General features: G+C 38.7%; 1 protein-coding gene across 1 annotated transcript; it reads right to left on the minus strand.

The window, feature by feature from the left end:
• Positions 1–10,693: 10,693 nt before the first annotated feature.
• LOC139722915 (extracellular calcium-sensing receptor-like) lies at positions 10,694–118,371 on the minus strand. Its single transcript, XM_071634196.1, has 5 exons — positions 117,463–118,371; positions 114,474–114,596; positions 32,899–33,638; positions 23,915–24,038; positions 10,694–11,694 (listed from the first exon to the last, which is right to left on the minus strand). Exons 1-5 carry the CDS (start codon positions 118,217–118,219, stop codon positions 10,694–10,696), a joined length of 2,745 nt encoding a protein of 914 aa, XP_071490297.1. The 5' UTR covers positions 118,220–118,371.
• Positions 118,372–124,143: the final 5,772 nt, after the last annotated feature.

Consider the following 124,143-nt stretch of genomic DNA (forward strand, 5'->3'; position numbering starts at 1 on the left):
GGATAGTACAGTATCGGTGGAGATGAGAATTGGGCTTTTAACTTTTGCGAGATACCAAGAAAGCACTTATGAAATAGTACCGTGCATACCATTTTAAGAGGAAGTCAAAGTTTATTTGATGAAAATCGGGTTTTTAATGACTGAAAACATCCAAAAACAAAGTAGAATAAAGCGATCGTAATAAAAGGTGGGTCCCACACTAAGTTTGATTAGAATCGCTCTGTTTTGGATATCTCAGCCATTTCAAATCCAATTTCATCGAATAAACGTTAAATTCCTCATTTAATTACATGCACTTTCATATTTCATAAGAGGTTTCTCATTATCTCACCAAAAAAATGTTGGAAACCTGAAATTAGGTCTCAACCAAAACTATACCATTCCTTAAAATCAATTCTACTTTACAAAGGATTTCATGGTTCGCGAAATTGTAATTTACCAATGTTCCGAGTATTGAAATCAAACGTTTTATCACCAGAGTCCTGACCTTCCTCAGGGCTGATTTGTGGGAGATGTTTTAGTTTGTGAAATTTATAGAATAACTATTACGATACTGATGAAATATGTTAGCTTTGCTGGTTATTATACTAAGTTATAAAAGGCACGGATAGAAATTATGTGGTAAAAATGTTGGAGTATGTCATTTTAATTTCCTCTACTTCGTACCATTGTTGACGTATAAACATGCAGATTCAATTTCCAAAAACACCTCACAACTGAATTCCACAAGTTGTACCACACTAATCTTGCATTGTTTTTTTTTTCAGCAGTAATTTTACCTCTTGGACGGTAAGTAGTGCACTAAAAATATAACAAAATTACCCATCATGCTCAATTAGCAGACTGATTTAGAAGGAACAGTTATCTACATTAGATTCGTGCTCATTGTTTAACACTTGTGAAGTGGCTCTGTGAATCTCTCCTTATGATGTTCAGTCATTTCCGCGCCCTTTCTTTGTCAATGCGCTACACGACTGATATAATTTTGTATTCCTATCAGTGTGACCTCTGGCAATGTGTTCCTCATCTTGCCAAACCCGCCCTCTCTCCCTCTCCCTCTCCCTCTCCCCCCCCCCCCCCCCCCTCTCTCTCTCTCTCTCTCTCTCTCCCCCTCTCTCGCTATCTATCCCCCCCTCCTCTCTCTCTATTTATCTATATCTATCTGTACCCAATGTGCATGGACTCCTATAGATGCATTCTGTTTTTCGTCCGTATTGAAGTATCAGGTGCCAATATTTCTGCTTCTCTTTTGCAAACAAACATTCTTATGCACAATGTACGCAAACCTATTGCGAAATATATAGTTTAGCCATTTTCTGAGACGTTTCAAACACCTGCCGGAATTTATCAGTCTTCACATTCTGAGGTGAATTTGTGAAATGTAATTATCCAAATTGTCCAATGTCGCCTGTCCTTTTGTGGAGAGACAGACACCTCATGAACTGTTTGTCGACTAAAGTAACTGCAATTTGACAACCGAACTAGACTGCATGGCAATTATTCTCAGGCACAAGTGTGTCTGTAGAATTAGTTAAAGTGAAAACATAGTTCTGGTAAGGGTTTGAGAACCCGTCTTGCACCATTTCATATTTGCTTACAATATATCGAGAAAAAAATCTACCAAGAAACTTACCTGGCTGACGCAATTTGCAGGGATGATGAGTTGTTTCGGAGTATTTTGAGATAAAAAAATGAAAGACGGTATACCGACTTCTCAGGGACAACTCGGCCCTATTTCAGACAATTTATACGCAGTTCGTGATCGCCATATTCTATACATATGCGCACGTTCATTTTGTAGGCACCAAAGAGGTGCTTTGATGCGCGCGTTGTATCATCTCGGCCCGTAACTGCGACCAGCCAGAACGCGAAGCGCTCCCATAAACACTGTACAATTCAGAGGGACAACTCGGCCCCGCCATCAAAGTCAGGCCGGGTTGTCCCCGAGTCCGAGTTAGCCTGTTCCCGATCGGGTGAGTTCTGAGATGCGAACATTTTGTTTTTGTTAATATATGTTTTTGGACAGGTGTTCAATAAACACATGTCCAGGTTAAAATCATATTCTACTATGCATATATATATGAATATATTTATACAAATATATGTATACAAACGGACAGTATGTGCGTATCTTAAAGGCAAACATATAGTTCTGGTACGTACGCCTGCAAAATTGTCAAATTTTGCTCCATAATGTACACGTATGCCTATAAGAAATGTGTGGAATAACGCTGTAATAACAATATATTCGTTGGGTAACGACAAAAATGCGAAATAGTAACCAAAAAAAAAAAAAAAAAAAGGTCGCATGTGTACAACTTCTCAAGTAGGGGAACAGTATACTTTGAGGACATGGAGAGTGAATTATACTATAGGATAGGCCTACTCTTTTGGCCGGTTACAGTTGGTCTACTCTGCAGATTCGCTAACACCGCTTTGAAAGTAAGGTTTGTAATTCAGAAGGTTCGTTAGGCCTAGTACGCACCGTCTTTTCATTTTCGGATTACAGCGAACTTTCGAAATAACGAACCTGACCCTTATAGAACAGACATAGGTTCACACACTTACTTCATTTTCAGATTAAAGAACGTTCAGAGCAAAAACGAAAACCAACAACAACAAACTTCGAAATAATGTCACAAATGTTCCGGTCAAACGAACCCTATTACATTGTCGGTTTAACGCACGTCTAGGCACTGAAATTTGTGTGTTTCAGAATAACGAACCTTCGGAATAACGAACCTAATCTTATTTTCGGATAAGCGAACCTCCGAAATAATGAACATCACCAATAATAGACCAGCAGACTCTTTTTCCCCATTATATGTAGGCCTACTACCATATTCCTCTCGGATGACGCTATACCTCTGTGTTCATTTTCGACGAAATTAACTATCAAAACTAATGATATTTGTACTGTTTAAGTTTGGAAGGCTTCAGACAGCTTCCCGTTGCAGAGCTTTGAAACGCTGGCGTATACGTAAACAATTATAAAATGAAATCAGTCTACATGCTTTCAAAGAGAGAGAAATAAAACAGTTGTATTCCAGTAATTATCATTTGCCAGCAGATCTCGACAAATTGTATGTTTTCAAGACAAAAAGAGATCTTCAAAATTACTCCAACAAGCACTTGACATAGCAAGCTTATGGTTTTGACGGTATGCTTAAAGAATCTGGTATGCAGCCTTCAAATGAAACAGATATTACTTTCTATGCCCTTGATCCTTCCAAGCAAAAGATGCCGCCGAAGTGCGGGTGATTTTTCCCTCTTAACATGGAGAGAAGAAGAGAGGGATACGGGGGATGGGGAGGGGCAGAGAGAGAGAGAGAGAGAGAGAGAGAGAGAAGGGGGAAAGAAAGCACAATATGTATATGAAAAAATATATGAAAATCCTTCTACAAGATGTCCATTTACTCCAATCAAATCGACACATGCGGACTTCTTCTGCATCTGTACTTCATTTTATCATCTACTGTATACCGTCTGCTCATTGCTGCTATGGTTACCAAAGTTGGAGAAGAGTGCATATCCCTTGCGGCAGGAAATACAGAATGCGGAAATGGACATAGAATCACATGAGGTTTGGAAACGTGATATTGATTTTTATGAATAAATGGTAAATTTCCCCCCTCCATCTCCAGCGTGTGGCCTCGGCATTCTACAAAACTCGGTTAGTGTTGTTGTTCTTGTTGTCGCACTTTTGGCATCTTTGTTTGTGTGTTTTCAAGGAAATGGTGATTGGCTCTATTGATATACGTCAAGCTTTTTCTTTCCAAATACAGAAATTCGAGAGGTCCATTAGTCATGGAGAGAAATAGATTTAAAGAGCAGGAACATAGAATTATAGAAAGCTAATACCGACTCCAGCAAAGCTGTGAGTTACAACTGTAGGGGGGGGGGGGGGGGGGAGATCGAGAGAGAATTTGTGTGTGTGGGCGCGCGCGCGCGCGCGCGCGTGTGTGTGTGTGTGTGTGTGTGTGTGTGGTTGCAGATTGTTGTTTTTGAATTTCGTTTAGAATACAGTGATTTTTTTTCTATCCTAGTCACTATATTGAGTGGAATTTATGAATTTTTGTCCATGCGAGATGTGCATGGCGGTGGGAAGTGAATACAATGAATTCAGTCAACCCTAAGAAATACTTTATTTCATTCTGTATACTGTGTGTAACGTGCAATGTCTTACAATAATTGTTATGTAATGCTTGTGAAATGTAATGCACTTTTGTTCTTATTATTGTTATTTTTTGTTCTATCATTCCTGTGTTCATGCACGTTTCCTTATTAGGGAATTGTTAGATAGAATCAATGAAAAGTCCTTTTTTTTTGCGGTTGGCCTTTCCGCGAATGGTGGACTTTGTTTGCTGACATGACTTTGCGTTCAGTGATATATCGCTTTCCTTACCACCGTAAATGTAGGCCTACACATTCCGGTCCCCGTGATCATTTCTTTTTTTAATCTAACTTCCTTAATCTATGTCACTTAAAAATCCGTAAAGACTTTCTCAAAGAGAATGTCATGCATAATTGAACGAATTATGCAGCTTTACGAACTGATTAATCCATTTCATGTTCATTGTGTGTGTGTGTGTGTGTGTGTGTGTGTGTGTGTTCATTCATATCATTTGTGCGTTTGTTTACATTATTAATGTTTTGTAAAATCATCATTGGAATAAGGCCTACTGGACATGTAAGACTCTTCATGCAGCCCCTTTATAATAATTTGGATCCAGGCCAAATTCAAAATGATATCTGCAATGCAATGCAACTCATCGTCAGAGAGGGGAGGTGTTAAGTAGTCCTATAGGTCAATTCCCTGCGACCTTTCATCTGTATCAACGCTGTATCTAATATAACAGTTTTTTGTTATATCAAAAACACCCCCCGTTGATACAGATATTCAACACACAGGCATATACACACACATACATTAAAAACACACACACACACACACACACACACGCACACACACTCAGACACACATGGCAATTATTGTACCTCATTATACCTTAGCACTGAAATCTTTCTCACTGAATACAGACACACAAAATACGCGGCGAGACTGCTGCATAGGTCAGATAATCTTGTAAATATTTTTGACATTTTATGAAATGTCATTGATCTACCTTCTATCCCATTCCATTTATTTATAGATATGTGATCATGATATTGATATCAATTATTAGGGGAGGGGAATTTTCGGTTGCCATGAAAACGAGACACGATAGCTCGCACTGTTCGAAACCCTGGCAAGTCTGGCTTCCGTTCTGAAATCACCGGTTGATAGATGCCCTGTGACGTCACGCGAATACGTTTTTCTTTCCTAGTCTGCGTTGTTGCAATATCGTAGTCTTGGCCACGAAAACACTTTTGCCGGATGGTTCTACATTTTGCTCCATATTCGCGATGCATGTTTGGGTAGAATGTAGAGCTCCTCTCTTTCTTTCTCTTCACTAATTATCACTATGTTTACATGTCCCCCCCCCCCCCCCAACATGACGAATGAACAGAAATGTGTAATTCATTTTTCATACCATTCCACATATAAAACAAATACTGTTTATGCATGTACCCACAAAAAGCCTTCATAGTACATTGTATGTGCATCTGATATCACAAGTCAAGGCAACAGCATATTATATCTCTTTTCACAAATTCTCACTCCTTAAAAAAAAAAAAAAACTCTCACTAACTTTGTTGATTTGGAGCATCGTCTACACAAAACTCCATCTCACTTTCGATAAGTGCTTGATTTCGCACCACACTGACATCAGATTATGAATGATTACACTCTCGAATGCTGCAGAAAGATACGGGGCAATTTTTCTTTTTTCGTAACAAATTAACCTTTTTAATGTTTCTTGCTCAGCAGGTTTATAAAAACGATCGATATACCTCATACAAAATGTAATGCATTACTAAACAATAAATAATACGTTTGAACACAGGATATTCTAAACGAGGCTTTTTCTTTCTTCTTTTTAACATCACATCAGCCAGTGCCCAAATGAGATAAGCATTATGTTTTCGAACTTTGTACTTGGGTCATTTATTTCCGTACAGAACAAGTGAATTTGATTTGATACCGTGGTTGTGAATATCTACGCATAGAACAAATAATGTCAAATTATATTGGCTTGTATTTTTCTGTTTATATTCAATAAAAACGCTTGTATTTTTTTTTGTACCTACACCATTGCTTGCAAAAAAAAGAGAGAAAAAACTTCACCTTTATTTTGTTAATGAAAATGTTTTTCTAACCAGGTTACATTGCAAATATTCTGTCACAACGTCGACGTATGTGTCATTGAAAGAACGACCGAACAGACATCTTGAAACACCTAAACCTTGCATTTGTTTTGCTTTGTATTTGATGAGTGTGTGCGTGTGCGTGTGCCTGTGCGTGTGCGTGTGCGTGTGTGAGTGTATGTGTATGCAGCGCATTCTGTTTGAAATAGAATGCAAAACGGAAAAATAGATATTTAGAAAACACGAGTTTTGGCTGGGCGAAAAACTTTGCCAATCGACATGATCTGAATTCGACTATCAGCATCGTAAAAATTTGATGGGTTTTGCTGATTTTCGTATCGCTCAAAAACAAAACAGTTGTAAATAAAAACTATAGCAATGCAGATATCGCCTTTTGAAAGTTAGTTTTTCGATTAATGACTATAAACTATTATGACTACTAGATTTTTACGATAAATCTGTAAAAGAATGGGGCACGTTTAATTTAGCCATTACATGTTGTACCATCACATAGGCCTGTAGATTTTTTGACTAGCACTAATGCGATGGAGATATGTAATGTTTTTTCTTTCATTCTTTCTTTTTTATCATTAGATATTGTTTATCATTAATACCTGCTGTCGATAGTGAAAGTACATAGTGATAGGCATTTCCGGCCATTTTTATCTTATCTAAACTCATAGGTTTTTATCGAATTCTTTATCAGATACAAGCATATTCTGAAACTATGTCATTTTGTTTTGCTAAGTTGACTTCATTGTTTTGAATACATTATACACGTACATGTATATTAATACACCTTTCGGGAAAAATATTTGAGCAGACCTTTAAGTGCAAAGGTTAAAGCGAACAGCTACAAAAATCCCGACCCAGATTTGTACATATTGGATCAATGTCAACAGAGTTCATCAGCTTATTTTTTTTTCTAATTTTCTTGATCATTTTGACCTGTACTTATACTATTTGCCTATGAGATATAAATTTTTTCATTGAATAACACTGTGAGGAATTATAATGTGTTTGCTGTAACGGCTTATAGTTATCTATATATTCGGTCCCGGTGGTCATTATGTCTAAAATATTGGACATCCCATTACGTCAACGGGACACCGGGTGTCACGTGATCATTGTGAAAGAAGATTAAAACTCTTGCAACCCTGTTAGCTTTTAAGCGTGAAATCAAAAGCAAAAACAACAACAACTACGACGACGACGACGACAACAACAACAATAAACTGTGCATAGAACGAAAGTTTTGATACAGTTTGGCTTGTTTTGGCAAAGTATGTGGGGAAAAGGACGTCTTGCCTCACCAGCACTAGAGCCAAAAACTTGAGCCCCCATAGACGCATGCCAAAACAGCTGGAGGAAATTACACGTCGACAGTGTAGTGAGCCCCCAAAAAGATTAAAAAAAAACAACAACAACATTTTTCCTCCTTCCCTTGATAATAAGAGATATCATGAAAAGAACTCACTGATGGGTCCCACCAAGTATTCCCATAATCGATTAAGTTGTTATTCAAGGTTACACCTGCGTCTTCTTTTTTTTTCCTACCTACAACCAAAATTCGCTTCGCACAAAAACAATATGGTATTGTTGATGCTGTTGGGGTAAAATGTGGGTTTTTATTTTGCGAATGAAAGTGTATATGCATGGTTATCGTTTTCCGTCAGTATGAATTCAGTTTTTGAGTAAGTTTTACTGTATTTCATTTTTGATGTGTATAATTCTAAAGTTTGTCACTCCATATTTGCCATGGTTTGCATCAATCATTAAATTGTATTTGCTAAAAATGTGCCGTGAAACTAAAACTAATCATCTAGTTTTGACAAATAGCATCAGTTAATCAGATTTGATTAAAAAATCAATCAATTAAAGTGGAACCGAAAAGAAATCGACAAAAATATGTCAATCTTTCGTATCGGGGAGGGTTTTACGCCGGTATGAGCCTCAATCTGTACTTCAAAGAATTCAATCATCCTCTGATAGCGTTTTTTTTTTTATATATCCCACATTGATGGCCCTACTCCGAAATACTCGATACGATAGGTCAACAACACTCGAATACACCTTTAGAAGTAATTCTTGCCCGACCCAAGCGAGGGAAGTTTAGGTGCAGTTACATTCTGATTTTCAGGCCATAAAAATATTTGGAATGGTGAGTTCATTATTACGGTTGTGGTCATGGCGGTGAAATAAACACTATACGGATTATAAACGATTGCAGTCGTTTCGGTCGCCATTACGAAAAAAAAAAACACACGATCTTTTATTCTACTTTATATAGTAAACTAGATCAAAAGGCACTGTATGTCCAATTCAAAATTATAACTTTTTAGATATACATCTATATATAGACATATAGATCTATACATATATTTGTGTTGATTTACTGACGAGAGCACAAAAAAATAACGTTTGTCATGATAATGAATACTAGTCACTGAGAATATAGTCCGTGGTGCTGAAATAAGTGAAAGTAAAAGAGCCAATAAATCCAGAAATCTCGCAGTCGAGAAATTACCTAGACGTAGTGTGTTCAGCATCAAAACTGCATTTAGGTCTAATCTTTCATGATACATTGACGAACGTGGTTTGCAAATACACTGTACTGATGTTACCTATTTAGTCATGCTGTTAGGTGTGCAGATTGTTGCAACTATCCAACTGTATAATTAAGATTTTTTGATGAACGGATATTAATAACATTCACTGTTTTTCAGTGTTCGTCATTATTGTCGAGGACACACGGAAAAAAAAATATGTGCATATAGCAGTTTAAGGGGACTGTACAGTAGTGGTTGAGGTGGGGATTCATGTTTTGAACATTCCTAAATGAGATAATGAGAAACCTCTTAATTGTGAAATATGAAAGAGTATGTGATTTTAAGAAGGATTCAACGTTTATTTGACGAAAATTGGTTTTCAAATAGGCTGAGATATCCCCAAAAGTGATAATGATAAAAGGCGACAGACATGTCCCACCTTTATTAGGATCTCTTTTTTTTTCACCTTGTTTTTGGACATCTCAGACATTTCAAAACCGATTTTCATCAAATAAACTTTTGATACCCCTTAGAATTGCATGCTCTTTGACATCTCATAGAGTGGTTTCTGAATATCTCGCGAGACGTTAAAAGCTAAATCCTCACCCCGACCAGAACTGTACACACCCTTTGAGATTTTCGCTAAACGTATCAGTCTAGATGTCTCGCTTTGTTTTCCCTAGTCAGTCCCGTTGCCTATTTTCATCCTCAAAGTCCAATATGGGTGTGGTCTATATATGATCGTTATTTTCATCCTCCGCTTGACAGTCAATTCTCACTCTTCTGTAGTGGGTCTGTCAAAGAACAGTCCGAGTTGTGAATGAACTGCATGCAGTCGAGGCGTGAAAGCACCTGGAATTTTCTCATCTCATTAAGTAGCTTGGCGCAATGCCGGCAATTCGATTCGTCAATGTGCCTCCATCAGTCAGATTATGGGACATTGTCTCTAAACATACGAAATTGTGGATATTTTTTGTACTCTTTCTTTTGTTGTTGTTGTTACTGTTGATGATGATGATGTCCTTGTTAGTGTATGCGTCGTTCTCAGTCAATGTCGTCGTCACCGATGTTGTCGTAGTGCATAGTACAGTCGTCATCATAATGATCATCATCCGTCAAGGAATAGATCGACTGATTTCATGAGAGATTTGATGGCAATCGTGTCTCAAGCTCGTGTGTCGGATGAGAAAGATGAAAGTTTGTTTGATCGCTGAAATCGATGTCCTGAAAGTGCTAAAAATGTCCTTGATTGCTCAAAAAAAAAATCGAAACATCATCAAGCATGAGCGATTGTTGTGGCTACCAAAATAGCAATAACCTTGGAGAAAAGAAACCAACAACAACAGCTCACTTAATACGTTTGGAGTGCGTAGTATCTCATACTTGATATCACAACGGTGCTTATGTGGGTGGTGGCTGGCACAAATCTATAGAGTTGCGGTTTATTTCAAGAGTCAGGTGAAATTGTCCTGTAAGAACAGTTCCCTACCGTCATACCTAAATATTAATTATTTCCTGTCAATATCATATCGTTCATTCGGCATCAATTTGTCAAGAGGGCAAAGAAATTAAACCGGTCCATTTCTTTATTTTTTCAAACCCTCGAATACGTAGCATTCATCTTGACATTCTGAGATAAAGAGAAAAGAAATCACACTACAAACTCTTCGCCTTAACATCAAATAATTATGCATTATGCAGTGTTGGAATGCTGAAACATTGAAGCGCAGTTAAATGGTGCACACGAAGCTTTAGTGAATACGTTATAATCGCTAGCACACCATTGGCTTAACATCTTTAGAGTAAGTGCACACAGTTTATTAGAGATGAAAACGGTAAGACATCGTCATGATTGCTACTAGAGTGTGATGATAACTTTGATGTCCAGGCTTCGACTAATGTGCTGTTGTAACCGTCCTCGAACGAGTCTTGTAGTGAGTGACGTCATTATTTGAGGCCAGGGTGCTCTGGAACTCTCCCACGGGAAACTGCGAAGCTTTTCTCCGCACGGCCGAGGCCGTGTTATCCTCGGGCTTCTGCAATATGATGTAGCACTTTGGAACGAACATGAACCCCAGTATCATGGCGTTCGATAACCACGTGGTGATCATTTGAAGCAACGACTGAAGGCTCCCGTTCACGGAGAAGTACAGGGGCAGGGATACGATCCAAATGACAATGTAAAAGAGCATTGTGACAGTGATGTAGCGAGTCTCGTGGAAATTTTCTGGGATTTTCCTGGCCCTGAATGACAGTACAAAGCAGACAATCGCTATAAGTGCGATGTAGCTGTACATCACGATAAAGCAGTACAGATTACTCTCACAGACGATGTAGATCTTGGTGGTTGATAGATTGTACTCGAAGCGCACTTCAGAGGGCGCCAACGAAAGATAGGCTGTCACCATGGCACCCTGGATGATCCAGAGAAAGATGAAGAATACGACCTGCGCGGACGTGTTGCGCAGTACGCGTTTGATGATGGAGGCGTTCCGCCATGACGAGGTGTCGAAGACAGCCAGGATCCGCCTCGTCTTGACGAGAAACAGCGCGAGAATGGCCGCGTTCAGGACGCTGTGGAGAGCGATCCTGAAGTTGCACGACCAGTTGGTCGGCATGCCAACGTAGAGGACGGGCTCGACGAAGCCAAGCATGAGCAGGCAGAGGAGGCAGTAGCTGAGCGGTCGATTGGAGGCGCGAACCACCGCGGTGTCATGGTGATGAATGAACACTCCCAGGGATACCAGCGTGCAGACGACACCGATACCGCACAGCACGAGACAGACGATTGCCACGGGGTTGTGCCACACTAGGACGTCCGTCATCTTCGGGATGCATTCAGTCCTGTTCTCGTTGGACCACGTGCCCTCCGGGCACTGGTTACACAGCGTTCGGCCTGTTGAAAAAAAAAATACAGAATCGATGGAATGATTATTATAATCAACTGCCTCTTCAGTTTCCCCCAAATTAGACATGACAGCACAAGAAACACAGATGCAATATAGACATAGAAATAGGTCAGAATCACGATAAGCCCAAACCAGTATTGTGTAATAGAAAGATGAGTAGACGGACAGGCAGAAAGATAGAGATAGATAAACAGATAGATTGGTATATGAAGATAGATAAAATTATAGTCTGATAGTCTGATAATGATGGATGAGATAGACAGATCGAGATTAAACTTAAAAGATAGAGAGAGAAATAATTCAGACAGAATGATGAAGACAGTGGGTTTCTTGGTCTATTTTTTCCTACTCATTGTTAATTGAGTTAGATACGAACAAATCCCCAGATGGGCCTGTTGTTGTCTGACGACATTGTGTTCTGCAGCCATACACCGATTGCTTGAACGTGTGATTATAGCTTGATTGATGATAGGGCCTGCAGAGGATGGGCAGACCTGCAGGGGCATCCCAGCTTTTCACTTTCGTTATCACTTTTTTCCCTTAAATTTCTATTCTTATTTTTTAAATCTATGATTGACAATAGCACCAGAGGACATTCGATGATGAGGCGTAGAGAAAATAAAGACAATACCCAAGAAGTTAATAGACAGGATCTTATAAGGACCACCCTGTCTCCCCCTCCCCCGTAATCATTTTTTCTCCCTCTCCTTGTCTCCCCTCCAACCTCCCAATCTATCCCTCTTGCTCTTTTTTTTCTCTCTCTCTTTTGGCAGCATCATGCAAGTTGAATTTATTCAACCCAATAACCCACATCAGTCACAATTTATCATAGAATGATGTTCTCAAAACAACCATGCAGCACGATATTTAGGAAATATTGGCACAGAAGTCAATCATGCCTTTATTTTTTGCCATCTCGCCTTTGGTATCGTTTTGACAATTGACGTTTTCCATTCGACGGGATTAATTCAAGTAGTGAATAATTTCAGAGGCGAGGATAACGTCATTTTTTTTTCCCAAATCGATAAGGTTACGCCGCCCAAGGCCATTTGCTGTATGTTAACACAACGTCTGCCTGAATGTTATGGATGTGTGGAACCTAATCCACGCAATCACTCTTTTTTCCTTCTTTCTTTTTTTTTTAGCACAACGTATGGCTTACTGCATTTGATCTCAGTATTTGCCTTCACCATTGGCAAGAAACTTTCTTCTCCCGCTATTGGAGATATTGGATTATACCTACGGGCTGATGGACGTGATTAGTAGAGAGTGTAAGGCAAATAAATGAATAAATAAATAAAAATTGTATTGAGTCGATATTGCATCGCTTGTGTCAGCTGTTGTTGTATGTATAGGATGTGTGTCGTCAACGTATGGAGGGGTTTTCTTTCCTTAATGCACTTTACACATAGTCAGGTGGAATATTACATCGCACACAAGCTTAAGCGTCTTGTTTAGCATGTCCATACATAAGTTATTTTGCGACCTATAAACCATTTCCCCATAGGGAACTTGAACAACATTGATATGATTGTATTTGTATTGGCCAGATCAAAAGATGCATACCAATATTAACGCGCTTGCAAATAAGGTGAGATCCTACTGCGTATTGCAGTTAGCTTTGACTAATGAAATATACAAGCAAATAATATCAAAATCGAAATAACAAAAAGAAACAATTATTTTGGTCTCTACTACCATTGACTACTTATACATATGATTTGACGGGATGATGTCACCATCCAATAACTCATCCATTACCTTGTGTATAAAATATGACACAGTACACTCGAGTTATAATGTCCACGCATTTATAACAAAATTCCCGTTACAACGATGAATAGAAATTCAGGTCGCAAGATTACCATCTATACACACTGAGAAAAAAAGGTTCAATAAGGGAGCTAGAAGGGTTCGAAGTCGCGAAAATGGGTGCAAACTACACGATTTGAGAAAATGGTGGAACTTTGCTTCTTATATGGTTCATTTTGGGTTCGATCTTGCCACGGTCATTGACGGTGCAATATTACGCCCCAAACTAGTCTCAAAACAAAGGCCATCCTATGGTGTTGCTCGGCACTAAAATGCAATATTATATATCCTTGTGCTGATATTATGAACATATATTTTTTGATATCAGGAAACTTAAATTTCTTTCATATTCTATAATCATTCATCGAGAGTATATTTTCAAATTAAGTTGAGTCCATGATGAAAGGGGTCTACTAACAAAACAAAAGTAGAATACCTGATTGCTTGTCTGGTATTGACCAATCACATTGTACACATAACCTAGGAGGTTTAACAGATGAAGTTCCAACTGGATGTAATTATTCAAATAGTCGTCAGATTTCCATTGCTGTACAAAACAATTCCACAGGTGCATTTGTGCCTTCGCTGATCGGGATTCGATGCCGCCGTCTCACTGAGCAATCTGAAGATTCATTGTAGACGTTTACGTAATTTTGGCTATATTTTGCTTCAAATGAAATCCTATACTTTAAGATAAAAACATATAAAACAAATGTCAATGCTGAACAGAAATATTATTGGGCATAAGTGTTAATCAGAGCTGTTTCATGTGAAAGTGTTTAAACTGTACCCTGGATAGCCGGTTTATTTTATCACTTTTCCTCATGATTCTGACAAAGCAAACTGATATGAATATTCAAATAGAATTCTCTATCAATAGAAACATCAGATTACTGCCCAGGCATGCCTATTAGAATAATGTTCGTTTTATTTCATTTTTTTTTTTGAGCAATTTCTATTCGTGTATCCCCGTGTCTTTAACATTCACCTAACCTATCTCTTATTGGTTGGGATGTCGAAACGTAATTACCATTACAAAGACATATCTTCCTGTTTGTGGTTCATTCTTGCTAAGGTGCAATATTGAGCCCATAACAAGTCTCAAAGAAAGACCCATATGGTGTTGATCGACGCTTGAATACAATATTGCATACCGTCGTGGTGCTACTATGTACATGTTTTTTTTTAAGACATCATAAAACTTGATGTTCTCCCATAATTTCATAATCATTCATCGGAGCATTTTTAAATGAAGTTGAGTCTTTGATGAAAGGGTTTGCGAACAAGCTAACGAAGAATACTTGACTGCTCGTCTGGTATTGACCAATCGAAATGGAATATGTCACAGCATTCCCTGCATGCTTACTGTGCGATGATGGAATCAAACCCTACTACACGCTAAAGATTTTCGTTGCGACTCGATCTCGGGACAGAAAAAAAAGTCAATACTTTTTCAAGGCCCTCAAATCTGGAATTCCATCCACTCTGATGTGAAATGTAAGAAAACGGTACAAAGTTTTAAGGAAGCTTTAAAACGTATTTTACTTGAAAGGTTTTCTGGAAGTTACCAATATCATTTTACGAATTTATAAGAGACTAGCAAGATAGGGCGTAAATATTCATAAATGAATGATACACGCCAAAAAATCAAAATAACAACAACAACAACGTTTGTGAAAATGACATCTTGTGTATTGCCAATATGCGCTGGTCCATGTTTTTGTCTGTGTATGCATGTGTGTGTATGTGTGAGTGTGTGTGTGTGTTTGTGTGTGTGTGTTTGCCAATGTTTTTCTCTGTATATACAATGTATTTACTTTTTCCGGGATTAGTTTTAAATAAGGCCAATTGCCTTCTCACTCACCCCTTCACTTGATATCTTTTGCTGTTTGTTTGCTTTGTTTGTTTGTTTGTTTGTCACATTGTCATTTTATTCATACCATTGTCACATTTTATGTATGCATATTTTATTAAGTGAACCTAAAGGAAATGATAAACTAAAATCATTTAGAGAGCAAACTCGCGGATATATAAGGGTGCAAACTACACGATTTATTTGTAAGGGTTGATTTTTTCCCCCTTTTTTTTCATGGATTCATGCACGGTAAAGCCTAAGGGTAAAATGCATGCACATGAAAAATGCAAGCACATGTTTCCGTGTGCTTGCAAACACCACATTTTAGAATGAATAAAGACTAGCTGTGATAGTGGAATTTCTCATGAATAAATAATAAAGCATTAAAACCCTGGCTATTGTTCAACACCATTGTCAGGGTGTTAACCACATACTCCCATACACACCCATTGACCCCTGTGCAAAGTGAAAATTTTGTACAGAGGGTTGGAAATAGAGCAAAATCTGTAACCTAACTGTGAAATTGAACATGGATTTCATGAAACTGATTTGTGTTTTAAACCACCTCCAACGAAATGGTACACTATACAACTATCTCCCATATCAATGATAGTGTTATCTGATACATAGTTACTGAATTATTAAGAATCAAAAGTGGAATTTTTTTTTAAACGCCTATTAATCCATAGAATACATTCGATGCAAAATAATGACATGGATGTTTCCTAGAGTGTCAATTCACGGACCCAGTAGTTTGGTCACCTGGTGTGGGCATGTTCATTCTTTTCTTGAACATGATTTATGAATTCAATGAATTGTTGAGTCGTGCAAACTTGTGTGCACATAAGTTGACTCCCAGATGGCTCATTGCACAGCTCGTTCATGCGTGTTTGAGCTGAGCATCTAGCGCAAATTCCATTTCCATAGCAGATGAGCTCTTCTGAGGCTTTTCGTAGCGGCTTACTGCAACTCTGACTTCAAATTATTTTGTCCACTTCATAATATCAAGACCCCGCAGATTCCTACCACGTGGAAAATGGTGAGTTAAAACATCATCGTAAAGCATGGTTTGAAATATCCACAATGTTCTCGACCAAGGCCTTACTCTCGATATTACCCTTCATTAAATTTCTTGTATCTGTTATGTTTTTGGTTGTATAGCCATGTCTTATAATGTAGGCTTGCAGGCAGTAATATTAAAATGTTCATTTTAGAGTTCTGTTAAAACTGGCTAGTTTTATGCGTGCTGTTTTCTGTTCTATTTTGTTTTGTTTCGTAACCATTCTGTGGAATTAGAACAGCTTTAGCGATAAAATGTCTTGCTAAAGACGTCATGGCATTCCGATTTCAGATTTCAGATTCATTTATTGTTCATTTAGGAAATTCTTTTTGTTGGTACATGCTCGTGCACATAGGAATATCTACATACATGCATAAACTCACATATATTCATGTACATGTACACATTATAAATGATACAATTTTCACTACATACACAATTATACAAGCATAATTTATACTCACAATACAGTGAACACATACATAATCACAAATTTCAAGTAATTCTTTGTATTTACCGATCAACAACAAAACAAAATAGTTAAGAAAACGTGGAATCGGATATTCCTATAGGAAGTGTATCCTTAACATAACCTTTACGCCACCTCCCCCCCCCCCCCACACACACACAAACACACATCCCCAAGGATAATACATCGCGTCGTGCCATACCACATTTGATTGATAACGAATAAAAGGAACGGAACTGAAGTTGATGAATAATTGTTGATAAACTTATGGATAAATAGACTAGTGTACTAACTAAACTTATAATGGCAACATTGCACGCTTATCTTTATGCTGGGATAATTCTCTGTAGTCAGGTATAGTGTTAGTGGTAGACTTAAGTTCACCCTGTATGCAGCAAGGCAGTGCATAAAAATTGAACTATACATTAAGCTGCCATGGAGAGAGTTATGTAGTCACATTTGCATAAGTTAGCTCTTCTGCAAAATTATTACACACGCATGAACAGTGGCCTTGAACTCATGACACTTGATTTTCCTTTTCAGGTATTCAAGCAAGATACAATAATTTGCGCGCATTCTCCTGATCACGTAAACTGATATGCAATTCTGAAGGACAGAGTGATTCCTCAACAGAATATGTAAGTTTCATTAATGGATTAATCCGTAATACATGTACACTTGTATATGTATTTTCAGGTTATTGATTCATCTAGATTTTCAGCATGTGATATCCGTGAAGTATATTATATTAAAGCGTATTATTACACATGAACGCAGTTTTATCAGTTACTATAACGTAGCCACCGTTTAGTGGGTTGCGGAAAATTTGATACGACTATAGTGCAATTTTTGATACCATCTATAATCGAGAGATATGTTAGGCCTACTCAAGTGGACCATTGCGATCATTCATTCTTGCCTTTTCCGTTCTACGTCTTCTCAGTTTTTTTGGACTTTTTCCTGAAAACTCCATGATGGATTGTAACTCATACAGGCAGCATCTCTACCCCGCAAGAATCTTCATTTGTTTTTTCATTTGTTTTTATTTATTTATTTATATATTATTTATTTTATTCTATTCTATTTTATTTATTATTATTATTATTTATTTTTTATTTTTATTATTATTATTATTTATTTTTTTTTTTTTGGGGGGGGGGGGTAATCTTCATTTCTGTACCCAGTATTATCAAAGTAAATCAAATCAATGTTATGAATAAGTAGAGGGGGCTATATTTTCTCTTTTGTGTGTGTGTGGTAGCAGGATTTGAGGTGCCAACCATAATGGGCGTCATTACACCCATTGCCATGGCCAGCACCCGGACCATCATCTGTGGCAAGCTCAGCAACGGCTGAATGGCTGAGGTCTATAAGTCTTACTCCTTTCCTAACTGTGTAAAATATACAGCAAACTGATGTTAAATTGGCATGTAATTTGATGTTGTCTTACTTTGTTATTTTATGTTATGAAGACTTTGAGTTGGTCAGGAAAAATGTGGGAATATTTGAATATGCCCTATGTCATAAATGTATGCAGGCCTACATAAAAGGTGTGTATTTTCATCTCAGTCCAAATTCGCCACATTTTTCTTTTCAACATGACTTTACTCAGCCTATTCCACATTTATTTTTTTTTTCAGCTCTAACTTAGTGATATCGGCATGCTGTCTCCTAATTCCCCGTCTGCCTGGAGAGGACATGCTGTATGTCTGTGACAAAGTAAGTGCTGCACTTTTATTTTTTTATGGGAGACGGGAATTCCATCTGCTTTGTGACTAGAAATATAAGAGGAATATTTCTTTGCAACATTATCATGTTTTACTTATATGACAAAGAGCTGAAATAAATCTATCCCACCGGATTTGTTTAGAAACCAATATCAAAGCTTAAAGGGATGGTATAATATTGGTGGAGGTGAGGATTTGGGCTTTTAACTTTTTGTGATATACCAAGAACCTACTTATGAAATAATAGAGAGTATGCCATGCTAAGAGGAATTCTAAAGATTATTTGATGAAAATTGGTTTTGAAATGGATGAGCCATCCAAAAACAAAATGAAACGCAGCGATCGTGATAAAAAGTGAGTCCTGTATTATATTATTATTGCTCTGTTTTGGATATCGCAGCTATTTCAAAACCATTTCTCATTATTTCAGCAAAAGACGTTAGAAACCTGAAGTAGATCTATGCAATCAATTTAATTTTCCATTTTCTGGTCAATGGTCATAGTTGCAACCTGTTAGTTTATGTAAGCAACAAAACCGTCTACAGTGTAAACGACCTATTTCCTTCGAAATTTTATTCAGTCATTATTTATTCATGCCAAAATCTCTTTCAGAACCTGGCAGCACTAAATCCCACAATCTTCACTGTGAATGCTGCGCACTATTTGGCTGGATGGTTGTGAAATCTGCCCGAATTCCTGTATACAATCGTGTCTTCCTTCGCTACAATGTTTCCGGCCTTCTGTGCTCTGTGGCTTTCAGTATCCCAGACAAGGCAGAAACACCCGATGCATACTTCAGCAGTACATTGCAAGCCTTGATCTGAACAGGCAACTATCACGAAGAAAAACCTACGGCATTTCATTAACAATATTGTTCAATAATTGTCTTGATATAGTTTACCAGCCTAAAGTTTTCATGGTGTATACTTTTACAAGGAATTGTCACCAGAGAAATGATGTTGTTCAGCTTGTCCCTCCGTTCGTACATCAGTCTGTTATCGATTATGGCAACGTTGTATCACGAAGGGAAATGAAACGAAAAGTACAAGTGGACAAGTTAATGCAGGGAGATTACTTTAGCAGTTGAACACATCGTCACAAATTGAGGAATATCGGAAAATCCGTTGAAGAGTTATATATACACATATATTTAGAGTTTCAGTGCCGCCATTACGAGATGAGAAAGCTACATCTTTGACGTCAACCATGGAAAATTATATAAAGAAATGTAAAGAAAATACGCATAGTTTCACGTTTCTAGCATTACAAAAGGAGCACTTGATTTACTTCTTCCAGAAGGAGGTGGGGGTAATATTACCCTTAACATTATGGCAACGACAAATAAGTGGAGGCAATTTGTACTTTTTATTTAGAATCATATTTTATGGAATTCCCTTGATACTTTCTTCATATACGTTTCCATACATGAAAGTGACACTGAAACTTTAAAAAATGAATAACTTCCACTGGATCATACGATTTTCCATGTTCACTTATGTGTTCTTATGATATTGCTCCAATCCACGGGTACATTTGGGTTTCATTCCCCTTGAAGTACTGTTTGAGGTATCCAAATGAAACTTTGCATATGTATGTACGATTGGATGAAGTTACTTCTACCACCTTGTGGGTGCCAGCGTTGAAGGTCAAATATTGTAGGTCATTGTCAAATTCTACAATGTCATTTCGTGCTCTTTCTTTGTATCTCACCTTGTAAGCACTGTCTACATAGTATTGTGGCGTTCTTTTAATAACTTTCCACACTTTTGAGCTATATGACCACCAAATTCACTCCCCAGAACATCTAAAGATGGCTGTCAAGTGTTGATATTGGTCAAGTCCGACTCCGTCAACAGTCAAAAAGTCAATGAGCTTAAATTTGAAAATCACTGTAATCACAAATTCGATATGTGGGCAAGACATCACTTCCCTTTTACCTTGTTAGATGGTGAATATTTGTGAAGCTTCCGTTTCTAATTCACACAGCATCAGCATACCTTATGTCTGAGAATAGTGGTAAAGAAGATTAGATACTTTGGCAACAGCGTGTAAAATTCGCAAAATTTTATTTTGTGCCTTATTTGCTGAACAAACGTCGTAGGAGGACTACAACCTGCCAGGCAGTATGGCGGAACAATTACTCTATTATTAGCGTCATAGAATAAATGACAATGATGTAGTTCTGAAGCATGCTATTCATTAGATACTTTTGCAATGACTCCATGTATACTTTTAATCGAACTAGGTTTATAATCACCAATGTCTTGTACTTGAATAACGACAGAATGATTTCGGTGAGGAAAGTTTTCTGTCACGTCATTTAGGAATAAGGGAACGTGTCAATATTATGCTATTTGTTCCATAGTTATTTCTGAAGTGGTTAAATGTATTTTCCTTTAAAAAAAAAACATCATTTTATATATACCTACGTTGCATCCAGATGCCTATTCGTTGAAAAATATGGGCAATGTATTCAAAGGACAAAGATCATACACTAATGGGCCTAGGGTATACAACATTTCACTCGTTGTTGTTGTTTTGCTTTGTTTTGTTTTGTGTTGTTGTTGTTGTTGTTTTTTTTTTTTTTTTTTTTTTTGGGGGGGGGGGGGGGACACGGTTCAAAGTGTCCTGAAACCTTGTATAATACATGCATTTAGTCATGTATGATGCTAAACTGTTCCCGCTCATACAAATGCAGCCGTTTCAAGGAAATAACATAAGATTATTCTTATACTCCATGATTTGGTAATGCTTAAGTGGTTCATAAGAGTCCAGTAAAACTGTGTACAGAACAAAAAGTGGATTTGACAATGGTATACGATATCCGCAATTTACTCTTTGACGGGGTCTATCATCCGATTAATATGTATAAGCACGGTAGTCCCCTACTCAGGAAACTACAAGTTAGATAAGCTGCAATCATTTTGCACGCGACCATGGCGTTATAGCCAAAGGTGATCTGCAAATCCCCGTGTGCCTACAGAGGATTGGAAAACGTAACAACTTTCTATGTATAGAACAACGAAACAGAAACTGGTGCATGTATTATTCTCAGTCACTTTGTTAGTCATTATGATGATTTGCTCATTGCAGTTCCGGAATCTCAGCTCGAGGGACTCGAATTGATCACCCAAAACAAAATCTTAATACATAACCATGATAACTGCGATTCTGCCTAGTCTCCATTGGTAGCCCATAAAATGCTGGTATCAAGTTCGATTTTCATATTATAATTATACCTTGTATTTAGATGTTTTCATCGAAATGCCCGTATACCTGAATATGGTATGCGTATGTCAGTTAAGTATCTAAACCATAATGAATTGTAGTCGTAATCTAAGTGCCAAGAATCTCATGATTTGAATAAGTGTGAACACCAAGACATGTCGTGATAAGGACTTTAAGACAATTGGCATCGTCATTATAAAACAAACTCCTAATTGTAAGACATGTTTTAAATTTTGGATAAATTCATGTCTATGCTGGAAACATATCTTTTTGATGATTCGTGATAACGTCACTGTTACATGAATATAGTACGCATGGAAATATGTAGGCCTATTCGTTTAAATGCATACAAACAACTTGTTAAATCCTCTTACATTTTTTTTTTTAGATATGGTGCATACTTTAGAAATGTACGTAGCATGCTTTTGTTTTTTGAGGCTTTGTGTACTGGCAAAAAGCATATCTTATTCTTATAGATTATGTGAATAAGTACGTATTCAAGTACGTTTTGAATAAAACGTATCCAGACAAATGTATATCATATTTTTACCTCTTCCTTCATGCAGATGTATGCTCTTGCGTAGAGGGTTTGTTTGATAGATAGTGATAGTGCTCACCTCATTGGAAAGGTAATTGGGTAAATATTTGGTTTTAGTATGTCATTCAAACACAACTATAAGTTAACTTCTACATTAACATTTCAAAACTCACAAATTCCAAGCACACATTTCATGATTCACAGGATCCAAATTACACCAATCTTATTTACTTTGCAGAGTGCAACAACAGCATAAGTTTGATATACTGAGCAAACAGGCTTGCATTAGTTCGCACTATTCAAGGTTTAAAGTAGTTAAGTAACCAAATTGTACCTTGTTATGTATATTAAGTATATTTACCTTATAGGTATAATGTTGCAAATATGTGGTGCTTATTTCATCCATAACTGCTGCAAAATTGCTTCTTTAAAGGAGCCAATCAGTGTCACTGCCTGTTCCTCTAGAGACGCAATATTGCCCAGTAATCTCAAGGTTCACTTGAGGTTATACTGGGCAACATTGCGCCTCTAAAGGCGTAGAGAGTGACACTGACTGGCTCCTTTAAAGAAGCAATTTTGCTGCAGTCATGGATCAAATAAGCACCACATAGGTGCAACATTATACCTATATATATGGCATAAAATCGCACCCTCAAAAGAGGCTACAATCTTGGAACTTAGGGTGCTTCTTTGCACCCTCACGAAAGGTGTAAAGTTGCACCAAAAGTAGAGGCAAGAGAGGGTGCAAAGTTGCGCCGAAAATTAAAGGGAGAAAGATCGCACCCTCAAGAAAGGTGCATCTCAGCACCAATTAGTGTGGGTGGAAAGATGCACCCTCAAGAAAAGGGTGCAACTTAGCACCACTTAGTGTGGGTGGAAATATGCACCCAAGGGAACCACTTCGCACCCTCAATAAAGGGTGCAATGTTGCACCTTCTTTGGCGGTGCAAAGGTGCACCCACAGGTTGCAAGGTTATACCCTCGCGCAAGGTACCACTTTTGCACCCATTTCTCGAGGGTGCAAGATAACACCCATAGGGAGCCACCAGTGTGACATCACTTTGCACCCTTAAAAGGTGCAAGAATGAATCATTTTTTTCTTAGTGTGTATTTACATACTTTACTGTTCGGTTAAACTGCAATTTCGATAAGATGAAAGAAAACCGCAGGTCCCGTGAACTTCGTTATAACGGGAGTGCACTGTTTATAAAAACTAAGCTCGACGTGGGATAACTAAAGCAATGTGAAATTATAATTATACCAAATTGTGCCAAATAAAATGGAATGAAGTGAAGTGAAATGAAATGAAATGCGATGAAATGAAATGAAATCAAAATGAAATGAAATGAAATGAAATGAAATGAAATGAAATGAAATGAAATGAAATGAAATGAAATGAAACGAAACGAAATGTAATTAAATGAAATGAAATGAAATGAAATGAAACGAAATAAGATGAGATGAGATGAAGTGAAATGAAACAAAGTGCAATTAAAAGGATGTTGTCCATGCAGTTACCTGTTTGGTTGGTAATCGAACCGACTGGACAAGCCTCGCAGTCAAAGCAGCAAGGTAGTGAGCCCTCTCTCGACACCTTCACGAAACCAGGTTGACAAGGAGCACGGCATACTCCCTCGGGCGCCTGCATGCACAGAGAGTTGGGTGTTGAATTGAAAAGGGAGTGAGACAGAATTAGGTAAGCATCACAGCTTTAGGTAACGATGATATTTTGTGTCAGGCATTAATTATCATACGCGCATACCAATGATTATGCTGATGCCTTCTAGATCAAAAGTAAACGGATTAAACAAAATGAAATTGAAAAAAGAACCTCACAATTATCAAACAAGTCCAAGAGATGGATCAGCAAAAAGTGACAGTGTGTGTGTTTGTTTGTGTACTATTTCACATCTCGTATTTATTTAGATGTATTAGACACAATATTACCATCGTTATTGTTATCAAGATGTTTCACATTAATCAAGACATGCACGAAACGTTCGATCGACATTTACTTTCTTGTAGGCACATTTTTTTGTTTGTTTTTTTACACCCTGATTGCTTGATAATTGTTCAAGAGCTGGATGATTGGGGAGGTCCCGCGGAAAATGGCAGGCGATAGACATATTGAAAGAGCAGATGCTCCGTAACATATTCGCAGCGACATATTCTATTCTCAAAGGGAAGCTCTCTTCCAAGATGCGCGGAGGCAAAATGAGGTAGTGAAATTGAGCTTGGAGTTAAAGATGGATTGGTAATTCAATTAGCCAATGATAGTAAGACCAACTAGTAGGGCCTACCGTGAGAAATTCACATAATGTGTATCAAGTTTTCCTCTTGTTTACGAAGTGCAGCTAGAAAATTCCATTAGATCACAATTATTGGCATAGAGAGGTAATACAATTTGATGTCTGTAATGACCCTCTGTTTTAGTTTTACTAAACTTTGAATTTGTTCCCCGGTATCTTTTCCCCCTTTATAATCTGCTTATGATGATAGCGAGATGTTGGTTAGCAGCTCCCCTCACAGGAAATTTCCAGCGGGTGAAGCAAGACACAATGTACTCTAGTTTATTCATTTATTTGTATACGTGTGTGGTTTTTGTTTGGTTTTTGTTTTGTAATATTTGTTTCACCGTGATGCTGACGGCGACGTGTAATTTTGTTGCCCGCCAAGCGAACTTCACTATAATCTGCCGAGATTCGATAACAATGACCTCTAACGGCATGCAAAAACAGAGGGTCAGAGGTGGGAGAGAAGGGTCGAGTGTGGAGGGTGGGTGTCTTCTTTTGGACCTATAACACACGAGTCACGTTCTGTAAGGAAGATGATGGTGCTTGGGGATGACTCCCATCATCTCACCGTTGCTCTATCATCCATCATCGAGAGACAGCTTGTCTTAAATGCTTACAACCTTGGTCGAGATGGGGCACGATTTTGTCTTTTCTCGCGTGGCAACGTCACAACAGCGCACGGGTGACATAATATCTGGAACGGGTCATGCCAGGCAATCAGGCGCTTTTGTTTCACTTTTCTGTTTTCCCTGTTTAAGCGCTTTATGATAAAACTTTTTACTCTTTACCCTTCATCGATGATCCATCAGGATCTTGTGAAATGACGTAGAGAATGAATGCTAATTATGTTGGACATGATGTTGGAGGAGATACTTATGTCCGCCCCTTGCTACTTTTCCAGCTACCATCATCGCTCTCCATCCCGTAGAGCGTACAGCCTCTTCAAAAAGTTTAAAGTTGATACAAAGAAGTGTCGGAAGTCCTTACTTTAAAGTTTTTATGCCACCAATTTCTTTATATCATTTTTCTTTTTTATGGCATTTGAGCTATTCTCTCCGGCGGGATCATTTTTAATGGTTTAAGATTTCAGTTGCTTGCGTAGCTACGTTTGCAGTCTGTGAAATCATGGGGTGCCTTTTAAATTGTAGACCTTTCCTGTGATTTCACTTACCCTGACTTATTTATGGGAACTAGCATGACTAGGGACGAAGCTCTTTCCTAGCTTCCATAGATGAGTCACATCGGGGCATTAAATGAATGGACGAGGCCGGGCAAGAGCAGTGTTTGAAGTTTACTAACGACCAGCCATGAAAGTGGTCTTAAGTGCAGGTAAAATTGATGTGCTGTCGCAAATCATGTAACTCACAGCCTGCCTACTTACTACCGACACAGGAGTATGAGCCATTGGCTTTTTCTTGACATTTCAACTCACAGGGCTTAGCAGGACATTAGTTATATGTCAGCGGTTGTTTGGGCTGTTGTTTTCTGTTTGTTGTGGTTGTGGCATTTTTAAAGTATCTTAGGCAGTCTAAAGACGAAAATCACCAATATGGACATTATCAGATCAGGTTCCAGTCAAAACAAAGACAATCGTTACAGAACCCACCGCTACATTGTCACCTATATGTTATTTGTGGAAATTAAAAAAAAAAGTTCTAAATACTGGTCCTGCTCAAAATTTCCCGCCATTTTCATTTAACGGTTGCTGTGCTTGTTCTCGTTGTTTTTGTCGTTGTTGTTTTTTTCTCATCAGACTGCTGTATGTTTTTACAAAGCCTTGCTCATAATGGACCCTGAACATGGCGTTCACGTGTTGATAATGGTGTTATTACTTTTCAATAGTAACTGGTACATCGCGGAAAAGGTGATGACATGCATCAGGTTCTTTCCTCCTTGCCAAAAACAAGATTAATTCAATCAGAGTTTGTCATCCTAACACCATGAATATAATATCAGTCACCCTAGATTCTTGAGCATATACAAACCGACTTATCGACTAGACATAAATACCCATCAGCTGGCTAAAGCATCAGAGCGAGGCGGAAATGCGTTGTCTTGGCACGTTGGTAAAGTATTCCGCCTCACTAGTCCATTAAGTTATCAGCATTAAATGAAATTGAAAGGGGGAGCTTTTGCCTTTTTGAAGAAAAAAAAAACGCAGTGTTTGCTTCGTTTCAACGATTTCCCCTAAAAGGCCGGTCGGCACACATTAAAGAAATTGACAGGAATGACTAAGAAGCAGAATCCCGCATAAAAATTGAAACAAACACCGAGCTGCGAAATGATGCGGGGGAACAGTTATATATCAATACAATAGTTTCCTCCTTTTCGCCTTGCCTTTCAAATCTACCCTTCCAAACTAGCTACAGGCAGAAATGTTTGCTTTTAAACCATTACCTCGATTTCTCATCGCAGTAATCTGAAGAAGAAAAAAATGTCGAGGAAAAACAAAGATATCCCAAAATCATAGTGGAGACATACTCTGTGCTTCATAAACTTAATTGTTCATTTCAATCAAAATGTATGTCATGCAAAAACAAACCAGCAGAGTACGTAACGAAAAAGAGTATCCCAAATACTAACAACATGCCGCCCATTTTTGATTACGCATAGCGTTCTCGTATATGTTTTTTTTTTTATCATTTGCGTTTCAGCAGCACCATGTATCACGTGTATACACAAGACACAATGCTACATTCTCACCAAAACTGCACAAAAACAAAATTACTTTAATGATTATTTGTCCTATTTTCCTCAGTTTTGCAGCCTTATATTCTCGAACATGTCAAATGACGTGTTCTCACAGTGACCCATGGACAAAATCTTAGGAACAACAAGGACGCAGGGACACCAACCATTTCATATCTTGATTAGATGTAACCTTGTCGGAGCCGGATAGGCAATGCACGGTTATTAAATGGTTTCTTCGTGAATTACCCATAATGGAAACGGTTATTTACCCTTGTGATAGACAAAATGTGATGTTCAAGCACGAATATTATTGGTACGCATTCGCACATGTTCAAGTACTATGCATGCACACACACACACACACACACACACACACACACACACACACACCTCTGGAATAAAAACAATACGAACCAAATTAAAAACAAACAAACAAACAAACAGAACAATGTGTCCAAAAGTCTGAGAGAAAGAAAATGAAAGAGAGAGAGAGAGAAAGAGAGAGAGAGAGAGATGAATATCGATTTATCAGACCAGCAAAAATAAACTGGAAAACGTGAAGTTAATAGCGACACTTCCAGTAAACACAGCGACAACAGGTAATCTGGATGCAGACATCATACACCTGCATGCACAGATGTTTACGTTCTCTCTCTCTCTCTCTCTCTCTCTCTCTCTCCATCTCTCTCTCTCTCTCTCCATCTCTCTCTCTCTCTCTGTCTGAGGAATGAAAGTCACAATCAGACTATTTTTTTTTGTCTCACACACGCATGATTGAGCAAATCATGCACGTAAGGACGATCAATTGCTTCCATGAGACGCTTTTCATCTCAATCGTACCAATCCGTGGTCAACTGATCATCTTGGGAAATCATGGGATGGTTGTATGTACATTTTCCTGGCGTCTGTTTCTGTTCTCGTTTGTTTGTTCGTTTTGTTGCTGTTGTTGCTTATTGAATGGCAACAAAAGAACATGTATTCAGGTTAATATTTTTTCCTCTTTTTTTTTCCTGCTGTGATTTGTTTCTTAGTACTGGTTTTTTTCTCCCCCCCCCCTTTTTTTTCATAGCAGCTTTGCCTTTTGATGCCATGCTTCTCAACCAGTGGGTTGCGAAACTCTCATATGTGGACCGCGATGTCGGCCAGAAATAACAGGAAAATAGCTTGATATTTGATCTAACCTCAGCGGGCCTCAGGAAAACTTGTAAGAGCCAAAGTGGGCCTCGGGTTTAAAAAAAAATGTTAAGAATTACGACAATGTATATGAATGGATCACAGGCGTAAGAAATGCAATTGTGTCCCTGCACGACAAACTGATTAATATTGTAACCGTGAAACGTTACAGAATAATTATAATTTGGCCTGGGAGGTCCATCTTTAGACGGGGCTCAAGATTAGCGGTAGCCCGGTGGTCCGGTGGTGCGGGTCACTAAAACTTGACGTCGAGCTACCAATTTCAAAAAAAAAGGTCATCCTGTTGTGGCCCGATCGGGCAACTAAAACTCAAAATGAATTGTTTCGTTTGCTTTTATTTCGGCCCAATTCATCTTTGTTTTGGGGTTGTTGTTGTTGTTGTTGTTGTTGTTGTTGTTGTTGTTTTTGGTTTTTGGTTTTTGTTTTGGTTTTTTTTTGGGGGGGGGGCACCAAAATTTTAGATTTAAAATATTAGTCACCAGAGAGGGGAAAAAAGCTAGTATCGAGCCCTGTTTTAGGTATAGGGCATTTGAAGACTGAATAAATATGAGTCATCATCCACTCGCTGAGCTTTGTGACTCAGCTGTAATGATCATGTTTGCTTACACAGGATTGCATTCTTCTTCTTCTTCTTCTTTTCAAGTAAAGATTTAATGAATTAAAGTACCACGATGCATGAAACGAAATCAAAGAGAGAATGTTCATGTACAGAAGTCATTATATCTTGAAAGGCTATTATTTTGATTAAATGGTTTATTTTTTCCATCCATCATTATCAAATGGTGATTCAATAGTTTTATGAATATGTTTATACGTTGGTATATAATACATCGTACATTCTGTTTTCTTTGAACTTGTATCGGCAACAAAAACGTGATAGTGATAGTGAAAATGAATTTGAATTTGAAGTAAAATCGAATTAGAAGAAGAATGAAACCTAAATATAATGTGAATTGAGAGAATGCAGCAATATTAGTAGAACGCATCAATTAAAGTTTGAAGAAAATGGGAAAATTTCCGTGCTGCCATCTCTGGATGAGAAGACTATGAACAGCGTTGTAAAGGAATTAAGAAGAAAATTCAACATTTTTTCACTTTTCTATAGGATAACAAAAGATCACTTCTCTCTTTCAAAAAAACAGAAAATGTATCAGTGCCAGTAATAAATCGAGGGAATGCGCAATTTTAATGCCAAATAAAAAAAAAACAGATGAAATGAATTTTTTTAACATTTTCTTTGTATCTACTGTAAGTCACTAACTGTAGTAGTATTTTCAGTCAGCAATGTAAACACCGAAATTAATATATATATATATATATATATATATATATATATATATATATATATATATATGTATATATTACTTTTAAACGGATCGTTCTATTTTCTTCAAACTTTCTTCTTATGTTATCGCGTAAACGGAATTGATCACTTTTCTTTGACTAAGAAAACAGATAATGATTATTACATTTGCAGGAACAACAGAACATGATGTTTCAAAGAACATTTTGGATCACACTTTTATCCGAAATTGGATGGTCCGCAATAGTTGCTACTTATGGTTAATAAACATGAAATCAAAATAAGATATTCATAACATCTTTTGTGTCATGGTTTGGTTTCTGGTTCATTCTCGTTCATTCTGGTTCAAATCGCTTCTCGAGCTACATGACCAAAAACTATGCAACCCGCTTTTGTCCCTTTCCTAATCAACAGTGTCCAGAAGAGTCTAATCGTACAGCTCAGATGTATTGTAATGGATTTTACTTCTTTGTGTCAGGTAAATCATCACTTCAAAGCTATGAATATGCTCTCGCAGATAATTTAAACACCAATCCGTCTGACCCACTCACTTCGCTGTCTGTTATGCTCGGTAACTATTTAAAGATGAGCTTTAATTACTTCTCTACCAATTTTTATTTCAACAAACGTAAACAGGAGAAAACTGACCAGAAATGGATATAATTCATTAGTGGAAAAATGAGCAAAGAAAATGGGATTCCTGGAATGGAATGGAATCCCATTTTATTTGCTCATTTTTCCACTAATAAACTATATTCATTTCAGATCAGTTTTCTCCTTTTTACGTTTGTTACATACTCAAAAAGCTGAATCACTTCGGTGATCCCTCACATTTATCCCCAAGTTGAATTATCCTTAGGGTTTATGCCGGGTTCAAGTATGTGTATGTGTGCCACACACAAACACACTGCTATAGCTTCTGACCATTCGAGCATTGAAAATTTAGGGTTTCTGGGACGAACATTGAATTAGGGCTTTCTATACTGCTATATCTCAGTCGGTAGAGCACCGGTCTAGCAATCTGGAGATCCCGATGGATTCTCATTTTCTTTGCTCATTTTTCCATTAATTTTTGTTTTAGTGACAACTGAATCTCAAAAGCAGCCAAATTAATCCTCTACTAGAAAAAAAAATGGCTGGAAGCAACCATCGACAAAAGACCCATACATTCTTTATATCATTCACATTCGAGGAAAATGGAATGCACGAGCTCCAGAGTACTAGGAAAATGTATTAAATTTATCAAATGGATAAATTGCAAAATGTATGTTATTGTGAAACGGCATTTCGAAGATCGATTTCTGTAGGTTTCTTTTGTCATTTTGTTTTTGCCTCCTCAAAAACGCAAAAGAGCAGTACTAGCCGGCGGCGACTACCTTCAGCCCATCTAACATGATCCCCACACGTGGATGACGGATGAAGATAGAGGAGGGAATCTCTCAGTTCGACAAGCCAGCTCGCTCTACATTACCAAATTGGCCCGGACCGCTCTAATAGCGACTAAGGAGTCTCCTCTCGTCTTGTGCTTTACTCTGAGTTGCTGTTGTTGTTTCTGTTGTCTCTCCGTCACGAAAAGATAAGGGAAGGGGCGGGGGGGGGGGGGAGGGGAGGAAAGGGGTTGTGGAGTTTCCCGCCAATGGACGGTGTATCGCTCTTTCTGGGCCAATGAACTATATCAGCGACCTATATCGAATAATGGGTCAATATATTGAATCAGGCCAGAAGGCAATATTCTACAGGTGCGAGACATCATGCGAGTGTCATAATAATATTTAAGGGCCTACAAGAAATGATATGCATTACTGTTAGTGTTGCCTATCATTAATTTTGTTCTCATGTTTTAAAGGGGGGGGGGGGGTTAATCCAACGCATCGCTTCCCCTGGTACAACAATGGTTATCTTCTCTTCGAAACTGTACATACACACACAAACACACAAATGATGATATTGGAGTAAAACAAAAGGAGAATTTGATCTTTTTTTTTTTCTTCCTTGTAAGGAACAAGACACCGCTGAAAAGAGTGATAATTGAGTTCTTGTGATACAGCGCCTATTCAGGAGGATTATGCGGCAGCTGACTTATTGACCGTCGTTGACCGTCGGTAACCTGAAAGGACTCTGGCGAAAGAGACCCTTATAAAGCACCATTACGATTATCGGCAATCTTTTATGTGTGGTCATTTGCACAACGCACGCGTCTCTGTCCATGCTTAACATATCGGCACCATCGGCACGTTTGTAGGGCGCACCCGACGACGACAATTTACAGCTCGTCTGAGTTCGATTACCAGGGCCGTCCATCAACCCTGTCATTAAGACATTACGCTGTCTTGTTTGTGGAGGAGAAGGGCAAAAAAACACAGGGAGGTAACAAGCGCAGAAGCGCACTTTAATTGTCTGTGCATAATAAACCCAGCCTCAAAAAGGTTAAGGCAGGCAAAATACGCGGCTGGTAGAGTAATTACAGTAATGATTTAAGGCACATTGTTGCTCGTTTGCGGCCGACTTTATGTTCTCATTTCATATCCCCCCCCCCTCTCCCGACCCACATACACACTCATGCATCTTGCTTGAGGAAGAATATAGAAGAACAGAGGGGCTACGTTGCTTCAGGGAGGTATATCCCTGGTTGCTTTAAGAAGTTGGCACACTTAGTGCTGACAAAGTTTCTTTCCAGTAAATTCTTTTAGAGTTAGTTTCTTCTTCTTTCTTTTCTTTTGTCCTTTCACACTTAATTCTGTCTCAATTGAAATGTTTACATTTAAAAAAATATGATATGTAATTAGTACCTATGTAATGTATGTGTGTAAGGCGCTTTGCATCAATTTAACGTTTCCCGTCAGCCTGTAAGACTCCCTCATTCTCAGACAAAAAAAAAATGCCAAATTTGCTTTGTTTTGTCTTCATAAAAACCTACTTGCCAAATCCCTGCAAAATTCAATCCTCTTTTTTTTTCCTCGGTCAGTAAAATGTCACGTTCAATAAACACAGACACAGTCCAAATAGTGTGCGTTACCTACCTGTCCATTGTTAATGTCCTGATGCCAATTGATTTGTGTCGTGTCAATGCTGAGGACGCCCTCTCCGTTCGGGTACACATCATAGCGTCCGATTTCGGTAAACCTGATGGGTCGCTCGGCGGAGGTCGCCGCCGTTGTAACGTTATCCGACGCCGTCACACCTCCAGACACTGCTGCCTCGCGCTTCCAATGAATAATGCAAAAATTGGCCGCCATTTCGCCATTTTCGTTAAACGTGTGATAAGGCAACGTGTCCTTTGATCCCGCGTGCTTGGTAAAGTTGACTGCCTTCAGGTAATTGATGAGCTGCCAAGATTCCAGGTTATTCGGATCGGGACACATTCCGTCCGCCAGAAGTCCCCCGGGCTCTCGGCACCTTTCGACGCTGCGCAGGGTGTAGGCAGCGGCATACACGGCTAAGTATACATGATAGAGAGTAAACGATCGCGAGTATCCTCGTACACTCTCCAGGTCCATGAGTTCGTGAGACGCGCACAACTTTGCAGCTGTCTTGTTTTCGTCGGAGAGGTCGCAATTGAAATTGGTTTCCCAGATCTCTCTCAGCCATGTGTCGTTCTCAAACTTCGGGTTGGTTGGGTTGAGTGTTGACAAGTAGTTCACGTACCCAGGTATTTCGTGCGTCTGGAGAACAACGCCCAGAACATTGCCAAGGATAGTGTAATTCTGGCTTGAAATCAGAGTGGAAGTCGCCCAAATTTCGCTGGCTATCCACGTCATTTCTGTGTATGGAAGAAACAAAAGAGGCGATAAGTTCATAACCAGGTATTACGAGAAAAATATAGACACCACGGGACACATCAATTAATGCAGAGCCGTGGACAGCATCGTGGACACTCAAGAGTAGATGTTCTGCGTTTGGAATGTCAGAACATGACCACGACACTGTCATGACTGTTGTTCAAAAAACCCTGCCCTGTGGTTGAGGCATGAATGTAAAGTATAAATGTTTAACACCAGCTCTACGATTCTTCTCGCACTTTACCTGCCCAGGTTGAGAAGATGAAGCAGAGCAACGGTGGCATATCAATGTTACCAGTGTGATGAGCACGTTGTAATGGGGTGGTAACGACCTGTTATCATAATCTATATTATACGGTATGTATTTGGTGCGCATTATTTTGTTATAGTCTGTCGCACGTGACGGTATCAACTTCGTATCCCCCTGCATGCATGTTCAAGTCCACATCAATATTTCAAGGTCATGATTAACGAGGTATGTAATCAGTTCCACTCCAGTTACATCTTAAAAACACCCAAGGAACTACGACCGTGTTCACTTAGTAAACAAGTGAAGAGTTTGTTTGCAAAAACCGATAAGTCCATTTTTGAAGATTTTGAAGTACGGTCTCTGTCATAAAGTACAAAATAATACCTTTTGAATGATATATTGGTCACTACAAAGGTACATTTTTGAAGTTATGGTCAAAAGAAGCAAAAAAAGAATTATTATTCTCTTTATTTTTTTTTACCTTTAACCGCAAATATCTCCATTTGACAAATATGGACTTATCGGTTTTTGCAAACAAACTCTTCAAGTGTAACTACTTCCAAGGGTATAGTGTTTTATATTTTCCCCCTTTTTTGCCGAACTCAAACAGAGTAAGAGGTAAAGTCTCTCAGATAACGGATTATGTTATCATTGGTTCTTACCAAAGAGAGTTTTGGCAAACACGCAAACAAACACGAACGTTTATGTAAAGACAGTTTATTCCTGATATACCATTATCTTTTCAAATGAGAAGTCACCGACAATACTTTCGATCTCTGATTTACAGCCAAAATCACAGCCACACTTTAGTCGCTAGTCATCTGGTAATATTGCATTTTGATAAAGAAACTGCAGAATGGGATAGAGTAACTTTAATTGTACTTGCCAATAATATCTTTCCCGATAGTTGCTACACTTGCGACGACGCAAGAAATCCTATTAAATCTTATGGGAAAATGAAGCCTGGAGAGAAGAATGACAAACGAAAAAAAAAAACCATATCCTTCGTTTATTTTTGTATTTTTTCTTCCCTTTTTGAAGAGAATGTTCTTTGGGTCCCTGGGGCAAGAAAGGACAGTCACATGATCAATATCAAACGACTCAGAGGGCGGATACGGGCTGAAGGAATCATTATGATGAAAGAAGAGCATGATCTACGCTGATGACTTTATATCATACGGAACAGCTGAAATATCTAATCAGGCAATATCAAGCAAGCGTTTGACATTTCATCCGGGTATTTGGGGGGCTGGACGCAGGGAGGTGAAGAGAGGTTGGATCATTGGCTCTTAACTTGCCATGTCGCTAACAGGACCGTAGCCGACGGCGAGAAACAACAAGCGCGGGAAAATCTAGAGGAATTCAATCAGACGAGAGATTTCACTCATTCTGATGGCAGATATCATGACATACTTGAAGTACTGCTTGATACTCCTTACTCTAAAACTTAGAAAGATCAAGGCTTAAAAAAAGAATAGGGACTTACTCTACATGGCGTGACGGTCTTAAATGCATACGAGTTCAATTTTCATTTAAAGACTGTGTTTTTGTTTGTTTGTTTGTTTGTTTTTTTTTTGCTTTGATTCATGGTGGCTGATACATCATGAGAGCAAGAAATAGACATTGTATGCCGTAGCGAATGTGCAGAAGTCGTATGTAGGATTCTGTTGGTGTATATCATAGTCCCATCGGTAATATTTCTGTCATATAAATGCATTCCTAATTAAGATTCAATTCAATTATTTTATTTTATTTTTCATCAATAAAAGGACATGCATAACACAAGGTGAGACATTTTTCATCTCAACTTTTAGACAATTCGGATGGACAAATCATTGAATATAATGCAAATTATCATATGTATGAATGGTATTGTAACGACTAAAAAAGGAACAATGCACACTTTGTCATTATAACAAGACAAAACGTAAATAATTCTATGATGATGGAAAAGAGTGTTCCACTAAAAAGCAGAGCTTGTAGCACGTGGATCACTTAAAAAAAAAAAACAAATAACAGCACAATATACCAATATACCGATATGCCAATATACGAATATACCAAAATCAAACAGCCAGACTTAATTCTCTGCCGGTGCCTGTCCGCTTTCCATAGTTCGAACTGACAAGGTAAAAGAAGGTTGCGCTATGAAGCTGGCAAAGTTCATTCGCAAATGTAATGGAACAATCGATTGGATGTTGACCCCATAAACATTTCATGAACAAAATGTAGCCTATACAGAGGAGCATAAGGTGACATGAAATCATGTCCACATCAAACTTTCAAGGCTTCATTCAATTCTGTGGATAACATGAATTTTTGGATGTATGTATGGATGGTGTATGGTTATATTCCCTATCAAACAGGCGTCAGTAATGGTTTCGATTGATACGATTTATTTCATTAAAAAAGTTTTACGACGCCAACTTCCAACCTCGAAGTGCCCCTCTTTGGCAGAGTTCTGCCTTCTCGCGTGGCAAGCGCCTGCGGAAAAGACGGTGTAAGGTGGCGTCATAACTTTCTGGTCGTATTTTAGACGTCGTCACATAAACTTTCAAGAGCGACGTTTGCAGTACGCTTTCATATCGATTATAAGCTTTCTTATCCATAATTTATTTTTACGGCAACATTAACTTTGTGTCTCACAGTCATAGCAACTATACATTAATTGACTATAGTGAGATGCCCAGCAGGGAATGATTCGTATAAGTTTCATGATGATATCATTCCCTCAAACTTCATAAGTTCCATGACAGAAACACAACTCTTTTCTTTTTCTATGCAGTGGCTGTCTTTTCGCAACACGTTCGTGTATAATATTCTTTCTTTCCTGGTTTTGATGTTCTTTCTGATTCCTCCATCCCCAAGAATGCCTCCTGTTATGTGTATTTATTCATGTTGTTTTTTCCAAAAAAAAAACAACGTTATACGGTTTTTACTAGAGCAACAACAGCAACAAAACCTTTTGACTCGTAAATAAGATTCCTTACAATTCTTTGATATAAAAAAAAAAAAATCTGCAGAGTTACGGAATATATTCTTTTATATTATTCTAAAGGTCATATTGGGAACTGAAAACATGTGCGATTACAAATTCCTCTAAGAAAAAAAAAAAGCCCTGCATGTTAGCGGTCTCCTTTCTATCTATTCAAATTTCCTATCATTCATCAATCTACTTAAAGTGCTTTTATGTGTATGTTTCAGGATCCATTACTTTCCATTACAAGCTCCAGAAACTTGCATTGTAATGGTCTCGTTTCTATTCATTCGAATTCGCCATTATCCATCAAATCGTTACAATATGTACTTTTTGCTAGCACGATATTTTATTTTTGTCCTCAATTCTCAAAGAAGCCACTGACTAGTTCAAATATTTGATATCCTACTAGAAAAAATAAGAAGAACTAATTGATTTTTTTTTTATTCTCTACATGAGTTACCTAAGAGGCACCCCATGGGCGTATTCAAAATACGAAATTGTAAGAAGTAAAAGGAGATATTATAGAAAGAGGGCAAGACAGAGAGAAGAAGAGACAGACAGGTGTGTGTGTGTGTGTGTGCGTGTGTGTGTGTGTGTGTTATACACATTATTCAAGCAATGAATAAATGTAACGAAGTTTATGCGTTCATGTGTATATTATTGAAGCTTTTTTTCTATTTTTCCCCAAGTCATTGCGCCGAAAAAAAAACATGTTACGTGTTTATCGTTTGTAACGTGGTATTATGTTTTTTTAAGGTTTGTAGAAGCAGGTTTTTTTTACATATATATATATATGACTACGAATGGAGCGAAATAGAACGACATAGTTCCATTCATAAGCATCGATTTTGAAGTGAGTTCAAAATCAATCAATCGAGGCAAATTACAAGTAGACGTCCATTCACTAAAACAAAATGCAAATAAGACACAGATGCATAAAATGATGTCATCACTAATTCCAGAAATCCAGCTTAAATTTTGCGGCGTTGTAAATTTCGACCTTTCTTTGCCATAGCCCCTCCCCCTTCAAACTTCAAAAAAAAAAAATGGTAGATGCAAAAAAAAAAATGATCTCAATCACATTCGGAGAGCATATGCAAAATTTTGTGATATCTTCGAATTGTCATTGAAAAGTCAAATCAGCTGTAATGTTTTTGTTGGTTGTTGTTTTTGTTTCAATCATGCAGTATCAATTCAATCATAGTTTATTTCCAATCAACGAAGATCATAAGCATACTACAAAGTATGTCGCAAGGGAGAGTCGAGGTTCAACTATTTTTTTCCCTAAATAACGAAATTACTTGGATGCAATCCAAGAATAATGGTTCATTATATGCTTCATTAATGAAATCCGATTCGCGGATTGATCTACGTAACGTCTCTGACCCCCCCCCCCCAAAAAAAAAAAAATAAATAAATAAAAAAATAAAAAAAATAAAAAAATAAAAAAATAAATAAATAAATAAAAAAAAATAAAATAAAATGGTATGTTGAATACAAATGCCACTTAGGAAATATGTGCCATACTGTGACGTCATATTCTTCGTATTCATCGATAGCGTGTGTATTGTTATTTGAATGAGTCTCATAGACTAAGCATTGTGTAAAATCACGTCCACTGCGAGCGGTACACTGATCGTCTGTGCTGCAATAATGTATGTACTCAAACAACCAAACTAGAGTGATATTTAGTGTAATTGAAAACATCTTGTGTCTTTTTTTTTTGGTTTAGATTTGTTTAAGGATATGAAGCAAAAACGTCATGCACCATTTCGAGGCTCTAGTGAAATTATTAAATCCTCAGTGACAGGACAAGAACGCACAATTTTCTTCGTGGCAGCGCCCCAAACAGTGCCATATACATGTCACCTCGGAATGCGTTATTTCAACTAAAGGCTCGCAATGCATGGTATATTTTGTTTGATGTAAGATCTTCATTTTTCACAGATGCTACCATTGTGTATGTTAACTGTCATGATTCAACCCAATCTTTTAATCAATGAAAAATTGAATGAATGAAAATCAACTGACAAATATTCAGAACCAATTCACACTTGACGCGCTTGAGGCACCTTTTGTAATATACCGTAGGTGTTTATTATATATCAACATGATTTATGTGAGTTTATACATGAGTATACACACATACATTTGTATGACATACACCAATAGCGTAATCATATCATTACGATTGCGTTATTATTGTAATCATCAGCCTTGTCCTTACCATTGTTTCTGTTGTTTCATGTCACTATCCCAGATTACTGTCCCAAATCATTTTTTTTTGTAATGTAAAACAATGAAAGACGGTTTACTTTTCAAATTTGAAAACCTAGAGATTAAATCCCCCACCCCCCCCCCCAAAAAAAAAAATAAATAAATAAAAGGAAACAGAATCGTTCGAATATCATTATGTTATATTTGTTTGTTGACCATCACGGAGGAATTTGCCAGGCATGACGAATGGAGATCGAGTGTTTGTCGGACCAAGGAGGTAGTAGGCCAAGTGGTGCGCAACACAGTTGCGTTCGCTCAAAATACGTCTTCAAGTGAAGTGGCACGTAACGACCACTTGACGAATGGCAGGTCACTTCGACTGAGTGACGCGCAGGCTGCCCGCAACCAAGCGGCACTCGTAATAGAGTCCCACGAGGTGCAGGAAACACGACAACACAGCTGTCTCCGTACTCTCACCTCGGCCGGTCATTCAAAGATATGTGACCACAGCTTGACCCAATACAATATGCGTTAATTATACTTTATGTGTGAAAGAGGAAGGGGAAACACAACTGGGGTGGAAAACTGGACTTTGGATTTTATAGGGGAGAATGTAAGATTCACTGTGAATTCTATTATCGATACCTTGAATGGTGTATCTTTGTCTTTGATTTCTTTTTGTATTTTTATTTTCATTTTACTCTAACGCTAATGAAGCACTGTTATTCTGTCATAGTTGCCCTGAACACGCTGAATGGTAAATATCAGCCACGCTTGCTTGTTTTTTTTTTGTTTGTTTTTGATCACAGTACATGAACAATTTGGTAATGTGAAGACAAAAATATGACAATTCTTTTCCTTTGATATCATTCGCATTGTAGGTCAGCCAAAAATTTTAACCAAAATCGAAAATCGAAAAAATCGAAAAAGATTATAACTTCCAACAAACCGATGTCTAGCTCGGTATATATATATATTTCCACAAAACAAGGTGTGTTTTTTTTCAATCGCTTGTCCATGCACTCAAACATAAAGCATGCAACCGATACAATAACGTGGTTTTGATATAAAGTAACTCTGTAGTGCAAATGTATGCTGAATTGCATGATACCCTGATCTTCACTTACTAATATGTGACCACAAGAAATTCAAAATATGTATTTTAAGACATTTTTTTCAACTATTTTCCTTCAGATTACTCAGATACGCCTTGGTCATCCAGGTTGGGAATTGGGCACAGGGCTAACAACACTGTTTTGCAAAACATGTCATGTTACGGGAACAGCAAAGAAGGAAAACGACACAATCCTGGTGTGGGGAGCTTCCAAAGCCATCGAAAGAGGCTCGCATGAGTAGTGGTGGTGAAAGCCGAAAGGAAGCTACTGATTGGAAGATGAGAGTCCTGACTATCGAAAACAAAACCAAAATTGAAATTGGGAAAGTAGAAAGGAACAGGAGAGTATTACTCTCACATCTGCTCTCCAGTGGACACCTGAAGGTAGACGTAAGAGAGGACGGCCCAGGAACACCTGGCAGCCGAAGACCGTAACCCAAACTTGGGGAACGGGACGTGACTAGGCTGGCCTGCAGGACAGACAAAGATGGAGAACTTTCGATCAATGTCTTTTTTTTAAAATCATACTTATTACTAACATGAAAAGAGGAAAAAGTGATTTCAGTGTAGCAAAGAGACACGTTTTAATTTTGTTTGAGTCTGAAGTTACGTTCAGACGATGATCCTTAACCTCGAGGAGAGCTATCTTCGAGGATTGGTTCGTAGTTAAGAACCGTGTAGACGCATTCGTTGATGAAGTTAACTCGAAAATAGCTATCATAGTTATGCAATGTGTGGACAGAACTTGTCGACAGGAACATGTAGATAAGCGTAGTTGCGGGGAAAGTGAGCCTATCCTTGAGGATAGCTACCTTCGAGGATAAGCTTCGTCGTGTGAACACGCGTGGTGCAGTTGGGGGACCAGAGCTTATCTTCGAAGATAGCTATCCTCGAGGTTAAGGATCACCGTCTGAACGTAACTTGAGTTCCTACTAAGCACATACGTAACGGCTTCAAGAGCTCAAAGATCTTGCCGACCTTCTGGGACCTTATTCCATGAAGTGTGAAGAGGGGGAAAGGTTGCACGGCGTGACACTCCCTTTGTTTTTGGTTGCGCATCATTACCAGCATTCGTTTGGAGTGCAAACCTAGGATGGAGACATTAAGTCATTATGGCAGCGAGAGCGGGCTCATCAATGAACTATTAGACGCCGAATCGGTAGGCACCTATCTATCGCATCAGTGTACACCAAGCCATTTAGGGCGCGTATATTCATAAAATGAACATCATGTCGGCTCTTGAATGTAATTCATCAATCTAAAAGGGGAAAACAAGAAGGAAAAGGGAAGAAAGAGAGAAAAGGATTGATGGGGAGAACAGGAAAGGTTAAGTAGGTATCATTACGAACAGTGAAGATGCAATGTGATCAAATGAGGACATTACCACGAAGCCTCGACAGGCTGTGCTTGCGTGTCCAAACTCTACGATAATAATCACTTATCCAGTGGCAGATCCAGAGGGGGCACATCGGGCGCCCCCTCTAATTTGTGCTAAAAACAAAAGAAAAGAATTAAAAAGTGAAATGAAACCAGGAAGTGGAACCAGAAATATTTATTGCGTACCCCTCCCCCTCCCCCTTTACGGAATTCCTGGATCCGCCCCTGCTTATCTACACAGGCCGGGGGCCGAGATGGATTATTAGGTGTGATTTGTCACCATGAGAAGCTCTTATTTACCGCATTCGTTCATTAATACAACATAAGACATTAAACTCAGGGACCGCGGTACATTTTTTAGTGTGTGCCAATGAGTGTGTGTGGGGGGGGGGGGTGGAGGAGGGAGGGGGAGGTGGTAGTGCTTGTGATTGGTTAGGTCAGGGGTCGATGCTCCCTCTTCTCCATGCCTCCTCCCCCCCCCTCCCATTTATTCGATGGAAAGATTATGGGTGAAACCTTCTGGTGTTATGTTTTGTGTGCGTGTATGTGTGTGCGTGTGTGTGCGTGTGTGTGCGTGTGTTTGTGTGTGTTTGTGTGTGTGTGTGTGTGTGTGTGCGCGCGCGTTGTGTTTAACTACTATTTCTAAAAGCAAAAAGTGTTTGTGGTTTGTGTGTGTGTATAGAGGAGGGGGAGGTGGTGATCGTCCAGTAACATTATCACAGGAACGCCCTGTTATTACATTAGAGCTATTAAGCATGTTAAACGGCGCCAATTTCAGTACAACGATAGATACACAGCTCCTAAGAAGTGATGATGGTGACATGACTTGATACCCAAATAGTCACGTCAAAATCTAGTCAAAATCTAAGTCAAACAGACTGAATAGACCATCATCCATGCCAATAATGAGGTTACGATGCCGCTGATGACAACTCGTAAAATTATAGCCTTTTCGTCAATGCGAGGTGATTGATGCAGATTTAAGCGCAGCAGTAGTTAAAACCATAACCGAAAGGTTCCAGCCAGAACGTCAATGAAAGTGGATATTAGTAGCTATACAAATATTTCCACTTCTGACACCTCAACATCATTATGTGTTGAGAAAAATCATAAAGTACCTGACCAAAGTGCACGAAGTTTAAGTTTAAGATTCGGTCAGATTTTTTTTTTTTCATGTGAGCATCGTTCGTAATTATCTTCGTCTAATCTTTAGAATTCCACGCTAATTTCCGTTCCTGCTTTTTATGTTTGAAAGTTGACTGTTCCTCAACGGAAAAATCTCGTGACATCTTTTTCTCTTTTCTTATTTCAACATTACAGATTTGTCACGTTCAGATGATAGTGTCCTGAATTACTACGCCCATATTTTGTGAAGAAAAAATTTGCCATCAGTAACAGGTTAACATGTCGGTCACATGTGGATCATATGGATAAGCAAGGGCAGAAAAAGCCAACGGTGTTCCTTCCTTTCGATGACTCGTATGATCTGATTATTGAGGTGAAACAGCTGCACGATTTACCGAAAATTGGGTGTCCGCAAGGAGCTTCCAGCATCCGAGCCTTCCTGATCGACCAAGCGAGTATTTTGATTGTGTTCACTGGAAATCGGCGAGTGTTAAATTGGCACCACTTGTTTGCTCAACGCCACGTATTAAAAGGAAAAGCGATCGCGGGAAATCTTTAAATCTCGTTTGATAGCTAAAGCTAAAGATATATAGGATATGCGTGATGCTGTTGCGGACGCTGGAGAGATTTGAGAGAAAATGCGAAAGGATAATATTATTTTGTGTGTTATCTAGTCAAAGTGTATTTTACTCGATGTCACAATTTGCGTATGGACGCTAAGAAGTTTACACCATCGAATAATGCGATGAGGGAACGGTACAGTATCAATAGCGCAAAATGTGTCTCGACAGAGCAAAATACACAAGCAGGTAAGAAAGCAAGCAAGCGCGCACACACACATACACACACAAAAAGGTGCATAAAACATTACATCTGTATATAAAGGCCGAAACATACATGGAATGTTCAATAAAGTGCATCGTATGTGTACAGACAACAAAAAGATTTGCAGGAGAAAAACATGTCAGAATATTTTTTAATGAGTCAATGTTTATAGTATCGTAGAAAGGTGAAATACTTAAATAAAAATGAATAGCTGTTTCTTCGTAGTTACACACGCCAAACTTCGTGTGATTTATATAGAGTCGAATGCGTTTCATCACGCCCTGAAGTTACTTTATGATGAATAAGAATTGCATTGCAAAGAACAAAAATATGAGCACTACAGACAACCAGCTTCGTTGTCAATCATTTGTTAGCTTGGGTTTATCTCTTTAGTTTCTTTTTTTTTTTGCAGTTTGAAAGGTCGAAACTCTCAATTTAGCCATATATCAATATCTAGTGCAGATATGAACATGTTTTGTAAATTCATATGTAAAGGATGGTGTTTTCATTTCTTTCATTTATCATGCTCTGCTCAGACGATGTTATATGGATAGATTTTTCAATATCAGGTCGACCTAAATGTGCTGGATAGACGCTCTGATTAATGTCATCGTACCTTTGGATGAACTCGGCTCAATTTTGTGGCACCTCTTTGTATTGTCATATTTCTTTGATGTTGTTGTTTTTATTTCTTTTCCCGATTGTTTGATGCTGGGTGTTTTTGTTACAGGTTGTTGTTGTTTTTGTACTCATACGTTTGAGCTTGAAACAATGCCATGGTCTCAAAGCAGAGATACTTAATGTACTCATACTGGTAGATTTGACGTTATTGAAATATCGCACAAACTCTTCTGTTTTATACGTTGGAGCTGTATCGGAGGATATGGAATATTGTTACACTTTCAATTTAGATTGTGACGTCAATAGAGTAAAAGCTATGCCATAAAAACTCATTGTCTTTGTATCAATAGAAGAATGTATGAGCAAGTGCAATAGTAATATGGCGCCAAGGGGCTTAAAGGTATTGTTTACCATTGGGAGCAGTGATTAAAAAAATATTCGAGTTTTCACATTTGATGCATATGTCTAGGTCAGTTGTATCACAAAACATCCTATACCATAATTATTTTTGTTAAATCTATATTTACATGTCGCCAAAATTATTCGAGCCCATTTCTAAACTCTATTTAACTTTAGTAGGTTCTTGCATTTTCCTCTAATGTTACTACATATGTATCAGCATTTGCTAAGATCATTTCGCGAAAGGCGTGCCATTCTAACAATCGCGATGAGTGTACGTAACACTTGTTCATGCAGTTTTAGATATGCTGTACGTAGCGAAAAAGTACTTGACATCCGATGATGACATAACTTTTTCACCGTTGGATATCACTATATTACAGGGATAGTCTGTTCAATTCACTGTCTATTCTCTTTAATTCTGAATGCAAAGGAATTTATTTAGATGCAGAAGTAGAAGACCAATTTGACGGAACCTAAAAGCATCCAAGCTGTTCTTTCTCGAACCAATATTTTGCTCCAGATGTTCTCCAGTTTTTCTCCGGACGCGCTTGACACACAGAAAAAAAAATGGAGGTACTTTGAATTGTTATGGCCATGGAAAGCTTACTTGACATTTAAGTAGCATAGAGATGATCTTCTGATCTTTTGTCAATGTTTTGCAATATCTATTGACCACTGGTATACGACTTCAGCCACTAATCATTTTCGACTGGCTTTGATGAGGGTATGATGAGTTATCAATCAATACCAACAATAGCTGCAGCGAATGTCTGTGCGCTATTCTTTCGTTATTAACCTTTTTCTACTCTGCCTTTGACTGTCTGCATATAATTGTATATATACAATATATATGTATATATATTATATATTATATATAGACCTGCATACATATATATATATATATATATATATATATATATACATATATATATTGTAAATATATGTATGTATATATAATATACACACACATATATATATATATATATATATATATATATCACTCTTCCTCTTCATGTACTTCTTTTGAAATGTCAGTCAGTATCAAACAAGTCCTACGGACCCACCGCTCGAAAGAAACGCTGGGAATTAAGGGCAAGGAAATAAGATTTAACACAATGAACTTTGGAGAGCAAAAAAACCAAAAATCATTTTGAGTTCAATCCATGATTAAAGACGCAATGACAGAATGATGCGAGAGGATTAAAAACAAATTGATGGAGTATACAGCCTCCTGTATTCCTAGAGGTCACATAGGGAGCTTCACATTGATCTTTACGTGATGTGCTTGCAGCCTCGGTTACATAACGACGCATATCAATTATGCATTTTTCTATCAATGCCTAATGTGCCCATGATCCAGAGGAACCTCTCTACACTTCCGTTGAATTTCCTCTGCAAATACTAACTTGCAAAAGAAAAAAGGCGTGATTATAATACAATAACTTTTTACCTCGACTTTCTGGTTGTTTCTTGAAAGGTTTCTTGAATTTGCGTTTCTCTGTTTGTTCGCTTTTCCTCGGCTCGTGATGGGAACGTGGGCCGCTTTCCGTTGGCCTTGTCAGTTGCTTGTGAATGCAAGCATTTTGAATGTCAGTATCATGGACAAAGAAAACAACTAACAGACATCCTTGAGCTCTAATCAAAGTCTCTCTTCTCTTCTAGACGTTCTCTGTCGGTTTGCAAAATCTTTCAGTTCAGGTCTATGTTTACATCAAGCAATGCCAGTACTAAAAGATCTAAAGTAATTAAAACCTTGGAGAGCTACACACTCGAGTGCAGCAGACCTTTTCTCGTCTCCCCCAACACAAACAACGTTTCAAGATGGCTGAACAGAGTGTGATTTATATCTTGCAGGCATTTTCTTAAAACAAACAAACAAAAACCAGCAGCAGCAACAACAACTACAATGAGGTCGAAGCAATTTCCTTCAACTCTGAGGGCACGAAGAGTTTAAGGAGAAGCATTCCTAAAACATTTTATGAATAGGTTGAATAAAAGATTGCTTAAAGATTACCAGCACGTAATGAAAAATTGAGGAAAGCCGAACAACCTGCTTTACAATCATTATCAAATAACTTGAAGGGTTTTGTCAATTCCGTGTTCTTCCATTAGTCTATAGATTGGACCTATACAACATTCCGTAATGTCACAATAATTATATGTTATCACGACGGTATGATAAATTTCGAGGAATGTCACGTATTATCATTCGGCCTGTTACTGCGAATATGTAGGATGTTGCTGAGAATATGAACGTGTGTGTTCCGTTGATATGATTGATTCTGGAGTTAGGTCAACGACTACTTACGAACTTTTAGAAAATCAAAACCTTTTGTCTAGATATTCGATTTTACTCAAAATTTCACTGAATGCTGCACTGAGTCTGGGAAACTTCCCCTTTTAAACGCCGAAGTGAGGATGATATAGCACGACGCCCAGCTGACCACTTGCGCGTATAAACTTAGTGATGGAGTGATGTTCGTCTAGAATCAGTGGCCTTTACGTTAGCTCTTCCTCCAGGTCACATGACTTCCATTTGGGATATCACTAGGAGAGCACATGTAGGATTGATCGTTCAAAAAATCTTGCGGTATACTACGCAGGTTTCAATCAAGTAAAGGTCAACCTTCTAATCCTAGGGATCGATCGCAAAGATCATCGGGTCCCAGTGGATGTGAAGAAGTCAGTCTCTTTAAGTGAAACCAGGCGTTCTGTGATTTTCACTATTATCTCTCCTTCGCTGCGTGAAACGTGAAGATGGCAAGGGGGATTACAGGCTGTCCTCACTGGACGCGCCCGGGTTCGATCTGACCCACCCAATGTTAATACGAAATGACGGAGTGGTCGCGATCGCACCGTTATGGGCTAGGTATAGCCTGGAGGTATGCGCATTCGCGTTGCGCGCAGATGTCTTCATGGACATAAAGCGATTATTTCATATGAATACTATAAAGTATTTGGTAGTGTTACAGGACTGCCATAAGTGGAAATCATTATGGACTGGATGTGCACCTCATCAGCGAGGGACACAAACAGTTTGATAATGATAATGCTCTTTGAGGACGGGTTTACACCTGGTTTATCAGCATACCAAACATGCCAAACTTCCGAGTTGATAGTCCGTGCTGACAGCAGAACGGTATCCCAAGCTACACACACAGCTTTAACATTGTTTAACACACCATTGTTGGATAATGTGGAGAATTAATAGACGAAATTCTACGGTGTAAAATTCATAGATTGACGGCTCATTATCACATTTTACGGGAAAGCATGCGTGGATATTCAAAGAAAATATGATAGTCGAGTAATGTCTTTCGCCCGTGTAAAAGCATCTTGTAATTTTGTTTTGTGTGGGTTTTTTGTGTCTTTATTTCAGCATATTTAAATCAGCTAATTGAATGTGAAATCCAGTAACTTGCTATTTAAGACAAAAAGCAAAAAGTAATTGTAATCATATACGTTAATGGTAAATAAGGACACAGTTGATACAAGAACAACAGCACTAAAACTGTCAACAAGTAACACAGTACACTTGCCTCAGCCTTGTCATTACCATAGAACAATGGGTTCATTGAACTAGCATTAAAGGATGCGCACTGTTTCGGTTATAAGGGATTTCTTTTCTCATCGCCCTTTAGGTCTAATACACAATTTCTTTCTCCTGGATTCAATAGAAATAAGCCGTTTATCTTCGAAAGAGTCTGTAGATTTCATGTAAGATTTTGGCAGAAAAAGCGATGTCGCCAGCAAAGCCTCTGTACAAGCCACACGAAAGAGGACGTCAAAGTTACAAGAGCATTTCGGTAACTTTCTTCTTTCACTAACTTTTTTCCTTCAATAAAAGAGTAAGACGATGTGTGAGGTGGTTTCGGAGAGAAGCTCGTGAAATGACCACCAGGGGCCTGTTGCATAAAAGTTACTATTGTGGTAACTTTGCCATCCAATGGTAACTACCATGGCAACAATACTCAACAGCAAATCAAAATCAAGAATTCTATGGAAGTTACCATTGGATGGCAAAGTTACCATAATAGTAACTTTTATGCAACGGGCCCCAGAAGTTCGCTGTGCGTATACGTGTAGGTTAACGTGAGATGGTAAGCTCGTGTTTCCAAAGTCACACGACCAAGGTCACTTGCAAAACCTCTTCGCGAGGGCGCCACGGATCAGCAGACGTATGTCACGTGACGTGGGAGTATATTGCAATTTAATGTCTACCCCGGATGCGAAGTTCGTGCTGAGTGGTGATCAGCTTGTCATTACAGCATTACCCTCGGCTCCGGGTAAACGCTCAAGGGACAGAAGAATGTGCCGGTTAAAACAGGGACGGGGTTATAGAATCAGCACAATGAGGTATAAATATCTAGGAGTCGGGGGACATTATAAAGCAATGTGTCGAATAATGTGAGAATCAAACCACTTGGGATATCCTAAACAAACTTTGACACCTTGAGAAAACTCGACGACATAGATATCGAATTGATATAACATGCTTATTGAGTTTGGCTTGTTTTCTTGAAATTTGATGAGCTGGGAAAATGTACTAGGCACTTGCTAGGGACTGTCATTTGCTAAAAATAATATGTCACTTCTCTGGAAAAATAACACTCGAACAAACGAAACAAAACAATTGTATGCGAATAAAATAAAAAACTCTATTATGACCTCAGAGGAGATCATCATCCTCATAAATTTCATCCTGCTGATGAGTGACAATGCTCTTAAGATATGCTTTCTTGCAGCGCAGCTTTATCAGTCGTTATGTCATCAGGAAGTGCACGCAAGCTCTTCACGTCAAAATCTCAAATAAGTTCAGAATCTATGAGGGCGTGGCTACGCTCCATCAGTCCAAAGGAAAAATGGAAATTTATGCTCGCTGTCCATTTGCGCGTTGAAAGGTTTCCAATCTTAGGCTGATTTCTGAAACTTCTATTAGCGTTTTTAGCATGAACAACGAACGCTTTTTGTCACATCGGGCAGGGGGCAAACCTAATACGGGCCATCGCGATTTTGTAACTGCCGAAATTTGGTGGAATTTCTGTTTTGTTTTCTTTTCTTTGAAGTGACGCTTTAAATTCGACATCTGCACGTATTTGAAGAATCATTTCAGGTCACATGGCAAAATAAGCGGTCATTGTTTGGCCCCAAAAATGTGCTCGATTTTTCCTTTCAAAAAAAATGTGTGTGTGGGCCTATGCACGTGCAAAGTTTCAACAGAAAATTGTCGAAACGCACCTGTTTGCTGGTAACTGTATTTTTTCCCTATCAATAATCTTATGTCCACAATTGACCAAAAGATTAAATGTACACATATAAAGGAAATTGATTTGTTTAATACCCTATATTTACGTGTTAGTGGATCTTCCATCACTATAAATAACTGTTATGATAACTGAAATAATAGACTTCCGGATATAAGCAGTGACAATGAGAAGAAAAAACAAAACAAATTTTCTCATAGCATGAAAACACGTCGCAATATTGAATTTTTGTCCTCTTTAAAATGTAATCAAAACAAAGCCCGATTCGAATTTTAGGTGCATGTAGGTCCTAAAATGTTCATATTTACCTAGCAAGGTATGTGGTGCATTATAAGCTGGGGTATACTTGCACTAGATCTTAAGGTATGGCCTCACATAGATAGTCATACACAGACGATCACTGAAGAGAACCAGTCGACAGAAAGGAAGGCAAATATTACATAATCAAGAAAATTATCTTCCTCGAGCGTGTTCGATCGACGGATGGCAAGATGGCGTAGTCTCTTTTGGAGTTTCTCACGGATCAGTCTTACATTATTCAACTGTAAGACACGTGAGAGTTAGAACTGTCCGGGACGTGGAGCTCGCTGAAGACTTCAGCCTATTGCAGCTCTTGAGGCGAGACCCTGATCGGTCATATTATTGTGTACAATCTCGTATAGAGAAAGGTCAAAGGAATTCTCGTGGTCTAACCGCTCGTTACTAAAAGCTTGAAAAACATTTGCAAAACGTGTTTTTTTTAATGCTGTATTTCTTTCACTTTGCCAGTGAAGGACGATGAACAGGTTTTATCATTGCAACTGACTGACAAATTACCCTATACATGGATGTAAATAAGTACTAAATTAATAAGTGTTTCAATAGTGACCACGATAAAAATAAAATCATGCCATACATACTTGGACTGATTCCAACGACCTCCTGTATGATCACCGGACAGGTGTCCCATCCATCAGACCATCGAACTTCCACCCGTGCTACTTCTAATCCTATAGCATGCAGAGAGGACTATGCGCACCTAGCGAAACTAACGAAATTCTTGCGTCGATCCGTTTTTATTGCAAGTGATTGACTGATTTGATCATTCTTAAAGCTTTGTTTTGTGTGTGTTTATATGTTGTTGTTTTTTTCTTTTAAAAGATCTGATTACAGTTTTCTTGACGACGAAACTGTGCACTGTTACTACAACATATGTTTCACAGTATACCATAAACTTAACTTCGCATATAACGAACATGGCAGAAAACTGCATGCCGAAGAAGTCCGGCCACGGTTTCTTCAACGAAGCTTAGACGATATTTCGTCAGTTTCGAGCGTGACTCCTCATCAAGAAGACAGCCTACCGAAGTGTCAGCTCGCCTTTCCCTCTCTTAAGCCATCTGACTACGTCATTCAACCGTTATCCAACAGTGATTGTGACAAAGAAGTCAATATAAATGATAATTCCATCTAGGTTTTATTGAGATTGAACTCAAGTGTCATTTTCATCTGTAATACCGTAGCGCTAAGTATTGACGCACACGCGCCCTTAAGACCGATGATGAAAAAATTCATTGGTCAGGTACTTACGTTTATAATATTCAGCTATACCTGAATACGTTGTGGAATAGAAGGGATTTATATCGGATCAAAACTATTTGCATTTGCCGGGTAACCAAGGGCACCGCCGAAAGCATTCATTTACACACAGTTAATGAGTTAAAGGTGTCCAAAAATAGGTGAGACTTGAAACACATGAACGAAGATAAACCCCTTTGCCCTTCAACTGGGGAAGCGTTTGCAATGACTCCGTGCAAAAGCCAATAAACAAATCACCTAATTTCTATCATACACTAAATATGGCAGCAGCCCACGACGTGTATATATTTATATACAAATGTATGTACACATATATACATTCGTTACACACTACATAATATATATGTATATGTATATATATATAATAAATGTGTGTGTGTGTGTGTGTGTGTGTGTGTGTTTCTACATTTTGTTATTTGTTTTTTTTTTTTTGCACAGTAGGCTTCACTGTGTCCCTTCAAACGTAATAGAATTGATTTGGAAATGGGAAGAAGCGTTGTCCCTGAACGCCCCATGATGTCTACATTTGTTGGAATGGATTTGTGTCTGAGTTAGGTATGTCTAATATGCTTCATATCCACCACAACCCCACTTCCACGCACACGCACAGCAATTAACTCCATCTTGATCCAGATAAGCTTGTGTTTACATTATACGGCGAGCTCGTCCACGGCATCTCACCGCGACCTTCAGGGTTCATGTATCATCGGGTATCAGTAGCTCCTCGACATGGTCATGTTCATATTTGTGTATAAATCATGCAGCACATCGTAACTCATCCCTTTTGATAGAAACCAGACGAAGGAGGAGATATTTTCAAGCATTATCACATTTCGTTTCTCCCATGTGATTCAAGGGCCCGATAACAGAGCGGGGAGAGTATATATAACATACCCCCAATTTCAAGTGTGAAATATCATGATCAATATGTGCGTCGAGATGATCTTCGACAAGTTAATGGCAGGACCATCTGGTAGGTAGCAACACTGAAGAGGCTACCCTTGATAAAGACGACCTTTTTGATACCATCATTGTTAATGTCTTATTATTATTACGAAAGACATCCCCTTTTTGGCCATGCTGTGATACCACAACGCTTGAAATCACGCAGAAGCTTCCTGGCCACTGTCTCCCCCTTAGAAAGCAACGAATCAACAGAACGTATGAAACTGTGGGATGACAGATTAAGGGAATCTGGATACGACAATCACATGCAAATCAATCCAACTGAGTCACTCCCTGCAGGTTCCAAACAGTCATGGATCACCTGGCGTAGTTTGAACAGATTAAGATCGCGCATGGGGAAGTGCAAGGCAAACATGCTGAAGTGGGGGTACACTGATAGCTCTGCAGAGTGTGAGTGTGGGCAGGGCAGCCAGACCAGGGAGGTGGAAGAAACTCCCTGGCCAGACTATGCCTCATCTTCTGAGCTGCAATGCAATGTTACAACCTTGTACCGAGAGGGACCTGGCAGTGGCGAATGACGTGGCTCTTGCATGCGCTAGACATTGGGAAATGGTTGTGTGATGCCACGAGATGATGATGATTATTACAATTATTTTTATTATCATTTTTAGTAGTACTACTAGTAGTGGTAGTAGTAGTAGTAGTAGTAGTATTAGTAGTTACATTATCATTATTATTATCATTATTATTATTATCATTTTCATCATTCATCATCATCATCATCATCATCATCATCATTATTATGAGATTGATAGAAGTGGGGGGATCAGCAACAACACGTATCCGCCTGAAAATAAATCCACGTGCTTCAGCCCATAACAGCAGATATTATGCATATACTCTAGGTCTGTTTATTTCAGCTAAATATCTTTCCCTCTTATTTTTTTGTTGTTGTTGTCATTACACTAAAATACATACACACAGAAGCCAAAATCCGTGATTAACATCAGGTATCAAGTAGTGCGGTTTCTTCGTTAAAAATAAAAACCGTTTGGTAAGTTTAGCATGACTTTCGGTCAAAAGTTTCGAGGACAGTCTTGCCACAGATGGATGTCAATATTATCTTACAGAGGTGGACATTAGATTTTCATCGAGAGATCTACTCATCGTGATCTACTCATCGTGAAACTTTCAGCGACACTCATGATTGAATTTTTTGCGTCTGGGACATTACTACTTTCCCTCTTTAAGAGCGGTTCAATAAACAGGTTACGATTTAAAACGTTTTCTTGATGTATTGTCTGTCTGTATGGTGGCATTTAAGACCAAATCGTGGTAAATAGCATGACAGGGGTGCCTTGCTATAATGCTTGTGGGCGTCTATAGATCTTTATAGGTTTCTATCTTAATCCTGCAGTGCCATCGCACAGCCTGATGGGAAAAACAAAAATCGAAAAGTCACTGAAAATATCATTATATCACACTCGCTTACAGAAAAGAAATAATGCCTGTGACAATAGCTAAAGAGAGAATGTCATAAAAGATTTCACATAGCCATTTTATGTGTGTGTACGAAATCTTACTATAACCCTACATTAATGGCTCATCACCATGTTTATTCTGATCCTCGAAAACTGCGACACCAAGATATATATATATATATATATATATATATATATATATATATATATATATATATATTCATCAACTTTAATACTCGCAGTTTAGTTGGTGATATTTCCCAGCACAATTACCACTCTCCCCTGAAAAAAAAAAGAACAAGAAAAAGTACGGTTTACAAATTCACTGTACTCATGATACTCATAACAGGAATATCGCTGTATTGACATTTGAATCTGTCTCTTCGTGTAGTCGTAGTTTTGCACTTTGAATTCCTGGATTAATCCATAAATTATGACCCCTGTACGGATTAAATGTTTTGACTGTAAATCTGGTTCATATTTTCTCGATCAGAGTTTCTGGCTTATTACTCGGAGATGAAATTATAAAAGAAAAAGAAAATTCTCATAGTAACGCCATCTGTTGCCTATCACTTGCAGCGATTTGCTTTGGTGTTGTTTATGTTGTTTGTTGTCTTTGTATATTTTCGCAGGACGCCATTATGCTACGTAAAAGCCCCCTAGACACCATGCATATGTTAACGCCTCCGTGGAGCGTAGCAAAAAGAAATAAGCACATGCATGCGGTTAATAATCATATATCCACTGATGTGTTTCAGAACGGAATCTTGTAATCATCAAAAAAGTGACAGTGCGCAAAAGAAATTTCAGCAAAGGACTTCTCTTTGCGTCTCTCGGACTTTGACTTAACACTTCACTTACTACTCTTGGGCTGACGGTGATCAAAGTGAGTAAACAGATCGATAGGGAACAAATGGAAAGAACAGGGTGCTGATATTAAAAAACAATGTCTAAGTGTTGCTTCATGCAGCCTTGGCGAAAAACTGAAAAGAAGTGCGATTTTCGAGATTTTGTTTGTCCCCACTCATGTCAGTTATATGGATGTTAACTATTCTCCGCACTAATGAAAGCAGGAAAAAACCACCGCGGGCAACAACCTTTCAACGTTGAAACAGATCGAACGGAAGATCAATGTCTCGCGTAAAATAGTTTGACCGATAGTTTCAAGCAAAGGCTGTTGCTTTTTAAAAGAGGCGTATCAATCTTTTCTTTAAAGTCAGTGAATATTTTTACCTGCAACACAGTGGTTGATAATGTCAACCAAAAAAACACAAAAAAACACAAAAACATAAAATGTTCCACAGAACATTCACAACTGTGTTGTTGCACTCCTGCATCATATCTTTTTTTTCTCATGACCTCCCCCCCCCCCCGTTTGATAATGAAAAGTTCATCACCACACACACACACACACACACACACACACACACACACACACACACACATACACAGATCTCACGCCGTAATTATGGACACGAATAAGCTTATGTCCATGCTAAATTCGGGTATTACTGTGCAGTAACTCGGTTATAGCAGCTAAAATCCTTGCTTTAATTAATAGCTAGTAAATCGCAGAAAAGCAATGTGACACTCTATGTAAGAGATATCGTAACTTTAAAACACTAATTTCATTCTGTCCGCCTCCCACATCTCTGAGGATTATTTCAATATTCTCAAGCATGACAAACTTAGACTTATTTCTGAACAGCTTGGCGGCTACTTTCTCTGTATACTGTATGAATAATAAGCCACCTGCCGGTGATATTGGATGATCCATTGTTGTTGGAAGGGAGTGGGTGCAGCGAAATGGAGGGCTTATCAATCATTTCTTTTCTTCTCTTTTTCTATGCTTGTCTTCTTTTCTTTCTTTTTTTTTTTGTTACTCCCTTACATCCCGCATTACTAGTTACTGCCTATAGAGCATGGCGTTCAACCGCGCTGGGTCATTAAAGTTGACCCTGTGTGTCGGAGATTGCTGTCTCTGCTCGTGTCCGGAAACAAAACATAAAACAAAAACAAACTAAACCATGAAAACAAAGGGAAGCAAAAGAAAACAAACCAAGCTTCGACACCACCAACAACAACAACAATTGTACCAACTTTGAATGAAGATAAAATCATCTTTGTTATGGAGGATTCGTCAAACGGAATCCAAAATCCAAAATGATATACGGCGACGTGCTGGTGATATTGGCGGCACGCTTCCTCGTGTTGCTAATATCCGAGAAATATGGCATGGACATTGCCATCCAATGGTTGCGCCGTAACATGTCATGTCCTAACTTTTGCAGACGACAAGGGGGGCATGGCCTTGCCATCAATATGGAACGGGGTAACTCGTAAATTATCTCTTCATGTAATCCGCCTCATGCCGACCAACATCATGAGTCGGAAATGAGCCCATTAGATAGTCGGAATCATGGCAGGCAGTTTGATTCATTTGGAGGCTGGAACGATCTCCGCCAGACATTATCGTGCACGCTGATGGCTACGTGGAGGAGGGGGGGGGGGGTTGGTTGCTGCTTATCTTTTATGAATCATTACTCACAAAACGTCACAGTAACCTCTCTTCCGACGTTAACTCGTTTGTTTTGCTCCAAACGCTGCAACTCAAAAGCGATTGGTATTATAAACGAGACCCCCATCCCCCTCCCCCCCCCCCAAAAAAAAAAAAAATCTTGCTTACGGGTAACATTAATGCTGAATTATAGATACCTTATATACATACATCATTCTATGTATATGATATGATGATTATAAACATATATAACCGGTTCCTAAAATCGGGAAATGAAGATATATACATAAACTGGACAGCAAAACAAAGTACAACACCCACATCTGTCAAAGGCCATATATATATATATATATATATATATATATATATATATATATATATATATATATATATATATATATATATGTATATATATATATATATGTATGTATACATTAACAGATAGATAGATGGATAGATAGATGAATAGTAAGATAGATAGATAGATAGATAGATAGATAGATGAATGGATAGATATATTATGATTTGTTGATATCCCAGCCGGAACGCCGGCCATCAACCTGTTCCGGAATTACACCCAAGGGATTTCATATCTTCGTCGCCGACTAACGCTGCCGACAAGCGTGGAAGATCTATAAAAACACTACTATAGCACATCGGCTAACGTTCTAATTAGCCGACCTGTCGAGGGCTGTGCTCGGGGCTGATAAAAGAAAAATGAGGGGAGGAACTAGGAAAATGGAGTGTTCCCAAGTGCAAAGGATGATCACAGAGCAGTCGTGCGTTTTCTGACAATTGAGAAGGGAAGAGAGGGAGAGGGAGGGGGGGGGGGGGGACGAGGGAGAAGAGAAGAGAACAACATCCAATACTATAATATTTTCAATGTGACTATTTCCATATTATCACGCATTTCGATGATATACTTTGTAATTGTATATGCATTTTCGTTGATATACTCATGAAACTACCTGGAGAAATGTGCTAAAACAACATAGCAAACCTAACAAACTATATTTCACAAAGAATGACGCATTGCTATCAAGGGTTAGTAATTTCATTCGCACATGTACATTTTTGTACTATATTTTATAACTTCTTTGCTGCTTTGCTTGCATTCTTTGTATTATGCATCTCCCTTTGTTCAGTCGAAATACAGTAAAGTGGATTGAATTGATCTAACCAAACGGAGGGTAAGTGAGGGAGAGAGAAAGAAAGACGGCAGAGAGGGAGAGAGGGAGGAGGGAGGGGGAGATGGGGGGGGGGAGGGAAAAGTGAGAAACAAATTGGCCAATCAGTCCCGTTGAGCGACAGGTTTCACGATTTCGCTGTGGCATCGCGCTGACTATTGTGTCTATCTAAGGATCCCCCTTCGAGGCAATAGCAGATCCTTTGACGAGCTTGTCGAAACTATTGATTTTCCTCGCCTCGCTATGGAAACATCTTTAAGTAAGCTAACTCCTTGGGCGCCAAGTTATCGCGAATGATGGGTTGTGATATCACATCCAAATTCACTACCATTCCTCACACGGAATAAGTTGCACACACACACACACACACACACATTTTTACTTTATTTATTTATTTATTCATATGATTTATTAATCCATATTTCCTTATATATATATATATATTCGAAAATACTTGCCTTAGTCAGGTTTTGTTAACATGACTTTATTCTGCTTTTATTGAACAGTACCAAAAATTTCAACACCATGTTGGAATGATAACTTTAAAGGGATGGTACAGTATTGGTGGAGATGAGAATTGGGCTTTTAACTTTTTGCGAGATACCAAGAAAACGCGTATGATATAGTACAGAGCATACCATTTTAAGAGGAATTCAGGGTTTATTTGATGAAATTCGGGTTTGGAATCACTGAAACATCTTAAAACAAAGTAAAACAAAGCGATCGTAATATAGTGTGGGTCCCACACTTTACCGGAATCGCTCTTTTTTGGATATCTCAGCCATTTCAAAACCAATTTTCATCAAATAAACGTTGAATTCCCCATAGAATTACATACTCTTTCATATTTTATACGAGGTTTCTCATTATCTCACACACATACACAAATGTTAGAAACCTGAAATTAGGTCTCAACCAAACTATATGATCCCTTTAACATCACAGCGCCAATACAAAGATATTGCCTCACCTCATAGATCAAATTTTCATATCATACTTGCAGATGACTTCCCTTTAACCCTTCTTTCTGTACCAAGGACATTGAATCGTGTGTACAAGGCTGCAGTTTCCTGTGCCAATCGGCAATCAAATCACACAAAAGGCTGAAGATCTGTGTAATGTACAGAAGGCTGGTGATCTTATCTTTTATTACTAAAAAATAGCAGCTGTGCTTGGCATGGTCAAAAGAGCAAAGACATTTCCATTTTCAAATTTGGGTTTGAACGTCTCTTTAACTATAGTAAGTAGTAAGACCAGTTTTTATTACTAACAAGAAAAGAAAAACCAGTCATTAAGACCACTTTTACATAATTTTGATCCACATTACACAGTCTACCGCTGGTCATGATAGTTGATAAAAATGTCCATATCTGATAGAAGCATGTAATGGCATTTTTCATCTCATAAATTTGATCGTAGAAACTCCTCGATACACAAAATTTCCATGACTACCGTTTTCCTCATCTAAACTTATAACGTGCTCATGGATTTCATTTTGATGTCCTCATTAGAGAAAGTCAGACAAAAATGACATGTATTTTTTTTCCTCATATCAACTCAGATAAGATCGAATGAGATATGACAAGTACATACATGTAGTTTTTCGTGCTGTTTTGTATTGCGGACTAAAGTATCATCACAATATTAGCTGAATGACAGCAAGATTACCAGAATGTAATGAAATACCTCACAAGAGTCGTTTTTGCAAAAAAAAATAATAATTTTGCTACATAAGATCAACGTCTCTACGCTGTTGACGCCATTATAGTATCTCCAGTAGGTCATGCAATGCAGTATCTTTACATATTCTTCTCTTCTTCTTCTTTTTTTTTTTTGGCCATATGTTTATCTCTGAGTAGCCTTTTAAATTTGTACAGGATTCTCTCCTCTTCAGCTACAGCCCATAAACTTTTTATGTAAGGACAGTTTTGAGCGTGTTGTCTCATCAGTGCGCAAGATGACTTATACGGAAAGATATGGACGGTAAGCTAAACGAAAAACTGGAAGGGCAGGGGGTAAGTAGGAGACTGCAATCCAATTCCACGATGCCGCCATAAAGATATGGAGATTTATTTATTTCTTGTGGGCTTTCATGCAAAGCCGACGAAATAGAAAGGTTATGCATTTGATGCCCAGAAATGACGTTGAATCTCCAAACACGGATAGCCCCTTCGCCCTGCATATTACAACACCACGAGCCACTTTTCAGCGAAGACAGTCAAGTGAAAGCCGGGAACTTTCCGCGGGCAATGGGAGGGAAAAGGGTAGATGGGGGAGGGGTGGGTATTGCGAAATTGCCTTGGGGAGTTCTCAGTTTTTTGGGGGGAGCCACGAGAGTTTGGTGGGCTTTGGAAATGCTTCCGGAATTGAATTTTCTCTCCTGCTCTTAATGCACATTCGAGTACACCCAGTCCACCGCCTCGTCTATGCCCCGAGTCTCTTTCGACATCACTGCCAGTGAATGACGAGAGAGCTTTCGGCGTGGTGTGTTTTCTTGCCGTCTTTAATTCAATCTTCGCGGGACAGCCTGTTAGCAATGTTTATCCCTTGCTGATCTTGATGCTGCTCAAAAATCGATCAGGCGGACGAATCAATGTTTATAGAATATCTTCTTTCGAGGTAAGATACATTAATTCACTGGCGGAAGAGAGAGTTTCGTGGTGACTCACTGATCTCATGATACAAAGAGGGTTAAACATGAAGACTCCAGAACACTACTTAGGCTACGAAACATCATTTCAAGACTTTGAGTGCCATTTTGGTCAATAATTCTTAAACGTCAACGATTCCATCGCTGTTCGAAATGTTAGGATTATGTTTCATTTTTCTATCCCAAATGCACGCCATGTGTACTTTTCTTTTTTTTTTTTACTTGAACTTTGCTATTAGATTTATTTCAAACATAAAGTAACGAATCATTATCATAGAGGCACATTGATTAAGCTACAACATGAAATATCCACCCCGTCCCTTAGGTCCCTTAGGATGTTATACATAGGAAGCTGAATGGGCATGGATTTCTCGTACAGTCTTGCTGGAAGTCTTGGCTTCATGATACAGGAATGGTGATAGCACGCCATAGTGGACTAAAAAGGAATTTAACTACAACGTGTATCGCTTGCATTGATTAGGATTATTGTTTTTTGAAAAGAATGTACTTCAATGCCTTAAGTATCTGAGCACTTGGGACACTCAAAGCAAGTATGCGCAATGAGGTTGGATACATTTCAAGTGGACACCTAAAAACAATTGAACACTTACGCGCTCTTAAGCGCTAATTGTTAGTCCCTTTTAAAGGACTTATAGGTGATGAGGATAAGGTACCCATAGGGTCACTATCGCTGTGATAGGAGACTCGAACCGGGAACAGCATGATGGAATGCCCCTGATACACTCCACTGCATCGCAGAAGTAATTCGTGACCACCACTGAAAATTTCACAGCTGCTCCAAATGGATATGATCGGATGCAAAAAAAAAAAAAAATCATGTATAGACAAACACATACAAAGAAAAAATTATATGGAGAGACAAACAGAAAGAGATAATTGTGTGCATTTGTGTGTGTGTGTGTGTGTGTGTGTGTGTGTGTGTGTGTGTGTGTGTGTGCTTGTGTGTATGTGTGTGACATGGCTGCACGTGAATATAATCATACATACACAGACTTCATCTCAGGCGCAGTCTCATGCAGTGAGGGACATGACTCAATAAGCTAGAAAGATAGCACATGCGAATTTGCACTCCGATAGATTTATGTACATATCCGTTTTCCCCTTATATCTCTTTTCCAGAACTGGTTCATTTTAGGTACCTGGTACATAGAGAATTTGTTTTGACGATGTATGTAGACAGAACCGGGACTCTTGCATTTGGGCTATTAGTGCCATGTTACCTTTTATTTTTAAGCTAGACAGCTAATACTCAAGTATAGCCGACTGAAAGTTCATCCTTCTGAAGTCCTTGCAAAAGGAGAGCAAGACCTGGCGCCCTTGGCGACTCAACATTTCCACCTCAAAGAAGAGCTCACTCTCGCCATTTGAAGAGCACTCCTAGGCTCTAGTGGATATAATCAACCCGAAATAGGTATGTGATAATGAGAAACAAGAAAAAGAATGTTAAGCCTCCTTCTTTATTCTAAAATCCCTTGTTTAACCTACCTCACTCGAGCGCTTTATGCAGTCGCCTGGAAATTACTGCAGGAAGAATGTTTTCATTTCTCATCATATCATAAATTCAAACAAGCCCAAAGGGGCTGACATTTTGGGCACGGACTAAATGTCCGAAGCGATGGAAGTATGTGCAGTGCATAATAACCTCGAGCGCCCCGACTGCCTCGACCAATCAAGCAGTGAAGACTCCAACTCCTTCAACTACTTCTCTTCAACTATATTATTTCACTTAATAGGATCGCGAGCATGTCCCTTTTCCTTAACCCTCTCTCGACGAATTCCTACAGAACACTTCACGTTTAGTCATGTTACGGAGTGACCCACTTAGCATGACAAGTTGTTGGTATTATGTAACCAGCTTGAGAATGATTTGGAGGGGGAGAGATGGGTATCGTAGAGCCCGTTACACATCGTCCTTTTAAAGAGGGTTACGGGTGACATCGAGGTTCCGCTAAAAGGTTCGGATTTCGCTCTCGAGACGCTAGTAGAACCTGTTGGGTCTTGGCGTCCATTGGAAGGATGCCTTGCACATGCAGGACCACGCTGTAATTAGAATTGCTATTAAGAGTTTCTTGAGAGAAAAAAAAAACACACACACTTACTCAGTTACTCTCAGTATACATCTTAATCTCAGCTTACTACAGGAACCATGGTGTGATTATCATTTAACATTTTGTGAAGAAAAAGCTGTTTTTTCAATATATTTTCAATTTTTCTAGCTGTACAGAAATATATATATATATATATATATATATATATATATATATAATTATATATATATATATATATATATATATATATATATATACATATATATATATAATCATATATATATATATATATATATATATATATATATATATATATATCAAAGACGCCTGACGCTATCGACTAGAAACACTTTTTCCGGGAAGAACGACAATGAAATAAGATTGACACAAACCACTGATGGCTTACAAACTTGTTATATCGACGTAATAAAATCGCCCTGATAAAGAAGTGAAGAATGTCCACAACATGACTAGCAGAGCACGTGAGTGCATATCAAACGTCAGACTGTATTATGTTCGAGTATGGACAGTGGGCAACAGTAATCGAAGTTTATCGAGGGAGGAAGAATGGTTATAATCTTCCTCACAAACAAAGCGTGTCCAGGCACCATCTTATTTAGATCTAGACGTATTCCCGTCTGAAGTGTTTGTGACAGTCTGCGGTCTTCAAGCGTACACGCACATTTAAAGCCAATTCCCGCGAAAACGCGCTCTAGCAGTAGCAATTCGGGGAACATTGCGCAATCACTTGCTCCATTTCCTACCAGACCCATTCTAGCTCGCTGAAGGTAATTCTTTCAGTTTGTCTATCCATAGGCGAAGGGTGACTATTTTCATCTTGTTCTGTACCACGTTTCTCATTTGTCTTCCTCTCCTGGCAATTGTCCATCCTGTCACGCCGCACGCTCCTTACAGCAAGACTTCGTAATGTCTATCTATAGTAGATATGAATATCGTGAGGATACCTCGAATAAGGCTGTTCGCGAGAGAGCGTTTATAGCTTTGGGACACATACATGGTCCAAAGCAGATATCTGCTTAAGAGTAGAAGCGGGGGGGGGGGGGTAGAGAAAGGGATAAAACCTGCTCGGAGTTTTCTCCGCTGCGATGTGTTAAGAGTAGGTGCATGAGTGTCACGTTTCGTCTTCGCTAGTAACGTATATAATTTAGGTCAGAAGAAGCTGGAAAGGAAATACGGGTGTTTTCCTGCAGGCTAAGCCCTAACCGACCGTCATGGCATGGCAGTGGGCGGCAAATCGCAGCGAAAAATTCACCTGTTTGTTATTCCAACGAAACCAGATTCATGTTGATTGGATCTCTTGCCAAAAATGGGCGCATTGTATTGGTACTTCTATTGAAAAGAGATTAAAACGTGTCACAGGGGACTTTCCTCTGAATGTGGGAAACGAAAGTCCTCCCTGCGACTGGGATCTTTCTATATAGTCAAAGGTTGACTTCCTCAAAATGCAGCAGATCGTTAACAGACCATTAATCCAATCAACTCTTTCGACTTGCGCAACTAATGTGCCTCGAAATAAGTAGCCAATCACACTTTATTCTTGCAATATAGGCCTAACAATCAATGATATTCATTATACTGGTCTCAAAGTTGTGATGATTTCAAGCTTAATAATAACATAAGTACAAACGTCAATACAGATTCCCAATTCGACTCGATCTCGAGCTTGGTTGCTCTGCTCGGTGATTAATTCTAGACGCTCCCTGGCTGGATTGCTCTATAGGCGGTCGAAGATGCCCTGCCTGAAGTAGCGGGTCGTCTCCCCTTTCTGATCGTTGGCTTCCCAACTTCGGTTCTCGTCTTAACCCCAATGTTTGGTCCTCTCCAGAAACCCAAACTGTGATCCTCTCTGGAACCGCAAACTTTCTTCCACAATGCAATTAAATTCGGTTTGACATACAAACTTTACACATACAATACCATATCGGGAATTACGTAGTAACTTACAAGGCACAAACAACTTTCAATTAAGTGGTCATGTACGTACAACAGTTGTTGGCGTTTAAACTCGAATCCTCCTAGATTCTCTTCTGGACGGTCAGGCTGTCCGAGCCGAAATGCATCAATCCCTGAATCACAATGATTCCAACACTCTGCTACTCTGCTACTCTCCAATTTTGAAGTGACGTAGCCTGGTCCTGAGTTTTCCGCAATAATATGTGGCGTCTGAATTTTGCGCCTAAACATTGCATATCTATACATTTGTTGGACCATAGGCCTCCATGTAAAATGAGTTAAATGAAGTGACTTCCTGGAAAGTTTTTACAAAAGTTTTGCCCCCTTTTCTTATTGGCTGGCGTTTCTGCCTGTCAAAACTTTCTTAAAATTTTCACTTTGCACTGGTCAAGCTTCCGCTTGACGTCATCGCTTCCTGTCCACAGAAACCAAGAATTCTCTGAAATGGTCCTGTTTTGACCAAGCTATAAACTACGTGTTTTTACGTCCTGAATGACGTCCACATTCCAAACATTATGAGGCAAAGCATCAGGGATGCCCTTTCCTCGTATATTGACGTCACCTAGAGTCTACTCATCCTAAATAATTTAATTCCAAATCACTGTCTTTTATTTTCATTGTCCATCGCAAAATCTCCTTATTTGGTCATGCTGATGCAGGTTTTTGTCTTTAAAGTCGCACTTCTTTTGTAACCATTATGACAACATCAATTTTTTACATGATAAACATTAATAAGATGAGACAAATTATTACGTGATAAAAATAAAATATGTCATATCATGACAAAACGTTACAAGCTTGTCTCGTTGGAGACTTTATTTCAACGCGTTTGTGTGTGTGTGTTTGTGTGTGTGTTTGTGTGTGTGTGCGTTTTTGAAAGAAAATATTGGTTAGTTGAGGCACAACATGGTTTACCAGACCCATCGTTACTATCTGTCGTGTTGGAACAATCTGAATGCCATACGTTAGTCATTCTCACTGTTAGATTACACCATTTCTGCAAACTGAAGTAACAGTGTACTTTCCCTTCCAGTAAATTTTGTTTGTTTGTTTTTCATCCAACTCACGTAATACGCTTATACAAAAATGAATCTTTTTTTTTTTCAATTTGAACGAAAACAACAGAAAACTAAACAAATCACACAGGCACGCACATAAAATCATGTCCATCGGCAAAAATCAACTAAATCAAGGAAATTGGTAAAAATGCAAAAAGTCAAGGCTGATATGACGGCGGCGTGGAATGGGATTGCAGGGCTGAACATTGACTGAAAAAAACCCTCTACATCTTCTCCCCCGCCCTCCTTTTATGAATCCCAATCCTAAATGTCACTCCCTCCCCATCCTCAATCCTGAAGGTTCCCTGCTCACATCAAAATCACTTAAAGACGACTCTGGATTATATAAAAACTCTTATTATATGAAAATTCTTATATATCTTGGTATGAGAACATGCATTAATTTGTATTAACTAAAATTAGATATTTTTTTTTGCGAATTTCACATATAACATACATGAAAAATTGTGAGAGCACGACATCGTCATCTTGCTCATTTGAATGTTCATAAGGACTGGTCAAGAAATGTTTTCCAAAAAAATGTGAAATGTTAAAACGTCATATCTTCCTCATTTCTTATCCCATTTTTGTCAAATTTATATCGTTCTGTAGGCAATATTTTTCTCTTTCTTTTGAAGTGTATTCATTTTGAGTGCATTTCTTCTTTAGGAGTCGAATTTACTGTAATCACGTAATCACGTGTACACCGAAGAACACACGCACACGCATACGCACACACTCACGCACTCTCTCACACCAATGTGTTCACTCTTATTGTTAGCTTAGGCTGACAACCCCATTGAAATCTTGTTTTGTTTTGTTTTGTTTTGTTTTGTTTTTTTTCGCTCGAATTACTTCAAAATTTTTGAAAGGAAAGCAATGCCATGATAAGGAAAACGAGCCAGCTTAGCATCCGTACTGTCTGTTTGAGTTCACTTGCAGTGTAAAAGAAAATAATCAGGCTTAATTGCAACAGCGGGCCACCTGCAGCATTGTTTATAGAGACTTCTCGTAAATCGGCAGGCCTTGCGACAAGACACAAGGTTGGAGAATGCATATAGAACCTACAAATCACTTTCATGCATCAGAACTTGTAGGCAGAAAATCAGAAATATTCTCGGAAATAATAGATTAACAGCGGAATCTTTGAAATTGCAACCGAATTGTTTGCATTTTACTACACAAACACACTTTTTCGTTTTACGCACACACACACACACACATTGCACATATGAATATATACATATATATATATATATATATACGTATATAGCACATATATAATTTGTGTACGTGTGTTTGTGTGTACGTGTGTGTGTGTGTGAGTGTGTAGTTATGAGTCTACTGTGATGTTATCCAAATTTGTCATTCTCATAATCAATTTCCGTCACATACATATTTTGAAATTTCGATTATACGGTGTGTTTGCTTCAAGGTGCAAAGTAAATCCGGATGTTCACGTTTTCCTATATCATTTGGGACATGAGCATTTAATGGTGAAAGAGGAAAGAGCGGAGTAAGAGATTGAGAGAAAGAGAGAAGGAAAGACAGAAAGACAGAAAGAGAGAAAAATCGCATGATGACATTTTCAACAGGAACATTTTTTTTTTTATTTGGGCTAGGGCAAGTACTCGCTTGAGAATGTCGTGAGCAAGTGAAAATACTTTCGGGAAACTAGAAGAGTAAGAAAGGGAAAACAAATTCAGGTCACACAAACCTATCCAATTTTCACCGCTTCAAACTCTCTTCGAGTTTCTTACAGGTTTTTTTTTTTTAATCTACTACAGTATTTCCACAAGTGAACTACGATCTTTGTATCCACGGTTGTTATATGCATTACATGAGGCGCAGTGCATTATGGTTTGTGGATAAACCGAATGAGTTCGAATTACGTGATCGATTTTTCTACCGCCAGACACGGAGATCGGATATCCACCTGTCTCTGGTCCGGGCTGATATGGTCGGGTTGCACTTTATTGTTACAAGTATCTTCTCTCTCTCTCTCGCTCTCTCTCTCTCTCTCTCTCTCTCTCTCTCTCTCTCTCATCTATTACTATGTGAGTACAATGTCACATGTTGACTGGTTGATCTTGCAAATTTCAAGACAGACATGCACTGTCATCATTAAGAGCTGCAATTGGTTTCCATTGCGACTCAAAATGCTGATTATGTATTATTATTTTCCAAATGGGATGCAGGGACCGCCTATTCAAAGAGCAGTATAGTCATTGCAAACTAGGTAAAATATTGCTTTAATGGCACACGTTGGACCCTGCTTTATGAAGCCTTCCGCGTGCCAATATAGTGATGCGGATAATGTTGATAGTGCCGTGCTATCACACATGTTGTTAATATCCCTTTTGTTATGCGTCGTGCTCGTAACAGGCGGGATGGCTAACGCGATTAACTTGAGTTACATCGTTATACCCTGGATGTAATGTAATCTTTGCTGTACACCGTGCATCAAAGAGAGGCGAATGGCAACAGATTTTGTACCGGAACTTGATACGATACTGTGCTTAATACAACTTTGTCTGTCGGGTTTGCCTGACTGGATTAGATCGAGTGACGTAACATGCCATGCGTATCACGTTGTTGGCACTACACTGTTATCCGTTCAAGAGAGATAGCATGTTATAGTTATCCCTATAATGTTGGCAGGGGAGACGTGATGTGATTTGATTGAATCTCATGGAAATCCTATAAATATGTAACACAAGATTCGTACACAGACGGGAGACACACAATAATGTTTGAATGTTTAACCGTTTACCGCGAAACACCGTATTCCATTCCTTGGGCTGGCGTGCCTAGATTTAATGTGACTCAAACTTAGTAAGTTGCACATCACATAAGATTATTTTAAATAAATCAAGATAGTCCAGTTGGGAAAAATGAAATGGATAAATAAACAAAATAAGAAGAAGTAGTGGCGCCACCAGAAACTAGCTGGCATAGAAAGATCTAGTTACACACGCCTCCCTTGGGTGGGCTGACGTGACCGGATTCAGTCGTACTTCAAGAATCATTTTCTCCCTCCTGTGTGACGACGGGCTTGTGGTTCGATTTCGCAGTATTGGCACGTGTGGCTGAAGCCATGTGGGACAAGATTGTGTGACGAGTTGATCGTTTCTGTTTACCATCACGTTGAAGAAGAGAATGTTTTCCTCCTCGTGTGCTTCTCATTTTTTCCCAGTAGTTATCTCCCCACACGTAAACTGTCACGTGACTACGGATTACTGGCTGTACGCATTGCCTCCATAGAAGTCAAGGATCACTAAAAAAAAAATCTTGATCGTCATCTTCCTTTTGTTTTGTTTTGTTTTTTGGGGTTTTTTGGTTTTTTTATCCCTTTTAGAGAAATCTCACTTCAGACATGCTTTGTTTGACATGAAATTAAACTAAAAACTGCCTCATTATGTCACAGAAGTCGTCGAAACGTACGTTTCAGGATAAAAATCACAAATATTGTGGGGCTATAAGCTTTTCTCCAGGCCTAGTGCCAGTGTAACATGCAGGTGTTGGGCTGAAGTAAGAACTTATAATGTTCAGGTTGAATCAACAATAATGACGAAAAGTTGAACAATAATGGACAAATTCGGCTAAATGTAGTTGTCGCATTTCAGTAAATAATAAAAATAAAAAAAGACCGTACGCAATAAATCGATGTCATTGAATCAACCATTTTAACACTGGGACCTACTCTCAACAAGCTTGCTTTTAAGTAGGTTCCATTTTATTTCTTTGGCATTTATTCTCAGATTCCAACTTTCGTAGATTGACCACCATGGTATATATATTTGCAATATTTTATAGTGCTTCCTAGGTGGATATCATGTATTATTTAATTTTGTCATATTTGATACATTTTTTTCACGGAGAAAAATGAAAATGACCTGAAATTGTTAATTGAAATTGAAATTTGGATTACCAAATATTCTGGATGATAATCCATTTCCAGTCCTTTTTCAGTTTTGGGTGGAATTCCGTGCCGATTGTCAGCATTTGTTTGCCATATCTAGCCTGAAACATTGCACAATCTTAAGAAATCAAGACAGACAGGAAGGTACCGTGCTCCGTGTCCTCAAGAGGGTGCGTCACTTCCGGTCGGACTCTCATTATTATAGTTACAATGCGACCGCCCGTCGGTATGAAAGTCAATCTCATTGCCATTTTCGCATTACGTCAAATCCCTAGAAGATGTCAATTTTCATTCCCAGCATACGCCACAACGACTATTTTATTGTTGTCGTGTTTTTCTCGGAGGCTCAGGCCGTCGCTAATTACCTGAGTTCCGAGAACCCTGATAGCCGAGATAGGACTAACATAAACATGAATCATGCTTCCGCGATTTCCGCTTCTTCGGGTCTTCACTTGACTTCCTCCGCCATGTCCAAAGCGAATCTCTCTTCGACATAATCATTCAGGATCATCATGATCATTCGACTGATAATGTGACTGATGGCCAGAAATCCGCTCCTTGTCCGATCGCTCACGAAACTGTCAACCCAGATAGAGATTGAGACGTTACTGCAGCTCGTATAAATTCCTACATGCATCCAATCAGAGTCGGCCTTTGAGTAATGAAAGTCAAATCTCTCACTCCATGGCCTGAACATCGGTTGAGACGTTGTCTGAAATGAGGGTCATTATTCTATCTTTGTAATTTCGAACACTTTCCAAGTCCTCTTAATGGGCAAACTTTCTGCTCCAGAAATTAAAGATAAGTGTGCCGACAATGTTGCGCCGCAAGAAATCCCCCAGACCCCACCCCCTTTAAATACTTATTACAAAAGATCATTGCCACACTAAAGTGTCTATTGTAAAACTTCACTATCCCGTATGATTGATGATGGGTGTTGGATATACTGATCAGAGTAAAGAAATCTGATTAATAATAACCTCGGTAATAGCAGATTTCTCCGTAATTATGATATTTTTTTTTAGTATTGTTCGATTTTTTCGATTTCATCTTCTCCTTACATTTCAAAAGGATATTTCGCTTTTATCAATAGAGGTTTTTGCTTAAACATTTGCTTTTTTTTCTTTCAAAGAAAACAGAATGTAATAATTGACGTGTTTTTGTCTTGTTCTTTCTAATTACGGCGAATCAAAATGATGTGCGGATTTCCCCGAGCACTACACGCCTCGTGATTTCTCTAGCAGGTTTTGCAAACTAAATCATACCCACTAGATTACTCCCTTAGAGAAATTGCAAGCAGCTTGCTTACCCATCCTCTAGACCCATCAGCAAACCATCATGGTTAATTAGGAAAAAGAACATAGAAGAGAGAGAGAGGGGGGGAGGGGAGAAAGAGAGAAGGAGGAATCGGAGGGGGGTGTGAGGAAAGGATGTTATGAGTAAAATTCGATGTAGGCGCCGCAGAAAATCACGCTGTAATGAACAGAGACATTGACCTTGTCTGGGGCAGACTCAAACACTGTAAAGTCATTTTCTTCCTTTTTGCTCATTTTTTTCCCTTTGCAAGCAGCAATGTCTCTTGTAGGAAAGATATGAACCGTGTCTAACGGTCGCAACTACGACAGGAAAGACTATGATTAATTAGGCAATATAGGTTAAAAATAGAATATGAAATATTGGATGGAATCAACAAGCAAGAATCAGCAGCCCTTATTGCATGGCAAACGCAGGGCAACATCATCACATAACGTTAACTTAGAATTACCTCAATAGAAAAGTTCTCTCATAATCTTGTAAATACACATTTTGAAAAATCATTGTATGTATACAATTATATCAACATAGAAACACACAAACATAAATGTAAAAAAAAATGTAAATATTCTTCCAGGCTGATGTGTCTCATCCCGATAAAGACTTGAACAGCCTGAACATGTCTCCTGTTACATATAGTAAGTCCAGGCATTCGTATTCACATTTTTGTTCCGGAAAGCGACATCCAACTTAATTTTATGCATTTCATTATTGTGTATCAAGAAGTTCCTTATCCCGGAACAATCCTTACTAAAAATAGATAAATAAATAACTTGAAAGAATAATGAGACGCTTGACAAATTTCCTTCTCAAGAAAAATCTTGATCTCGAGAAGGGCTGGTGACCAACCCGCATTTGCAACTGGCCAGTCGAAAATTGGCAACTCACTTGTCGCAAGGTCCCTTTGTAGCTTTGATTTGACTAGTCTTTGACAAGAATACACTCACAGACATCTGAAAGCATCTGTGTTTCATCTTTGTTCATAAACAATAGATTTTCACGAAGCGGACGACCTGCCACAGATTAAGCCCCTAAAATAAAGTTTTGCTTTGGTAGATGCTTTGCAGGCGAAACTTTCCATGTGAAATCACATCTATGGGTTTTTGATAAGCTGGATGTGTTCTATCGATCAGATGGTTATGTAAAACGGCACTTACATTATGTCATCGTGAACGCGCATAATTGATTTGGCATTTCAACCGTACAATTCAATGGTACACCAGTAAGTGCTTCCTTACAACGATGAAAGGGCAATTTGTCAACCCGTTGCAATAAAAAAAAAAACACTTGACCATGAATTCATTACCTTGAATAAATAGGCAGTATACCATGTGCTTAAAGGGATTAGAACTAGTACTGGCTGTCGGAGGGAAACTCGGAAGTCTAGTAGATACTACGACTGTTTAGTCGTGCTTACTTACTTAATTGAAGAAGGGCAATTTGTCAGTCCGATGCAACACATTGTCAATCTTATACTGAGAAAAGCTGATAGTAGTTATGCACAAAGCAATCAAAGAGTTAACTTCGCCTCTCTCAAATGACGAGCGAAGAACTCTTTAATATTTAATACTGGTTTGTTGATTTTCCTAGCAAGCCATTAGCGATAATCCATTATTATTCGGTGTTTCTGAAAACGTTGTCGTAAAACAGTAGGAAAATCACATATATCAAATTGGACTTTCAGGGGTTTCCACCATAAAACATTTCCTGTTGATTTTTGAAGGAAGGCGTTTGCATGGTGGTTATATAGCATGTGCTACTTAAACTTTTCCTTTTATCTTCATTTTCTTATGGAAGCAAGAAACTTAAGTTGGCATGATGTAATTCGTTTAGAGTAAACACTGAAAAATAAAAACGAAACTACGGAGACCCGGAGACTTGGTGGAAATGTAAAAGTTTACAAAATCGAAATGTCCTTGATGTCTTTACAAGGCTCATGCATTAAACTTTCCCTGGGAAAAGCTGATAGTAGTTATGCACAAAGCAATCAAAGAGTTAACTTCGCCTCTCTCAAATGACGAGCGAAGAACTCTTTAATATTTAATACCGGTTTGTTGATTTTCCTAGCAAGCCATTGGCGATAATCCATTATTATTCGGTGTTTCTGAAAACGCTGTCGTAAAACAGTAGGAAAATCACATATATCAAATTGGTCTTTCAGGGGTTTCCACCATAAAACATTTCCTGTTGATTTTTGAAGGAAGGCGTTTGCATGGTGGTGTACATAGCATGTGCATGCTAAAACTTTTCCTTTTTATCTTCATTTTTTTATGGAAGCAAGAAACTGAAGTTGGCATGATGTAATTCGTTAGGGTAAACACTGAAAAATAAAAACGAACTACGGAGACCTGGAGACTTGGTTGCAATGTAAGAGTTTACAAAATCGAAATGTCCTTGATGTCTTTACAAGGCTCATGCATTAAACTTTCCCTGAGAAAAGTTGAGAGTAGTTATGCACGAAGCAATCAAAGAGTTAACGATTGATGTCGCACTCACGTGATCAGGCCTGCTAATATGACTCTGAGATGCCTGGATTCATGAACGAACGTGGGCGAGTTTTCCTCCAGTAAAATGATAATAATGTCTGGCCTCTAATTTTGGGCACGTTCCCATGTGTTTGTACTTGGCTATCCAGATGCACTTTCGGTGAAGAGTTTGTTTCGAAGGACTACACGCAATGCATTTCTCAGTTTTGCGCGTTTTAGAATGTATGCTCAGTGCTATCAAAGAGATTTAACTTTGTGTTTTAAAGAGATTTTTTTAAAAAGATTACTTACTTTGCTCACTTGGCAGGATCTATTTATGATGCCCATGTTACGGTACTTCCACACCAACTTCTTCATAGCCAAAAGTAAACGGAAAAACACAATTCATTCATCATTGATTGAGCAACATATGCACTTCTCTTCACGTTGAGCCACTGCGTTTTCCTATACTATATCCATGATATCGACTTACCAAATTTTAAGTGTCCAAAGAATGTTTCATGTTAAAAAAAAAAAACAATAACACACTATAATTTCAAAATGTAAAGTTGACGACTGATTTCCGGAGGGTATTATTCTGCTTTCCTGCGGTTGCTCCGCCTAAATCACACTGTCTGCATTGTTCTCTGCACATTAAATGCCTGTAATTATTCACGAATTTAACTACTTTGCGACTTGTTCTAAATGCCTCATAATATCATTATCACAAATATGATATGTGATTTGCGCCTCGAAAGTCGTAAATAGCTTCTTCTCCGAGGACCGCGGCCACGAGACCTTTTCCCGATACGTTGACTCTTCACTCTGCAGAGGCACTCTTCAGACGTGTCTCTCCAATCAACTTTCCCCTTTCTGCTCGTAACAAACTTGTGGAATTCTTGACAACTTCCTGGCAAAGCAGTTGCCACCGCGGCGCTCTGGTTCGATACTTATAATCCATCAAAACAGTTTTAAAGTTCACGTGTATGCGTTAATAGCGTCCCATGTGCAAGTGTATGTTTATGCTTGGGAGAGCTTTACACTATGTTAACCTTTGAGACGTTAGGGACATCACATGGGTGCCTGACATTTTCCAAGAAGCCATGAGACATTTTTTTTTTCGTAACAGATCTGCCATAATCAAAACAGAAAACTACCTCGAGTTTCATCTAACGAACAGCTGAAAGCTACAGGCAGATCGCCTCACCGGAAGTAGCACATCCAGCCCTTGAAATGTATTTTCCTGACATTCCATTTTCCTCACCATATCCACAAATTACTTTAGCAAAGTTAACTGTTTAAGATACCGTCATCACGACAAAGGGGACAATATAAGATACGACACAAAGAAAAATCAGATGCTTTCCCCTCATACTGTTTACATAGCGAGGGCCAAGGGAAGAAGGAAGCCAGAGATATGATGAACATTTTACATAATATCAGAGAGTAAATCTCCATAGTTTTAAATCAAGGAATGCATAGGAAAATCATTCGGCTGACATAAACACATTCGCAACAAAAATCAGCACAATGTAGAAATTAGAAAGCGATCACGTTCATCATGGTGAGCAGTTGGTGGTTGGTGTACAGCGCCGATATGACAAGCGGTGTATTCTGGTGATCAGTCCATGAGCAGTTTGGCGCCAAAACGGAGCAATTGATCGACAACTCGCTACGCCAGTGCGTGTCATGCTGCTTAATGATCCTGTGACATTGGTTAATCTGTGAACTCATGTCATCAAGTCCTTTGAAACGTCACGAACCAATGAGCATGCCAACGCTGTAAACAAACGTGAGGTGTCCTTTTGGACAGTGAGGCTTTACGTGAGGAGCATGTCTTACTTATGATCGTTGTATTTTCTCTCTCTCTCTCTCTCTCTCTCTCTCTCTCTCTCTCTGTCACATCCAACAATTTCCGTAGCTACCCTGTTTACAATTTGAAGGAAGCCCGCGCTGTTTCTTGTTTCTGTTTTTGCTCTTCTGTTTGGTTTTTAAGTTTCTTTGTTGTTGTTGTTGCTTTGTGTTTTGATGTGTTAGAAGCTGATTATGGCGCCTCAATCTGTGGCACGTGTAAAAGTGTTTGAAGGTGCATGCAGCAGGTGGCACGATCAGTGCGGGGAGAGCTTGTGCCGGCACGATCCCCGCGCGGAAGTAACAGGAAGTCGGTCGTGATGTTACATAGTTATGGCGAGTGGTGTGTGAAAGGAAAAGTGCGCGGATTAATGGTGTCGAAAGGCCGTGATGTCGTTTTGTTCGTTACTTTTTGCCCCTTCAACTGTGTGTGAGAGTTGATGGACAATCAACAACACGCCAAACTCGGAAGACAGTACGATGTGACGAAATGACATGACACGATGTAAGCAAGGCTTTGCGTGACATGATAATCAGCCGAAATTGCGAGAGCAGCTGTCGGCATAGAAAACCTGTTTTTTCAAGACATACTTTGAAAGCGAAAACATCATTAGCGAAAAATTGCTATTTCAGGGAAGTGACGATTTGAAATAGGAAAAAAAGAGCGATAAGTCAACATGAAACAGATTATCAGAAAACAACAATCTAAAATTGTTCCGACCCAAATAAATGTTGATACACTAACCGGCTTGCCTTATTCGTTAAAAAACATGAAATAGAATAAAACAAAAAATATTGTTGACTGAGCGTAGGTAGAGCATCATTACAAAATAAACACCCCCTATTACTCCCATATTTTGCATATATACTTAATCCAAGTCACGTACATCATTAAACTCCTAGAATGACTACGACTTCACTGGACACCATATTGGTTGTGTGAATTAGGGTCAAAGGTCATAAATGCTTCATCCTATATTTAGGTAAATGCATGCTCTATCGCCCCCATATTTTTCATTTCGATTCAATTCAATTCAATTTATATTTATATTTCTCAATGAAGGAATGTACATCAAGTATAATAAAATGAAGTGAATCACAATATCCAGCTTGGACGCATGTCGACGCATTTTGGACGCATGTCGACCATATGTTGCAAGTTTCCCATTAAATCAACAAGGAAGACGCCCACAGTTTTATCAGAAGATGTAAATAGCTCCATCAAGGAGATAGAGACAGAGAGGCACAAACAGACAGACAGACAGACAGTAAGACAGACAGAATGAGACATAGACAGACAAACAGATGGTCTGAGAGGGTGAGAGCTACAGTTCTTGAATGCGACGTCTGGCACTCCAATAGGATGACTTTACTTCCACAGTGTTCACGTGACACTCCCCCACGGCGAGGGGCTTCGATCGGTCTCGCTATTTAAGGCACATGGTGGTGTTGCCATTCCTATGGGGTTATAGGCTTTTGCAAACACAGAGCGCCATACAGACGAACAACATCACATCAGACGTCATACAAACAATTGTACATATATGAATATACAATACACATGCATCAATTTTTATAATAGGTCCTTTCCGCAAAAATCATAGCGTTCCAAGAAATTGTAATTACATTTTGATTATGATTGTATAAGTTATTGTTTCCCCTTATTGATACATGTTCTATATATAACTTGTTATGTCAGAAACTTTCATGGCCGCAATTTGTGTTATGTTATGATAATGCGAAAGGCAATAGGAAAGTTAAAGTGAAGGCTATAAATGAAATTACATCATACAAAATGAATCTTGCGTTATCTTCATGCAATACAACACTGTCAAAGCATCTACAGAACTTCCAATACATGCCATGGACCTCAAACCAGTCACACTAATCAACAATCCGTGAAGCATTGTCTAATCAAATTTGTTCAGATTCATAACCATCTTTTATAATGTCTTTATTAGTAACTATACTAGTCTCTGTAGAACTTGAGCGGGGTATTATTGTACGCACATATGGTCGTTGTTTTTATTTTTCTCCCGGTTTTTTTTTTACTTTTACTTCTTTAGGGGGAGGGGGTAAGGTAATGATGTTCGTAATTTCGAAGTGACGTTATTTCGAACAAGCAAAATTCGGATACTTGGGGGTTTGTTCATCCGAAAATGAAATATCAGGAGAATGTTTGTTTTTCCAAAGATCCGTTATTCCGAAGGCTTGTTTCTCCAAACGTGAAATGGGGTCCCTTATTTTGAAGCTACATTTCTCCGAATTTCAATAAAATTTGTTCATCAGAGAGGATAAAAAGTTCGTTAATCCGAAAATGATATAGGTCTCTCTCTATTTCGAAATCTTCATAAGCTTCGCCACTTCACAAGAGAAATGAGTTTCATTGTTTCGAAAATAAAATCAGATTTGATTGGATGTCATGCAGTAAAGATTTACTATTCAATATATTAGGAATTATTTATTTGTCAGCTGTTTGTGCTTAGAATTTTCCTCTATGTCGTGCATGATTCATCTTGATGAAAAGGAAGAGGAAGAGGAGGAGGAGGAATTGCTCAGCTGAAATCAAAATCGACAACCTTCCTGAATCAGGAAGTCAGTTTTGCATTTCTGGAAGCAAAATGTATTTTGCGCTAAATACTCACTGTGAAGACTGTATACGCAAAAGCATGCGACGCGAATGATAAAACAGCTCCGCATGAAGGTTGTGCAGAACACTATAGTTTTAGCCTAATTCGCATTATTAGGATCATCTTAGCGTTTACGTCGCAGATGTAAGCTCGCTACTTTGAACAAATACACCACAATATTCACTGAAAGAAAATGAGTTTATTTTTGAGAATTCAGATAAATTAGCCCTTTCAAAGTTTCGGAATAACGAATCCTTTTCCTTTTCCTTTTCCTTTTCCTTTTCCTTTTCCTTTTCCTTTTCCTTTTCCTTTTCCTTTTCCTTTTCCTTTTCCTTTTCCTTTTCCTTTTCCTTTTCCTTTTCCTTTCCCTTTTCCTTTTCCTTTTCCTTTTCCTTTTCCTTTTCCTTTTCCTTGTCCTTGTCCTTGTCCTTGTCCTTGTCCTTGTCCTTGTCCTTGTCCTTTTCTTTTTCCTTTTCCTTTTCCTTTTCCTTACAATCGAACGTTTGGCATCATGGACCATAGAACAACAAACCTTCGGAATAACGAACCTGAGAAATAATGAACCTTAAGCTACGGTCACAAAGGTTCGTACGAACGATGCGTTCGTACGAATGGAGTTCGTAGAGATTCGTAGATGGGGCACAGATTCTTACGGCCTTCTTACGAATTTCGTACTAACGCTTTTTAATTCGCAAGAACAAATTGTGTACCTACCCCTTACGAGTCCCACGAACGCCTTACAAACTCGAAGGGTTATTCGTAAGAACGCCGTACGGATCTCCGTTTGTAAGGCATTCTTACGAAAAACGTAAGAGCCCTCTCTGAACGACTTAAGGCGTTCTCACAATCATCGTAAGAATATAAGGCTTCAAGACTTGTCTCTCGACCCTACAAAATCTTGCGTAGTTGTTACGATGTTCGTACGACGCCTTACGAAGAGAGGGTTTCGTACGAAGTTAAAAAAAAAAAAATCTTGGACAAGACCATCGACCAGGCTACGAACCTACGAACGGTCTACGAACGGTCTACGAACGTTGGTTTCGTACGGCCTTCTTAAGAAGATCTTACGAAATTGTCTACAAATCGTTCGTACGGCGTTCGTAGCAGTTCTTAATGGTATTTGTGACCGAGCCTTTAAGAATAATGAAATATAGCCTTTTCGGGGGGTGATGGGCATATTGCTCTATGTCCCTATTGCGCATTCCCCAACTAGCCTGTCTCGATGTTTGGCCGCAAAACCCTCAAAATACCCCCCCCCCCCCCAACAATGAACAAGAATTGCCTTGAGATAACTACGGAAATAATGAAAATTCCGTTAAGTCTTTCTAAACAGACCTTTGTCGGGCTGTGATTGCCTACGGACGCGTGCAAACCGGATAGGTTTCAAGTTGGCTTCGATGAGATACAGGATAGGCAGGAGCAATCGTCTTATAATTTACTGTGCAGGGATCGATACGAACCGCAGACGGGGTAGTGTCGGGGAAGAAAGACACTTGATACCAACGTAGACGATGACTCTAGGCATCGGCTGCTCCTGTGTGGCGCCCCCTTTAAAGGGCCCCTGAAATCCAAATGCTTGTTGATTTGTGTTGATTTATGATACCCTCAACATCACTTTTGCGGTGAAACGAATATCTAGAAACATTCAATATATTTTCAACGATTTTTTTTCTTCTATTTTTCTTCAGATTACTTGGGAACGCCCACAAACAAAATCCTTCAAAACCAATATTCCTCTTGTGACTTCATCTGTCAATCATTGCTAAAATACTGAAATGCTTAACAAAAGACATTGGAATGCACCTTCCCCTCGACTCAGCATAACTTGCATGTTCCCTCGCCATGTCTTTTGTTAGTCACATTAATATCACAGAAACATGCAAGTTAAGCTGAGTCGAGGGGAAGGTGCATTCTCATGTCTTTTGTTAAACATTTCAGTACTTTCGCAATAATTGACAGATTTTGTTTGTGGGCGTTCCCAAGTAATCTGAAGAAAAATAGAAGAAAAAAATCGTTAAAAATATATGAAATGTTTCTAGATATTCGTTTCACCGCGTGATGTTGAGGGTATCATAAATTAACACAAATCAACATGCATTTGGATTTCAGGGGCCCTTTAAATCGCTATTCCACGCAAACCATGCTCGAGTTGACCGGCTTTAATGAATACTCTAAACACCAAGAAACGAAATGGTAACGGTTCCATCAAAATTGGACCCTACGCACAACAGTTATGGCATTTTTATGTTTTCACAATTTTACATAATCATTTTTTATATAATAAGTAGCGAAAACATCCCAAAAATTACCTGACATAATAATGTCAATACCTCACAGCTCTCCCAATGACCTAGACTCTTGATGTCCGCTGGATTCCATATCTATCATGAAATCAAAAAGAATGATAGTGTGTATCATTAATGCATCCAATTAATGTTGAGCTGCAAGTGGGCAGAAGTTACTTATGATTCGAGCACAGCTAGAAACAGTTGCTATGTCTATTAACATTTTATAGAATTTTGTTTTAATTTGTTCTGGTATCGTTTTCACTTACATAGAAATTAAACGAAGAAAGAAAATTAACGGAAAAATCCAATTTGTAGAGAGACTTGCCGGAATAAAAGTAATAATATTCAACATTATAATATTATAGAGCGCTTTGGAAAAAAAAAGTTTCAGATCAGTTTAACATGAAAATAACAAACACTAAAATGATGAAAATTATTACCATCAATACAGGAGCATAATAAATGCTTATCATTTGGGATATCTACACAACAAAGGCACAATGAGTTAAAGGACTTAAAATATACATTATGACTTTTTATATTTTTGACTCAACACTTCGGGACTGGTGAATATGAATAGCAATGTAGCAACAACAAACCGTTAAAATCATTCTATATGTCGAAAGGTTTTTTTCTTCTCTCCTTCTTTTTTTTTTTTTAGAAATAGTTTACCGGAATACCATTCACGTAGTTATCCTCTTTATGTATCTATGGTTAAATCGAATATACAACTCAAAATAAAAGTTGAAATTTTACTTGTTTGTCTGTTTTTTTTGTTGTTGCTGTTTTGTCACCAAGCTCTGCAAATCGTATTCGCCGTATGAGATGGGCAATAATGGGTTTTTACGATGGGATCTTGAAAAGAAAATGCCTCCGGGCTTGATTCATTCCCGGACGGGCAATGAACCGAAGATGATTTTTACCCCGCGCTCATCACCAGAAAATATTCGCTGCAGATGAAATTAATCTATCCCTCTAGCTCCTTGAACTAAGCGGAATGATATTTGTGTTTGTAAACAGTCGATATCAGATCCGGCGGGGCGAACTTGAGCCATCATCGCTCTAACGACTGCACATGTCGAGTGACCGTATTGCAACTGTGCACTGAAGCCCGTGACAACACGCCATGCCTCAGGTGTTCTATATTTTTCAATAGTATTTTTCTCTACGGTGTAATGTGCGAGAAAGATAGAGAAGATGGCCTTATATAGCTTTGAAGAAAAACTAGTGACGATGGCTCGTGATGGTATCTCGGACATTGCCTAGAAATATGCAGCACCAACCCACACACAGACACACAGGGATATACAATGATGTGATGTTGTAATTTATACACACACACACACACACACACACACATATATATATATATATATATGTATATATGTATATTAAATATATATATATATATATATATATACAATGTATATATATATATATATATATATATATACATATATTTTTATTTCAATTATGCATTGATATGGGCTCAATGCAGAATTGAACTGACAAGAGCACAAAATGCATCTTGTGCCACTAAATTCATTCTGTATGTTGATAAGAAAATACAACTCTTTTTTATAGAAAAAGTAGACATACCTAAATTCCCCCAATGACCCGTTTTCTATGCACATCCAATATATACACCCATTCTTTTTGCATCCCAGCCAATCTCCCCCAAATTGTATTGATGGTACAGTCCTCAATCTACACACACTATGTCATCTGTGCCCTACTGTGGAGCAGTCCTGAGACCCCAGATCAATGATAAGACTTTGAAAAACATTATCAAAACCTTAAGGGGAATCAAACATTTCCCCTTTTGGAACGAATTCCCCTTAGGATACCTCGTTTTCAGACGTATATTGTCCCTACGGACGCTGTTTTACTCATGTGTATATATATATATATATATATATATATATATATATGCATATATAGATAGATAGATATGTGGGTATTAGAATGTATTATGTATACCATGTGTGTACATGCAAACTATGGGTCGACAGAACGATACATACACGTACAGGTGTATATGTACCCACACATGCAGACAGACAGGTGTATAGTTGACACTAAATACCAGTGAGTTAGAATTAGACGTTGATTGATTCATTGGTGAAAGGAACTGACAGAAAATCGGTGAGAAAACTCACAATGCTTTAGCCTCATTAGAACCTATTCCTTATACTGCCTGGGGGCGCGCCGCAATGAGGCAGTAATAAAAAGACTAGATAGACAATAGAGAGGAAAATTACAACAGCAATATTCAGAATATTTGTTTTGGCGGGGAAAAGTCAGATTCATGTAAGTTACGGTCTCTTCTTCGTTTCAGTTTTCTACGTCTGCATTTCACAGGTGTATATAATTATATAAGTATATCAGCGCACAGGACAGTAATAACATGGAGCCCTAATTACCAGTATCGTGATTCATTAAAAAGAGGAGAAAATTTTAAGGGTTTAAAAGTAAAGGTAAAAGTAAGATATGTTCTGTATAGTCATAACAAATAACATCACTCATATGTGTGAGTGTGTATGCCTGTGTGCGACAACGATGTTATCCGAAAAAAAGGGCAAAACAAACGATAAAATTCACAACTACAAATGCAGTAAGTGTGTGTTTGGTGTTTTTTTTTTCAAGAATGAAAATAAACACCAGAATAGAGACGCACGGCAACAACTGGACTGTGTAACAAAATTCCATCCCCTCTCCCCCAGAGTAATGGTCAGGTGGAAATGAATCTGTCATGGAGACGTCAACCAAATGCCAACCAAACGTATTCCTGGGGAAATAATATAACACTTTAATGTCGGCTGTGTATATTATACTGCAGAGTAAACAGGCTGATGTCCGCCATGGTCTTCTTTGGCGGCATATCGCAGGCAGCAGTATCTTGTTTCACCGCAAACAGACGTAAAAGTCACTTCCCAAAATTACCAACATAAAGAATATTCATATCTTGCGTCAAATCCGTATATATGAAGAGCTTGCTTCCAAAAGACGCATAATCCATCATTTTCGATAATTTCAATAATTATATATAAATAAAGGAATATATATATACATATAACCCTTATGGCTCTTACAACACTTAAAAAAAGGAGGAAACAAAAAAATCAACAAAATCAGCACAACAAAACCAATAACTTGAGGGTTTCACCAGCATTTTTCCCAGTTGAAGCGGGGGGGGGGGGGGGTGGCTAGAATTTACCCTTGACCCAACCAAGAGTGCTACCCTCGAACCCAACCACCCCACCCAATCTTCCCGGCCCTAAAATAAGCGCCCAACACTCAAAAGAACAAAAGAGGGGGAAAAGTTCCATATCATACTTGCATCTATGTCACTTCGTTTAGGTAAAGAGAGCTTTGATATGCACGAATCGATTCTCTAAGAGAATAGAGCCTCAATATAATTATGCAAACGCTTCATGATGACAGGAGAAGTATTCTGTTGACCTGAAAAGAGACGCATTCATGAACAGAAATTTTAGTAGGATCACACGAAGACGAAATGAATTGTGTAAAGAATTTCAACTTCACTCAGCAATCCGGCAACAGAGAGTTATGTAGCTGATGAAAAGTACAAGCGGCCTGAATATTTCTTCCTGAAATTGTTAAGATGGCTGTTATGGGGTTGTTGTGTCTTGTTGTTGTTCTTCTATGTATTTTTATACACTGACGTCACAACTTAGAAAGATGATCATAACTTCTATTTCGAGGCAGATATCACGTGACAGACCGAATTCTATTTCAGCATTACTTTAACCCTCCACAAGAGTATCTAGAGTATGCTCTACTTGTAAGATTCTCGAAGTGTTTTACTCTCTAATGTAGCTCTCACATTTAGCTGAGTTCTACGTCTCGAGTTTATAGCGAAAAGAAAGGAAAAAAATCGTTGACAACAAGAAGCATTCATAAAAGCTCGTGAAAGACTCGGGACAAATCGGCGACAACCTGAACAGTTCGGGTGAAAGTCGAGAGCGGTTTCGAACAATTAGAGTATAGCAAAATTCGAGCAATCAGGTTATTGCGTTGACGTCATGGTTCGTGGATTTTGACGATTGTTTTAGATGTGCTTTGTGGCCTTTTAATATGTTTGTTTTGATTTCGTATCTTATAGATGTTGATGAAAGTATCAAAGTTAATGAGTTTGTCTTTTATGATTTTTTTTTCAGATTTCGAGTGTGGCATTTACTTTAATCATCAGACCCCCCCACCCCCACCCCCCCTAAAAAAAGAGGTTACAATAAATGGCAATGGGTAAATAAGCACTGAACACTCCCCTTGAGGAGCATTTCTAAGTTTTGTTCAGTGAGATTCTGTTCTGTTTTGGTTTGGCTTGGTTTGGTTCGGATTGGATGATTTTTTATTTTTTTTTTTGGGGGGGGGAGAAGACTAATTCAGCGTAAAGGACTGCTTCATTTCTGCGTGAATGGACTCGAAAGTACACCCGACGAAAACAGGCAGGTAAAGTCTTTACGGTATTTTATCTGTGTGGCTTGCGGGATGATCGTAAGATTGTTTTCTGCTTGGTGTGATTGGGTGGCGCATTGGGCACTCAGCCCGCAGGGAGTAGAGATGGTATCGACAAAGTCGCTCGCAGGTGATGAACAGATCTCTGATACTTGGTGATACTGTATTACTGCGCCAGCAGGCAAATTCCTCTCTCAATGGATGAAACTTAGGCCCTCATCACAGCTAGATATCCAGGGACATTAAAGTGCCGAAATTTCATTTAAGGCTTTTGTTGTGCGTGCATGCTTCTAGCAAAATTTGACGACATGTCAGACTTTTTGTTCTATAGAGCCGTCTGGGAAGTTACGAGTTACACTGTCATGTCTGTACTCCGCCATAAATGCTACACAGAACTTTATATTGGTATGTATATAGTATATTTGAATTTCACTCATATCAGCTTCATTTTCACAATAAAACGAATATATAAACAAAAAAAGCAGCCGTATTCTTCTCACTAACTTATCAGTGCTTATGTTGCTGAATCATCTTTAACACAAGGTGCGCGCGCGCGCATCCATACACACACACTCACATACACACACACACACACACACACACACACACACACACGCGCGCAAACTAATCAAGGCCCCAATAATCTCGCCAATTTCTTCCAAGTGATTCCGTTCACTGTACGAGGAGTAATCCCAAGAGTAATGGTATTACGAATCGTGATTATGCCCATGGTTTTCTTAGAAATACCAAGGAAGGCTATTCACATGGAGGTATAACATGAAAACTGACCCCGCACTACTGATAGCCCAATAAACGAGCTGACAATTGCCCCAAAGAGCCCGAAGCTTCTTTCCGATCAAGGTAAGAGGTCTTCACGTGTGCCTTGGGATTTCGTTTCAGATGATTGCCAACAGAAACGGACAATTTTTCATCAAGTTTACGACTCCAAAAGGGCAAGTCATTGTTGAAGGTGTTCAACACTCCTGAAGAAAGGGAGAAAAAGCTACAACATCACCGGGATAGTCGTCACGCGTTAGGTGGGATGGATGCTTGCTAGGAATTACCAAGAACTTTGTGCCATTTCACATTGAGGGCACAAATTCCCGACAATTTGAATTTCGTTCCTCTGACGAACTTTCCCTATCCCCCTTAAAAAAATCACAGATAGAAAACAAAACACAAACCACATTAGGTTAGAGCAAACACACGACACATTCCCAGATAAGTTTAAAAAAACCTCTACGATAAAATGCGAAACACAATGTGTAATCGTTGCAATGTTTTCATAGACGGATGAAGGAAAACTTGCTGGAATATTATGCCCAGATAGAAACGATGTCTGATATCGAAACTAAATACCGTTGTTTATATGCGCAAGAACAAGAGATGGTTTAGCTGTGGATATGATATCAGTCAGTGTCAGTCCAATCGCAATTACAGCGATACGTCACAGAGTACGTACGAGATTAACTTGAGAAGCTGTTTATCAAACGCTGAGTTGCTTTGACATCAATGCTGGTGGCTGTTTTTTCTAATATAAGCACGGCAAATTTAGAAATGACAAAGAAGACGACCCCGTGAATAAGCAAGTTGCTCGAGAGATACACCTCAAGACCGTAATGGACACAGACAACACGCCAGACCAAAACCGATCGAGTTTGATCCCAGGAGAATACAGACACTATCATCTCACTCGAAGATGTTCAGTATTGATTGTACTCTACTCCTCCTCCTTCTCCTCCTCCAGTTCCTCCTGCTCATCCTCCTCCTTAGGTACTCCTCCACTCAGCGTTTGATATGAATCTTTGGAATAATCGTCCTGTCATCTGGTCCGGAACCGGTCCATTATGACGTGACCTGGGATTGACATACCTCATGGTACGGTTTCAAGTGCCCGCTGCAGGCGGTTTAGTGTGTGTGTGTGTGTGTGTGTGTGTGTGTGTGTGTGTGTGTGTGTGTGTGTGTGTGTGTGTGTGCGTGTGTGTTAATGTGTGTATGCACGCATCCATGCAATCTTGAGGATGGATTTTAGTTTCGTATGTAATCACAGGTGTGCTCGTTTCTCATCTACGGTAGATCGTGCACCTGCGGACTAGAATTGGGGTAAAAAAGAGACTCAAAGGAACGGTCCCGCCCATTCACTTTGTCATCCGCAAGATGATATATATGAGATGATCACTTCTGATTACAGTTATCAACTACTCTTGCCATCATTGTATATCAAATTATATTCGACAACCAGAGGATTTTCACAAAGAGAGTTAGATTTCAATATGGATTGTCCAAATAAGGAAGATGTAGCTCCGCGTCTTCGTGCCAAAATTGTTGCCATTCCTAGATATTCAAACGAAATTTATCGCCTATGGAAAGCGATGTTCTCATTTAAAGGCGGAATTATCATGTTACCTGTTTCTTTTTCTCATATTCCATCGAGAAGTAAAATCTAAAAGTTCCTTATATTCTAATTTTCAAACAAAAATATATTGCCCGTAGAAAGCGATTTTCCCATTTAATGGCGTCATTATCATATCACTTATTTCCTTTATTCATGTTCCATCGAAAAGTTAATTCTATTAGTTCCTCATCTTAATTCTTCATCTGACGTCACTGAATGAACACAAAGAGGAAAAGCCACGTACACTAAGCCATTATGCATTTGAAAAAAACAAAAGGTGAAAGAGACGGAGGGACGGGGGGGGGGGGCACATCACATTATCACTTGGCACCTGCACTTGATATTTCGTAATCGGGTGCAGTGCACCAGGTGACGGAAGAGGGACCTGCATCCCCCCCCCCCCTCTCCATCTCCATCTCACTCTCTTCCCGTCTCTCTCTCTCTCCTTCTCTCTCTCCCTCCCTTTCTCTCTCTTTCTATCATTCTCTCTCTTTTAGTCCTACCTGTCCATATATTTCGTTTGACATCATCCCGTAAATCCAAGATGCAGCACTTCGATCAATTTATTTCCTTCCCAGCTAACTCTGACATTTCGCTCTGCATCTAATGTTGCATGAAGACGGGTAAATTTTCCGCCATTCGCGCCGCTCCCGTGGGGACTGGGAGAAAAGAATTTCTCCGGCACTCGTTTTGGTCTTCGAAGAGCACCCAAAAAACTAAGCAATATCCCATCCACTGTTTGAATGGACATCGCGTCACTCTCTGTCCACGTAATGAGCACGGCGTACCGTTTGGCCCGAGGCCGTCGGCTCATAATGTTCTCTCTCTCTCCCAAGATGTATGCCCTATACATTCTCAGTCTTGAATGAGTTGCATGTGAGTGCAAGCACTTGATTTTTAGTATCATCCTATTCATTCCCTAAATCACATTGTTTCCCCTTCATATATATATTTCATTTTTGTCCGTATTTAAATACCTGGGGGTGTTTCATAAAGCTGTTCGTAAAGTTACGAACAACTTACAAGCGACTGGTGATCAGTTCTGATGTGCTATACTTATACAGCACATCAATACTTATTTCAATAATTCAGCACAAGAACTGATCACCAGTCGCTCGTAAGTCATTCGTAACTTTACGAACAGCTTTATTGAATGAAACAGGGCCCTGGATACGTTTTGAGATGAAGCGAGATATGATATGATATATCATTTTCTGTTAGAAAGTGAACATTTTTTTTTCAGCAGGTAGGCATTTATTCTTTTTTTCAAATATCTTCGTGAATGAGGGTGATCATAGTCCAATAATTTTCGTTTTATCCTGACTTGATGTCTTTTTGCATGATATGTATCACTGCTGGTCATTTCCTTACTGGGCCCAGCAGTCTCTCTGAATCATTCCATCATTGGAAGGCACCCCACATTTTCACCTTGCCAACAAACGACGTGAAATGGCAGTGTTTTCACTGTTATTCAGCATTTTCCTCCTTTTTCATATAATTTTTGTTTTTTCATATCTGAAATGCAAATATTTCTGGAAAAACAAAAACAAATATAGTTAAAAGGATACGGTCGCCATTCCGCTACAAGACGTTTCTTTGCGTACCTGCACCATTATCGGCTTCTGTTTCGCGGATGAAACGAATTATGTGATGGCAGATCTAAAACTGCGGTTGAATTATCGACAAGAAAGGCAGCTGTATGCATTACTTTCACAATATCGTCTCTCGGGAACAAAGATAAAAAAGAAAAGAAAAAAGATAAGAAGTTTTCACCGGACAGAAGGTGAAAGAATTAAATCTCCTATGATATAGGAAATTCACTGAGACCACGAGCCAATGAATAACATTACCCCGAATGCCCAGGAGAAATCGTGAAAGGCAATACAAACTTGTGCACGGTTTTCTTGCTTTCTATTTTTGTTTTCTTTTACAAAATCTAATTCTAAACGCTCACGGAGTGAAAAAAAAAGTATTATCATGGATTGAGTTGTATGAGAGTGGCTTTGATGCAGCGTGCCGACAGTCCGCTCAAATAATCGATTGTGAAGTGAGAGCGAGGTATGTGTATCATTCTGCATTTACGAGTTTAGCAGCGGACCCCACACGCCTGTGGCGTATTTCAACCCGTCATGGTGAATAAGGATAACTCTAGAGTCCGATAAGATTGCTGGTTTCTTTCCCATTTTTTGCGAATTCAGGTTACTCTGATGCTAGTTTACAAAGTCAGAATACCTGTGGTAAATGTCTGATTAGCATATAGCATAGATCACAGTACCCTGAGCAAAGGGGAAGGCGGAAGTTGAGATGCAATTCGACAATTTCAAATTCAGCTCGTTGCATCCGTGATTGCCAAAATTTTATGCTTTAATCCTGACCTCGTCCCTTCTCGTAGAATTCTCACCAGCTGCAAGTTATCCGTCATCGGTGTGTTAACATATAGTATAAGTAAATAGTTCAGCAGTTCTGAGCACAATTACCATACCTTTTTTCAGCTAGTTCTTCTAATATCGGACCAGCTGCTGTCTTTGACTATAAGCCAGTTCGGAGTTAGCTCATGCACTGCAAAAAGTCCGGTGTTAAATAGTGAACAAGAAGCTGGTGTTAAATTTTCGGTGCTCATTTATGGTGTTAAATTAACACCTACGGGTGTCATTTCCAAATTTGAAACTGTTTTTTGAAGAGTTTCTTAGCAACTGCACTTCTTGTTGATTTTTTATTTAAACAAGACGATCAAGAATTTTACATTAAAATACTAGATTTTTGAAAAAATGTGAAAATAAATTTACACCAAAGTAACACCAGCTGGTGTGGTCCTTTATTGAAGCTGGACGGGTGTTAAAACATTGATATTAACACCAACAAATATCAAATCAACACCATGTGGTGTCATTTTTGAATAAATTTATTAACACCAGTACAGTGTCAAAATAACACCGGGTACAGTGTCAAATTACACCACGAAGTGTCAGGTGAACACTTTTCAACACCATCACAGTGCATTTTTAACACCTGTGGGTGTGGTCCTTTATTGAAGTTTGATCGGTGTTAGATTTAACACCCGTGGTGTTAAATCTAACACCGATGTTTTTACAGTGTGGGCGCATTGGCCCGAATGAACTTTCTTTTTTTTCTCAGTCGGTTAGGGGCACTTCACTCGTTTTCAGAGCGACATATTTCATAAGGTTAACGTAACGACTTATGGTATTCATTAATCCTGTTCAAATAAAGAATGAACATGCGTAGACCAGACCGTCAAATTAACACTTGGGAAAGCATCCATTTCATTGTCTTGCATTGAATGTCTTAACAATCTCTTTCCATTGATACCGCCAAATATCACTTTTGCTGTCAGGTGGGTGTGCGGGCGGGCAGCATTTATTAGGATTTCATGAATAATCATTACACAATGATACATCACTAATGCTTATTCCAGTGAATTTAAAAACCAACATGCCTGTTGGTCCGAATGACCTTTTCTTCTGCTCTTGCGCAAAGTGGAACTGCGAACTGGCTTTTTGTCTTTGACAATCTGCTAGATATGAGCATTTTGTGTTGTTGTTGTTGTTGTTGTTGTTTTCGCTGTTATTTGTTTTTAGGCTGGGAGCTCATTATTTTGAGGTGGCATTTTGATCTTAGGATAAAAGTGACAAAAAAACATGGTTAAATAACAATTGAAAAAACTATGAAAATTGAAAAACAATAATGATAATATAATCATACTCTTCGAACAAGTTTTATGCTTGTTTTGGTATTTTGGTTCAAGGTTACATTGCGTATGCAGTTACCTTTTATGGTGACAAGTGTCGAGGGACTTCCTAACATTTTCTGCTAATAGTATTAATACGAAGCATATATAAGATGCTAGAGTGAATCGGGAAGGTTAAACCTTGCCATAGCGACAGTATGCCTGTTTTTCTCCACACTCGATATCTATTCTTTCATTCTCTCCCTCTATTACCCATATCCCCCCCCCCCTCTCTGAGCACGTTGAGAGGGATATTTTCATTATGATGTTAATATCTGGCTACTCGATCATCTCCTCCGGCTTTGCTGATTTCTTCTTTTTTTTCAGTTCTGTTTCTCAGGGAAATCACATCATGGAACTTACGCCCTCTGCGTGCCTAAATTCATTGGCTTTGTTCTTGATAGGAATCGCAGAGAGAAAAGCCCTGACACCTCCGGCGGGGAAAAGATGAAACCATTGCTGGGAACCATGGAAATGAAGATGACAAAACACGGGGGTTCACAAAGCCACGATGATTACTTCAAAGGGTGCATCGCGCTACGGCCTTACATCAAGATTCTGTGCGTGTATCGAATTCCCAGAGCGAGAAAAAGTTCCGCAGGAGGAAAAATATGATATGTCGCTTCGTCAGGAGAAACAAAGAAGTTGATAAACAGACAAAAAAAAATCGTATCAACTCTATAACAGTCGCCCGAATGGAAAGGCATCAGCAGTACAAGACGTGCAAAACAAGCAGAACTAATAGAGACTTGACGTTCATCATTATATTACGTTTCACTTCAGCCTGCGGGAAAGATGCAATCGTTCAATTGCACATGAGATGTTTCTGCAGTGGTTAAGAGTGTCGGGTTAAATGTTGGATTCCAGCGGTATCATGCTTGAAATCATCTCTCCCTCACTTAACGTGCCTAAGCAAAGTAACACGCATTACTTACATGTTTGTTTTTGTGGGTTTTCTTTCAGCTCAGGAGTGAGTAGTAACCTGAGAAAATAAAAATCAGATAAATAACTTCTTTATTCATAAGGAGTGTATCGAGATCCTTAGGTCTACGTAACAATAGGAAGTTTGGTAAAAGTTTGCCTATCAGTAAATATATATATATATATATATATATATATATATATATATATATTATGCACTTCAGTGCGATATCCTTAATGTCCTCCGCTTCCCCCTCCCCCTTCTAAATCTGAATACGCACTTTCTCTATTGCTTTAAGTATCGTGAGGGATCAATTTGCATTCTGTTGGTTTTGTCATAAATCATGGCCTTCAACCTTCTCATTATCACCACTTCAAAGCACCATTCACTTTGCATGCAACATTCTTGCCGGCGGGAACAACAGAGTTAATGCGCTGTCGCGCCTGCCTAATGGTTTGCATGTTATCCGCATCAAAGCGCATTGTAAAATTTCTTGCCTCGAAAACTTCCTTCTATACCATGTATACACTCCCTCGAAACGCATTCTCTTTATTATACTCCGGCTCCTCAATCTAGCCCCCATCATACTCTCATTTTTTTTTCTCCCAAATAGCCCATGCCTAGATATCTGGGGCAGTTTTAGGGGGACGAATATTCAGCAGGTGTTCTCGGAAAAGATTTGTTTACTGCTAAGATATCAGCATGAATGGATTTCGCCCGTGGCGGCTGTCGAAAATCCTGACGGATAGCATACGCATCATTTTAATAAGAAAGCGTGGGAAGGGGCTGGTATTGTCAGGTGCATTGTCGATTTTAACAACAGGAGGTAATTTGAGTGTATAATGTTTTAGCTGTGTCGCTGGATATCAGGCCCAGCGCATTGCCAAACTTACAATGATTCATGACAATATATATATTTCTTCTTGTCCATCGCTCTATCAATAATCAGTTGTGTCTGAGCTCATTAATCTCTCAATTTTTCCATAGTTCTCAAGTTTGAGCTTTATTATAGTATTTTACTGTTTGTTTTTTTTTTTATTTCTGGATTTTATTTACCAGAGCGAAGCATTATCCTTTTTCATACGTCATAATAAATTTTTGACATCACAAAAGCAAGCATTTTTAAAAGCATTCAATGGCAGTAAAATTACCAGGCGTTTGATCCCTTTGGGACTTTACCATTTCACTGCTTTTCATCGTAAATGTAAACTGACCATGTATTTCATTGTCAGAGACTCCAACTCTCCCGTTTTCGACGGGAGATCTCCCGCCGAAAACCCATTTTTGCAAAATCTCCCGTTTTCCCGCTTGAGATTTAATTTCTCCCGCCCTGGCTCTATGTCTCCCGTTGGAAAGGATTTCTTACTTATTGCTATCGTATGTTGAAAAAATAAGCCTTATAAACACCAGGGACCATCTGAACCCTAGGAACTTCGCGCTTCGCACACATCAACTTGGAGTCTCCCGTTTGCTAGGGGTTTCTGGCGGGAGAATCTCCAGATCAGAAGGTGCTTTGGGTTGGAGTCTCTGCATTGTATTTGTAGTGACATGGTGGATACACAATGCAGACCACTGAACATTTTTAAGGCAAATATGAAGACGGCTGATTCATAGGTCTTTCCTCTTTCCTCACTGTATGATTTGATTTAGTGGGTAGAATTTCAGAAATAAAAATGGAGAGAAACGAACAGAAATGGCTAAACTTATTTCTGAATGGAAACGAAGATTTTGACATCAGTCCCCGAGAAACACCGTCAATCACATGGAAGTATGCTTCGCGTATATAGCCACTTTACCTCGAAACAGCATGGCTGGGTACTACCGTAATATGACAAATTGAAATGCCCTGCTTGAAGGCTATTACAGTTTTGAATGTAGGTTCCACGTACATACTCACATTGATACTTTAATCTGTATTCCGTAGTAAGAAAAGTGCATACAGGGCGCACATTTTCCATTCGCTGTTTATACACACCACTATTTACAGACTTTTTTTTTTTTTTGGAAAGCGTATTGGAAATGTACCAGAATTAAAACAAGAAACAATAAAGAATCAAACAACCTTGAGCATAACTATGTCTCAGAATCGGTATGACAGGAAACAAAACAACTGGTTGACATGGGCTGCTCTCGCGGTAGGCGGAAAGAACTCCTGACAAAATTGCGCCAACATGGTCATGCTATTTCCACTCCATTCAGCGTATTCAACTTCTGCACTGATTGATGCGTCCTCCACCATTTTCCTACGTACGTACACACGAATTGCTTGGAATATTTAGTTGTGCCTTGATAAAATAATACGTCTTTCCTCTGTCTGAAACGCATACTCAGTATAGAAGTAGGTGCGATATTTCTTAAGAATGATATTAACTTTTTTTTTTCGTTCTTGTCAGTAGTTATTTGTAACTGGAGCACTGGATTTGGAAAAGAATCACTTTCGCCTTCAACGGCGGAGAAAATGCGGAGAAACTTAAATCACCCGGCGGTGCCATTAACCTTTCTCTTCGCAGGTCGACGTCCCCAATGTGTCCGAAACTGACAGCATGTTCTCCAGGCTATAAAACTCGAAAGAAAATAACCTCTTTGAAATGTAATGGTCTCATCTATTATGGATATTCAGTTGTCAATGATAATAGATTTCTCCACCTAGCCTTGCCGTTGCCTTGATAGGTGAATCACGGAAATATGTCATGCTTTTTTAATCCTTTTAATCCAATGAGAAAAACGTGAAAACGAAAGAGCAGTATCAAAACTGACACTAATTGAAAAAGAACAGAAGTTGAACATGCGATGTGATAGTTGTATTTATTTGTATTTTCTAGATGTTTTTTATCAAGGTGGATTGTAATTCAATCAGTTCATAATCAGATGCGTTCAACCTTCCTCATCATTATTGTCAAATCTGATTACCCGGAAAGAGAGGTCATACTTAATGTATACTATTATTTAAAGATTTTGTATCCCTTTTGCAACCCCCAAAATCAGATTCTTTTCATGATCTCATGTATTGTTAAAGTAGGTTATTCAGACCTCTCCTAAGAGTAATGAAATTTGAAACTTCTGTACGGTGGACGGGGATACAATTTCCAGTGAATCTATTGGAATCCCGGAAAATTCCAACCCTTGTTCTCCGTACAAAAAAAGGAGCGTATTCTCGCCTGACATTGGGTTAGTCTTTAAAGTATTTTATAAAAACTCTGAGGTGTATACCATGAAATAATGACAAAACCTAAAAAGACACGATCATCTACCAATTCGAAATTCCCACCCCCCCCCCCCAAAAAAAAAAAAAACCAGAGATGATATTACAGTCAACATCCGGCTTACAGCGCTATCTATGTACATGGAAGCCTATTCCCCTTCTTTAAATCTTAGAATTGAAAGAAAGGTCACAATCAATCCAGTCTAATATAAGAGAGATTATCATTCCCATAAGATTAACACATCTTCGCATTTCTCTTGGAGGCAGAATTCCGTAACGTTGTGTGACGCGATATACAGTATATACCATGTATACAGTGCTGGATTATCGAGCGCTGCTCCTTCCTTTGTTTCATCTCTACGCTGTTGGATCTACATAGTAAGGCATTATTGGAAAACAGATATAAATGTTGGGGGACGACACTGTCCTCGGATGGAATGAGAAACGGGTCAAAATCAAGCCGAAGTAATAAACTTGACCCGTCGTTAAATAACTTGGCGCCATGCTACTGACATTATACTCTGTGAGACGAGGACCCAGTGGTCTTTTCTTTTCCATTTCTGCTAGCGATATCTGCATCTATCCATCTATGCACACGTCAGCACATTCATCACAAAACGAGAAATTAGAGACGTGGATATATGAAGACGGAAGTCTTTTTTATTTGATTGTCAAAAGGTGTGAGGAAAGCTAGTCGGAATACTTAATAACTCAAAGGCTATTGTTTGGGAGCTACAGAGAAAGCGCGGTTCTGGAAGCATTTACAATTCGAGGAATTTCCTTGGCGACACACAGCACGCATCTTCGACCGCACCTTCCGATTAAATATTGATCGATCTTGTCGCTTTCAATCGATGGACATGTGGGGCCGCCAAAACCACCAAAGAAGAGGACGCCAAAGAGAGATACAGAAAGAGAAGAGAGAGAGAGACAAAGAGAGAGAAAGGAAGACAGCGCGCGAGAGAAGGGATTTTATTGAAAAATTCACGACTCCTAGATGCATTTGGATAGCTGGTCTGAAATCGACGGTAAGTGAGTTTTGGTCGGGGCATCGGGGTAAATAAATCGCCACAAACGTTCATATAGACATTCTACCGCCACCCCCCCCCCCCTTCTCCCAATCTTCTAGTAGTATCGTCCTTCATCCTCCAATGAACAGATCAATGTCCAGCAGTTAACACGAAGATGACTGTGCCCCCCGCTTCAAGGTGAACTTCTGAGGGATGTGAGGTTTTCCTCTCTTTTTTTTCTCTCTCTCTCTCCTTATTCTGCTCGTGTATTATGCGTCTACGAGTACTGTTCGTGTAGATTCCTGCCTATGTATGTCTGTGTCAATATGTGCTCAGGGAACTGCATGCAAAACATTTATGTGGGATCATAATTTTATGTTTTAGTCTAGAGGCATAGTTTACAGGTGCATAACCATGTAGTCCAATATATCAGACCAATTGTTCAAATTTGTCAAGAAGCACCAAATTCGGCACATTGTGTAGACTGACATATTCTAAGCAGATGTGGCTATGCAGCCTTTCAAAATTCTGCTGTCTTCTCCCGTTGCCATGGTAATGATTTCTTTTTTTATATATAGTTCCAATTGTCCCATATATACTAGGGTGTAAAAACAAAACAATGCTGGGACATACAATGCGTATGCACAGTAAGTGTCAAACTCTATTTCTAGTAGCACGTGTCATCGCAGTCAAAATCCCTGTTATCTCGATCGCAGTAGTAGTAAAGTAAAATAGTAAAGACAAATTAAATCAGTTACGTATAACATCAAGTTGAAGACATGATGTTGAATGACGTCGTGTCAGAGATGGGCTACGTATACTAACATATTGATACATGTATTCTTAAATCGATTTGTAAGGCACTCATGCGTATACGTAATCAGTTCCATCATTCAATTACCGTGGCAACTGTCCTATCAGGCATGACTTTTACCTTGAAAACGAACATTTATATTGTAAAAAGTCATAATTGGAAATATGTGTTCTCCATGATGTGTTATGTTTAGATATAAAAATGCTCTCATTTAAATTGCAATAAACATTCGCAGACACTTCAATTATGTTCATACTCTTTTTAAATAGATATATCTTATATACTTTCTGGAATTTCGGGTGTTACCCGAACTTTTTATCATTTCTATGACCTTGAACGACTAAGATTTCGACTGCATTTGAACGGGTATTAGTAACTCCAAGTCTTGGAACTGCTAGTCATTTTCGTCACATGTCATCATAGAGAATCACATGTTATTTTTGGAAAAAAAATGGCAACCGTTAACGGGGCTCATTATCCAGATCTGCGAAGAATATATGTCAATCTACACACATTTGTTCCGAACTTGATGCTTTCTGACCGACTTCGCCGATTGTTTTACTTTGTCGCTGGATTCAATTAAAATATGATGTTGAAATTTGTTTGTAAAAGAAAAGGAAACGGAGATTGAGTGATATTTAATCCCATGCGCTTGCTCAGCAAACAAAATCTTAGGATGATGGTAAAACATTAGTCCTGACGTTGTTCTACGTCCCACCTCGTTTGCTATTACATCTTGTTAATTTAGACCTTGCATGTAGACGCCTGAAAGAATGACGTGTTGAATCCCCTTCAATCATGTCAATTTAAACCGATGTCGTTTTAATCAACAGTTCGTAAACGCCATTATCTGTCGGATGTCCCTGCAAATCAAAACATTCTTCGATCAATTCCATAGGTTTATTTTTTTTTCCATTAAAATCCTTCCTTGCCTGAAACAGTTAGAAATACTTTCCTATGTCGTCCTTGTCAGAACATTGTATGATATCAAACAAAATCAGTCAAATGAATACTATGAGATGACTCGTGACGTTACAAATTATGAGTCATACTTTCCTAGATTTTTCTTTTTCAATGCAATAAAGAGGAAACGAATACATGATTTAACTGTGAACAATGTCCAATTCTATCTGCAGAGTTATAAATTGACAAGCAAACACAAATTATATCAGTTTCGAATCATATTTGCTATGACACTTAATTTATCTGCGTTCTCGGTTTTGTCGTTTCAACGTGTAGGGCTATTTACCGCATGGCACGGCCACCTTGCCCTCCAATAAATGTAACAGAGGCAGCGCTTAAGAGAATTATCCATCTTCCAGACATTGCATCACTATGTCACAAGACAAAGTACTCTCCCACTGCAACCAAAGATTCTCGTCACGTCGTCACCACTGTGACTGACTTTCCCCGACACCACTTACAAATGATGAAACAAATTCTTTCCTCACTGTGCAAAATGTTAACAAGGTCAATGGATCAGATATTTAATATATGTATATATACATATATATATATATATATATGTATATATATATACACATATTTATTTATTCTTTTGTTTATATGAATATACATGTACATATTCATCCACACGTATATATGAATACACATTACTTTTAAATGTTAAATGCACATGTACTTATTAGATTATCATGTATACGTATGTAGCTTTCATGTTTCCATGTAACTAATATGACTAACAAAAGACATTTCAGAGAAATATGCATGTTACTTGTATGATTAGCAAAAGTCACTACAGAGAAACATGCAAATTATGCTCCCTCTAGGGAAAGGTGCACTCCAACGTCCTTTGTTAATCATATACACCAGTACTTTAGCGATTATGACGTCACGAGCAGAATCTCGGTTCGGAAGGTTTCTGTTGGGTGTATCCAATTGACATGAAGAAAAACAGTAGAAATATTATTATTAAACATACGATAGATATTCATATATCATTTTGGCCACGTAAATGATGATCAGGAAATTATGATTCAATACAAGTCAACATGCCTTTGTTCTGCATAGTCTCTTTAATATTCAATGTAACCTGTCCTGGGCGACTGACAAGTATGATCGGTATACGCACGGTGTTTTGTTTTTTATTTGTTTGTTTTGTGTGTGTGCGTGTGTCTGTCTGTGTGTGTGTGTTTTGTTTGTTTTGATTTGCCTTTTACACCCGTCATACTGGACATCCAAGAATGCGTGTGAGGGGCTAATTTCTACTGCTTTTGATACGTGGACGATGATTCATTACTGGAATTGAACGAGCTTTGTTTTCTATTGTAGATAATTATACATAATAATCATGCGTGCAATATTCACCAATACACAACAGTCTTGCTGTTTGTGTGTGTGTGAATGTGTGTGTATGTGTGTGTGTGTGTGTAAGAACAGAATAGACCAAACTTACTTCACGTATAGTAGGTGATTTAATGCCACCGTGTGACGATCCCTCTATCCACCAATTTTACACTCTGGGCGGATGTTGGATATATTGATAATTATTGATAACATTTTGCATTGCCAATTTTCTCTTCCCCGCTGCGGTGACACAAAGCGTTCCTTTAATAATTGAGTGGTCACGTACCACTAATGGAGCTGACCTCTGCTTAATCGGTCTTAATAGAATTTTCATTCATCTTATATTTCAAACAGAAATGGAGCGCCAAGCTGCACATTTTCAACGGTTCTGAAGTTCGTGTGAACTGAAAAATAGTGATTAATTCCGTCGTCACACTTATTTCCCCGTTGTTGGAGGACACATGATTTCCCTTGACAATTGTAATCACAATATTAGCAAATAATTCCTTTCACACTTTTTAGGTAGTCACGAAGGCCTTTTCTTTGCTATTATTTATTAACACGTGGGGTGTTGGTGGCTTATGCAAATCACCCCCCCTTCATTCCCCCCCCCCCCCTTTTGCCTCCCAATTCCCTCGTTATTTCGTACTTTGCAAGGACTCGTGAATCCACAGCCAGTAAAGAGTTAATCTGAGTTTGACTTTCCGATTATCCAACGATTCGTGACTTGCACTAAATTATTAGCACGAGGAACAGCTTCCTAAATTAGTTATTGTTTCTTCCTTTGATAACAGTGAAGGCCTAGCCTATGATATTAATTCATTGAAGAATTGATAATACAGACGCCTAACATTAATGCTTAAAGGAACAAGTAAAAACGGTTCAATGACATTTGCTCCTGCGACGAAATTTTGCTTCCGTGGAATATCTGCACGCTAAGCCAAACATAAATTCTACCCACAAACGTTACCATAACCCTTATCCTAATCCTCTCATCAAACTAAACCTAAAACCCTTTTACCACTCTAACCCTAACCCTATAAGTCCTTCCAGAAAATAAGACCGGAGCAATTGTCGCAGGAGCAAATGTCGCGTCACCGTAAAAACACTTGGAACTACATCTGCAGCTAATGACAGACAGCTAAATGTCCATGACGTAATTTTTGGAACTTCCATGGTAAACATGAAACCTAAAGTTGTCTGAATGGATGTGCTTTATTCGCCTATCTACACATCCGCTGGCTTGCGTTCTGCGCGGATCTGTGGAGATGTCCCGAATTTAACCTTCAATGAGCAAGGTTACGAAATCCCTCTTATACACTCGATTGAATCACCCTTGTATGTGTGCAAGACTGTGACATCTTCACGCCTGAGTGGTTCGTCTTACCTTGCATTAAAGTCACGATGGGGGAGGGGGGAGGGGGCACACAAGTAGAATGAAAAACACTTGGAATAGCTCCGCAATTACAATTAAGCTTATGAGCATGAGGCACTGACGGGTTATAAATCTATGGTAATGGACTCAATATTATGAAGTAATTTACCATCTTCATTAGATCGTCTTATCGTGCAAGTGATTTTATACTCATATTTCTGAAGTAAATTCAGATGTATTTTCGAAGTAGACTAGGTATGTTATGTATAAAGATTTTATGCATGCTCTGCTCACATTATGCCCTGAATAGCCACAAAGCTTGCCGGAGGCTTGCCCTACTTAGCAACAACTAAGTGAATTCCTGCCTGTGGTACTTAATGGGAGAGAGCAGGTGACAGGCTGTAGGAAAAAGAAACATCCAGACATTATAATACGTAACAGGAAACGGTCTACTTGGTCAACATCGTGTTTCAAAAGGTGCCAAAAATCGGTAAAAAATGAGTAGGGCAGATCCTTGTAGGAAATAATTACTCATCAACCTTCAGTAATGTCATTCATTTGTCAATCGATTTCGATTCGATTTCGATTTCGATTTCGATTTGTGTGTGGTAATCGGTGGTGTATGCACTGAAGTAGTAATGGGACTACAAATATAGATATAAACAATTATAAAATAAGGCATAGAGGTACTAAGAATGAAACACGGGACAAAAAAAAAAATTGCAAGTCGAACATGTCAGTTTCTGGTTTACTACGGGATACATTAGCAACAGACACCTGTCCTGACGTAGTTGGGATTTTTGTGTCCTAGATACGTGAAGGCAATCAAGAAACAGTACCAGTGTCAAAGAATCCCTATAAATCCCGAAAGTATTGAGCAGGTCTAACCGAATTTGATGAGCAGGACGCCGTATTATTGAATATGTGGCGCTTTAAAAATCCTCAGAATCCGAAGATAATTACCTTTTTAACACGATTGCCCTCTATGGGCAGAAAGCTTCAATTTTGCATTGTGCTAGGGGCAAGTTTTAGCCAACTTTAACATTGCGTCATCAGAAGCAAAGCTTATTATCAGTTCCATTTTAGACCCAAAAAAAAAAACGCCTTTGGGTTTGTATCGTTTTGTTTTTTCCCCCTGATTCGCTCTTATCCATCTATGCATCCAAGAAAATGAATTTCGTTACAAGTACCTTTGTCAAAAGCAATCTCTGCCAACCTGCCAACCTCTTACTGATTCATGATTGTGCAATAATTCACGAGAGAAAATATATGATGCAATATTGTGTATGCGTGGTCTGTGTTTGTGTGTGTGTGTGTTTGTGTTTGTGTGTGAAAGTTCTCTAAAAATTGGAGTGCTACTACAACAGACGAAATCAATGATTTATCCCTTTTTTCCCCCTTCGCAAGAAGAAGAATTGAGATTCATGGATTGTTTGACAGACATTGATTTCCGATTTGGGAGAGCAAAAAAAAAGAGAAAAAAATAGGCCTTCCTACATGATATCTCCGTTACACTAGATTTATACTATATCATATTACAGCAATATCAAGAGCTGGCTATAATACACGCATATTCTATCACAGCGTCATTGAGGACAACATTTCATGGAGAGCCTTGTTTAAAACACTGAAACATGAGCAGTAAAAATAATAATGCGAAGGGGATAAAACAGTTTCGATCATATTCAAGATCGCAGGTGATGCTATACCAAAGCTAAGTGCATGCTGAATACCATTGATTATGACAATGGTCCTTCGGAGCTCCCTCTAACTCCATCGCTAGCCCTATGTGCCTAATGTAATCGGAAGTGTGCGCATTTCATCTCGGGGAATTATCATAGCTAGTAGCCGACTTGTTAACATTTGAACCTCAGTCACGTCAGTACGCTCATGCACAGCATATTTTGATAATCTAGATGACTTTTATGTAAGCATCAAAATGGAAAATCGCGTTACAATTTTTTAGAGTAACATTTTCTTCAGTCCGTCCCTCGTCAAACTTAGAACCTCATTTGTTTATTTATTTATTTATTTATTTATTTATTTATTTATTTGTTTATTCATTTATTTATTTATCTGTCTATCTATCAATCTATCTATCTATAAATTTATCTATTTATTTATTCATTTATTTATTCATTCGTTTGTTCATTTATTTATTTATTTATTTATTTATTTATTTATTTATTTATTTCTACATTTATTGATTGTGCCTTCTGTTAGTCACTTCCTAATCATGAGACGATTTACTCAATTCACTAAAGCAAATAAGCTTTAAGAAGAGGAGGATCTTGGTGACACAGACTTCACGTGCTGAAGGGAATCCCAGCTGACGTCGGAAAACTTTAATGATCACGTGACATATTCATGCCGGGGAGCCTCATTTACTTTAAGTGTCGCATCTCCGCTCCGTAATGAATCTCGTTTGGAAATAATTGACCTTTCCCCCACGCGTGTACTGAGGAAGTTCTGCCTTAGTTGTAAACTGAAAAAAGGAAAAAAAATCGCAATGGAGCAAGGAGAAGTAGGTTAGGAGGCTGACTGGCTTTAAACAGATGATCTAATGGAAGTGAAGAGAGATGCATTTGTAGGTAAATGCACATCTATCAAGTAGAAATGACAAATCAAAGTCCAGAAGATCAAAGTCTTTGTGCACCCTTCGCAGCGTGGCGTCAGAATACTTTGAGACGAGTTACACTTTGTTCTTCACTGGGTGCACGAAAGTTGCAGAAGTTGATAGTCGAGTGCACCTTTAACGGAATATCGCGCAAGACACTCGTCGATGTATTTTGGTGTTCCATTAAAGACCACTTTGTAGATCTGTAGAAGGAGTTTGAATTAGATTCTATCCTTGACTGGCAGCCGGTAGAGTTGACTAGTCCTAGGGGCTGAATGAAATGAAGGACATGAAACACATTCTGTACTCTCTGAAATCGATTAACAGCAGGTCGACTTACTCTACCAAGTAACAGCTGAAAAAAAAAAACTGCAGTAGACCCGTCGTGATTCTATTGTAGGTACATTATAGCTCGGACAACTCTCACAGCAGCATGGCGAGTATAGATTCCTAGTAGGTATGTTAGCGATTTGTCCAATTGCATGTGTGTGAATAAATCATGTTCTTGTTAATGGGGGAAAATATTTCCATTTCGGATTTATTACGATACATGAGTACCTGTATGCCCGTGTTTGCGCATGTGTGGCAGTCGGCAAAGTGACATTTGATTCGACGTCATCATAATGAAGGCCTTTTTTTTGGGGGGGGGGGAGGGGGGTGTCACTGTATCGGGATGTTTAAGATTGAGGAGGATCTTGTAGGTTATCTGTTCAGGTTGTCTGTGTGAAGTTTTGTTCAAACTAAAGTCCGAGTATCTCTTCCGAGTCGACTCCACAGCCGAAAGTCATCTCGCAATTTAACCTCCCCTCTCCTCCACGCCCAAGGTGATGGGCAACTGATGGAGGATTTATTGGATCATGGAGGACTTATGAGACTGCATGCATCACCATGGTCTCTGGTTCATCAACCGCTACCGTTCACATCATGAATGAGGGCTCAACCATGCCCTGTACCGCCAATGTCACGTCCCGAGTGTTGACACTTGGGACCTATTCCTCACCCTGCATCTCCTCTTTTCTCCCTCTTCCTCCTCCTCCTCCTCCTCATCATCATTATCGTCCCTGAGATCCGAAGGTGTTCAACCACGAGCACAGTGAAAAAGATGGTGCAACTTAGAAAAAAAAAAGTGATGCGGGAGGAAAAAACCCCCACACAATTGACGATCACCGTGTACACACATGCACATAATTATTATACACTAAATTGTGTCTTATACATGACATAATACACAGATATACTCACACACACATACACATATATAATTATATATATATATATACATATATATATATATATATATATATATATATAAGTATACATATTATTTGTGTGTTTGTTGTGTGTATATGTCTCCCATTTATAGAACCCACAGATATCATCATAATTATATAACATATAAAATAATATAAACATATATTTCTAAGTAAACTTGTTGCAATGATCAAGATCTCCATCGTGCCATGTCATAGATGCTGTTGCTACTGCTGCTGCTGCATTTGCTTTGCTTTTGTTTGTTTGTTTTTTATTCGGCTGTCTTTGAAAGAAGGTTTCTGACGTGAATTAAACTAGCAACGCATTACTCCTTTTCCGCGTTTGGTATTGATCGGCAACTTCAGCACCGGGATTAAAGATGAGGGTAAGCTAGCCTAATGTGCGGATTGCCCCCGCAGATCGATATTTAGGTGACCACTTCACTTCGTTCCCACGTTACTTCTGGGTTAAAGTATGTAAAATTCCTTTTCTTTAACTTTATCGCGAAATAAACACCTTTGCATTGCCTTTCATTCCCCCTCCATCTCTTTATTTGCACTTTGACACAGTCGTCTTCTCTTCCAGCCACATGGACATGTGGACTGGGTTTGGGTTTGATTTTTGCGAGCTGATCAAATCGTAAATCCGCAAGCCCACTTCTCTGCGCTTCTCTGGATATCATGTCTTTCCCTATGACGAGTCAACCGGCTCGAGTGTTTTCGCAGGCTTTAGCAAAGGCTCGATTGTTTGTCTGGGTTTTTTTTCCCCTCCTCGCCTCCTTCCCAATTAATCTGACACAGACAAAACACACACACACACACACACACACACACACACACACACACACACACACGCACACACACACAGACACACCATTTTTTTCTTTTATATCCATAAACTAACCAGCACATTAATGATTAAAAAACTTCATATGCCAATTCATTTTAATGGCGTTGCTTTTTTTTTACCGATCAAGCTTGTGGGATAGATGGGTCTTGGGCAAAGAATTTGTGGAAGCATGATGAGCTGCGAAGACGAAATCAGACGCCGGGGAGTTGCGGGGGAAGGGAGAAAAGTTCTGAAATATCAACTTATTCTCTATAAACCCTAAACAGCTAAAAAAAAAGAGGACCAAAACAAAGAAGAAATCATGATTTTGAATTTCTAAATGTTTCATTATTTTTTACTTCTTATCTGCAGGATATGCGCATTCATGTCTTCATTGATCGGAGCCCCTAAATCTATAAACTGCGAACATTATTAGCAGCAACAGTGGAACTACTATGCCCGAGAACAATAGACTATATTTATGGTTTATCTGCCAGCGATGAAGACAAAATTTGTGTTTGCAGTGACTGTTCTTTCGATCTAGTTTTAGGCACCCTTAGGTATAGCAGGAAAAAACCAGTTTGTTTGGATAGGGTTACCTGATTTCTTGGTTTCCGACCGATTTTCTCTATTGCGTGCTCGTGTTGACTTTTAATTCTTCTGGTATTTGCTTTGACACTTATGCCCTCGGGTGTCACTGGGATCTCAACTAGCCAACAATCATTTCTGCTGGGGTTTTTTTTCCGAAAAAAAATCTTATCTCGCATACTCAGACACGCAGGTGTTTTCGCCACTTTTTACACTTTGCTCCATTTTCTGTGACATTTTCAACAGGTTTATTTGCTATTAGCGATTTACGATTACGGCTATTGATTTACACGCACAGCAGAAGGAAGAAAAAGACAATTTTTTATATGTACTGTAGAACTCTTCATAAATGTGTTCTTTCACTTTCAAATTTAATGGTCAGCAACATATTAAACCATCAACATATTATTACCGTGCGAGGACAGACACCCATTAGCAATATGATGGTGGCATTTTCTAACGTCATTTGGAACATGTTTAAGTCGAACTGATTTTAAGTCCGAATTTTTGTCATTTTTGAACAGTGCATAATACAAACGAAAAAAGAGACGAAACAAAACAAAAGCAAAACCAAGAAAAACATCAACAACAACAAAAGCAGGTGAATTCTGAAAATTTAGAATTATCTTTGATATCAAACTTTCCGTTGAATATAGATTCAACCAATCGTGCTCAACAATGAATCCTAAAAAATGAGTAATTTTGTTATCAAACTTTCTCTTAAATATAGATTCAGCCAATCGCGCTCAACAATGGGCGCTAAAAAAAAATCATACGTTTAAAGGTACAACGCGAAGTTAATTCCTAATTTCCGACATACGTAGAAATTGAATTAAACTGGCGTTTGTTGTCATTGCAAACACGCCCGTCGCTTTCGAACAATGACAAAGACATGAAATCATTTACCTCTCATCCTTCATACAGAAGGGTGCAACGTGTTTATACTTTACTATATCGGTGTAATTAAGGTCACGTGCTCATGAACGGCAATGAACGCGCAGAGCTTGACTCAATAAACAGTAATTACACACAGACTTCGGCAACACTGAACCGAAGGTCGCGATGCTAACCGTTGCGTGACGTAATCACGAAGGGCGCTTGTCATCTCAATTACCGTTCCGCATTGAGGCAAACTTCACATTTCGTAAAGAGGCGCGTTTTACTCCATGACATGTCACGTGATCCTACAATATTGCATGATATTGCGAGGACAGTGCTGAGTCCGCCAGGTGCACCAGCCCTTTAATGTGAAAGAAAAAACTACCTCATGATTGACTGAATCTTTCGATTTGTCGATCATGTCGATGTATCGGTAAGCCGTGACAAACTAACCTGCAGAATTTTGAACAAAATGGTATTAAAGTAATGGTAACATTATGGAATATGGATATCTAATGGGTACTCAATTCATCGAAGTCAACTTAGACTTGTTAGAGGTGGTTTTGTGCCGTAACTTTCAGCTGTTCCTCGAAAGCACCGACGAGGAAGAGGCACAAGAATAAAAAGATGTGCTTTCGCGATGTATCCTGCAGGGGCCAAACCATGACAATCAAATCATGCAAATTAATAATGATGCATTAACACAGACAGGTGACTGTTGCTCCAGTCCTCATGTATTGGAAGCGGTATCGTGATGTTCACTTTAATCTCTCGTTAGATAGGGCAGGGATCAGGTGGTAGGCCGACCTCAATGATCTTAACGTTTTTATTCGAAGACCTCCTTGAAACTAGACAAGGAGAGTACTTATTATTAGCGAAGAAGCTGGTGCCAACAGATTACCAGTTTCACTCTTTACTTAACCCGTTCCATATGAGAACCTTGTGGCTTGTGTAGTAAGTTTATGGAAATTTCAAAATTCAGTATGGAACGGGTTAACTTTAGAAAATTATCAACTATTAAAAAAGAACAAAAGATTAAAGAAAATAACTGAAAGAAATGATTGACATAATCAATGATATAAAATGAACATGAATCCATTAAGATTTAAGTGACGTAAAATAGGATTGCGGGGGGAATATTGTTTACCTAGCAAAATTTGGTTCAGGTTGGCGTGTCATAGTTTGGCGATTCTTTATTTGATAACTTCGTATTTTCCAACACATAATTTAGGCATTCACACTGACCATTTCTTCTTTGTCTTGAACCTGTGTTATTGCATGGGGAAAGATAAGCACAGTTACGTCTCTTGTACAACACTTTTGCATATTTCACTCGATCTCAAATATGTGACTGTGTGAAAGAGGCAGTCATTTCCAGATTTCCGTCAAATTGAAGTATTTCAATTTCATTATCTTGGTCATTTTTGGATCTTGACATGTATTGAAATCCAATGTACAGGTTCAAGAAATGATAACGACATCAGAAGATTATTACAAAAACACTTTGTCAAGCAGAAATGCACTATAGCAATAGCTTTGATGCATGGTGTTATGCAAAATATCACGGAAGTATTCCCCCGGCTACAATCTATTTTGAATTTAATATTGATCGTTTGGGAATTCACATATGAATGTATAATTAAGTGATTAAACGAAAAGTCGCTTTCAGACGCAGTAGAAGTGAAGATAAATAGATAAATAAATTGATCAAGTATGCGTGAGCAAGTTATTAAGCAATGAATACATGAATACAATTGATCACACCGGAGTCTTTTCGCATTAGGGCACACGGTTAAAGGTTGTTAAATCTAAACATATAAGATTGTAAATAATGTATGACTGTATATACGTTAAAAGGCAAATTATCTCATTAACATTTTTGATGGATGAATTTCTGCTCTATATCCGTTGTACGGTTATCTTTCATTTTTGATAGTGTGCTATTCTTATTCGGAATGTTTAAGTTATGGTTCATCAATCTTCCTTTGTTTACGGCTTGTGGCAACGCAGAATAGAACAAAGTTTGTGTTGTTCTGGATATACCTCACTGTTTTTCAGTAAACACAGAATGTGTTTGTGTGTGTGTGTGTGTCTGTCTGTGTGTGTGTCTGTGTGTGTCTGTGTGTGTTGTTGTGTTGTTGTTGTTTTTTGTGCAAGGAAAGAGTCTAGTCATATCACTTTACAGAATTTCATCCTCGAGATGAGAAAGTGTGTAGGCTAGTGCTAACATTATCTGCATTAATGCTGAAAAGAACACTGGCTTCAAACTGTCAAGGGAATCCCCCCCCCAAAAAAAAAAAAAAATAAAAAAAAAATATTCGGAGTGAGCATTAGTAAAACATTCAGTGCGCTCAGTGAGAGTGTCAGGAAAACCGGACGGTCTGTTAACATTTTCAAAGTTATTAGATTTGTTAATTTCATTTGCCGCCCCTAATGTATTGAACCTCTGCAACTGTTCGTGACGTCAATGTAGTCAACTGACGTGGAAAAAAACAAAAACAAACGGGTGTTATGAAGAAACTCGGACGTTCTGTTCAAAACTTCGTTATAAATTCATCAATTTTGAACGGTTTTCATTTTTTGCTCAAACTTTCATCGAGTGTTTCACTAATTTTAACTAATTTTCGGAATCCACTTAATTCTAAGGTGAATTCTCTTCTAAAGGTCCTCTGATATTCAATTCACGTTCTATGTACACGATGAGTTCAGTTGATATCAGTAGGTCTTTGATATTCAGATGTCAATGTCAATTTTTTTTTTCATTTAATGTTAGATTATGCGATGCATATTTTGATCAAACGGTCGCACAATTTGTGATTAGCAGGTGTTATCCATGCGTACACATCAGCAGAAGTCAACATGTAAGGAGACCTTTAAAAACACATTTGCCTTGATCACCAACTGTACGGTTAAGACAAGATAAAGAAAGAAAACAAAAACATGAGAAAGGAGTAAGCATGAATACAAACAAGCGGGCGTCGCAAATTATGGGCGCGCGTATGTGAGCAAACACATTTGTTGTCCCGAGAGGACGGAGCAATTTTGGGAATGTATTCATAACGCAACTTTACACCTGCCCTGGATTGGTCCGTCACAGCGGTGCTGACGCCATCACACCGGCGCACAATTCGAAAAGAAAACATTCCTGAGTACATGAGTGACACGAATACCCTTTGAGATGGGTATATTGGAGAACCATAAACTGCACTCAGTACGGCCTGCATGAAACACGAAGAATATTTTAAAAAAATGAAAACAACAGCACGAAGGAATGGAAGAAGATATACGTAAGAGAATTAGATCGGATTATTTTTTTTCACGTGACCAGGCTTGGTTATTGCATGCAGGGAAATATAAAACAACAACAAGTAGGAATGGAAGAAGACATACATAGGAGAATAAGATCGGATTTCTTTCTTCTTCTTCTTTTTTTTTTAATTCAAAGTGATCAGGCTTGTTTATTGCAGGTTACATTGGTGGATTATGGCTCTGATAAAATGAAAGTAGTCAAAGACATACGTGACATTCTCTTCTATCTATCTATCTATCTATCTACCTACCTATCTATATACCTATCTATCTATCTATCTACCTATCTATCTATCTATATATCTATCTATCTACCTATACTCTTCTTTGAGTGTGATAGTTTCACAGATCCGTATAAAAGTATCCTCTTGAGACAATAGAACACGTTTTGACTATCAACCGATTTTCCAAGTTGATATTAAAAGAGAAAAGACAGACATGTAGACATTAAGTGAAAGCATTACACCCCATTGAATTCAAATGCCTGAAGTCAACACTGTTGGCGCACTCAATAAAGCAACCTATAAACTCGAATCAGAATTTGAAATGGCAGAAAATTGGCGACGAGGCTGAATTACGAAGTCATCTGTTGACAACTGTCGTCGAAAAACGACAACTGGACGTCGCCATCTCCCTGAAAGTCACTCTGAGTGTCACAGTCATTATTTCATGCTTCAGGTTCAAGTTTACTACGATTTAATAAACACAGACCATGCTTTCCCCCCCCCCCCCCCCCCCCCCGGCCTCTTTACGATGAATTGTTTTATTCAATGCGACGCGTTGGACAAGAAACTCGGACTTAACTAGATTTTACGGGACAGCTCTCTGCTGTTCAAGCCATTATAATGTGCATATTATTTATATCATCTATATATTTTGTTTGTCAGGCAGACACAATTTCATCAACCGGCTCTTGAAAACTGCATATACGATGGAGAGGGAGTGGAAAATGTCACAAGCGCGACGCGCATCAAATCGGTCATCTCCTTTCACATCCGAGAGCCCACCGAATCTGGTTGCAAACCGACACAGCATAATTTCGTTGCCCGCGCGAACAGAAATGCTCTACAAATTCGATTAGTCCGCCCTGACTTTATAGGGAACAACGCAAGGAAAATCTAGTTTATACAACTTTCTTCATGTAATGATGATTCGAGTCTTCGGTTTGGGTGAGATTTTTTTTTTTTTAATGTCAATGTCTGCTTTAGCCATAACTGGAGGGCTTCAATATGCCTAACAATAGCTGATTTATGTACTGCCATAGCAAGAATGCACCTAACACATAGCACTAGTTAGTGAATCATCTTTCTTCTTCATTTTAAATCCACACAGTTATTGCTGACACGAGTTACTGTGTTTTAAAAAAAGAGTAGGTCTATAGTAAAGTGTATAATATGAATCATAAGGCTTTTATGAAGGCTCGATTAAAGTCTTTTTGATTTATCCCGCATCTCTTTGTTTAATAAGATCATAATTGAATGATTATAATCCTCGCGCGCTAACATCATCTGCTCGCATTGTTGTGTTATGAAGAAAGGGTGACTTCTTCTTCAACTGCTAAAACATTGCATTACAAACATGAAGCTAAAGACATGGTCTGAACACCAATGGAGAAGGAGCAATACACACAACTATCGAAAACTGTGCCCGAATGTACAATCAAGCTCACCCTAGTTTACGGCAGAGGAGGTAAGATGGGAAGTAAGTGCAAGTACCAGACACAAATGTCACTGTCAAATATCGACAAATCTGTAAATAATTGGCCTAATTTCACCACAATGGGGCTAAGCCAGGGGCTTCATTTGCCCTAATGGACTCATATTACTTTCTCGGAGAAAACAAGTTGACTTAAAGCAAGACAATAGTGCTCCAGTCAACATTGAGCTTCACAGATATACGACCGTGCACTGAGAGTCACTTTGTAATGACGTCTATGCCAATAGTCGTAAGAGTGAGAAGAGACTTGAAGAAAAATGACAGCGGAATTAATTGTTCTCTTCTATTCCGATGATCCTCAAAGCGTCTCCTTGTCAGCGAAAGAAGAAAATCACGGTAAGACATCAAAAGGTGTAAACTCATTTTCGATATGTGTGCAATTGTGAGATGTAGGATCTTTACCTACATTCAAAGTCATTGAGAGCGAATGAACCATATAGCATCCATTGTATCCATCATTTATTATTCATAGTGATCCGCATTCGAACAAGCGAACTGGACAGGTGAGATATATCATGTTACAAGAATTTATTGTTTTTTTAATTTTTGATTTGTTTTTGTGTTGTTGTTTTTTGTTGTTTTGTTTAGTTCATGCGACTTTAATCGAAACCCCAGCCCCTTACATACTCTTTAGAACTATCCTGTAATTACCTCTTCATTAATTTTTGCAAGATTTTTTTGATGCCCATGTTTGGCGATTTGCAAAATCATTACAAAGAGATCACATCAACCTTTCAGAGTTACGAGACAATCAAATGCTACGGACCAACTTCAGTATAAAAGTGAATTATGCATACAAACATTCAAACTTATGGGAGGTCTTGAAAGACTTTTCCAGGCTTATTTTTTACCATGCTTACCGTTCACTTTAACAGGGTACGCATAAAACTAGCAAATATGTAAATTTGGAAGAGGATAGATAAATATCTTTAAAATGTCATGGAAGTCACACAGTTTTTACTGTCATTACAGGCAACAGTTTTCTACATTCGCGTCAAAATAAGAAAACGAATAAAGTAAAATAACGATAATAATTTACATAAACGAAGTTTGCAAAGGACAAAACTACTGAACCATTTGATATCCATACTTTTCTTGCTACTAATGTTCCTTGCGTCTCATAACTAACCAAATCTATGTTTGTTTTCAGTGTTTATCAATGGCCTTCATTCCCTTTCAATTCCTAGGGGCAAAGAACGCAAATAATGCTGGTTTCCAAATTAATATGTGAAAGACTAACAACTAGCACAGTAATAAGTAATGTGTATCGACAAAACTTGTCTGTCAACCAAGCATTCCGCCATCGAGATTGCACCCCCCACCCCCCCCCCACCCCCGTAAAAACAATCTCCAACGACGCCTCCAAAGCAGCAGAGACTATTATCCTAATCCTTCACTGTAACTGCGCGTGCGCATTAGCGTGTTTGTGTCATCTCAAAGCTCTCTAAGAGCAGGTCTTTGAAACCACACCGGAAATTTTAGACCGCTATTTCAGGTCACAACTATGTGTGTGTCAATGGACCTTTGTCCTCTTCGAGTAGGTCCCTTTTTACTAATTAACCTCTACTCCAATCCTTCCCCAAATCTGCACTGGCTGATTGATTGAAAAGGGTTGCTCTCGTTTCTATAAAAGACAACAGACAAAGTTGCATGTTTTGATACACATCCGAGTCATCCCAAATCCTACCCCCCCCCCCTCCCCCGATATACTGGGCCAACCATGCTCAAGCACAAAAAGAAAGAAGGTAAAAATACGTATCCACGTACTGTACGCGCATTTATAGAATAGGCGGATAGCGCAGAACCTCTCTCTATTGAATCTGGGAGTGTCGTGTTTGTTCAGCGGCGGGAACAGGGAATGCGGGAATGCAGACGTGAGTGACAGAATTAAGAACTATTAAAGCACCAGTCCGCAGACTGTACCGAACGCGAGTCAATATATCATATTTGGCGAGCCGTCACTATTGTGATATGCCCGGAAGAAATGGATTGTCGGTATTCATTTTGCATCCCCACTGCACAGCTCCGCTGCCGTAAGAGTAAACGCACTTTTCGTCAGAAAAGGACCCACTTAAGCCTGCCATTCTCTTAATATCAGGTATATGTTTATTTCTCTACCTACGTGCGTGAACTGTAGGTCTACACAACACGCTCATTGGTGGAGTTGAACAAATTCAAAGAGAATCAAACAAACAAAAAATCCGCAAAGGAAGACCATACAGGAAAGTGAGTTTGATATATTTGATAATTGAAATCCTTTGTGACTTCAAGTATTTTGTGGAGGTTTAAGAAGTATACTGCTGTCATCACCATATTATAACGAGGTCATTTGTAATATTCCTATAATGAACACAAATGTATCACATTGCTTCCATCTCCCTATCATTCTCTCTCTCTCTCTCTCTCTCTCTCTCTCTCTCTCTCTGTGTCTCGGTTTGCCCTGCTGCATATCAGTGCATCATTCAAGAAAACAAACAACAACAACAAACAAAAACAAAAACATGTTATACCAATGTAGAATGTGTCTGTCCTCGCTCTTAGTTCTCTCTTACTCGTGCCTCACTATTCCTCTTACAATGAAAAAGACACTCAATATGAGTTGACCATATCCATGGCAATGATTTATTTCTCTCGCACGGTCATAACACACACACACACACACACTCACACACACACACACACACACACACACACACATATATATATATAAATATATATATATATATATATATATGTATATATATATATATATATATATATATATATATATATATAATTGACATAATGAAGACAGTAGACGTCTCACGATGTCTACTGTCTTTATTGTCTCAATTATATCTTTCTATCCAAGATGACAGACAGAAGCATTCGGTAAAAATATCAGCATCATTCCATTACATGGAGAGAGAGAGAGAGAATTAAAGTTGTATGCTTCATTTTAAGGGAGAGATAATTGTTCGCTCTTTACTTGGACTTTAAACGACACCCAGCGAAAAGCAATGTTGCAAGAGCGCACGTCGTTACATTCTTCCTACGCACCCAAATCAGTTAAAATCAAAATATTAACTGAAAGAGAGCAAACTGTCCAGGTTCGATTTGTCTGTCTGTCTGTCTGTCTGCCTGGGTTGTTTCTCTCTCCCCCTCTCGATCGATCGATCGATCTGTGTGTCTTTCTATCAACCAAATGTATATATATATATATATATATATATATATATATATATATAATTTAATATCAATCTATCCACATGTATTCATCTGTCTCTTTCCCTATCTCCAAGCCATGGTGATTGATAAAGACCATTTTACTTACTCCGTCCAGGTAGCCTGGTGTTGGCCTGCTCAAGGATTGATGACAGCGTCTGGGTGTAGGTAAATGCCACCACCACTTCGAGGATTGGGTTCTGATTGAAGGCGTCTACAAGCCTCTGCATTCCTAATTAGACACAGCCAAAAAAAAAGAATAGAGGACATGTAAAAAAAAAAGTTATGTATGAAAGGCTTTTGTCACTTACTTCCGTCACATTAATTTTTGTATCCAAATTGCCACAATTTATCCATTTGTCTTCGTGGGAAATTAGATAACAAACTAGAGCGGGTCAATTGTTCTTCACATTCACCACTTCGAATTTGCGTCTTGGTACACACAAAGAAATATATGAATATATATTTGGAGTACATCGTTACACATAAACTACGTGTACAAGTAATTTCTTTTGATAATCAGAACATTTAAAGGGGGAAATATAAAACTACATTGTATTTCTGCTATTCGGAACTATCCACACTTAACACCCCACACCTGCGTCATACGTACATGTAGTTGGAAAATCAATTTAAGACCTACTCCTTAAACTTAATGGCTACGCCATTCTTTTCCATATTTTGAAGAGTCTATAAAGGAGCTGACTCTTCAGTTCGTTCGAATAATTCATCTTGAGAACGTATGAAACAGCCATAAGCCAATATTCATTGGCGATGAATGGTAACTTTGAGAATCTCAAGTGTTTCTTTAAGATCTACTCAATGGGTTATTTTCTGCACGAATCTTTACAATTACAAAACACTTCCTTATATTATTTATGTTTTTTAGTCTAATGGGGAAATGTCCTGAGAAATACTGCCCTAAAGATAAAAAATGTGACTACTAGAAACAGTCTTCGAAAGAATCTTAGTAGTGCGACTTTAGAAGCCGAGATTCTCCCTGTGGGCTCCTGTCTTATTTTGACAGTATATAAGGCACTATATTTGGCCCTGTTTTTTATCAAAGCTCCGTTGTTGCCGAGAGGACGACGAGTGAGTGGTGTTGAAGTCTTGTAAACAGACCAGACCAGGGGGTCGTTTCATGAAGGAACTTGTCGGATAAATTAATGTTCGACAAGTCAATTATATCCGACAAGTTCAGAGAAATCAGCCAATCAGACTAAAGAATTTCTCAAAACTTGTCGGATATAATTGACTTGTCAGATATTTTATCCGACAAATTCCTTCATGAAATGCCCCCCCCCCCCCCCAGATGGAGGTACTCGGATACGAATGCTGCTACTGCGACAAACCCGAGTTTCTCGAGGGCGTGATGAGAAAGATAATCAGGTTTAGGGTACAGACTCATAGAAGCAAATAACAGAATTGTGACAGACAGACAGATAGACAGACAGAATTACATACAGAAATGAAGGGAAAGAAAGAGAGAGAAGGCAGAGGGCGTTGATCACCCCCCTCCCCCTTCTCTTTCCCCTTTAATGTTTGTCATGCCTCTTGACCCAGTATTTGGACCATGACCACCACACCTTCAACCTGTCCCGTGGGGTTGATGATGATGATGATGATGATGATGGAAACGTACATGACGGGTTGTCAATGAGACGTGACCTGCACTCTCTACTAAAACACGTTTTTGTTTTGTTTTGTTTTTTCTCTGTACGTGGATGGTATGCTGTTCAAGTTTACAATGTTATTTCACGACATTCCAAAACAAAGTGTCAAGAGCGAACATTTCCTCCAGAAAAAAAAGCATAAAAAGCAAAAACTATTTTAACAAGATCAGCAGCTCGTCCATTGCACTTAAAGTTGTTACGACATTGCTCGTTTTACAGTCTTCTCTGTTTGCGTTCATCAACATATATCATACTATTTTTTCTTCCTTAATGATTAACGTTTTGAGTTGAAAATCAAACTCTTGCTCCCTCACGCATGGTTTCAGAAAAAGAAAATGTTGGTGTTTTTGTTATGTTTATCATGTCTCTACAGTGACTGAAAGATCAACAAACACACATAAAAAATCTTTGCGTCACATTGGTCTAAAATATCCTATTTTCAAACACCCCACTCACCGACTTACAAAATTACCCGGCTTAACAGAAATGATAATATGTTTGTGTGATTTCTAACTCATCATCTGAATAAATTACAGGCAATTGAAATAATCTAGGTGGCGATGGTGATGGTAGTAGTGGTGGTAGTGTATGAATGTGTATGAAAGAAGGGGTGGCTAGCTTGTTTCTTCACGTATATTTAGAGTGAGAGGTGAGTAGCGGAAATTAATCGCAGCTTATGTTAAACTATCGCAACACAGTTTGTGGTACATGGGAGTCATTCTGAGTTAACGGTTTCCTTTCCATGTCGGTTCACTTTTTCTCTCCGAGTTCTTTAAACACAAGTCAGCCATTGAAATTGAAACAAACTATGAAGTCCTAATGTATATAAGGATTTTTGAATAATCAATTTTCTATCGAACAAATAATTCATGATGATCCAATTACACCACATTCAAATCACAATGGGGAAAATCCTTTCTACATAAAATATTCATATACGCTGTACGTATATAACATACTAAGTATATGAAGCTGGATGTCATCTCTTGACAGTATTAACATGAAATCTTTTTCCTTTTATTAATAAGAATTGGATGAGTGCAGAAAACGCATTAGCGAGCTGGAAATAGATTTAACTGAAACTGATCCGAACCAGGATACTGTCTCAAATGATATGAACGGTTTTAGCAATTAGAAAAATGAAAACAGTGGTGCTTTTTTTTTTGATCAGTGACTTTTTTTCTGTCTCTCTTTCTTTTTTTAAGGAAGGGATTGTATTACATATCATTTCCGTTAATTCTACACTTCCTACACTACGAATGTTTTTGTTTTTGTTTTTGTTTTTATTATTGGACTTTGAAGGCATGGTGACGTTGGCATGGTTAAGATAATGTATTTCTTGGTTTCATTTATTATGATAATTATGTAACATGAGTAGCTAGATTTCGGACGGTTGATGTTCAGACACAATTTTAAACAGCTTACCTTCTTCATCGACTTCAAGGGATACTAACTCATCCACTGCGATGCATATTCCAAGTTGAGTCGCCCGACGTCGGAAGTCGAGCGCGATAGATCGCCCGTAGGCGTTGTCGAGCGCGATCAGCCCCACCCAATTCCAGCCAAAGCTGGCGATAAGTTCGGCAACGGCCGCCGCCTGGTGGAAGTCGGAGGGGACAGTTCTAAAGAAAGTCCGGTACGCCTTCCTGTCGCTCAGCAAGGCGCTGGTGGCTGAATAACTAATCAGCGGAACGCCGAAGTTCTGGGCGTAATCGGCCACGGTTTGGGCGCTCGCGGACGTGTCGGGACCGATGAAGAGCAAGGCAGATTGGTTAGCGATGAAGGCGTCGGAGTTCAGCGAGATCGCCTCCTCGTCGTACTCCAGACCAAGGCACTGGGTTGCCGCGCGGAGTGCGGAGCTTTTCCAGTTACAGATATCCCTGATGTCGTACTCGAGCTTAATATCCCCAAGGATGTCCGTATCGTGATTGATTTCATCGATGGCGTAGATCATGGCTCGAGCTCGCAAGTAAGAGATCATGTGATAGCCATCGCATCGTTCACGGGCTGGACCCTCTGTCCAGCTCATGTCGTCGATCTGCACCTGGTAGTGGATTGAGAAAAGTCCGCAAAGCTTAACCCTGATCGTCGGTGGTATCGCGGAAGGTTCCTTGCATAAAACGCTAAACATCAAACTACAAAATACCAACAGAAACGTGACGTGAACAAGTACAAAAGCCATTGCGGCAAAGTCGAACTATTTCATTCCCAGCGCACAGTCGTAGAATCTCTTTCCAAATTCTTGAGTAGCTTTTAACCGCGTATTTTATAAACCTCTGATCTCAACCAAAAACTGCTTAAGGATTCACATGGATTACCAGAAGTTTCTCTTTGTCACACTGGACTACCCACAGAAATATGTTGACATCAAATGAGGTTAAGTAACTTGCTTCCAGTCGCACATGAGCACAAACTCATTTAACTTGCCTCCCGGAGGCGCGAAAGCTATAAAGAAAACTGACACGGTAGGATGTCGTTCGATATCAATTTATCAAATATTTAGGAGAGAAAGGTAATTGATCCATGAACATCCCAGCTATGCCACACTGGAGCCAGAGGATAGGGTTAATCTCTTTCTCGTTCACGTGATGAAAGTGTAGTGAGCGGGTGGTTGCGCTATCTCTCGCCCAACGACGGTCACCGACGGATCAACTCTATGAGTCAAGTGCGAGCACGTACCGCGTACCGACTGACGGACTTACAGTCGTCAAATGCAGCGAGAAAGCGCTTACACGCACACTGATCCCAGCTATCTCGTATAAACATCAGCAAGACTGTTCCGGAAAGTCGATAGATCTAATGGCGGACTCTAACTGACATTAAATGCTGCACGCATCTTCCCTTTCAACAGTAGATCTGGCGTTTAGAATAAAGTCAAACAGTCGCGTAAAATTGTCATCATAACGTTTCAAAGAATTTTCTAATAATCTATTCCATCGTAAGCTGTTTAGCGAATTTAAATTGATCACAATAGACGAAAAGAAAATTTTAGCTTTACGCATGCAAGATTTGCTTTTAATATCAACTTTACAAGATTTTAACGACAAACATCCTCTTGAATCGTTCATGATCAAAAGAACCTTATATCAAAATATAGCCTAAAATGATTATTTGTTTCTGTCATACAATCTACACACACGCGGATGGCTGTGTGTGTGTGTGCGTGTGTTTTGCGTATGTGCATGTGGGTGTGTGAGTGTGTGAGTGTATGCATGGTTGTTTGTGTGTTTGTGTGTGCATGGATTTGCATGCTTAACTTGGGGGAAGAATAGAGGAGGGCATGTAAATAAGGAGATTGTGATCATCTTGAGCTACCAGCATAAGAATTGTCCTCGCCGTTAATTAAAACCGGCTGATCTATGGCTCATTAGGTGTGTACTTGACTTCAGGATTGTCATTGATATTGTTGGCAGCTACCAAATGTCAGAGTATTAAAGTCTAATTTACAATGATCTCCTCCATGGCAGGGATAAGTGTTCTCGGGTCTCGCTATTGCGCGGAAATAGGGAGCTCATTATTTACAGGATCCAACTGTAGACACGTACAGCTTAATATCGAGGAAGCAATTTCTGATTTTCAGAATCGAGCGTCATATTTTCTAACTGAGTGAGCAAAATTCTGATTAAGATTCCGCCCATTTTCTCGCATCACTTGATTATTTTCATTAAACTGTTGAGCTCATCAGCTCAAATCACGTACCATGTTAATTTGGGGGTCAGTAGTAGTGTCTTTTTCTTACAGGTTACCTTTTTTTTTTCATTATTTCCGCAGTTTACGATACCACAAGTGAAACTATTCCTGTTTAGTTTTCTTTGTGAACACGCCCGAAGCAAAAATTGCTCGTGTGTTTCTGTGGGTCAAAATGTCTACAAATATATTGCCTGATAAGTAGTGAAGTGCGTTCTTTATTTGTTTTCCTTTTCATTAAGCCTTTCAGTCGTTAAAATGCTACTCTGTGAAATGTGAATCCATTGGAGTGAAGAAGCACAGTGGGTATCAAGGAAACAAAAAGAGTCGATAAGACGATATGAGTTGATGGGATCGAACAGCGAGATGGGAATCCTCCAGGAAAAGTTTAATATCGCGAGTATTTGCAACAGTAAATAGATAAAAACAGCTTTGAAGTCATATTTGATATTAGTCTTAATCAATTCATATCGACAGGATCATTTCAGGAAGTAGCCATTTATATCATGAAAAAAGAAGAAGTAAGAATGTGTTTTTTTCTGATGACTTTCACACACATGCACGCACCCACACACACGCACACACGTACACACACATACACACACAATCCTATTATACTCTTCATTAAAGGCATCTACATGAGGAATATGAAAAACTGAATGACCCTTTAACAGTCCCTTCCATCATGGTTTTATTGCAGAAAGATGACAGCCGCATCAAGGCAAAACGCATGCAAACAATACAGTAAGCATACGTAATAGTGAACTCAGTAACAGTTCGTATCTATCATTTTAAGGTTGTTTTTCTTTGATCTGTCTAAAATCATATAGTTGTTGTTCTACTGCAATATCGCGAAATAGTCATGACCGGAATCCGGCATAGCAGCGTTCTTTTGCACACATCTTCCTATCAAGCACAGATATGGTACATGCATGGAAGATTGCATAGCTTTTTTAATTCACTGCAATGGATAGCAAGAATGAATACAAAATGGTATGAAATGTCTATCTCTAACGATAATCTTACCCTGGAATTGTCATCTGCTTTCTTGTCTGTATGAAGTCTTGATGCACAATGACGTTTTTGTTGTTGTTATCTTTTTTTTATGGGGTAGGAGGGGGTGTAAGTTTTTGTTTTTGTTTTGTCCTTTCGCTCCAACAAGATATATTCTCGTGGGTCACTGTGTAGCTACTTGTCGCTCAATGGTGTTACTCAGTCTCGGCTTTATCAACTACTCTACTCCACACCCAAAGGTTAGGCCCCATAAACATTAATGAAGACAGCACGAAATATGACTTATTGATGGTGATAGGTGACGTTAGTGACCCTTTGCTCCGGGCAACTCCTGGAATCTGTTTTATCAATCCATAATATATATATATTCAAGTAATATATCAAGTCTGTTTTATGTACTTACATAATGAATAAAGAACACAAAAAGAGAGAAAACACTGCTGTATGTATTACTCAAAATATAAACGAAATGTCTTTGATGAATTCAGAGATTATCGTGAGGTGTCGACCCCGCAGAGGGTACCAAACCAGAGAGACGGACTACCATATTATCATATTTCGTTGTAAGCATGCAGTTTCGTTTCATTTTTAATACTGTATACCTCCTCATTGTGCATTCCAACGTGCAAGCGTGAGCACCACCTATGAATACTTCAATATGTTTATTAGACAATTTCCATTTGGCAAAGCAGGGGAAGACCTCCGGCAGTACGTCAAAATTCCCTTTCACTGACATTATTCTGGAGGCGAGCTAAACACCTCCAATACCAGGGGCGGATCCAGGAATTCCGTACGGGGGGAGGGGCGCCTCTACAAAATTAAATCCCCCGCCCCCTTTTTTCTTTTTTATTTCTTCTTTTTAAACACAAAATAAAGGGGGGACGCGCACCCGGTTCGCTCCCCCCTGGATCCGTCACTGACTATGACTACGAGACATGACCTTATTCTTTCCTTGCTACAGGGCAGCATCCGATGCTCCTGCGTTCGAATCCCAGGCCGACCCTCTTTAAAGCTCGTCTTCATTATTCAAAGTGAAGCTCGCCGCATATAGTCCCTACATTATGTATGATTGCAGTGTCCATGCAACGTCCAAGCGAGAACGGCTATCCCCTCCCAGAGTGACCTTATCAACTCCCGTGGTCACATCGGGTGTAAGCCTCTTATGCTCTCCATAGATGCCATATAACACGAGTATAAGCTCCAAAAAAAAAACAACAACAACAAACAAACAAACAAGCAAACAAACAAAACAGAACGGGTTGTTATTGATTAATCAAAGGTCCCGTAGGTAGAAAAACAAAATCAGCAAAGCTCATACCTTTTCTTCTGAATAGACATGTGCTCTTGTAACATCAGGTACCTGTGCGCGTTTAAAACGAACAAGAAAAACACGAGGAAAAAAGCAACGTCTTTACACCCGTTGCAACCTCTGTTGTATTCCACCTCCCTGGTTGTATTCTGTCCGTGGAAACGCTCCTCTTTCAGACAGTGTCTCCACAGGCAGAACATTTCAATCAAGCATGCAAATTTACAAACGAGTGAAATTAGGGTTATTGTTTCAATATACATACTGACAGGAAAGCTCTGACAGGTCTGCGGGGTAAACTCGTTTCTAAGCGCGCCCTCAGTCTGTCCATTAACATATTTGCCTGGGATGAGCTTTTAAATATGTACAAAGACTGTATGAGAGCAACAGCCTGAATGTTACTTTCAATCGGTACACATTAAAACGCATGCATCGTGTAATTCTGTGGTGTTTGATTCTGCTTATCATGTAGCCCCTCTCTATGTAACGTATGCAACTTGTTGCATCCCCATAAATTTTACGTCTTCTGTGATATCTATTCTCGCATCATTTTCTAAAATTCTAGTAAAATAAAGTAAATAAAATAAATGAAATAATAATATCCTATGTTTGGAAGAACGCATCGCCTATTGCATACCTGCTCGCACATGAGAAGACTTACACACACATAAATTCAACGCATCTCATACACTACACGTATAGGGCCGACATACACAAACACAGACACACGAATGCACACATATTTTTATTTTGTCGTTTACATCGGGAGTGTGACCTTATTTCTTCCGATAAGAAATCTACACACCTGTACCCCGGGGCAAGCTTTCCATGACGATAAGTCTCAAATCTTACGAGGTATATTATTTATCTATCCTATGTCAACCAATCACAGTACGTTGTATTTCTGTGGAGGGCAAACTTATTACTAAAAATGTATGGCCATAACCACCATTTTTAAACAGTACACCTTCCCCTTTGTCCTCTAGTTGTGCTTTTGAGTTAAAAATGTTCATGATAGTCGCGTGGGACTGTTTTTGTTTGTTTGTTTGTTCGCATGTGTATGCTTCCCCGTTTACAGAATAAACCGAATAAACAAAGTATACAATACCTTCCCGTAATCCTACTTTATCTATGTCTCCCTCGCGTATAATTATACAACCACCCACATCCCCCATATACGAAAATCCCCTAAAACACATCGCACAGCATATAACGCATTTATAAGGGCCTACTCACACCCACATTATACTCGCACTTCAGCACGAGCATATACATTTACTAATTATGCATCCGATTACATTCAGACGTACCATGGTTTCCCGTTCCCGTTGCTAACATAAGTAATCTGGTATATGACATTATATTTAAAAAAAAAAAGAGTGCACTCAAAAACTCTTGCATCATTATTATTATTTTATTGTTACTATCATGAGTTTTTTTTATTATTGATGGTAGCAGTGTTATTATTATTATACCTATATTATCATTGTTCTTATCATTAATATTACCCTTATTATAACTAACACTATAATCATTATTACTGTAATAATTTATTATTATTATTATTATTATTATCATTATTATTTAATTTCAATTTCAATTTTAATTTCAATTTATTTTCATATTTCTCGATGAAAAATTACATCAAATATAACAAAATTAAATGAAATACATGACATACATAGAATATTGCAAATATGTAAAACATAATAGTGGTCGATCTGTTCAGTTTGGAATCTGTGAATGAATGCTAAAGAAATATGAAGGAACCTACTTAAAAGCGAGCTTGTTGAGCGTAGGTCCCGGTTAAAAACGAGTTTAAGATTGAGAAGGGGAGCACGGGTACAACAATGACCGGAACATAAGAGAAAAACAAAATAAAAAAGTACAAATATACAGTTATATAGCAAATTCTTCTCTAGTGCAGGTTAGGGATCGGAAAAGCCACATGCTGTATATAGGCGGATGAACCATTGTCGTTCTGGCAATACAATATGACTTAATATAGTTATAATAACAATGATACCGTTCAGACAGTATTAGAAATGTGTACATTGCGTGTATTAAGAAGGGAACACATGCACCTGCAAATCCATTTA

This window comes from Diadema antillarum, unplaced genomic scaffold, assembly GCF_040938485.1.
Source record: "Diadema antillarum isolate AM-2024a unplaced genomic scaffold, OU_Dant_1.0 scf00000177, whole genome shotgun sequence".
Taxonomy (NCBI): Eukaryota; Metazoa; Echinodermata; class Echinoidea; order Diadematoida; family Diadematidae; genus Diadema; species Diadema antillarum.

Bases quoted from the DNA above. Each gene is read 5' to 3' on its own strand.
- LOC139722915 (XM_071634196.1), bottom strand. From the start codon at position 118,219: ATGGCTTTTGTACTTGTTCACGTCACGTTTCTGTTGGTATTTTGTAGT. The intron at 33,639-114,473 runs GTAAGTAAAATG...TTCCATACACAG, and splicing joins CACCAGGCTACCTGGACGGA to AAATGACGTGGATAGCCAGC. The intron at 24,039-32,898 runs GTAGGTAACGCA...CTGTGCATGCAG, and splicing joins AGGACATTAACAATGGACAG to GCGCCCGAGGGAGTATGCCG.